This window comes from Lynx rufus, unplaced genomic scaffold (assembly GCF_022079265.1).
Source record: "Lynx rufus isolate CCGP_SWC_20201006 ecotype Redwood Valley unplaced genomic scaffold, mLynRuf1.p SCAF_15, whole genome shotgun sequence".
Lineage (NCBI taxonomy): Eukaryota > Metazoa > Chordata > Mammalia > Carnivora > Felidae > Lynx > Lynx rufus.
In genome coordinates, this window is record NW_025814829.1 from 52,446,925 (window position 1) to 52,572,500 (window position 125,576).

Below are 125,576 nucleotides of genomic sequence, written 5' to 3' on the forward strand. Positions count from 1 at the left end.
TTATCGTCATTATTATTACGTGTTCTGTGCTGGCCGCTATTTTAAGCTCTATGCATCTATTAACACATTCAATCATTATAGCAACGCAAGGAGGTAGGTAGTATTAGCATGCCCACTTTCCAGGTGAAGAAATTGAGGCACCAGGAGGTTCAGCAACTTACCCAGGTCACACAGTGAGTGGTGGATTCCTATCGACACATCAGAGCCTGTGCTCTTAACCTCTTTTTACTTCAGCCCAACTTCACGGTTGAGAAAACTGACCGCGTGAACCGATGTGCCCAAGAACACAGAGCAAGTAAAGGCAGCACCAAGGCCTATACCCAGGTCTGTCTGATTTTAAAAGCGGGCTTACTCCACCCAAACCGAAAGAGTGAATTTCCTGATGTTGGATGGAAGCTGAAATGAACCTATAGACAAACAAAACAAAACAAAACAGAAAAAAGAAAGAAAGAAAAGAAAAGAAAAGAAAACCTATAGCTTTCTCTGGACTACCCAATCAGATTTGCAGAGATGAGACAAAGTTCCTCACAGTTTGTACCTACAGGGAAAAAAAAAAGCTATAGAGAAAATATACAAAAGATACTTTGTAACTCCCTCGAGGTTTTCAGGTTCCACGTTTGGCTATGTGCTTTATTTATCAGGGCCCTTGTCCTGTTTCTTATCATTACCCTGCAATACCCAGAGGCCAGGAATATGCCCTGAAGGGCCTAACCTGGTTCCTTGTGCAGAATCAAGTCAAATAAATATTGTGGAATTGCAACCACCTGCCCGGTGCAGCATGGGAACGTCCTCAAACAGGACTCCAGCAGGGAAGCTGAGGGGGGCAGCCGTGGGCCGTGGTTTAGGAGGATCAAAGACGGGGAGGGATGTGGCTGCAAGTTACAGGGAAGAAAGAGCGGGGCAGCGGCCCCGAAAGAGAAACAGTTGCTGCTGATCAGTTACAGGGGCTTGCCGCCTTGCCTTCCCCCTTAGAAACCGCCGGAAGGCCTCTGACCTCTTCTCTCTTCGGTCTCCTGAGTTCCCTCCCATGCTGCACGCCCCCACCTACTGCCACAAGGCAGTTCTCCCCGCCATCCCCAGACCCACCCCCGGAGCGTCGCCAGATTTAGGGCTCTGCGCCCCAGCACCCTGGCTGCTCCGGGGCTCGCTCCTCCAGCCCCGCCGCGGGCTCCGCATTGCGGCGGTGCGGGCGCCGAACCTCCCAGCGCGCTTTCCCGGCTGGGATCTGCAGTGCGGTGCCCGCCCCGCCGCCTCCCTGCCCCCGCACGCCCCCTGGGGCCCTGCGCCCAGCTGCTGCCGGCGGGTTGCATAAGCCCCGCGCGCAGGGGCGCTGAATTCAGCTTCCCGGTCATCCAAACTCCTGGCCAGACGGTGAAAGGTCCTCCCCTCTGCAGCTGTCAAAAAGCCGCGCCCCGCCCGAGACAACAAATCCAGCCGCGGCAAATACCCTGTGACAGGTCAGAAAGGCGGCCTTGCCTCCTCGTGAGCAGGAGGCAAGTTCCTTCCTCAGGAAACGGGAACACTTGGGAAGGGGCCCCGCGCAAGCCTCCCCGCACCTGCAGGGCAGGTGACGGTCCCGCCCGCTCGCGTGGGCCAGGGAGAGCCAGCCAAGAGAAAGGAAGCACAGACTGGTTTATGCTGACTCTTGTCGATTACCCCATAGGCTAATTGACGTTGTAGGTAATTGCCCCCAGCCTGACTTTACCAGAATGTTCTACCCTGGGAACAAGAATTTTCCCCGGGCTCCTTGAGACAGGCCTAATTGCCTGCAGGCAAGTATGAGGCACCCAGCCCCTCCTCTCCCACGGCCGCAGCCACTCTGTTCCACCCCAAGGAGCCTCTCCGTTCACACTGGAAGACCAGGCTTCGAAAAAAACCTGCCCTCACCTTCATGAGGACGTTCCTTGCCCTGCAGAGCAAGAGGCTAGCAGCCCAGTTCACCAATCCTTCTGCCTTTGTTAGATGTAGGTAGCCACACCCACTGTCTTTATCTAGCAAGAACAAAGCATTTTGCAGGGTCCGCTTCGGTGCCCCCACCCCCACCCCAGGCAGCAAGAATGACCTAGAACCCCAGTTTGTCCTGGATTAAAGGGAGCACATGAGATTTTCAACTGTGAAAGTCCCGGGCAGACTGAGAAAAGTTGGTCCCCCGAGGCAGGGTAGAGGACAGCAACGCATTTTTTTTTTTCTCGGTGACTTGAACTCTGGACTAAAAGAATTTTTTTTTTCCTTCCCAAAGTAGATGAGAGAATATTTGCTCCTTGAGGAGAGGCGAGGAAGAGGGACATCTCTTCATGAACAGGTGAGAAATTTGATCAAACTTGACTGGGGATGTAAAGAGAAGTCTGGGGGGAGGTATCCGGAACCCTAATGGGCTTAATAATGTCCAGGGCATTTCATCTTCAGCCCTGCCTTGTTTATGCCAGCTGGAACCGGGTGAGCCATAAAAAAAAAGGCTTCCATATCCAGGATGGCAGCCCTCCCCTGGCTCTACCCACCATATACCCCAGCCACCCCCACTCAAACTTAGAATAGTCACAGCAGGCTTCTGCATGGCATTTTCTGGGCATCGAGTGTGGCTCTCTTGGAAGCAGGCGGCTGCAGCATAATGGAAAGGGCCCTGGCCTAGAAGTCGGGACACCGGGGTTGTATTTTCATCACAGCGCCCTCCCCTCCCCTCTCCCCTGCCCTGCACTGTATGACCTTGGGCAGGCACTCAACTGTAAAGAGGAAAAAACAGTCCCTGCCCCATGCTCCTCCTGTTGTTATGACTGAGCTTCTAATGATTCCAAAGACTTAGACCCTCACCAGCAATTCCCAGGCTGGCTTAAGTCCTGATGTCCCAGGCTAACCCACGTTTGCCCCCATGTCAAGACTCATCAGATCCACCCCACTGGATTTTTTTTTTTAATGTTTATTTATTTTTGAGACAATGCGAGAGACAGAACACAAGCTGGGGAGGGGCAGAGAGAGAGGGAGACACAGAATCCGAAGCAGGCTCCAGGCTCCAAGCTGTCAGCACAGAGCCCGACGCGGGGCTCAAACTCCCGAACCGTGAGATCATGACCTGAGCCGAAGTCGGATGCTTAACCGACTGAGCCACTCAGGCGCCCCTCCACTGGGTTTTTTTTGTGCATCCTCTTCTTGTACGTTTGCACACTCTTGAATAGAGCTCCTTGAACTCTGAGGTTTTCAGTTAAATGTCTTTCCAGATATGTTTTGACTGAATTCACACACCGTTCACAAGAATTCAGTCACATGGATAGACACCCAAAGCTAGGGGCGGCGTGGAAGCCAGCCTTAACCAGAGGCTAAAAGCCTATAGCAACAGCTCAGATTTGGGGGCACCTGAAGATCCGCCGACCTCGGAAGAATTTGGGGGGCTAGACTCCCTAAACGATGAGCGTTTGAACCTTGAGCAGGAAGTTTCCCACTCTCTGCCACTTACTATGTGAATACCCTCAACTTCAAGTTCATCATCACTGTATCAACTATACACACACTTCTTCATTTAGAAAGTATTTCTCGAGTAGAACACACTGCATGAATATGTGGTTCGGGAGAGGTTTGCGAAAACTGAACAGAAAGATGGGCAAGTGATCAGAGAACTCTGGCCCAACCAACTGGTCAGCAGAAAGGCTACTCGCCAAGTGGTTCGGATGATAAGCAGACTCAGGGCTCCCTGAGATCCGTTGCTCAAGCTAGTGCCTATTCTTGGCTTACGGTCTCCAATCCCCAAAATTTACATCACTGTCTTCACTTATTTGGCCAATAATTTATGAAATTGGATTATTGTAATTTCGGCCTGTTGTGTGCTTGATGAGATGCACAAGATGTGTACAGAAGCATGATGAGATCCTGCCCCTGTAAATTGCCAAGTCTCCTGATGTGTATCTTTCCATTAAACCTCCCTGGCCCATCCAAATTGGGTTTTTTAATTTGCATGACGGAGGCTATATTCATTGTAAGTTGAGATGCTCAACGCAGAGACCTGCTATCTCTCCTTCTTCTCTCTTAGTTTTTTTCTCTGCCTCCTGAGGTTTTCGAAAGCTTTCCTTGTTCTTTTGTCAAGGAAAGGACGGGAAGCAAACCTCACCTGCTACGTCTGAGTGTGTATTCTCAGACCAGTCGACGGCAAGACAGAGAGGCTGAACGAGGAAAGGGAGCAAAGCATGAGAAATTGCAGCCATGTGAATTCCAAAATGAATCTGAAATATCTCTGAAGCTATAATCTGTGTCAAAGCAGACTATAATTAAAAGAAAGGAAAACAATAGGCTCTTATCCACAGCTTTGTATTTTCTATGTAAAGGAGGAGCTCAGGCATTCCAGGAAATAAGTAAACTGTGCCATTTAAGGGAAAAAAACCCAACATATCTTGTACTTCTGTGCCTTTGGGACAGGGACCACTATTTGTTCCTTGGTATGTGTTCCCTGCTGAACTCATCTGATACTTGGACAGAGACTGTATTTCCCACCCTCCTTGAAGCTGAACTTGGCTGGCTGGCTACCTTCTGGGCAATGAGCTCTAAGAGGAAGGGGTATGTGCAGCTTCTGCAAAGTATCTTCTAGCAAGCAGAAGCGTGCCTTCCCCTTCTCCTTCCTGCTGGGTGGCTGCAAACTTGGGAAAGGAAGGTGGATGAACCTGGTTCAGTGGCTCTCATACCAGGGGAGAGCCACTAGGAGACCCGCTATGACAAAGAGAAAAAAAAAAATCTGGTTTAACCCACTGGTATTTGGGATTTTGGCCACCCACGGCTCAACCTACTCCTTAGTGATCTATGCCTTCAACTTGTGGAAGAACACCTTTTATTCAGTCCACAATTAAAATTGCCACAATTACCATTGACTGAGACAAATATGAGGAGGGTGTTACTTTCCTCACAGTTTTAGAAGGTGTTGGTTTTCGGAGCCTCAAGGATACATGTGAGAGAGAGGGTTGGGGCATGATTCGCTTTAATATGGTGAACAAAGCAGCCTGTGAGAAATAGATCTATGTTGTAAATGTTATACATTATGCATAGGATATGTATACTTTACATATCCCATATATATAATATGGGGAAATATCTACCTAGGTGATAAATAGATACAGATAAAATACCACTCAGCCAAAGGTGCAGTGAGCCAGGGTTCCAGGAGAGGCACTGTTAACTAGCTGGCGGATGTATAAATTGGTAAGAGGTTTTGGAATCAATTTGCCAGTATGTATCAAACCTTCATGTTTATTCTCTTGTATACAGTAATTCCGTTGTTTGGGAATCTATGGGAAGAACGTGGGCAAAGAGTGATGTCCAAAAGTTTCCTCGCAGCGCTGGGTGCTACAGGTTCAGACGATAAACCCACGTGCCAAGAAATGTCAGAGTTGGCAGTTAATGGTGTCCTTTTGCACAAACTGATTTTCTTTTATAAAATGTTTTAACGTTTGTTTATTATTGAGAGAGAGAGAGACAGAGCGTGAGCAGGGGAGGGGCACAGAGAGAGGGGCAGACACAGAATCGGAAGCCAGCTCCAGGCTCGGAGCCCCGCGCGGGGCTCGAACTCACAAACCGGGAGATCATGACCTGAGCCCAAGTCAGACGCCCAACCCGACTGAGCCACCCCGGGGCCCCACGTGAGCTGATTTTCACGGGGAAAGGAGCTTCCGGGAGGGAAGCCCGGCTGGAGGTAGGGGCCGATGGAGAGGGCCTCCATTCAGGCCCAGGGGTCAAGTCCACCCTCGGCGGTGGGGGCGGGGCGGGGGGGAATCCACACAGGCTGGAGATGCTTTGCCATAAAGGAGCCGGCGGCCTTGAAAACGCGGTGCGGTGCTCAGGAAAGAAGCGGCGGCCCTGGCGCGGAGCAGCCGTCCCTCCGGGGAGAAGCCCGCTGAGGGGGGGGACCAGAGCCGCGCCTTGGCAATGGAAGGGGCCGCAGCTGGGGGACCCAGCCCCGGAGCCGCTCCCGCTGCACGGGTGGCGGGCAGGTGCTGCCCTCCAGTGGCGGTGCGGCTGGAGGTACGGCCGGGCCGGGAGTGGACTCGGGGGTGGGGGGAGAACCGCGGGTGGGCTGTCCCGGGCCCCCAGGCGGAACCGACACGGGGCGCGTACTTAAGACGGATGCGGGTGGGGCCGCGAGCGCTGCGATCTGAGCTACCGCCGTCCCATTCGCAGCCACGGGTCGGAGCAATAACTGAAACGTACAATTAGGGAGAAAAATGAAGTGAAGTCGGATTTGTCGCATCACCTGTGGCCCTGCCATGAACCGACGCGCCGCATTATCTTCCCTGTCCGCCTAAGCTTTCCCGGACGTCACAGGTGCTGCCAGCCCGGATACTGTTATTTCTCAGCAGGTGTCTGGATCTGATCAGTGGGTGGCACTTTTCGTGGTTTGCAAGGCGGAAGGAAAGGAGAGGCCATTATTTCTGGCGGGAGTTCTAGGCACGAGTGGGGGGGCGGGGGGCGGGGGTGGGGGGCCAGCCTGTGGCAGGTGCTCAGCAGCAGTGGCAAATAATTGGGCTTCCAGACCTTGGGCTTTCCTGTTCTCTTCCAAGTGCTCTCCTCCAAGGCGACGCTGTATACAAGGTTATATAAGCCTCACATTTCCTGCATGAAACCCCTCCATGCTGAAGAATGTGGAGTGGCCTCTCTCAAAAGTAAATAAATGTTCGGGGCGCCTGGGTGGCGCAGTCGGTTAAGCGTCCGACTTCAGCCAGGTCACGATCTCGCGGTCCGTGAGTTCGAGCCCCGCGTCGGGCTCTGGGCTGATGGCTCAGAGCCTGGAGCCTGTTTCCGATTCTGTGTCTCCCTCTCTCTCTGCCCCTCCCCCGTTCATGCTCTGTCTCTCTCTGTCCCAAAAATAAATAAACGTTGAAAAAAAAAATTAAAAAAAAAAGTAAATAAATGTTTAAAAAAAGTTAAAAGAAGGAAAAGGTACATATATAGTATAATCTCAATTATCTGAAATACACAAATAGAAATATACTAATATGTTTTCTCTCTATGGGTTTATAGGTGATTTTGTTTTCTTCTGTATATCTGTCTTATTTTTTTTTAATTATCTACAATAAGTGTATATGTACTACTTTATAAAAGGAACTAATGTATGTTATTAAAATCGCCTAGGGGCGCCTGGGTGGCTCAGTCGGTTAAGCTTAGACTTCAGCTTAGGTCATGATCTCGCGGTCCGTGAGTTCAAGCCCCGCGTCGGGCTCTGTGCTGACAGCTCAGAGCCTGGAGCCTGTTTCAGATTCTGTGTCTCCCTCTCTCTCCGACCCTCCCCCACTCATGCTCTGTCTCTCTCTGTCTCAAAAATAAATAAACGCGAAAAAAAAATATAATCGCCTTCAGGGAAGTTACTTAAGTACATATTCAATACTCAGCATCCGTCACAAATTCAACGTCCCATGCAAACACACTGAAATAATACTGTCTTCTTGGCATCTAATATTCACCATTGTTTGGTTCTTTACCCACCAGCCCCAAAACAAGTAAACATTGTTACAATTTCAGATCTGAAAACAGGAAAGCCCCCGTGCAGGGACTTCACAAAAGGTAAGCTCTGGAGGTGGCAGAAATTTTGTGAAATTATTCTGGGGAAACTGTTTCCCTCTCACTGCAAAGGAGAGGAGAATCTACCTCTGAGTCAGCGAGGGTTTGATATTGAGAAGGGATTTTAAGGGTCTTCAAGTGTCTTTATGTTTGGGTTTGCCCTTAATTCTTTTCCTTCACTTCGACAGCATTGCGGGACGAGGATGGCCACAGCATTGCGGGACGAGGATGGCCGCACTCCAGCTTTCTGTCGGCTGTGGTCACAGGGTAATTGTTAAGAACAGTGCTCCCTTTGACTTCCAAAAGTGTCTCAGTTTACACAACAATGGGTATGTGTATTCTGTGCAACACCTATCCAAATAGCGGTGACTCGGGTTTTAATAAAGATCTGTATACAGCCATACGCATAGAATCGCTCCTTAGTTACCTACCAAGAATGGCATCTGTTTTGTTTTTGGTTTTTTTCTTTGTTTAAAAAGTTTGTTTTCTTTTCATTGAGGTATAATTGCCATGCAACACTGTATTATTATACCTGAAGCTAACACAACGTTGCATGTTTTTTAATGTTTTATTTATTTTTGAGAGAGAGACAGAGCATGAGCAGGGAAGGAGCAGAGAGAGGGGGAGACACAGAATCTGAAGCAGGCTCCAGGCTCCGAGCTGTCAGCACAGAGTCCGACGCGGGACTCGAACCCATGGGCCACAAGACCATGACCTGAGCCGAAGTCAGTCGCTTAACCAGCTGAGCCACCCAGGCACCCCTGCGTGTTTTGGTTTTTGAGGAACTTCCCACTTGAGAGGTTGTAGGTGACTTCTGGTCTACCTGACACCCCCTGTACCTTATATGTTTCCCTTCTCCAGGAGTTAGCTGGGCCCCTTGGGTTCCTCTTAAAAATAAATGTTTTATTTAAGAAAATACTAGTTTCTTGCATATCTGTGTTCCTATTTATGACTGCATAACACGCCTACCCGCTAGGAAATTCTAAGCAGTCATATCAAATGTAACCCTATAACCATGTCTTATTTTTCTCTCTATCACCAGAGCCTCGTCCAGCAGCACTTTGAAGAAATGAGACAACCCTGATTGAACGGAACTGAATTTGTTGTGTTACTAACAGAGCTGATAGAGTAGTCCATTATTAGGGTTTATCTATCTATCGTTTCTGTGTCTGCGGTTTTCCAGTCAACATCTTTAGAAGAAATATTGTTTTGGTGGGGATTTTTATTTGCTTTTTAATTTCCCTCTTATTTCTTCATCGTACTTAGGGTCAGCATAGAACAGATGCATCCATCATCTGAGTCACTGGGCTGGATGCTGGTAAAGATAAAAAAAAATCATTAACACAGAGACGCCGCCTTTGAGTGATAGTGTAGTACAGAAGATCAAACATATACACGGCACGTTTCTGGTTTGTCGGGCATAATCTTGGTAACCTACGTGCGTCTGCATTTTCTACTTGTTACCTGTGTCTCCTTTCTTTGCTTCTCTACGTGAGCTTGAGGGGTGTTTGGCGGCAGGATGGAGTGCTAATTTCATTGAGGAAGACGTATCAGTGAGGATCTGAGCCCATTCCTAGAAAGGCCTACAGACACTCGTGAAAAGGACTCTCGTCCCTCAGGACAAGACAATCCCTGCATGGCAAGTGCTAGGTGAACACCATGGAGTCTTAAAGGGAAAAGAGGTGAGATGGGCTCTGGAGGGACAAGGAGAGGTCTTTTGCAGGAAGTGAGGGTGAACCGGGTCTTGCGATGAGCAGGAGGATGGCTCTTCCAGAAAAGACCACGCTATACAGACAGAGCTTGGGCCTTGGAAGAAGTTCTGGGACCCCAGATGGGGCACAAAAGCAGCAGCGTGATTCCATTGCCGCGGATTAGAGGAGACAGTCACGTGGACACAACTGGGGGGATGTCCCAATGGTGGCCGCATGGAACAGCGGATGCCAGTGTGAACCGAGCACTGGATGGACCCTTGCTCCCATGCGATGGCTTTCCCATATCTCCTCAAGCCAGAATAAACCCTAGGATGATAATGGTGGTGGGGAGAGAAGACTCCAAGTTGGCTGAGAAGACACTGCCCCATCCTAGCAAAACAGGGCTTGAAATTAACATTGGAGAGAGATTTGGAAAGCAAATAAAACTAGGTTTCTCGTACACTTCTGTTTGTAGACTGAAATGTACACTTGCTATTTGTGTCTCTGTGATGATCTCAAAGATGACAAACTCACTAACTGCTCATGCCGCTGGCTTGGGAAGGGGGCAGGGGACACGCTTGTCTCCAGGGCCCATCATCAGTCCTGTGGTACATGTGACATAAGAGATTGACTTGCAAAGCGGGGGTTGCGCAACAGAACAACGTGGGTCTGGACGCTTTCCTACCATCAAACTTACCATTTGCCTCGGTTCCTCCTGAACCCGATGGACAGTTTTCCCCGCTGTGCTAAATTTGACATTTCCGTCCCCTCATAAGCGTAAAAGTGGAGGTGTCAGAGCAAACAAAAGATTTCTTTTCATGATGGAATTAAATGTGTATTACACCGGTCAGCATACATGTTGCTTTGTTTCACGGAGCCTGTGGGTATCGTGTATATAACTACACATTTCCAAAAATAAATACATATTATAAGAACAGTTTGCATCACTGTGTTCTTTAGTACCTCAGATTTACGAGCCTTTCTTGCCAAAATCAAGTCAGTTAGCTGATTTCCAACATGAAGTGGTCCTGCCTCGTGGAAGGCAAGGGCTCGTCAGGAGAACGAAACAGCAGCAGAACCAGCCTTACCCAAAAAACATATTGTGAACATCAGCCTGGAAAATAGGCAGACAGGGTGACCGTAAATCCCCTTTTCTCAATTCTCTTGAAATAGGAGTTGGCCGAGCCAGTTCAGATTACCCACGGGTCATTTTGCAGACATCTCTCAGGTGGGGACAAAAATCTCACCAAACTCAGAACCACTGAGTGGCGTTTACGATCTGTCCCCCTTCCCAACATCTTGAGGTCCTAGTGGCACCTACCAATCGTAGCAGCTGGCTACGCTCTCCCCGGAAGTGAAGGCAAAGGTCTTCTGTTACACTGAGGCGGGGCAGAAATGGAAAAGACGTCAGGTCGCATTTTTTTTTTTTTTTCGGCTTAATGTTTTCTTCTCCTCGTGGCTGAGACTGTAGAGTAAGTAGGAGCTCGGCTCCGAAAGAGGCTTCCAGAGTTGCCTCCAAGGAAAATCAGCAGTGGCGGATGCTTCGTATTAGCTGTACTAAAATCTCACTTTATTTCACCTGGTTTATTTCTTCAATCAAATCCATCAGGAATAAGATCCTAAAGGAACCTCTGCTTATGACATTTGCTATCTTTAGAGGCAGGCACAAAATTAAATATAATCCCCATTCAATTTTTATTTTTTTTAATTTTTTTTAACGTTCTATTCATTTTTGAGACAGAGAGAGACAGAGTATGAATGGGGGAGGGGCAGAGAGAGAGGGAGACACAGAATCGGAAGCAGGCTCCAGGCTCTGAGCCATCAGCCCAGAGCCCGACATGGGGCTCGAACTCACGGACCGCGAGATCGTGACCTGAGCCGAAGTCGGCCGCCCAACCGACTGAGCCACCCAGGCGCCCCCCCATTCAATTTTTAAAGAATCCTAGGGGCAGAGGGAAAGCAAAAGAGAATTAGTAACGACGCCGTGATATCTATGGATCCTAAGATTATAGCTGATTTTTGTTTTCTCCTTTTTACTTTTGTGAGTCCTCTAGATTTAGTATTATAACCACAAATTTTACTTTTATGGGTTTTTTTGGGGGGGGGAGGAATTTGTAAGAGCCCATGAGGAAAAAAATACTTTAAAGGCATATACTCTAATAACCGTGACATATTGAGGGATACACAGAACCGACGGCGAATATGGTGAGAGCTGACCCTGAAAAGACTCTGGGGTCTATATCAGAATGAATAAATTGGGTTTAGCCCGGTTGAGTCGATAGGGATGGAAAATGGTTCTACCCATTCTTTGCGGAAGTTCTTATGCCAATATAATAAATTTTTCTTCTCAGCTGCTGGGCGTGTGCTTAGGTCAAATTCTATCTGATCCAGCGGGACAGAGGCACAATGAGATGCATGGCAAGCGGGTCTCCTTTGTGGAGGGGACAGCACCCCACCCCCAAGCATCTACTTGCATCCAGCGATCGACAACAGGGTCAGTGAGCCTAGAAGAGGGCGAAAACCCGAGAGAAAGAAGGGAAAACATACAGCAAAACCATCCTTGGCTCTGGGATACATGCAGAAATCGCGGTTGGATCCCTTGGTCGTGGCGGTCACGGGGAGAAAGCTGTCACTGGGGTCGCGTTGCCGCGAGATTGCAGGAACATGGGACAGAGTCTGAAACGGACAAAGGACCTTTGCTGTGATGACCAGACTCTCTGAATGGGAGGGAGTCACCGAGCGTTTATGAGAATGGATGCTTTGAACTTGTGTGAACTCAGATACCTGGATGAATGGCGGGGGCGGGGGGGGGGGGTGCTGTGTGAACCCACTGCACAGCCACCCGCTTTAACGCCTCAGGGCTCAGTGGTCCTCTTATGGGACCCTCCCCTCCCCCACCTACACGTCCTTGGAACGCACGTTCTCACTCTTACAGCCAAAGAGCGTCCTGGAGGTAAGCCAGAGGCGACCAGGAGGCGACAGACCAGCTAGAGAGGCAGGACTCAGCTCAGCACACCTGTCAGGTGGCCGGACTAGCAGCTCTGCTGACCATGAGGGCTGCTGAGTTTGCACAGTCGCAGAAGCCACAGCGGCGAGGAGTAGGGCTATTATCATCATTTTAAGAGCCCTCTTAGGGATCCCCAGAAACGCTGGGAGGAATGTGGCTTCGTAAGGGGCCCGGGAGCTGCATCCACAGGCTCGAGTGTAGAGCCTGCATGCCTGTTCCCAGGACCCCGTTAGATCCAAAAAGCTGACGTTGCCTGGGTGCAAACGCAACAGCAGAAAAGGGCCCTCGCTCGTGGCTTCGTGTCCCTTAAACAGTTACGTAACTTCACGTAGAGAAAACGCAAGTTCACAGCCACAGGAAGAGAACTAAGTTTGACCCACCACCCCACCTTCAGGGTGCGTCACGCTGAGGGAAAATGACACGGCTGCTTTGAGGGCGTTCCGGAGGATCGCTGTGTGTGTGCGTGTGTGTGCGTGTGTGTGCGCGCGCGTCCCAAGAAATATTGCCGTCTGCTGAGAACACAACCAAGCATGGATGTGCCTTAAAAAGCAGACTTTAAGTAGCGCGAAGGCCATGCCGCCGCAGACTGGAAGCGAAGGCAAATGACAATTTGAAAAGCAAGACGTGCAGGTTTGGAAGCGCCTGCTGCCGACTCAGAAAAGGGAATGAATGTTCTCGGCGCACCTGCCCTGAACCAGGCACACGATGGCCGTTTTGTCTCCTGCCCGTCAAACGTGGCTCGTCTGGCGACAGATTAAGCAGCCTCCTTGCATTCATTGCTGCCTCCAAACTGCTGCTTCTCCCTCTCCCCTGCCTGCCCTGCAGAGGCCGGAGACGGGATCATGAGACAATACTACCAACCCCCCACTCTGGGTTGCAGGCTTCTTCAGAATCAAAGGATCCTGACCTTCATTGCTTGAAAATGCTCACGTCCGGTGCTGGACTCTGTCTCATTACACCTGCTGTGATTCTCCCTGGCGTCAATATCCACGTGGCCTGTGTTTTCAAATACTGGCCTGCTCTCCCCCTTCCCTACCCCTTGTTTTCCACTGTGCCTGAGATCCTCACTCCCGTGGTCATACTCTAAACACTGCCATCACCAGAGGATGACATCTCCTCTGTCATGTTGACTTCTTTTTTTTCTCCTTTCCTTTTTTTTTACTTTTATTTATTTTTGAGAGGCAGAGCACAAGTGGGGGAGGGGCAGAGAGAGAAGGAGACACAGAATCCCGAAGCGGGCTCCAGGCTCCCAGCTGTCAGCACGGAGCCCGACGCGGGCCCGAACTCGCAAACCGTGAGACCCTGACCTGAGCTGAGGTTGGACGCTCAACCGACCGGCCCACCCAGGCGCCCCTGATTTCTTGTTTTAATGTTTACTTTTTTTTGAGAGAGAGTGAGAGAATGAGTGGGGGAGGGGCAGAGAGAGAGGGAGGGAGAGAATCTCAAGCGGGCTCCTCACTGTCAGCGTGGAGCCCAACCCAGGGCTCCATCCCACGAACCGTGAGATCATGACTTGAGCTGAAACCAAGAGTCTGACACTTTACTGACCTAGCCACCCAGGCACCCCGTCATGTTGGTTTCTGACCCACATACCCTATCTTTGGATCTCATTCATTCTAGTATCCTGATTCCAACAACTCTTTGACCGCATTCCACTATGGCCCCAAATACATTGACCTTACCACCTTTCCACTGGCTGTCACCTAAGGTCCTCACTCACCTCCCCTCGATTCCAGGATTCATCATTACTATCTCTCCCTTACATCCATGCCCCCTTTTCCCTCCTTCAATCTCATCCACTAACTCCCACTCTCCTAGCCATCAACTTTCTGCTCTCTTCTCTCTCCCCAAACTAACAATTCCTTTCTCTCCTCCTTTCCCCTCTCAGCTGATAACCCTGAAACAATAATATCAAACAGAAGCAAGCTTCCCCGTACTCCCATCACCAAGTTCCACCATATACACCTCTCTTTATGAACAACCCGCTTTGTTTTTACAATGATCAACCATTCGTGCTCCTTTCTATAGGCACGTATTCACCAAGACTCAGCCATCACACCCTCGGGGATCTCACTTCTACAATTATCTCCCCTCTCTCCTGGCATCAGTTTCCCCCTGTCTGTTGTAGTATCACCCATATTTTTAAAAAGGAAGGGAGGGAGGGAGGGGAGCAGAAAGGAGGGAGAGAAGGAGGGCACGGAAGGAAAAGAAACCTCCCTCCACCCCACATTTCCGTCCAGCTACTATCCCATGTTTCCTCTCTTCACTGTGGCTCATCTCTTCGTTATGGCTAAAAGTCATCCCTAACAACACGCTGTACTCTCTCCTTCAATTCTCTCTTTCCCCCGTTCTAATCAGACTTTAGTCCTCATTATTCCACGAATACTGTGCTTGCCAAGAACACCAATGACCTTCATGTTGCCAAATCCAACAACAAATTCTCGGTCCTACGGCCCTCACGTATCTGTACCTTGAGCCAGTGTCTTTACTTGTCCCCCAGAACACCACTCTCGTGGTTCATTTGACATGCCTGACACCCTTCTCAATCTCCATTCTGATTTCTCTCCTTCTCCCTCACTTCTATTAATGTAAGTGCTCCAGGAGTCAGTGCTTTGAAATCTTTTCTTCTGTGCGCATTCATACCCTAAGGAATGACCTACAAGCTGTGGCTTTAAATACTCTCTTTCTGTGATGACTCTTGTATTTCTATCTCAAACAGCTGGACTCTAACCATCTAAATCTAACTGCCTGGTTCACACCCTCACTTTGACACCTAATGAGGATCTCAAATGTAACTTGGTTAAAACAACTTTGGGTTCCCACTGCCTAACTTTTTCCTTCCCAGTCTTTATTCACTTGATAAATGAAAATTCCTTTTTTTTCTGATTGCTCAGAACATAATCTTCAGTCATCTTTGACTCCTCTTTTCTTCCCGACCCAACATCAAACCCATCATCAAATTCCGTTAGATTTGCCTTTAAAATGAAAAAAATGTTCTTAGATATGTCACCAAAAGTAGATACGTTGGACCTTATCAAATTTTAAAAATTTTATGCTTTAGAATATATGTCAAGAAAATTAAAAGGCAAGCCACAGATTGGGAGAAAATATTTGTAAAGCATAAATATGACAAAGGGTCTTGTGTCCCAAATATAAGAAGCATTCTTGTAACTCAAAGGTAAAGGAACAAACAAGTCAATCAAAAAGTGACTCGAATATTTAAATACTTCATCAGAGAAGACGTACACACGGCCAATACATGTTCAACATCATTAGTGATGAGGGACACGCAAACTGAAATCACAAGATACCTACTAGAATGACTACAATTTAAAAAAGGTAATAACAAGCTCTGGTGAGTGAATGGAGAAACCTGAGTCCTCACACATTGTTGAGTGTTAATACATAATGATACAGTCACTTTGGAAAACAGTTTTTCACTTTCTTAACATAAGAAGTGCTTAATGCCAAATATAAGCTTACAGTAACATCCAGTAATTCTACTGCTAGGTATCTACCCAAGGGAAATGAAAACCTATGTCCACACAAAGACTTGTACATGAATATTCACAGAAGGATTAGTCATAGCAGTCATTAAGGAAGACCATCCAAATGACCATCAATTGGTGAACAGATAAACAAAATACGGTGTCTTCATGCAACGGAATACTATTTAGCAAAGAAAAAAGGAATAGACTACTGTTCTATGCCACAACCTAGATTTTCAAAAAGAAAATGCTAAGTAAAAGAACCAAGACTCAAAAGGTTACATGTTGTATGATTCCACTCATATGAAACGTCCAGGAAAGGCAAACCCACAGAGAGAGAAAGCATATTAGTGGTTGCCTGGGACCAGGCGTGAGAACAGGAGTGAAACGTGAACGGGAATTGGGGGATCTTTGGGGGCTGGTGGAAATGTTCTAAAACTGGGTTGGGGTGATGGTTGCATAAATCTAGAAATTTTCAAAAAATACTGATTGTACATTTAAAATGGATGAAGTGTATGGTATGTAAATTATGCCTCAACAGAGTTGTTTAAAAAATAGAAAACAATCTTCCAAATATGACCATTTTTTCACCACCTCTCCTACCCACCACCTCAGCCACTATCTCTTGTTTAGGTTAATTTACTAATCGAACTGAACTTTCTGCTTCCACCTTGACCCTCTAGAATCTATTTTTCATGCACCTGATGGATCCTTTCAAAATATAAAACAAATTGCATCATGACTCTGCCCAGAAATCTCTAATGACTCCTCATTCAGCTCGGAATAAAATCCGGAGTTCTGTGGCCAATAGGGGGCTCCTGCTCTGTTCTGTGAGCCCCCTGACTCCCCCTCCAGTATTCTCCTGTCACTCATCAGTCCTGGGCACACAGGTCTTCCCCTGCTCTTCAACACACCAATCCTGTTCCTGCCTCAGGGTCTTTGTTTTAACTCCTCCCCCTGCCTGGAATATTCTTCATTGAGATGTCTTCGTGGCCACTCTCATGTCATTCAGGTCTCCCCAATATTATCAAAGAAGACCTCCCTGACCATGCCCTCTTGAAAGAACACCACTCCTTGCCCCCCTGCCCCCCATCATCCCTATCCTTTTACAATGGTTTCATTTTCTTTACAGTACTCATCACTTCCCGACACATTTTGATTGGTGTGTGTGTGTGTGTGTGTGCGCGCGCGCGCGCGCAGTTTCCCCACCACCCTGCCTAGAAAGGCAGTTCCATGAGGACAGGGATCTTGTCTCTGGTCTGTTTTGTTCATCACTTTATTTCATTTGAGTCCCATAATTATCACGTGAGATAGGTCTTATTCACAGGGGGAGACACTGAAGGTCTGAGAGGTGTCGCAGTTGATTAAGTCACACAGCCAGTGATTATTCAAGCTGGAATTTGAGGCCAGGGCTGTCTGACTCCAATGCCATGGAGTCATCATCACTACGTCAAGACAGACTCCCAAGAAAAGCAGTTAAACCAGATCCCGCTGAGCAAAGTTTTGTTTCCTGCGTTCCTCGTAGATCAGAGTTAATGGTCTTAATGATTTTGAATTCTCTGAGTCCGTGTACCTCAGCCTGATCTATAAAAAATTAACAAATGTAGCCGTGCTTTCTTGGCTTTCTCACATTTGCTCCAGCCCATAAAGAAGTCAACCTTCTTGTCCTAAAAGTTGAAATAAACACACTTCAGAAAAATTAAAAATTCGAAGCGCTCACATAAATCCAATCTAACATCAAGATTAGAAGGGCAGGAATATGTAAGACGGATGACACCAATTCATCATAGTAACCTTCTTCCTCCAGAGTGTAATATATTACACATCTTCGTAGCAACCCGTGTGATTTATTAGTGTAATCAGAGGATAGCTCTCCCTTTTGAAATTGTTTTTCTGCTCAAGAGGTGTGCACACAAGATGTAATCCAGGAAAGAATAAAATATTTATGCCTAAGCTCATCTCAGTGTCAAAGAGACTCCGTTTTTGCAGTTTTCTTCCTTCTATCTCTTCCTTTATAGCTTCGACATATTCCAAATATACAGACGTACTTACGGACGCGGTGATGAAACCAGAATGCTCTGAGCATATTAGTTAGGGCCAGGGAGAAAAGAAAGAACAGAAAGGGAATACGGCACCTTGGGTAATGGCAGTAGGATCCACCTCTCCTCCAAAAACACAGGAAGCTATTACCAAGCCCCATGTCCGTCCCTTGGTAACGGACGTCCCTATGTTGTGAACATAGGGACGGAGCATGGTCCGTCCCTATGTTGTGAACAGAGGCGGTTCTGTATAGAAGATGGTGCTCCCTCCAAAGACCACACCCATTAGCCAGAAAGAAAGCCAATAATATCCTCCCTCGTCCTCTCCCTGGAGTTCCAGAAGGTGAGGTAGAGGACTCGGTCATGTAGCCGAGGCTGAGAGTCATCACCATGGTTACGACCGGAGGCAAAATAAGCTTCCTGCAGCCAACCAACCCCAATTCCAGTTTGGGGCTCAATACAACCTTAATATGATGCTTGGAGAAAAAAAAAATGCATCTTGACACCATCGTGGCCCAAGAGGAGAAAAAAAAAAAAAGCCGATTAGTATTCCAGGCTCGTATGCCAACACAGGATAGTAGCAAAACAGAAACAAGCTTTTCCATCCGAAATCCGCAGCCAGCTTTACGAAACAGTGTTTTAAGTTCCTTGCTGTAAATTCCTAGGCCGTCTATAAGGTTCCTCCCCCAAGATCTGTTGTGAAGCCTGTCGGCAAACCCTGAAATCACTCATGCATCCATTTTCAACACAGAATAATAAAATACTATATATTTGTGCATGAAGCGATACATCACGTTCATTCGGTAGGAGCTGGAGTTAGAAATCATCGTACCTTCACGCGATCCTTGCAGATTGCCCCTCCCTAGTCACAGGCCCTTGGTTTAGCTGTGCTAATTAAGGATGGCTTGGCTCCCATCGTTATTCTTGAACTTCCGTGCCACATTCAGGTCCTCAGAACTTCGAACACAGTCTGCCAGTGTCTTAAGAGAGAGCATTAATGCAAGAGTTACTGCAGTTTGCTCGTAATTTTTAAAACGCACCCCGCCCAACTTGAGAAAGCCAAGGACCTGGCTGGAGGAAGATACACACTTAATTAGAAAGGATTTGTGGATTCTCTCCACTGCCCAAGGCACCCGGCCCTCTGCTTTATACGAGATGGACACTCGATAAAGAGTTATGCGTGTCTGTTGCCGAACGATCCTTATTTACATCGATCCTAATTATTAAAATAGTAAATATTCAATGCAGAATACTTGAAGGACATAGAACACAGAACCCGACCAGAGTCAAAGCCATGGCTGAGTCCTTACCTTGGCTGGGCAGCCTCTTCGTCCTCATTTGTAAACATTACAATTCCCATCTTCCTCCCTGATCTCAGGGAAAATGTTCTCACAAAGGACACTTGCAAACAGAGGCATTTGGTGTTGTTTCTTACTTTCAAGGCATCAAGATAATACGCCAGGGGGATACATCAAGGGTGTCCTGGGATCTTTTTATTTGGACGCAGTTTTCCTCTGCTTGTTGATCTTGCTTCTGACCAGGTAAATGGAGAAACACTTCATTGGGCAGGGGGAGCAAGATTTCCACACTGGTGATTATGATTAATATTATATCAACTCCATGAAATTAATTGTTCAAGGTGAACGTAATGGGAAATAGCTGTCTTCTTCCACTTCTAGGGACCTTAAAACTTTCACCTTTAAGACAATCTGCTACTGGGGCACCCCTGGCTGGCTCAGTTGGAGGACTGAGTCGCACAACTCTTGACCTTTGTGTTGTGAGTTCAAGCCCCATGTTGTGTGTAGAGATCACTTAAAAATAAAGTCCTTAAGGGGCAGCCGGGTGGCTCAGTCAGTTAAGCATCTGCCTCTTGGTTTCAGCTCAAGTCACGATCTCACAATTCATGAGTCTGAGCCCCGCGTCGGGCTCTGCGCTGAGAGCACAGAGCCCGCTTGGGATTCTCTCCCTCCCTCACTGTCTGCCCCTCCCCTGTTTGCATGCACTCTCTCTCCCTCTTTCTCTCATAAATAAATAAACTTAAAAAAAAATAAAATCCTTAAATAAATACATAAATACAAAATTTTGTCAAATTTAACTCTTGTGGATTCTTAAAGAATTCCAGTATCAAATATGATGAGAACAGGTGAACTTCTTTCCATTTTACTTGAATGATAACACACATAGCGATAAATACACATAAGTTAACAACTAAGAGAATTTTCACGAACTGAACACCCCAGTACAATCACTAGGCAGATCAAGAAACAACCCCAACTACATTAAGCGACTCACTTTAGAATCTAGTGTTCAAAAAAAAAAAAAGGATCTAATGTCCATCCTCAAAGTATTCTTTACGAAATATCACAAGTCTATTACATGGGATATAAAATTTAGTATAGTCACATTCGCTCCACGTAAATGTGAGCATTAATCCAAACATAGGCCGAACGGTTTCTTGGACAAATGGGAAAGGACTGTTGGTAGCAATGAGTAGAACGACCTGTCATCTAATCTAACCATTAGATTCCCCTGCTGTTGTCGATCAAAACACTTAAGTAATTCTGATTCCTTGACACCCGAGACAACTTCTTCCAGACACGCCACAAAATGTCAACACTGTGATGAGGGAGTCAGTCCGAGAATTCCAGCCAAGGCAGAAAAATAATCACCGGAGTGATTAAAGCCGTCACGACACCACACTAATGACCCACTTGCCTTGTCTGTTTACCGTGAAAACGAAACACGAAGGCCTATATTTTGTCCAGGTGGAAAGTCCACGGCTTGGATGTGTAAATATTCACTGTTTCTCTCAACCCATTGTGATGGGATGTGCAGGGAGGCCTCACACACAGCTCTTTTCATGCAATTGTCCTGCGGAATGAGATGAATCTTCCTCCCAAACTGAGCTGCCCCTCGTGGAGCCATGAGGCCAGAGGAGAGGATTCAGGCTGCAGGTGTCTCCGTTCATGACTATGTCCCGGCCCTGAAGCCCACTCACAAACGGCCTGCGCTCCTGCGACAGGCGAGAGTGCTCTCTCCCTGGGAACCTGGGGAGCCTCTGTGCACAGCCCCAGAAACGTGTTCTGGGCACCCACGCTTTACTGAGACTTACATTTCCTACTGGCGTGGGTACAGGTGTGTAAGGCTGTGATGAGGTCCAATCATGGGAGACGGATCTAAATGCATCGCCTTAATTCAGCTGTGAGACAGAGTACTCAAATACCACCGACGTCTCAAGGGAACTCAGATTGTCCCCTAAATAATTTCACCTCCCCAGAGGGACTCAAATACACCACCGATGTCTCAGGGGAACTCAAGTTGTCCCCTAAATAATTTCACCTCTCCAGAGGGACTGCAAAATAAAGGTAATTCTTCAGTCTCAAGAAGCCTTCCTAAGCCACATTTGCATTTATCCTACTTGTCGGGTTAACTCTCCTGGCCATGCTCCTGGCTCATTCAGTGCATATTTGCTGAGTGTTTGTACTGTTCTGGGCACACTGCCGGCCATTGGTATACAGTCATGAGGAGAGCAAAAATGAGCTTTGACTTCACAGCACTGATAGTCTAAGAGAAGAGGCAAATTCATTAAATAATCCACAAAAATATCTTGGTCTTTTACCCCCACCATACCTTTTCTCTTACATCACTTCTCCCCGTTAGGTTTTTTTTTTTTTAATTTTTTTTTATGTTTATTTCTGAGACAGAGAGAGACAGAGCATTAGTGGGGGAGGGGCAGAGAGACAGAGGGAGACACAGAATCAGAAGCAGGTTCCAGGCTCTGAGCCGTCAGCACAGACCCCGACTCGGGGCTCAAACTCACAAACCATGAGATCATGACCCGAGCCGAAGTCAGTCGCTCCACCGACTGAGCCACCCAGGCGCCCCTCCCCATGAGTTTTTAATTCCTACTCCCTCTCCATGGTCCAGTTGCAATATCTTTATCCATGGCACAAGCTCTCTGTGACCAATCCCAATCGGCCCCTAATAACCTGCTTCTTCTCAGCCCCATGCATTGTTGACCATAAGCATCACCAAATAATCTAAATTCATGCCACCAATGAGCTCATATCACCAGGAAGACACCAATAACTGACCACGGCCCTCTTTCCACGGAGCCAAGAAGTACCCTCAAGATCTCACCAAATACAGAAGATTGCTACCAATCAACTGGAACTGATTCTTTGAAAGAAATATAAGGTCATCCTCAGTCCATCCCATTAACTAGCCAGTTACTACTCACCTCTACCTTCTGTTGTCTTTGTGCCCTCCTTTGTACCCTTTGGTACCTTTGTACCCTTTGTACCCTTTGGTACCTTTATACCCTTTGTGCGTACTGTCTCCACAACCGCAACATAAATGACTTCAGTGACAGGGACCACACCTTATGTTACTTTTAACAACTCTAACTCAGCAACTGTATGTTGAGCACGGACTCTGGGGATGCCCTGTTGTTGGCACTACAGGAAATACAGAGATGAATGGGACACAGTCCCTCCTGCCAACAACCCCCCGTCTTTTGGTGGGTTTTTTCTTGAGGGATAAAAATTCACAAATAGCTACAACTTGAGACAGAGTACAATGAATAGCCTAAGAAAAGGCTGGAAGTTGAGAGAAGCCACCGATGAAATCCAGCTGGAAGCACAGGGAACGTTTCTTAGAGGAGGTGGCATCTGAGATGGACACTGACGATTGGAGAAGGAGGAAAGAGGAAGCAGGGTGTCGCTCTCCGGGCATAAAGAAAGGCATACGCAAATCCAGAGGAAGAGGAAAGTTTAGGATCCTTCAAGTATTCTCCTTTGGCTCCAAAGTACTTGGCATGACATCTCATTCATAGTAGGTATCCAACAGGGGCTGGTAAGTAGACACTTTAGGCAGTACCTGGTCAATGACAACACAAAGGAACCAAAGGGTCCGGGAGCGCCTCACATGCACGCACACCCACACACACACCCCACGATAACAGACATTTTCTAAAGTGGGTCTCTAGGCTCCACCAGAGACAAGAAATGAGCAGACCTGGAGTAGATGCCTCGTTCTGGTTATGTTGGTGCCGTTACCGGATTGTAGCTCCGTTCTTGCAAGGTTATGGATCTGAGTAGATTTTCGGTCTCCAGTGTTTTGAAAAACGTAGGTGTTCCTCGGATGTTGGCAAATGATATAGGGAAAGGAGTTTTGTACTCAGGTTAACCTGAGGACGCAGTGAGATAAGTGAGCTTGAACACTGTCTTTTTCACAGTACTTCTCTGAGACTGGGAGAAGCTACGTCACCGTGATCCTCCAAGAGGAGGGGGGATAGTGTGATAATTTCCTAAATGCGTATGGCCATAGTAGCTTGTATTAAAAAAATGGCGACTCTCGTGGTACAAGTATTCCATAGAACACTCTAGGATTTGGTGGGTTAGATGCAATTAGAAAGAAAATGGAGGAAACTCAATCCAGTTTCGCCTAAATGATGGAGACCGAGGCCGCAGCCAGTAAGTGTCAGCTTCCAGGAAATCTGGTGGATGTGCCACGTATCTATTCCTTTTTCCACCCACCCTCCATTTTACCACATCCTTTCCCATCCTACCCACTTAGGGATAATAAAAGCTAACATTCGTTGAGCCTTCCCTTTGTGCGAGGCCTTTGTGTTTTAACTGCTTTAACCCTCACGATAATCTTCAGCACTATCATTATTCCAATTTCATAAATGAGGTGGCCAAAGGCACCGAGAAATTGAGGAATTTTCCCGTGGTCACCTGTATAGTAAGTGGTAAAGACAGTACAGGAGTCCAGGAGGAGCTAAGGCTCCTAAGGGCCACACTAGTATCTACCCCCAGGTGGTGAGAAAGGGGGAGGGAGATCGCACGAGGACCCCTGGCTTCTCTCTTTCCCCCACTGCTTATGTTGGGTTAGTCTGCCAGTGCTCCCCTCCCCCATCTACCCCTTTCCCCACCCCAGCCCCCATCCAGTCTTCAGAGAAACAGAATCCAATGGCCCCTCACACAGCATCTGCTGGTTCAGATTAAGACCATCTCAGTCTGGCCTCGCTCATCACCCCTGCTCATTCCTGTGCCCTCCCCCCATCCCCGAGCCTCCAAGCTCATCACCCCTGCTCATTCCTGTGCCCTCCCCCCCCTCAGCCGTCTGTCCCAATGTTTACTAGTTCCTCCCAAGGAAAGAAAAAAGACAAGTCCCTTTGGCCTCTGCCCCCCGCCCCCCTGTCCTCAAACACCGCCTCACAGTCACCCCCGATTCCCACTCCCAACCTTTTTTTGTATCTCTTTTCTCTCTTCTCTCATTACAGATTCATCTCTCCTCTCCTCTTTGCCTCCCACTGCCGAGTGACAAATCCCTCTTAAAATAACACTGTGACTCACCCAGCGGATACTGTATTCCATTTATGGGTACCTTTGTTTCCCCAAGGGGCACAGAGCATCTCACAGATACTCAGTCTTATTTTTACCTCGCCCTTGGCAAAAGAGGGTCTGTCAAAAGGGAATAAGAGTGTAGCTCGGGCTTTTGTCTGAAGGACAGGAGCGCTGGGGCCGATACAGTCTTTTTACACTCCCAGGCCTCCTCCTTCTCATCCCCTTCTCCTTGGTGCTGTTTGACTTCAGGCTCCATTAGTAACCTCACCAGAAATTCGACGAAAATCTTATTAATCACCTGTGCTCTTTCTTGACCAGCCACCCAAGCTGGAAGCCTCGGAACAGCCCCACTTCCTTCCTCCCACCGGTTCTGCCCGCACATCCGGTTGACAACCAAAGCCATGCCGGTCCCGCCTTGGGGCTCTGCTCCTATTCCCACCGCCGCCACCTCATTCGGGCCACCACCTCCTCCAGCCCGGCCTGATGCAGTGGTCACCTCGCTGTTCCCCCCCACCCCCAACCATTTTCTGCACACACACGCGCGCGCGCACACACACACACACACACGCTCCAAGGTAGTATTTCCAACCTCAATCCGATCACGCTGCCCCGCTGAGGGGTGCTCCGGTGAAACCCCTCCCCTTTTCCAGGGCATTCGGGGCTTCTCAGTCTAGCCTCAGCGACCTTGCCTTTATGACCCCCTGCGTCTTCACCCCAGCAGTCCCAGAAAGAAGCGGTGTCCCTTGACGTTCCTGGATTCTCCTGCCTCTGGGCTTTCATACCTGGGACCCCCGCCCTGGGGAAGGAGCACCAGCCTGTAGCATCTCTTCCCGGAAAGCTCCTTCTCGGGTGTAAAGGTGCAATTTTTACATCACCTCTTCTGCAGAGCTTTTCCTAGCCTCCCTGGGGCACTTTGAACTCTTCTCTCTTCTCCATGCCTATTGCTTTTTCCAATAACTGCTAGAGTAGAGATACGTATAATGTAGTCTATATTCCACCAATTGGAAGCCTGCGATGTCCCGGGCACTATGCCAGGCACTAGGAAACAGAGAGATCAAATTCACAGTCCCTATCCCCACGACGAAGATGGGAAATAAAGAAAAGTAATTGGTATTTCAGAGTGAGATGAGCCATAACAGAGCTAAACCCAGGGGCCGAGTGGGCACATGAGAGGCTGTCACCTAGGCTGGGGACATCACAAAGCTCTGAGAAGAGACCAGCCCTGAGCTGAGCTTCTGGGAATGTCCAAGTGGGAACGGCTTTGGGGACTGCACTTTCTCCCCCACGAGACCGCGGGCTCCAAAACAGCGGACCAGATCCTGTGCCCCCTGTACTTTGCAAGGGCTCAGCAAATTCGCAGGAAACCGAAAAATCAGAAAAGGTGAGGGCTGTGGATCTCTAAAACCCCCACCGATACCAGGTTTATGGCTTCTCAACCCAGCCTCCTCCTTCCTCTTGGTGGTTGACTCATCTTGGTCCCACAGATCCAATCTTAGCCGGTAAATAATGCAAATAATAAGGTGATTCCACAAATGCGGTTTTTCCGCATCCCGGCCCTGGCCGCCCGCAGCCCAGGAGTCGGGGACCCAACTGGCTGGCCTGAGGCATTTGGCGTGACAGCTGAGCCACCCGGTCAGAGTCAGGCAGTCACGCGTCCCTGACGGGCACCCGGGCTAAGCAGAAAAGGCCCGAGAGGAAAAGGGAAAATGTGTCACCCCAGGCCAGGCCAAGTTCAAAAGTCACCAGGTCCAGAACCACCTCCCAACTGGCTCCCCAGCCCCCCCCCCCCCCCCGCCTCATTCTCTGCCTTTCAATTTCTACTTCGAAACCAGGGTCATTTCCCACAGCCTTGCACGTGTGGGCATGCTCCTTGTTTTGGCTGACAAAGCCCCGGCGACATCTCTCTCTCTCTCCCTCACTTTTGCCCCCACCCAAGATTATTCTCTAACCTTCTCTTTGTCCCTCAGTCCTACGAAACCCTGTGCATTTCCTCAACCCATCTCTCTCGCCTGCAGGCAGCTTGACCGGCTGCTCGTTCTTTTTGCCTGGAACGCCTCTGGACAACTGGCTCAGCCTTCCGTCTCAGGTTAAAGGCTACTTTCCAGGGGAAGCCCGTCCTGTCCCCAGGCTGAAGCCAGGGCAGCTTTCCGCCTGCCAGTGACTGCCCCCACTCTCCGCTCTCCCTCTCGTCACCCCTGTGGCCCTCTGGTGAACTTGTCCCCTGAGCTGGGTAAGCTCCCCGCAGGGAAGGACTGTGTCTGGTTCCTCCCCAGACTGCGTGCATCAGGCACACGTAAGCGTCTGCCGGACGAGTGCGAGAAAGAACACGAACGAATTAATTAGTTGGTTCGATGAAGGTATTATGTAGGCCTGCTCGTCTCTTCGTGGGTTCTGTGTATGTGGTCTGGCCTTCAGGGGACTGGCCTCTGAGGAGAGGAAGGCAGCACGACCTAGCGGTCACGAGCTTGAACTCGGACCACACCTCCAGGGGCTCAGATCTGAGCTGTAGGCCTCACAATTTGCACACGTTCGTTGTTTTGTCTCCAGTCGAGGTCGGTTATGAGATTCACTGTCTTAACAGTTGCAAAGCAATCCACTAGCACTGGTGATGTAGTCACCCCTATTTAAGTCTTTGCTGTAGAAAACAGAACGGTACTAACACATGCAAAGTCAGGACATGCTGCCCGTAGGTGACAGGACAAGAAATAAATGATAGGTTTATGACTTAAAGCTATAAACAGAACGAACTGAAAATAGCCGCGTAATCATACAGAGACAATGGCAGAAACTTGGGGCTAAGTGAGCTAAGTTCTCGTGGTTCGTAGAGACAGTCACAGATAATGTCCAAATCGACAACCCGGAAGACAGTGGTGTGAAACTCTTGGTGATTTGAAGGTAACTATGGGAAGGACCCTCCGCCAAAAGAGTGAAAAGCAGTTGTTTGTAAGGAGGAAGATTAGAAAAGAGAACTCATAGGGCTGGGGACTGTGGGTTTCCTTGGCAGCCCTTTTGTGCTATTTAAATTTTGACCATATACATGGGGCGCCTGGGTGGCTCAGTCGGCTGAGCGTCCGGCCTCGGCTCGGGTCACGGTCTCACAGTCCATGAGTTCGAGCCCCGCGTCGGGCTCTGGGCTGACAGCTCAGAGCCTGGAGCCTGCTTCGGATTCTGTGTCTCCTTCTCTCTCTGCCCTTCCCCTACGTGTGCTCTGTCTCTCTGTCTCTCAAAAATAAATAAAAATGTAAAAAAAAAAATTAAATTTTGACTATATATATATATATATATAGAGAGAGAGAGAGAGAGAGAAGGAGGGAGGTGCTGTACAACGTTTGGCTGAAACCCCTCGGCATCACACAGCACCTCTTTAGATAATGTGATAAGTTAACAAGACGCACATACGTACATTCTTCCACATATCCCATGATCTCATGAAAACCTATAGCGTCTGGGAGACATCGGGGAAAGGCACATACGCAGCTCATTCAAGAATCCATGCCTTCCCCATCCGTGACTTTGCCGTGACTCACCCCTCACAAAGCGAGTATTTTATCCTTGGTGCTCGTTTCTTCAAGACCGGCTTTCCAACTTAGGGTGGGCAAATTGAAGCGGGAGGGATAGATGGGTCCACAGTGTCCTGGGAAGCAGCTTTCTGGTGGTTTCCGCTCTGGCTCGCTAGCTGAATGACTAGAAGTGAGCTGATTCCAACCAGCTGCCCTCGGTTACTCTCTGAAAGCATTTGATAGCGTGGAGTGCCCCCTGAGGACTAGAGAGTAGTAAGTCCTCTCTCTTCCCTTCAAACGATCAAGGCACAGTAAGTTCCTGCAGTTTAGAGTCAGACCTAGATGTCCGCATCACCAGCTACTGGGGTAGTATAGCCATAAACGTGAATCAAATCGGCAATTTAATGAAAACGTGAGAGAGCGTGAGTCTGGGATATTGAGCGCCTGGATGCGCGTTTCATTAAAACTTTACCGCAAGTTGTGATCACATTCAAGGAATGTTCCAGGTTGACAGTGTTTGAGGTGTTTAAAAGCTTACTGGCAGGCAAGCGTGCCTAGAACGCTCCCTGAAGTGGTGACAATTACAGATGTCACAGAAAGGCAGCATTGCCCAAAGAGCATTGACGGTCATTTGAATAAAGTATCTTCTCACCAAATGTCTGACCTTTGCTACCTTGACAAAGAACAGACACGTCCTGTGTCTGCGTTCTTTCGCGGGAGACCCAAAGAAACACAGAGGGATAAGAGAATTTGCTAGAGATCAAACATGACTGAAGCCACTTTTTGAGTAGGTGGACGCTCAGGATAGAAATGCAATGACAGTATTTTCTCCCTTATTCCACAAACAGAACTCTATTAGGAAAACAGGTTGAGGTAGATCTTAAATTGTTTCCATGGTCACCATTGTCACTTGTGACTCGTGTGTGGAGAACCACTGCAAGCTGGAACCTGAGAATGGTGAATACAGCTCTCGTCTCTGACAGACACTGGCCAAAATCGCTCCCGTCATGAGTACCGTCGAAGGGAGGTACGGTTAGGACGGAGCTAGAACTTACGTGATGTATTACGCTTTCCCAACACGCAATGCATAGGCTTTGAGACTCTTCTGAGTAATAAATATTTATTAATTAAAGCATCTACATGAATATGAGAGACACGAAAAATAAAAATACAAGAAAATAAGTGGACTCGTGCAGCACTTTTATAAAAAGTGAATACAATCTAATTAGTCCAGGAGTTTGTAAAGGGAAATGAGCTGGCGGGCTAGCGAGGGAACAAGGTGCCAGAAGGCCACTATGTGGTCAGGGTCACAGCTGAATTGGTGAAATGTTGGGCTCCTGTTGGCTGGGTCTGTTTCATGTTTCTTCTGGTGGACTTGTCCACGTTTTCTACTGCCTTTTTCACCCACTCGGCTTGTGGATCCGCGCAGACCTTGAGGCCACGTCTGGTAATGAATCTGCAAAGCAAGGCAAAGATAGAGTCAGTCACATCCGTCTTGTTTCGGGGACAAAGGTGATTTCCTTATTTAATTTCTTTGGGTAAAGTTGCACTTATGTGTTGGGGGAGCTGCTATTCTGAAAATGAGATCCTGGAAAGACAATGGTTCCCTGTAGGCTAGTTCGTCACACATTTCCTCAAGATACAGTAACTGCTAAAACATGGTGCCCGACTTTAGCACACCATAAGGAAAGGGAAGGGAGGTGAAGGGAAGGGAAGGGAGGGTGAGGGAAGGGGAGGGAAGGGAGGGGTGAGGGAAAGGAGGGGAAGGGAAGCATCTCACACCAGTGTGGCCCTATGGTCAGATCCTGACCCAAACCAGCCATCTCCCAACCTAGCCTTCAGAACAAAGCACAATATTCATCCGATTCCCAGTCAGACTCTTCTGCTAAGCTAAATCAGACAGAAGGATGATATTCTTTATCTGATTGCCAAATTGCTTTCAAAAATTGCCACTCGGTGCTCCATAAAGACGTGGCTAATACAGAAAAACAAAGGGGCTGTTGCTTCGCTTGAAGTCTTCCTCTGGGCCAACTTCCTGAGGAGGGCAGTATTTCTATACGCTGTGTCCCATCAAGCCCAGCTTTTGAGGAAACAAACTCACATCACTGCTTTCATGGAGCCCTCCTTGATGGTGTAGGTCTTGATGTTTTTAACTGGCAGTTTCTTGGTCGTCAGGCTCACGCAGATGCTCCTTTCTAGAACTTCACTCCCCACGCCTGGTGAAGAAAACCAAGCAAACAAAAATAAAATATCGTTTCAAATAGCATGAATGTTGCAATGCTACGAATAAACTGACAAAGGGTGATGTGATAAAGAGTAATTTGGGGAAGGCAACAGAAAATGTGGGGGAGCCACATGTATTATTTTAAATGTTAAAGTGTGAGATATATAAAGGATGTCGTTCATCAACTGTTCGTCCTCAGTGGAAACCCCCCCAAGGGGGATTACGCTTCAGCTTAGACAGCCATCTTACATTGAAGAAGGGGAAATAACTGGGGAGGGGTAATAATAATTAAGAGTTTGGTAGAATCTCTTTTTTTTTTTTAATGTTTATTTATTTTTGAGATAGGGAAAGAGGAAGGGCATGAGCAGAGAGAGAGCGGAAGGCACAGAATCCGAAACAGGTTCCAGGCTCTGAGCTGTCAGCACTGAGCCTGATGTGGGGCACTGCTTGGGAAACAGCATTTTTCTCTGAGAAGCACCTAACATGGATTCCCCAAGACTCCAAGAATCCTCTAGACTCTAAACCCCCACATCTTCTTATTCCAGCAGCGTCTGTGCGCGTGTGTTACGGCTGAAGGCATCGCCCTCGCTCATATTGCTGAGCTGAGTCAGAGCACAGATTGCTAGAGGCTAAACCCCAGTGGGACGCGTAGCGGTCGTTCAGGGAAGAAACTTGGGAAGGGACTCAGGGAGGAAACTTGGCTACAAATTAAGAGACTGAAAGGAGAGTTAGCTGAAACCTTAATTATACTCGAAGGATAGTCCCTCTTACTGCCAGAGCCATGAGAAGTAAACTCCAATCAACTGTGGGGGAAATGATCCTTTAAGAAATAAAGATGCGTAAGGGTGCATGGGTGGCTCAGTCGGTTAAGCGTCTGACTCTTGATTTTGGCTCAGGTCGTGATCTCAGGTTTGTAAGTTCGAGCCCCACGTCGGGTTCCACACTGATAGTGCGGAGCCTGCTCGGGATTCTCTCTCTTTCCCTCCCTCTCTGCCTCTCCCCTGCTCTCTCTCTCTCTCTCTCTCTCTTTCTCAAAAATAAATCAGTAAACTTAAAAAAAAGAAAGAAACACGTAGAACAGTCAGGTGAGGCTTAGTATAGCTACGTCTCATCTTGGTCTGTCTTACAGGATTCTCTGAATGGGTATAAGGCATTGATCTGTCAGCCCTTATCACATGGTCTCTTATAAACTAAAGAAGTTTATCATTAATGGGAACAACATTCATAGCAGTAATCATAGACTCTCCTTCCTACTTGAAGGTGATACTGATTTCCTGGGTATGAAGGCATGAGCTCCCATTCATTTTTTCAAACAGAAATTTATGATTTGCCTCAAGACATCCACCCTCCAATTCATCCTCACATTGTGGCGAAAATTTCCAGAATTCTGAGAATGGATCAAGGGAGCTATTAAATAGGCAAAAGCTACAAAGGTGTAGACAATCATCACCACCAGGCCACGGCTAACGTTAATCAAGAAATTATTACTCGTGAGGAAATCTGCTAAGTCGCCCTAATTTTTTTCGTTTACATGTTAAGCCCAGGTGAGAGTGTCTGTCATGATATTCAACTTACAAGTAAGTGTAGGTCCAGAGAGGCTACGAAACGTACCCTCAAGTCACCCAGTTACGAAAAGTTGGAGCCCAGACTCTAAGCGAGTTCTGTCTGTCTTCGGCATCCATCAAGTCCCCCGAAAGCAAAATTACCCTTCCCATTCTGCGCAGGGGAAGTCTGAGGCTGACCCCGGGGGAAGCAGTTTTCTCGAGTCAGAACCTGACTCAGACCCCAGACGTGTGCCCACCTGCCCGCATTATCTGTTGCCCGTCTCACGCAGAACCTATCGGCTTACCTTCCGCCATGAATTCGGTGAGAAAGCAGATGGCGAGCAGGGCCAGGACGAGAGGTCTCATGGCTGAGGTCCTTCTGAGCTGTGCAGGCAGAGTGAAGATGCGACTGCTCTCAAGAGCCTCTTTATTCCTCCAGTGGTGAGCGCACTTCCTGTGGTAAGAGGGGGCTTTCGGGGTGGGTGTGGAATCGTGGAAAGTCTTTGCAGTACAGATGCCTTTCTCTCCGAAGAAAAAGTTCCTTTGCCCCCCCCCCCGCCCCCCCACTCGCGCTAACCCCACACCTTGTGGCCTTGGCCCCTTGTGGTGAATGTGTCAGTGAAACCAAATGCAAGCAGACGAGGAACGTGGTTTTGTCTCATCTCCTGCCAGCGATCTGAGTTCAAATCTTCCGCTGCAGGCATGGCCCAAGGCCACATCGGTACCGTGGCCCAGTGTGGGGACAGTGTAAGGAAATGAGGTGCGGTGGTCACAGCGGTCCTGCTTCCCCACCTGTCTCATGTCACATCCGCTGTGACGTGAGGCTTCCCCCACCGTGGCCCCCCGGGTCCCTGATGCCATCCAGAGAAACCGCCTTGGGGGACAAAGGGCTGCTGCTGGGGCCCTGAGTTTCTCAACCCCTTTTTCTTCTCATTTCTCTCCCAGACCCTCATTCCAATGACTCCCATTTCTTTACACGCCCCCCCCACCCCCATACCCAAGAAGCAGTTAAATAAGAGTGTTTGGAGCATGTCTGCATGCACATGTTTGCTTTATTACAAATTAATATCTACCTTCTAAAAAGCTCTTGATAAGTAGTTGGCCTGACATGAACTTTCTTTTGAAAGAAAGAAAGAGACAATTGTCTCTGATCATGCCATCCTGCCAGCGTTCATCTTTAACATTTTTTCCAGTAAGTCTCTATGGGTAGACACATGTTTGCGCACTTGTGATCAAATACTATTTTAGCATCAGTGTAAAATATCCTCGCACGGTCCTTCACAGTCTTTGTGATACACACACACACACACACACACACACATTAAACCCCTCCCTTCTAACATTGTCACATAGATCCCGTCTATAAGGTAAGTTTTCATGAACAGATATGGAGTCACTTCCCCTTAGTAACCAGAAGTAGAATCACTCGGCAAAATCGTAAGACCATCTTCTAGTTCTTGCTACCTGTCGCCATGGAGTCTTCCCCAAATGTAGTGTCCACTCGCAGACCTCTAGCAGGACTCAAGTATATCCGTGGCACCTTCCTGGTACTCCACTCAAAATGCTTTTCCTCCTATTCCTCCCTGACCTGGAAAACGATGCTATTTTCCATCCATTATTGAAACACAGAACCTGGGGCCATCGTAGACTCATTGCTATCCATTCACATGTCGCCCTCAACCAAGGTGCACTAAGTATACCTTCTAGGTAGCTGTTCAGTACACCTGCTCCTCTTTCCACGTGGCTCTAGGCAAGCCCTCGTCAATCTTGGTAGGACCACTGCAGTAGACCAACTGGTTTCCCAGTGTCAGGTCTCTCCCGCTTTCCAATCTATTGTCGCAACACTGCCGGACTAATCATTCTAATATCTCAATCGTGTCATTTCCCTCCTGAGAAGCTCTTTGCCAATATCCATTGCCTACAGAATCTATTTCCGGTCTCTTCTTGTCATACACAAGGTCGTTCAAGATCAATAGAACGTTTCCCTTTCAGGTTCCCTTTCTGCCCCTCACGCACAGTTCCCGAACCTCCTAGTCTCAACAAATGTGTGTGTGCTCAACCAAATATACCATCCGCGCTTACACCCCCCCACATATCACTTCCCAATGCCCATCCCAGCTCCATACTTGGAAACTGCATGTTTTCCTGAATTCTCTAGATAAAATTGAGTTGCGCCATCGTCTGTGCTCCCTTGGAGCTTTGTCTCCACCACTGTTTTTATCGTTTATTGCCCTGCTCAATTATATTTCTGCGTCTCCCACTAGATGGCAGGCTCCTGCGCCTGTGATTTTCCTCTTAGGCTTTCAATCAAACAGACAATTTGACCCACGGCTGAATTTTTCTTTAGCATATTGAAACGAAATTGGTTAAACTCTCAGAGTGAATTATTCACTTCCAGTTTTTCAAAGCAGGACTGCGGTCTCCGGTGGGGAAGAATTAGGCGACAAGAAAATAGAAACCTGGGACAAAACAGGTTGATGTGCTAGCGTGCGAGTGCGCAGACGCTAATTGCCAACAACCTTCACATTACCGCTGGCCACCTGTACGTCTTTGGAAAAGCGTCTATTCAGCTTATTTTTAATTGGATAATTTCGTTTTTTGCTAATGAGTGAGTCGTAGGAGTTGCTGATATATTTTTGATAGTAGCCCCTTATCGGATAGATGGCTTGCAAATATTCTCTCCCACTCTGCCTTTTCATTTTGTTGATTGTTGTTGTTGTTGTTGTTGTTGTTGTTTTATATTGTGCGGAAGCTTTTGGGTTTGACAGAGTCCCACTTACGTATTTTTTACTTCGTTGCTTGTGCTGTTGGTGTCGTATCTGAAAAATCACTGCTAAGACCAATGTCAAGAAACTTTCCTCCTATGTTCTGTTCTAGGAGTTTTACGGTTCTAGGGACGACATTTAGATGTTTAATCCATTTGGAGTGAAATTTTGTGAGTGGTTTGGGATAGAGGTCCAATCTACGATTTTACGTGTGAATATCCAGTTTTCTCGGCACCATTGATTGAAGAGACAGTCCTTTCCCCACTGAGTAGTCTTGGCTCACTTGTCAAATATTAATTGATTATGTAAGTATGGGTGTGTTTCTGGGCTTTTGACCCTGATCCCTTGGACTGTATGTCTGCTTTTTTGCCAACACCATACTGTTTTGATTACAATAGAATTGGAATATAGTTTGAAATCAGGAAGTGTGATGCCTCCCATTTTCGTCTTCTTTCTCAGGGTTGCTCTGGCTATTAAGGATCTTTTCTGATCCCACATGAATTTTAGGACTGTTTTTCCTATTTCTGTGAAAAAAGCCATTGGAATTTTGATAGGGATTATATAAACTATCAATGGCTTTGGATACTCTGGACGTTTTAACAATAATAAATCTTCCAACCCATGAGCACAGGATTTCTTTATTTTTTTTTATTTAAATCCAAGTTAGTTAACATATAGTGTAATAATGGTTTCAGAGTAGAACTTAGTGAGTCATCACTTACAAATAACACCCAGTGCTCATCCCAACAAGTGCCCTCCTTCATGCCCCTCACCCATTTAGCCCATCCCACCTCCCACAACCTCTCCAGCAACTCTCAGTTTGTTCTACATATGTATGAGCCTCTTCTGTTTTGTCCCCCTCCCTGTTTCTATATTATTTTTGTTTCCCTTCCCTTATGTTCATCTGTTTTGTCTCTTAAAGTCCTCATATGAGTGAAGTCATATGATTTTTGTCTTTCTCTGACTGACTAAATTTCACTTAGCATAATACCCTCCAGTTCCATCCACATAGTTGCAAATGTAAAGATTTCTTTCTTTAAAATAATTTTTTAATAAAAATTTAAAAAACTACCTAGTAGTGCAATTGCTGGGCCATAGGGTAGTTCTATTTTTAATTTTTTGAGGAACCTCCATACTATTTTCCAGAGTGGCTACACCAGTTTGCATTCCCAACAGCAGTGCAAGTGTTCCCTTTTCTCTGCCTCCTCACCAATATCTGTTGTTTCCTGAGTTGTTCATTTTAGCCATTCTGAAATGTGTGAGGTGGTATCTCATTCTGTCTTCCTGATGATGAGTGATGTTGAGCATCTTTTCATGTGTATGTTAGCCATCTGGTTGTCTTCTTTGGAAAACTGTCTGTTCATGTCTTCTGCCCATTTCTTCACTGGGTTATTTGTTTTTTGGTTGTTGAGGTTGATAAGTTCTTTCTAGATTTTGGATACTAACCCTTTATCTGGTATGTCATTTGCAAAAATCTCCCATTCTGTCTGTTCCCTTTTAGTTTTGTTGATTGTTTCCTTCACTGTGCAGAAACTTTTTATCTTGATGAGGTCCCAATAGTTCATTTTTGCTTTTGTTTCCCTTGCCTCCAGTGATATGTTATAAGAAGTTGCTGTGGAGAACGGAGTCTCCGGACCCAAGTGCAGACGAGAGGCCCACGGAAGAGGGTAGGAAGGGCGGCGAGGCGGTGCGCGCTCCACGGACTGGCGGGAGGGAGCCGGGGCGGAGGGGCGGCTCGCCGGCCAAGCAGAGCCCCTGAGTCCGGCTGGCAAAAGCGGAGGGGCCTGACGGACTGTGTTCCGACAGCAAGCGCGACTTAGCGTCTGGGAGGTCATAAGTTAACAGCTCTGCTCGGAAAGCGGGAAGGCTGGAGGACAAAGGGAGGGAGAGCTGCGGAGCCCCCGGACGACAGAGCTCAGTTTGGCGGGGAACAAAGGCGCTCGCCAGCGCCATCTCCCCCGCCCATCCCCCAGCCAAAATCCCAAAGGGAACCGGTTCCGGCCAGGGAAATTGCTCGCTCCGCGCAAACACCCAACTCTGTGCTTCTGCGGAGCCAAACCTCTGGCAGCGGATCTGACTCCCTCCGGCTGCCACAGGGCCCCTCCTGAAGTGGATCACCTAAGGAGAAGCGAGCTAAGCCTGCCCCCCCTGCCGCCGTGCACCTTGCCTTCCCACCCCAGCTAATACGCCAGATCCCCAGCATCACAAGCCTGGCAGTGTGCAAGTAGCCCAGATGGGCCACACCACCCCACAGTGAATCCCGCCCCTAGGAGAGGGGAAGAGAAGGCACACACCAGTCTGACTGTGGCCCCAGCGGTGGGCTGGGGGCAGACATCAGGACTGACTGCGGCCCCGCCCACCAACTCCAGTTATACACCACAGCACAGGGGAAGTGCCCTGCAGGTCCTCACCACACCAGGGACTATCCAAAATGACCAAGCGGAAGAATTCCCCTCAGAAGAATCTCCAGGAAATAACAACAGCTAATGAGCTGATCAAAAAGGATTTAAATAATATAACAGAAAGTGAATTTAGAATAATAGTCATAAAATTAATCGCTGGGCTTGAAAACAGTATACAGGACAGCAGAGAATCTCTTGCTACAGAGATCAAGGGACTAAGGAACAGTCACGAGGAGCTGAAAAACGCTTTAAATGAAATGCAAAACAAAATGGAAACCACCACAGCTCGGATGGAAGAGGCAGAGGAGAGAATAGGTGAACTAGAAGATAAAGTTATGGAAAAAGAGGAAGCTGAGAAAAAGAGAGACAAAAAAATCCAGGAGTATGAGGGGAAAATTAGAGAACTAAGTGATACACTAAAAAGAAATAATATACGCATAATTGGTATCCCAGAGGAGGAAGAGAGAGGGAAAGGTGCTGAAGGGGTACTTGAAGAAATAATAGCTGAGAACTTCCCTGAACTGGGGAAGGAAAAAGGCATTGAAATCCAAGAGGCACAGAGAACTCCCTTCAGACGTAACTTGAATCGATCTTCTGCACGACATATCATAGTCAAACTGGCAAAATACAAGGATAAAGAGAAAATTCTGAAAGCAGCAAGGGGTAAACGTGCCCTCACATATAAAGGGAGACCTATAAGACTCGTGACTGATCTCTCTTTTGAAACTTGGCAGGCCAGAAAGAATTGGCACGAGATTTTCAGGGTGCTAGACAGCAAAAATATGCAGCCGAGAATCCTTTATCCAGCAAGTCTGTCATTTAGAATAGAAGGAGAGATAAAGGTCTTCCCAAACAAACAAAAACTGAAGGAATTCGTCACCACTAAACCAGCCCTACAAGAGATCCTAAGGGGGACCCTGTGAGACAAAGTACCAGAGACATCACTACAAGCATAAAACATACAGACATCACAATGACTCTAAACCCGTATCTTTCTATAATAACACTGAATGTAAATGGATTAAATGCGCCAACCAAAAGACATAGGGTATCAGAATGGATAAAAAAACAAGACCCATCTATTTGCTGTCTACAAGAGACTCATTTTAGACCTGAGGATACCTTTAGATTCAGAGTGAGGGGATGGAGAACTATTTATCATGCTACTGGAAGCCAAAAGAAAGCTGGAGTAGCCATACTTATATCAGACAAACTAGACTTTAAATTAAAGGCTGTAACAAGAGATGAAGAAGGACATTATATAATAGTTACAGGGTCTATCCATCAGGAAGAGCTAACAATTATAAATGTCTATGCGCCGAATACCGGAGCCCCCAAATATATAAAACAATTACTCATAAACATAAGCAACCTTATTGATAAGAATGTGGTAATTGCTGGGGACTTTAACACCCCACTTACAGAAATGGATAGATCATCTAGACACACGGTCAATAAAGAAACAAGGGCCCTGAATGAGACATTGGATCAGATGGACTTGACAGATATATTTAGAACTCTGCATCCCAAAGCAACAGAATATACTTTCTTCTCAAGTGCACATGGAACATTCTCCAAGATAGATCATATACTGGGTCACAAAACAGCCCTTCATAAGTTTACAAGAATTGAAATTATACCATGCATACTTTCAGACCACAATGCTATGAAGCTTGAAATCAACCACAGGAAAAAGTCTGGAAAACATCCAAAAGCATGGAGGTTAAAGAACACCCTACTAACGAATGAGTGGGTCAACCAGGCAATTAGAGAAGAAATTAAAAAATATATGGAAACAAATGAAAATGAAAATACAACAATCCAAACGCTTTGGGACACAGCGAAGGCAGTCCTGAGAGGAAAATACATTGCAATCCAGGCCTATCTCAAGAAACAAGAAAAATCCCAAATACAAAATCTAACAGCACACCTAAAGGAAATAGAAGCAGAACAGCAAAGGCAGCCTAAACCCAGCAGAAGAAGAGAAATAATAAATATCAGAGCAGAAATAAACAATATACAATCTAAAAAAACTGTAGAGCAGATCAACGAAACCAAGCGTTGGTTTTTTGAAAAAATAAACAAAATTGACAAACCGCTAGCCAGGCTTCTCAAAAAGAAAAGGGAGATGACCCAAATAGATAAAATCATGAATGAAAATGGAATTATTACAACCAATCCCTCAGAGATACAAACAATTATCAGGGAATACTATGAAAAATTATATGCCAACAAATTGGACAACCTGGAAGAAATGGACAAATTCCTGAACACCCACACTCTTCCAAAACTCAATCAGGAAGAAATAGAAAGCTTGAACAGACCCATAACCAGCGAAGAAATTGAATCGGTTATCAAAAATCTCCCAACAAATAAGAGTCCAGGACCAGATGGCTTCCCAGGGGAGTTCTACCAGACGTTTAAAGCAGACATAATACCTATCCTTCTCAAGCTATTCCAAGAAATAGAAAGGGAAGGAAAACTTCCAGACTCATTCTATGAAGCCAGTATTACTTTGATTCCTAAACCAGACAGAGACCCAGTAAAAAAAGAGAACTACAGGCCAATATCCCTGATGAATATGGATGCAAAAATTCTCAATAAGATACTAGCAAATCGAATTCAACAGCATATAAAAAGAATTATTCACCATGATCAAGTGGGATTCATTCCTGGGATGCAGGCCTGGTTCAACATTCGCAAATCAATCAACGTGATACATTACATTAACAAAAAAAAAAGAGAAGAACCATATGATCCTGTCAATCGATGCAGAAAAGGCCTTTGACAAAATCCAGCACCCTTTCTTAATAAAAACCCTTGAGAAAGTCGGGATAGAAGGAACATACTTAAAGATCATAAAAGCCATTTATGAAAAGCCCACAGCTAACATCATCCTCAACGGGGAAAAACTGAGAGCTTTTTCCCTGAGATCAGGAACACGACAGGGATGCCCACTCTCACCGCTGTTGTTTAACATAGTGCTGGAAGTTCTAGCATCAGCAATCAGACAACAAAAGGAAATCAAAGGCATCAAAATTGGCAAAGATGAAGTCAAGCTTTCGCTTTTTGCAGATGACATGATATTATACATGGAAAATCCGATAGACTCCACCAAAAGTCTGCTAGAACTGATACATGAATTCAGCAAAGTTGCAGGATACAAAATCAATGTATAGAAATCAGTTGCATTCTTATACACTAACAACGAAGCAACAGAAAGACAAATAAAGAAACTGATCCCATTCACAATTGCACCAAGAAGCATAAAATACCTAGGAATAAATCTAACCAAAGATGTAAAGGATCTGTATGCTGAAAACTATAGAAAGCTTATGAAGGTAATTGAAGAAGATTTAAAGAAATGGAAAGACATTCCCTGCTCATGGATTGGAAAAATAAATATTGTCAAAATGTCAATACTACCCAAAGCTATCTACACATTCAATGCAATCCCAATCAAAATTGCACCAGCATTCTTCTCGAAACTAGAACAAGCAATCCTAAAATTCATATGGAACCACAAAAGGCCCCGAATAGCCAAAGGAATTCTGAAGAAGAAGACCAAAGCAGGAGGCATCACAATCCCACACTTTAGCCTCTACTACAAAGCTGTCATCATCAAGACAGCATGGTATTGGCACAAAAACAGACACACAGACCAATGGAATAGAATAGAAACCCCAGAACTAGACCCACAAACGTATGGCCAACTCATCTTTGACAAAGCAGGAAAGAACATCCAATGGAAAAAAGACAGCCTCTTTAACAAATGGTGCTGGGAGAACTGGACAGCAACATGCAGAAGGTTGAAACTAGACCACTTTCTCACACCATTTACAAAAATAAACTCAAAATGGATAAAGGACCTAAATGTGAGACAGGAAACCATCAAAACCTTAGAGGAGAAAGCAGGAAAAGACCTCTCTGACCTCAGCCGTAGCAATCTCTTACTCGACACATCCCCAAAGGCAAGGGAATTAAAAGCAAAAGTGAATTACTGGGACCTTATGAAGATAAAAAGCTTCTGCACAGCAAAGGAAACAACCAACAAAACTAAAAGGCAACCAACGGAATGGGAAAAGATATTTGCAAATGACATATCGGACAAAGGGCTAGTATCTAAAATCTATAAAGAGCTCACCAAACTCCACACCCGAAAAACAAATAACCCAGTGAAGAAATGGGCAGAAAACATGAATAGACACTTCTCTAAAGAAGACATCCAGATGGCCAACAGGCACATGAAAAGATGTTCAGCGTCGCTCCTTATCAGGGAAATACAAATCAAAACCACACTCAGGTATCACCTCACGCCAGTCAGAGTGGCCAAAATGAACAAATCAGGAGACTATAGATGCTGGAGAGGATGTGGAGAAACGGGAACCCTCTTGCACTGTTGGTGGGAATGCAAATTGGTGCAGCCGCTCTGGAAAGCAGTGTGGAGGTTCCTCAGAAAATTAAAAATAGACCTACCCTATGACCCAGCAATAGCACTGCTAGGAATTTACCCAAGGGATACAGGAGTACTGATGCATAGGGGCACTTGTACCCCAATGTTCATAGCAGCACTCTCAACAATAGCCAAATTACGGAAAGGGCCTAAATGTCCATCAACTGATGAATGGATAAAGAAATTGTGGTTTATATACACAATGGAATACTACGTGGCAATGAGAAAAAATGAAATATGGCCTTTTGTAGCAACGTGGATGGAACTGGAGAGTGTGATGCTAAGTGAAATAAGCCATACAGAGAAAGACAGATACCATATGGTTTCACTCTTATGTGGATCCTGAGAAACTTAACAGGAACCCATGGGGGAGGGGAAGGAAAAAAAAAAAAAAAGAGGTTAGAGTGGGAGAGAGCCAAAGCATAAGAGACTGTTAAAAACTGAGAACAAACTGAGGGTTGATGGGGGGTGGGAGGGAGGGGAGGGTGGGTGATGGGTATTGAGGAGGGCACCTTTTGGGATGAGCACTGGGTGTTGTATGGAAACCAATTTGTCAATAAATTTCATATAAAAAAAAAAAAAGAAGTTGCTGTGGCCGAGGTCAAAGAGATTGTTGCCTGTTTTCTCCTCTAGGATTTTGATGGTTTCCTGTCTTACATTCAGGTCTTTCATCCATTTTGAGTTTATTTTTGTGTATGGTGTGATAAAATGGTCCAGGTTCATTCTTCTGTATGTCACGCTGTCCAGTATTCCTAAGACCATTTGCTGAAGAGACTGTCTTTTTTCCATTGGGGACTCTTTCCTGCTTTGTCGAAGATTAGTTGGCCATACGTTTGCGAATCCATTTCTGGGTTCTCTATTCTGTTCCATTGATCTGAGTGTCTGTTTCTGTGCCAGTACCATACTGTCTCGATGATTACAGCTTTGTTATACAGCTTAAAGTCCAGAATTGTGATGCCTCCAGCTTTGGTTTCCTTTTCAACATTATGGTTCCATTTTCTGGCTCCATACAAATTTTAGAACTGTTTGTTCTAACTCTGTGAAGAATTCTGTTATTCTGATAGAGATTGCATTGAATGTGTAGATTGTTCTGGATAGTATCAACATTTTAGCAATGTTTGTTCTTCTGATCCATGAGCATGAAATGTTTCTCCATTTCTTTGTGTCTTCTTCAATTTCTTTCATAAACTTTCTATAGTTTTCAGCATACAGATCTTTCACCTCTTTGGTTAGGTTTATCCCTAGGTATTTTATGGTTTTTGGTGCAACTGTAAATGGGATCAATTCCTTGATTTCTCTTTCTGCTGCTTCATTATTGGTATATAGAAGTGCAGCCAATTTCTGTACATTGATTTTATATCCTGTGATTTCACTGAATTCACATATCAGTTCTAGCAATTTTTTGGTGGAGTCTTTTGGGTTTTCCACATAGAGTATCATGTTGTCCGTGAAGAGTGAAAGTTTGACTGCTTCCTTGCCAATCTGTATGCCTTTTATTTCTTTGTCTTGTCTGATTGCTGAGGCTAGGACTTCCAACACTATGTTGAGCAACAGTGGTGAGAGTGGACATCCCTGTTGTGACCTTAGGGGGAAAGCTCTCAGGTTTTCCCCCATTGAAGATGATATTAGCTGTGGGTCTTTCCTATATGGCCTTTATGATCTTGAGGTATGTTCCTTCTATCCCTATTTTCTTCAGGGTTTTTATCAAGAAAGGATGCTGTGTTTTGTCAAATGCTCTTTCTGCATCTATCGAGAGGATCATGTGGTTCTTTTCCTTTCTTTTATTAATGTGATGTATCATGTTGATTGATTTGTGGATATGGAACCATCCCTGCATCCCAGGAATAAATCCTATGTGATTATGGCGAATAATCTTTTAATGTAGTGTTGGATTTGTGTGCTAGTATATTGTTGAGAATTTTTGCATCCATGTTCATCAGGAAAATTGGTCTGTAATTCTCCTTTTTAATGGGGTCTTTGTCTGGTTTTGGAATCAAGGTAATGCTGTCCTCATAGAATGAGTTTGGAAGTTTTCTTTCTATTTATATTTTTTGTAACAGCTTCAAAAGAATAGGAATTTACTCTTCTTTAAATGTTTGGTAGAATTCCCCTGGAAAGCCATCTGGCCCTGGACCCTTTTTGGGAGATTTTTGACGACTGATTCAATTTATTTACTCATTATGGGTCTGTTCAAATTTTCTATTGCTTCCTGTTTCAGTTTTGGTATTTATATGCTTCTAGGAATTTGTCCATTTTTTCCAAGTTGCCCAGTTTGTGACATATAAATGCTCATAATATTCTCTTATTGTTGCTTATATTTCTGTGGTGTTGGTTGCGATCTCTCCTCTTTCATTCATGATTTTATTCATTTGGGTCCTTTCCTTTTTACTTTTGATAAATCTTGCTTGGGGGTTATCAATTTTGTTAATTCTTTCAAAGACCAGCTCCTGGTTTCATTGATCTGTTCTGGTTTGTTTTTTGTTTTGTTTTTTTCTTTTTTGAAATCATTGATTTATACTCTAACCTCATCATTTCCCTTCTTCTGCTGGTTTTGGACTTTATTTGCTGTTCTTTTTCCAGACAAGGATTAGGCTGTGTATTTGAGACATTTCTTCCTTCTTTAGGAAGGCCTGGATTGCTATATACTTCCCTCTTATGACTGCCTTTACTGCATCTCAGAGATTTTGGACTGTCATGTTTTCATTTTCACTGACTCCATGTACTCTTTAATTTCCTCTTTGGTTTCTTGGTTAAGCGATCCATTCTTTAGTAGGATGTTCTTTAATCTACAAGTATTCATGGTCTTTCCAAATTTTTTCTTGTGGTTGATTTCAAGTTTCATAACATGTGGTCTGAAAGTATGCATGGTATGATATCGATCTTTTTATATTTGTTGAGGGCTGATTTGTGACCCAGTATGTGATCTATTCTGGAGAATGTTCCATGTACACTCAAGAAGAATGTGTCTTCTGCTGCTTTAGGATGAAATGTTCTGAATTTATCTGTTAAGTCCATCCAGTCCAGTGTGTCATTCAAAACCATTGTTTCCTTGTTGGTTTTCTGATTAGATGATCTATCCATTGTTGTAAGTGGGATAATAAAGTCCTCTACTTTGTGGTATTATTATCAATGAGTTTCTTTATGTTTGTGATTAATTGATTTATATATTTGGGTGTTCTAAGTTGGGGCATAAATATTTATAATTGTTAGATCTTCATGGTGGATAGATCCCTTAATTATAATATAATGCTCTTCTTCATCTCTTGTTACAGTCTTTGTTTAAAAATCTAGTTTGTCTGGGGGCGCCTGGGTGGCTCAGTCGGTTGAGTGTCCGACTTCAGCTGAGATCAAGATCTCGCGGTTTGTGAGTTCGAGCCCCATGTCGGGCTCTGTGCTGACAGCTCAGAGCCTGGAGCCTGCTTCAGATTCTTTCTGTCTGTCTGTCTCTCTCTCTCTCTGCCCCTCCCCCACTCACACCCTGTCTCTCTCTCGTTCAAAAATAAAATAAACATTAAAAATTTTTTTAAAAAATATCTAGTTTGTCTGATATGAGTATGGCTACTCTGGCTTTCTTTTTGATGTCCATTAGCATGATAGATGGTTCTCCTCCCCTTACTTTCAATCTTCAGGTGTCTTTAGGTCTAAAGTGAGTCCCTGTAGGCAGAATATAGGTCGGTCTTGTTTTTTATCCATTTTGATAGCCTATGTCTTTTGATTGAAAAATTTAGTAAATTTACATTTAAAGTGATTATTGAAAGAAAAGAGAAGGGAAAAAAGTTTTAAAAAATTTAAAACTGAAAAATATTAAATAATAAAATAGAATAAAAAAAACAAAAAAATAAAATCAAATTAAAAAAGAAAAAAGAATTTGCTCTTGTAACTTGGCCCTTATTATTTCTTTCATTATGCTAACTTTAAGCTTAGTTTGCTTTTCTTTTTCCAGTTTCCTGAAGTGTGTAAAATTAGGTTGTTTGAGATCTTTTGTTCTCCTGATGTAAGTGTTTATCACTATAAACTTCCCTCTTAGAACCACCTTTCCTGAATCTCTTAAGTTTTATGATTCCATTTTCAGTTGTTTCAAGATATTTTTTAGTTTGCCTTTTGATTTCTTCTTTGACCCATTGTTTGTTCAGAAGTTCGTTGTTTAATTTCCACATATTTGTAAATTTTCCAGTTTTCTTCCTGTTACTAAGTTCTAATTCATACTCTTCTGCTCAGAAGAGATACTTGGTATGATTTCAATCTTCCTAAATGTGCTAAGACTTGTTTTGTGACCTACAGTATAATCTATCCTGAAGAATGGTCTGTGTGTGCTTGAGAGGAATGTGTATTCTGCTGCCGTTGGATGGAATGATCTGTATATGTCTCTTAGGTCCATTTGGTCTAAATAGTAGTCCAAGTCCAATGTTTCCTTATTGATTTTCTGTTTCAATAATCTACCCATTGTTGAAAGTGGAGTATTGAAATCTCCTGCTATTCTTGTATTATTGGTTCTTTCTCCTGCAGATCTCTTACCATTATTTGATATATTTAGGTGCTCCAATGTGTGTTAGTCACTTAACTCTAGTGTAAATGTTAAAGAACAAAAGTATTAACAATAAATATAGCTACTATAATTTGCTAATGGATACACAATATAAAAAAGAGGCAAACTATAACATAAAAACATAAAATGTGGGGGGTTGGGTAATAAAAAGATAGAGTTTTAATATGCAATTGAAGTTAAGTTGTTATCAGCTTACAATAGACTGTTATATCTGTAATATGTTTTATGCAAGCCACATGGTAACCACAAAGCAGAAACCTATAGTAGACACACAAAAGATAAAGAGATAGGAATCAAAGAATGCCACTACTAAAAGTCTAACTCACAAATAAATACAGAGAGGAAGAAAGAAACAAGAGAACTGCAAAACAACCAGAAAAAAAAATACGGCATCAGTAAGTCCTTACCCATCAATAATTTCTTAAATATAAATGGGTTAAATTCTCCAATCAAAAGGCATAGAATGACGGGATTAAAAAAAATAACCAACTATGTGTTGCCTCACTTCAGCTTTAAGGACACATATCAGTTCAGAGTAAGGTGATGAAAGAAGATATTCCATGCAACTGGAAACCAAAAGAGGGCAGAGGTAACTATACTAAGACAAAACAGACTTTATATCAAAAATGTAAGAAGAGGCAAAGGACATCATATTATGACAAAGGGGTTAATTCATCAAGAAGATATAAAAATTATAAAATTACTATGTATATAATTATATGCACCCAAAATCCTCACAAGAATTTACAAATGCTTCCATGAACTATGCCTTCCTTTCTCACTCTCTAACATCATCTCCTGCCACTCTTTCTCCCTTATCCCTCCTCTGCAGTCACTATGACCTCTAAGCTGTTTCTCGGACATGCCAGCCATGCTTCTGCCTCTAAGTCCTTTCACTTGCTGTTTACTCTGCCTGATATTCTCGTCCCATAGACATAAGTATGTCTCACTCCCATTGCTTTCTCACTGTGGCTTTTTCTGACCACCCAATTGAAAACTGTACCCACACGCCAATTCTGGTATCTTTGCTCTCCCCTTGCCTCTCTACTTCCATTCATAGTACTCAGCACCATGTAATATAACAATAATTTACTTGCTGACTTTTAAAATTTTCCATCTCTTTCCAGAAATTGTTCATCTTTTTCATTCCTCAGAGTCTAGGACAATGCCTGACACAGAGAAGGTGCTGGATTATATATTTGTAATAAATGTAAATGTTTAAAGGTACATAAGCCGATGAGTGAGTAAGCATGCATAAGTACAAGCAAACATAAACATTTATACTCTGAAACATCAGTGCCATATGTGTGTGTGTGTGTGTGTGTGTGTGAACTCACAGTGGAATGGTAGATTCCATTTTTGAAGGAATCCATTCACTTTTGAGGGAAGAAGATACAAATTATGAAGGATATAAGTAAGGAAACACAATATATCTTCTCTTTCCTTTTTAGTTTTTGATCTGAATATTTTTATTCATCTGAAAAAAAATTAATTTGTATTTCCTCATACATAATAGATGATCTACATAAAAATGTCTTCTTCTGGGGGCGCCTGGGTGGCTCAGTCGGTTGGGTGTCCGACTCTGGCTCAGGTCATGATCTGATGGTCCGTGAGTTCGAGCCCTGCATTGGACTCTGTGCTGACAGCTCAGAGCCTGGAGCCTGCTTTGGATTCTGTGTCTCCCTCTCTCTCTCTCTCTGCCCCTCCCCCGCTCAAGCTCTGTCTCTGCCTCTCTCAAAAATAAATAAACATTGAAAAAAATTTTTAATGTCTTCTTCTGTAGAATGCATTCCATTTTTCTACTAGATAATTTGTTATTTTGTTAGCAATATGTGAAAATTATGTGTTCACCATACTAATTCTTTGTCTGCTACATCTGTTGCAAATATTTTGTCTCAGTTTGTAGCTTCTCTTTCCACTTTCTTTGCCATGTCTTCGATAAACAAAAAATACTAACTTTCATGTAACCAAATTTCTCCATGTTTTATTCTGTGGTTATTGTTTTTTTGTACCCTAATAAGTTTTTCCCTTCCCCAAAGCCAGAAAGACCAACCCCTGCTAACGGTTTTAACGTCTTGCATTGGACACTTAAATGGTTAACCTTTCTGGTGGTTACTTCTGTATGCGATGTGAGATAGACATCCAAATGCATTTCTTTTCTCTTTGGATAACTGAATTTTCTAGCTGTGGTTCTGGAGTAGCTTCTCCTTTTCCCACACTACTGTCATATATCAAAGGTCCACATCTATGTGCATCTGTTCTAAATTCTCTAGTCTGTTCCATTGGTAATTTGTCTATGCTTGGCTCACACTACTCTAGGTTATTTACTGTGGCCTTATAAGTTAACCTTAATTTCTAGCAAGGCAAGCCCTCTTTTCTTATCTTTTTCTTCAGAAGGATTGTGGCGTAAGCTCACTAGTGATCGTGAAAATGTAAATCAAGACCACAGCATGACCCCATCTTATTCCTACTCAAATGGCCAGAATTGAGAAGTCTAATAATACTTCTGTGATGGCAAAGATATGGAACAACGTGTATTACTTATGGCATTAGAAACTGGTACAACCTTTAGAAAAGCAGTTGGCATTATCATTTAAAGCTGAACATTTAAATACTGTGCAGCTCCAAAAACTCTACTCCTAGATCTATAGATAGATATAGATATAGATTAGATATAGATATAGATCAAAGGGAAGGAGCACATAGATGTAAGTTATTCGGAATGTTCTTCTCATTGGGGGTAGGTTTGTGGTGGTACATTATACGATGTAATGAATTGAATCCAAGAGGGTCATACACGGACCAAAGAGGATGATGTATAATGGTAGAACTCAGATAAGACCAAACGCTATAACAAATCAGCTCAAACTCTCAAGGGCATAACACTAATAAAAGCTTACTACTCACACAAAGATCAATGCAGAAGTTCCTGGTCAGCTGTCTCTCTTGGAGGCCTCCCTCCAGTAGGAGGTTTGCTAACTTTGGGCAAAACCAGCCCTCGGGGCTTGGGAGTCCTTTCTTCCTGCTGCCAGACAGGGAATAGAAGACCATGGAAAAGGCATGCCTATTCTTTACTAATTTGATCTGGAAGTGACATTTATTCTTTGGTCATGTTTCACCAGGAGGAACTAGGTATCTGGTCCCACCTAGAAACAAGGAGAGAGTGGGAGAAGGGGGTTGCATCTGGGAAATGTAATTGAGATCCGTGCCTGGAAAGAACAGTTAAGGCCTCGCATGCCTGGACGCAGCCAATCCGCTATGATTAATCCAGCCATGCACAAGGTTCCATTTTTTTTTTTTAAGATAAAAATAAAAGAAAGAGGGGCACCTGGGTGGCTCGGTTGATTGGGCGTCCGACTTCAGCTCAGGTCATGATCTTGCGGTTGGCGAGTTCAAGCCCCGCGTCAGGCTCTGTGCTGACAGCTCGGAGCCTGGAGCCTGCTTCGGATTCTGTGTCTCCCTCTCTCTCTGCCCCTCCTCTGCTCATGCTCTGTCCTCTCTGTCTCAAAAATAAATAAAAAAACATTAAAAAAATGTTTTAAATAAAAGAAAGATCACTGTGACTATTATTTTCTTTAAAATATGCTCCCAGTATAACATCTCTTAAATTGTACTTAGCTTCTTTCCCTAAATTCAAATCGTTTTGTTATATTTTTTCTGATTAAAAAAAAAACAGTATAATTGTTGTAAAAAAAAAATCAGACACTACAGAAAAGTAAAAAAAAAAAAAAAAAAAAAGAAAAGAAAAAGAAAGAAAGAAAAAAAAGAAAAATTCACCCAAATCCCACTGCCCAGAGATGGCAATTTAGCCACTATCCATGGACCTTCCTCCAGACAGCTCTCTAGGTAAATACCTGTGTATATTATATCCTTTCACTACCTTTCTACAGCATTCGATGGCTGGAGATTCATTGTACACTTGCAGTGCATAAGGCTCTGTGCTAAGCTCTTGAGGGCATTAGCCCATTTAATTCCTATCACAATATAATACATTGAGTAGAGTCATTATTTACATATTATAGATGAAAAATTAAGGCTAGGAGAGGTTAAGGAATTCACTCACAATTACAAAGCTGAGTGATAATAGAGTGAAGATTCGAACTCAGGCCTTCCAGATTCCAAAGCCAGCTCTTTTCTTTTGTAATATTTTTTAATGTTTATTTGTTTTTGAGAGCGAGAGACAGAGCATGAGCGGGGGAGGGGCAGAGAGAGAGGAAGACCCAGAATCCAAAGCTGGCTCCAGGCTCCAAGCTGTCAGCACAGAGCCCGATGCAGGGCTCGAACCCACAAAACCAATGCCCTGTTAGATGTCTTCTGATGCACTACGACTCCCCTGCTGCTAGCCCCTGGCTTCTTTCTTTCTTTTTTTTTTTTAACTCTAGACTACCCAGCAAGGAGAATATACATGTTTTTGAACTTTTCATACTTTTTCTGTGTATCTCTTCGTCGTAAGTTCCCCCCAGGAAATTTGCACAAGATGGTGTCTTACTTTCACACACACTGCTTTCTCAAGAAGATGTGCAAAAGTTGAATCGGTAAACATGAAGTTGGCTGGCAAATTAGTGCCACATAAGATAACTCTCAGTGGTCATTCCTTGTCCACTGGTCTACAAAGCCAAATTCATTACCTGGACAGCCAGTTCATGGGTATGGATGTATGATGTATGAAACTGCAGCTTAAAGTCAAAAATGGGATCTGACTTACACCCCCCACCAACAAGGCATGAAGGTACCTGTTGTCCCAGATCTACCAACGGTGGGTTTCGTCAATCACTTCAGCCATTGCAAATTTATAGGTGAAAGGTTGAAGATTCTATCTTATTTTTGTTCAGTCGCTTTGACTACTAGCGAGGTTGATAATCTTTTACGAGTTGCCTCTTCAAATGTTTGTCCATTTCCACGGGGATGTTTGTATCTTTCTTTTTCATTGGCGAAAGTGCTTTGCCATATTTATTACAACTATTTTTCTACTAAATCGCCTGACTGTTGCAATGCTAGTAACACACACAAAGTGAGGATCCGAGCTACGTACATATTTATGCCATTCTAATTTCCAACAGGAGCCACAGATACTCCCCGCAAACCTCAAGAATATGTTTTCTAACAGAAAAGCTCAGCTTAAAAATACAGATAAAACATTTTAGTTCTCTTATCTTGTCTAAGATCTAGACCAGGAGTTTCTATGATGGGAAAGTATCTTGTAGTTCTGATATTTCTCTGGGGACGCTCACCAAATCAATCATCTACACAACTCTACTTATCACTTCAGCTACACGTTTCTGACTTATTAAATAAGTGACATGTCACAAAGAAACACCACTGAAGAGGGAATAAAAGAAACCCTATGACATGAATATCAGGAAAGGTTCTACCACAAACTAGCTTTGAAGTATCAGCCAACCATTTGGGCCTTTCAGTGACTCAGTGCTCCGACATTTACATCCATCAACCTCACGGAAATACGGTGGAAACTGGTAATATTATGTCAACAAAATACTCAGATAACATACAAATGACAAGTCTACTTTGTAACCATGATCTTTCACTTTTGCCATGTAAATTAGACCACAGTCTATCAGACAAGAATGCGATTAGAAAAATGACATTAAGAAAGTTAGGTAGTTTGTGGATACATTTTTATCTTTAAGTTCAAGGTAATTAAAAAGAGAGAGAGAGAGAGAGAGAGAGAGAGAAGCATCTAATACGAATTGAGGAAGTAACCTATGTGCACTCCCAGGAGTTTCTAAGCAGTTTGACAGGTGCTGCCAGTGAGTAATATGAAAATAAGTCAATAATATACTCTGATTTTTGAGTTTCCACCAAAAGCTGACCTGACCCAAAGAAATTCTCCCATCGTTCTGGCATAATACCTAAAATCTCTCCATTAAAATCACTCACTCATAAAATTATTTATTGAAGACAGTTCTTACTACGTGTAAGATACTGTCTTAGAAACAGGAGAAAAGAAAAAAATAAGTCATGACTCATCTTCTGGTGGACGATCTACATCTGTATCTATCTATCTATCTATCTATCTATCTGTTTATCTATCTATCTATCATCTATCGATCATAATGCATTGCAACGTGACAAGTGCTATAGTAGCCTGATCAATTACTTGAAATGTAACATTGGATGTCCGGGAGCCTCAAATACTCCTGGGATGAATAAGGCATATAGCCCCACTCTCAGGTATTAACTTTGGACTATGGTTAATACATTACATGATAGACTATCACCCTTTGAAGCAGAGAAGGTCCCTAAGGGAGTACACAAAGAAGCTAAGTTCTGAAGAACAACAAGACAGGTAGATCCATAAGGATTTCTCAAAATAATTCATACCAAACACTAGTTTTGTAAATTATTCTGTGAAAAAAACAAGAAGGGAGTTCGTTTCTAATAACCTTGGGAAATTTTGTACATCATGAAATCACGTGCATATCACCATATTAAAAGCTCTGAGAAGTGCCGTGGTAAAACTTGGCTATCCCAGCATTTCCTAAACACTTTTAAGTTACAGAACCCTTTTTCACGGGAGCCTTAAACCTACTGCAGATGCATTTCAGGAACACCAATCTAGAGGTGCCTGGCTGGCTCAGTCAGTGGAGTGTGCAACTCTTGATCTGAGGGCCATGAGTTTGAGCCCCACATTGGGTGTAGAGATTACTTAAAAAAATAAAATCTTTAAAAAAAAAAAAAAGAAAGAAAGAAAGAAACCAATCTACAGCATGGATTCTGTCTAGGGAGGTATGGTGTAGGCATGGTGTAGGATGATAGGGGTAGGTGCTAACCATGGCAGGGTCCAAGCTAGAGCCTGTCCTAGAGCAAGAAGGGTTGGAGATAGTTTGTTGGTGAATTCAACACCGATGGAGACAGAGAAGCTGGTGCTGGGTAGAAATCCAGTTGGATGATACATTTTTCAGTTGAATTCTCCAACCTGTGGACAAATCTTGTGTCTGGTCATTTCCTCCCTGATTACTACTCTGCTTCTGCTTATTTACCAATAAAATTGTACATCTTTTTTTCACAGTTTAGAAAAAAAACATGTCTTATTCAGTAACCACTTAATACAATAACCGAGGCCAGGTAGTTCCAGAAATCCCTAATAAGGAATGGCTTAACTTTTCTTTGATAGGTTATTTTTTTTTTACATAAGATATTGTGTAAGGATAATTTTTTACCCTCCAAAATACAAGAATTACATGGAAAAAAATAGCTATTTCCTGCCATGGACTTTGAGTCATGATAGTCAAACCCATAAAATTATGGAGGATGGTCAAACCCCCATGCTGGGGGGTGTTTTCATTAGTGAATTCTAATGAACTATGCTAGACAGATATTATCTATAACTGATATATATTATTAATAATAAGTTTGTTTCAACAGCATACATCAGGGGTCAGCACAACACGCTTAGCTCATGTTTTGTAAATGAAGTTTTACTGGAACACATCGATGCCCATTTGCTTGTGTATCGTTGATGTCTGTTTGCACACTACAACAACAGAGTCGCTGAGTCACATGGTCTTCAAAGCCTAAGATATTTGCTGCCTGACTCTTTATAGAAAAAGCTTGAATCCCCGACTTGTATGCATTATTAGAGCCAATTATGTTCAATAGAATTCAACTACATAAAACATGCGGCAGGGGGGTGGGGGCAGTTGAGGCGTAAAGAAATACACCAAAACATTTATGAGAATTCCCCCAGGAAGTTACCGATCTCATGGTCAGGCTGACAGGGTAAGGAAGAAACCCAGTAAGACCTAGCTTCTGACATTTCAAGCTCCTGTGTCATTTATAGGTATTCTATTTATTCTTTGTTAGTGAAAGTATGTGCAATGGACAGGCAGGCATATTCTCATTCAGTGGGTTCATATTCACCCTTGTGTCTCGATAAAAGGGACACCAAAAATCTCAAAGAAATTTCTAAATGGCTTGTGGTTATCAACAGGTTAAAAACCATTGCTCTGCACTGCATAGGCAGGTATCACTTAGGGTCAGGAGTCCACAGGCTCAAGGTGACAGAGGAAATGTGGCACATTGACCACCACACAGAAGTTGCTGAAACACAGTCTCCATTACATTGTTCATTGTTCCCAGGTCAGTGGGGAATCTCACCAGAACACGCCATAGAGTCAAAATAACCAACCATCCAGGGAAGGTTAGGCTGGGAAGAAGAAAGGCGCCTAGTCTCTATGATGTCACGTTAGTCACTTTGCCAGGAAATTAAAATCCGTAAGCAAAGGTGTAGGGTTTTTTGGTTTGGGTTTATCAGAAGGCTGTCATTTTGGTCACGAAATCTGCCATCAACGTAAAATCCTCGGTGGTGCAGAATTGAAAGCATTTATGGATCTCCTCAATCGGATGTTAAGCAGACTCAGTTGGCCTGGAAAGAAACACGCACTGGCCAGGACCTGAGGCCCAACCTCCATGGCCAGCAGCCCTCAGAAGGAGCCTCTCCCTGAGAAACCACTGCCCTGGGAACCATGAGCTCTAAAACCAGGTCAGTGGGTCTTTTCCGTATCCCAGCTCAGCCACTACGAGGGGTTTCTCACAAGGGAGAATCAAAATTCTCCCCGCTTCACAGGCATCGGGATTAGAACCAGAACATGCAACATGTCTGGATCATAAAAGGGACTCCATAAATGGCAACGATTATGATCAAGAGGCAAACACTGAAATCATCACAAAGACTCTGAGACCGGAGCCAAGTCTTCCAGAGAAGCTGGTGACAAGGAAGAGACGTGTGGTTTTCATCAGAGGTTGTGACTTTATTTCGATGAATAATAATGACTGATTTTTTTGGCGTCTGCCAAACCTATGATTCTCTGCTGCCCTGTACCTGGTCTCCTCCCCGTATCTGACATATCAAAACGAAGATATGGGCATGCCACCAGATACCTTTGACCTCCAGCTGGAAGACATTTTCATCTGATCCCAAAGGATCAGTCACAAATGCAAGACCTCCTTATGGTGGAATAATGAGTGCCATGGATTCCCTAATTGTCTAACCAAAAGGATCTTTTCTTTTCATCTCTAGTGAAAATTTCTTCAATTCTGTTTTTGATAGGACAGAGTGAAAAAACAAAATTGACTCCCTGATGACAGAGGCTCAATCACTTTATAGAGTGTTAACGCCACGACCAGTAAACATCTGTCATGCAGAACCCAGGCGGATTCTGAGAGTTGCGTGTGTTACCTTAGGAGGTACAATACTCGATTGAATCTGAAGGGGTCCCCAGAGTTGGCTGGAGAATCAAATTGATCAAATACTGTCTCATCAGAGGCCTACCCTTGGGTGTCTCGGTCAGTTAAGCATCTGACTCTTGACCTCAGCTCAAGTCTTGATCTCAGGTTTGTGAGTTCAAGCCCTGCATTGGGCTCCACACTCGGTGTGAAGGCTACTTGAAAAATCATCATCATCATCATCATCATCATCATCATCTTGCTGGTCCACCATCTCTTTTACAAATGTGAAAACAAATTACAGTGATGAAACCAAGGCCTACTCTGTCACATCCTTAGCAGGGCTTAGTGGAAGTTAGAGCAAAGGTCTAAAACTACAATACAACGGGGGAAACCCACGTTGATTAGAGCACATCTACTCCTTGATGGACACTCTGTAAATGACATGACTTGAGTGGAGAGAGATCGAGTGCAAGCGGGGGAGGGACAGAGAGAGAGGGAGGGAGGCACAGAATCCCAAGCAGGCTCCAGGCTCTGAGCTGTCAGCACAGACCCCGACGAGGGGCTTGTACCCAAGAACTGTGAGATCATGACCTGAGCTGAAGTCAGATGTTTATCCTCCTGAGCCACCCAGGCGCCCCTGGGAGATTTTTTTAATGCTTATATTTTTATTTCCTGTTGGAATAGCCACGTTCATGAATTTCTGGGTTTACTGTCAAAGCCAAAGATGGAATCATTATCCCACTGATAGCATCAGTTGATAATCCTAACATTAAAAAAAAAAAAAAAACCTTTAGATGTTTTTCCAGCATCTGGAGTTTTCTCAGCCAAAACAAATTTGCTAGTGGTAATTACATTTGCATAACCAGCATGGAAGGCATTGCATAAATATGTAAACTTTGCTTATTTTGTGCTTAAAATGCTAGTGTGAGGAAATGCTAATCCTATTAATGAACAGTTCCTAGAAGTGAATGTATTGAGAGCAGTTTAAAAGTGACAGGTGTGGGGCGCCTGGGTGGCGCAGTCGGTTAAGCGTCCGACTTCAGCTCAGGTCACAATCTCGCGGTCCGGGAGTTCGAGCCCCGCGTCAGGCTCTGGGCTGATGGCTCAGAGCCTGGAGCCTGTTTCCGATTCTGTGTCTCCCTCTCTCTCTGCCCCTCCCCCATTCATGCTCTATCTCTCTCTGTCCCAAAAATAAATAAACGTTGAAAAAAAAAAACTAAAAATATTAAATAAATAAATAAAAATAAATAAATAAATAAATAAAAGTGACAGGTGTACTTTAGGCATTTCTGGCAGGAGCCTCCCCATCCCAAAAAGGGCACATACAGAAATTCAAGGAAGAAAATGTCAAAATGGAGAAAACACTTTTTTCCCTTTCAGTGGGGAGAAGAGAGTGCATTCGTTATTCAGCTGTTATGCCTATAATGGAGTTAGTTGTTAAAAATATTAAGGTGGATTTTCCCCCCCTTTGCACATTGGTGTCTGTCATGGGCATTTGTCGTAATAGTGGCAATATGGCTTCCTATGTCTATGGAAGTTCTCATATCTCAGTCCTGTTTCCTCAAGGGAGAACGCAGATTTCTACTTCTAACCCATCATTGGCATAAAGTGAACCAATCAACCTAGGTCTACGAGTTCAGATTTGGACGAGATCAGTAGGGAGGGAGGAGGCCCATCACTGTAAATTTGTTTTCCCATCTGTAAAAAGATGGTGGGTTGGCCAGATTATATTTTAAGGCCTATTCTAGTCCCCATATCCATCGGCGTTTTCCCCCTTATATTATTGGTCACACTGGGCCACTACCAGCGTCAAGTAGCTAGGTCTGAGTTAAACGGAACAGGGCTTCTGTTTCTAGTTCTGAGAGGAAAGAATCAAATTACAAGAGTGTTAGTTTCTATTTATGTATGCAGTTAATAAATATTTATTGAGGGGCTGGCGCTTCAACAGTGAAACAGAGCCTCAGCTCTTACCGGCATTAGATTCTAGCAGAGCGAGAAGAACAACACACAGAATGTGCAAAAATGTGTCAAGTGGTGATGATACAGAGCCATGAGTTAAAATAAAGCAGGTGGCAAGAGATTTTGGAAATAGGGTGGAGGTGCTGTTTTATATGGAGCAAGCGTTTCTAGAAATTCTACTTCTACAGCGAACCCATGTCTCACTAACGAGAACAGGTATAGAGACTTCTAACGATATTTTAGTGTAAACATGTAACTTCTATGGGTCCACCTTGGTTCGAAGACTCACTGATTCTTTCTTTTGTTTGGATGTCGTACTAACATTTATTCTTCTCAAATCATAGAGCTTCTACTACTAAAAAATAAAACTTGGCTTTCCGTCTACAGAGATCATTCTTTCCATGCGAGTTCTTCGTTGCAAACAACAGAACATGTTTTAGTCAGGAATAATTCCCAAATTACACTGTGGGACTGCCTACAGGTGGGTCCTCATGGCACTGGTCAGAGGCACGAGTTTGAATCTTGGATAATGCACGGGTCACACTCTCTAGGCCACCTGCTGTAGCAACTTCTGAAAAGTCAATGACTGCGCTAATCAAGACAATGTGGTATTAGTAAAAGAATAGATCATTATATCAGTGGGACGAACTAAAGTGCCCAGCAATAGATCCACACAAATAGAGCCAACTGATCTTTGACAAGGGAGCGTAAAATTCATCAGAGCAAGTATAACCTTTCCCATTAAGATGGGTCCATTGAAGTTACATTAGACCAGATATCGTTGGAAAAATTCTCTATATCTGTTCTAGTAGTTAGGGATGGCTGCATTGTGGAAACGGTATTTACAGAAACAAAGATGAAGTAATATGGACTATTTATTTCTGTTTTTTATGAGCCATTTGATGACTATTGACTCTAGAAAATTGTTTGGAAAACAGAAAAGAGAAGTTAAAATCATCTAAAATTCTACTATCCAGAGATAACCATTCCCAGTACTTCTGTGCCAGTCTTTCCAGAATAGTTGCTAGGCACATAGGTACAGATAGATGACAAAAATGAAAATATACTCTATATACGGGCCCTTAGGCTCTTTTTCTTTTCACCTAAAATACTCATGACATATTCCAAGTCCACAAATATAGAAGTCGTATCAATTTTAATGACCGTCGAGGATCTCTGATGCAGGTAACAAAACTCATTTCACTAATCTCATCGTGATGGGCATTCAGAACACTTGAATGGGAGAGGGCGACTTTTTTTAAAATTTTTTTTAATGTCTACTTATTTCTGAGACAGAGAGCCAGAGCGTGAGCGGGGGAGGGGCAGAGAGAGAGGGAGACACAGAATCCCAAGCAGGCTGCAGGCTCCGTGCTGTCAGCCCAGAGCCCGATTCGGGGCTCGAACTCACAAACCGTGAGATCATGACCTGAGCCACCCAGGCGCCCCGGGGAGAGGGCGATTTTTACCAAGACTGCAGGAAACATCTTTTCCCATAGATCCCGGTGCAGTTGTCCAATCATTTCTCGAGACAGAGTCCAAGAAGTGCAGCTCCTGGGTTAAATCAGTGATGCCCATGTGTTTCTTGTTTTCACCCACATCTGGGGAGGAGAACCATTATACCCCCCAGAATCCACCTCAACCGAAAAGGAGTGAAACAACATCTGGGATTGTTTTTTATAAAGTAGCACAAAAACCACAGGCGGAAAGGTCTACTGACAGCGAGAGGACCACTGCTGAAGCCTGCTTCCTCACCTAAGAGAGCAGCAGCGAGGAGGCAAATCACACCACAGCTATTACCAGTTTCCTCCCCCTCACTCCGCCCCCCCCCCCGCCCCCAGGCGCACACACGCATGCGTGCTGCCCCCAGTCTAATCCACAGCGGGTCTATGTGGTTTATTGAAAGTAACCAAAACTGCAGTGAAATTTCGTCACCAGCGGCGATGAATACTTTCAAAACCATTCCTCCCTAGACTCAGACCACCATGAGACATTCCCCAGAGGCTAAACTTAGTCACATGAAGCAAACTTTCTCCAGTCACTCTTTGCTGTCCCTAATGTCGGGTAACCCAGAACTGCTTTCCTTGGTTTATCGTCTCCCTCCACATTTCCATAAATGCTGATGTTAGACCACCCAGGCAGAAGTTAAAACAAGTTGGTTTGGTGAAATGTTTTGCTTTACACAAGGACAAAGGCCAGGGGTGGGGGTGGGGTGCCTGGGTGGCTCCGTCGATTAAGCATCCGACTTCCGCTCAGGTCATGATCCTGCAGTTCCTGAGTTCGAGCCCCACGTTGGGCTCCATGCTGACAACTCAGAGCCTGGAACCTGCTTTGGATTCTCTCTCTCTCTCTCTCTCTCTCCCTCCCTCCCTCAAAAATAAAAGAAACATTAGAAGGACAAAGGGTGAAAGAACAGGAAGATGCAATCTCATTTGCCTTTCACTATAAACACTTTCGCTCTTTACATTTAAATCCTCAGATGAAAGTAGCAGACTGAAAACAAAAGAAAATATTTCTGGGGCGCCTGGGTGGCTCAGTCGGTTAAGCGTCTGACTTCGGCTCGGGTCACGATCTCACTGTTCATGAGTTCGAGCCCCATGTCGGGCTCTGTGCTGATAGCTCGGAGTCTAGGCTTTGGCTTCTCTCTCTCTCTCTCTCTTTCTCTCTGTCACTCTCTCAGAAATAATAAATGAATAAACTTTATAAAAAAAAAAAGAAAGAAAGAAAATATTTCCCGGGGCCCCTCGGTGGCTCAGGCAGTTAAGCATCCGATTCCTGATTTCGGCTCAGGTTATAATCTCACCGTTGGTGAGTTCTAGCCCCCTGTGCTGGAAACACGGAGCTCTATGCTCACAGCACAGAGCCTGTTTGGGATTCTTTCTCTCTCTGTGTCCCTTCCCTGCTCATATGCATTCTCTCTAAATAAATAAATAAATAAATAAATAAATAAATAAATAATACTTCCCTAATTTTCACTCTTCAACGACAAAAATTGGTACAGCAAGGGCAGCGCACATAGAATGACGATGGAACGTTAAAGGACAGAATTTCCATTCCGAAGTTCCCTGAAAACTAAAACCAAAAATTTTCATTTGAACATATGCTAGAGTCTTGTGACAAGAAAATTTCTACACACAGGTTTATGCTCGAGAAGATATTTAGTGCTGTGATTGTACATGGTTACAGATGCACAATCACGGAGCTCGAGCGTGAACTTCAGCCAGTTGCTTAATGCACTTAACCTCTCGGTGCTTCCGTTTTTCTATATAGAAAAAAAAGAAGCGATAATACTAATTACCGTACGGACCTGATGCAAGAACTGAGTTAGCACGTGCCAACTATGTAGAACTGTTTCCAGCATGTATCAAGCACTCAACATACATTAGTGAGTGTTATTAATATAGTGTTAATATCATGCAAAATCTTATGTACTTGACAGTGAAAATTCCTAACAGAACATTTTAGAGTCAGGTTCTATGAAGATGGTTACCTATTTAATTCAGTAACAAGAGAAGAAAATATTTGCTTTTGCTTTTGCTGAACTAATACACGAATGGGATTTTTTCCTGATTTACCTGGATACTTAGCCTTCCTTCCCCTCCACCCCCCCCCCCAGATTTTTCATGTGAACGCGAAACGCTCACCAGGCACACTCTTCCTACATGACTTGTTGCTCTTTGAAGATGGGGAGTTGAGTGAATTGTGGGGCAGGCACCTGATCTGCTTCTCTGCAGAGCATGCTTCTGTATCAAGATTGGACCGAATTCTTCTGAAGTCTCCTGAAACCAGGGTGCCGCATAAAATTCAGGATTCCCAGTCACGTTTGAATTTTAAATAAACAACACATATTTTTAGTATAAGTATATACTAACTATTGCCTGGAACATACTTGTACTAAAAGTCATCTGTTGTTCATCTGAAATTCAAATTTAACTGGACCGTCCGTAATTTTATTTGCTTTGTCGGGCAGCCCTACATGCAACTCTGAGACCATGAGGCTTTTTTTTCTTTTCTTTTTAAAGGTGTCTTATTTATTTTTATTTATCTATCGATTCATTTATTTATTATTATTTTTATTTAAATCCAAGTTAGTTCACATATAGTGTAATAATGATTTCAGGAAGAGAATTTAGTGATTCATCACTTACATATAACACCCAGTGCTCATCCCAACAAGTGCCCTCCTTCATGCCCATCACCCAGTTAGCCCATCCCTCCATCCAACACCCTACCAGCAACCCTCAGTTTGTCCTCTGTATTTAAGAGTCTCTTATGGTTTGCCTCCCTCTCTGTTTTTATCTTATTTTTCCTTCCCTTCCCCTATGGCCATCTGTTGTGTTTCTCAAATTCCACATATGAGTAAAATCATATGATATCTGTCTTTCTCTGACTGACTTACTTTACTTAGCATAATACCCTCTAGCTCCATCCACATTGTTGCAAATGGCAACATTTCATTCTTTTTGATCGTCAATTCCATTGTGTATGTGTGTGTGTGTGTGTGTGTGTGTGTGTGTGTGTGTATATATATATATATATATACATACCACATCTTTTTTAAATTTTTTTTTTCAACGTTTATTTATTTTTGGGACAGAGAGAGACAGAGCATGAACGGGCGAGGGGCAGAGAGAGAGGGAGACACAGAATCGGAAACAGGCTCCAGGCTCTGAGCCATCAGCCCAGAGCCCGACGCGGGGCTCGAACTCCCGAACCGCGAGATCGTGACCTGGCTGAAGTCGGACGCTTAACCGACTGCGCCACCCAGGCGCCCCTACCACATCTTTTTTATACATTCATCAGTCAATGGACACTTGGGCTCTTTCCATACTTTGGCTATTGTTGATAGCACTGCTATAAACATTGGGGTGCATGTGCCCCTTCAAATCAACATTTTGGTATCCTTTGGATAAATACTTAGGAGTGCAATTGCTAGGTTGTAGGGTAGCTCTATTTTTAATTTTTCGAGGAACCTCCATACTGTTTTCCAAAGTGGCTTCACCAGTTTGCATTGCCACCAGCACTGCAAAAGCGTTCCCCTTTCTCCACATCCTCGCCAACATATGTTGTTTCCTGAGTTGTTCATTTTAGCCATTCTGACGGGTGTGACATGGTATCTCATTGTGGTTTTGATTTGTGTTTCCCTGATGATGAGTGATGTTAAGCATCTTTTCATGTGTCTGTTATCCATCTGGATGCTTTGGAAAAGTGTCTATTCATGTTTTTTGCCCATTTCTTTTTTTGGGTTTTGAATTTCATAAGTTCTTTATAGATTTTGGATTCTGACTCTTTATCCAATATGTCATTTGCAAAAATCTTCTCCCATTCCCTCGGTTGCCTTTTAGTTTTCTTGATTGTTTCCTTCATTAAGCAGAAGTTTTCTATCTCAAAGAGGTCCCAATCGTTCATTTTGGCTTTTATTTCCCTTGCCTCCAGAGACATGTCAAGTAAGAAGTTGCTGTGGCCGAGGTCAAAGAGGTTGCCGTTTTCTCCTGCAGGATTTTGATGGCTTCCTGTCTCACATTTAGGTCTTTCATTCATTTTGAATTTATTTTTGTGTGCTTATTATGCTGTAAGAAAGTGGTCCAGGTTCATCCTTCTGCATGTCACTGTCCAGTTTTCCCAGAACCATTTGCTGAAGCCTGGCTTCCATTTTCTGTTTGTAGTCCCATCCAGACTAAACCTGGAATCACTTACACCCAGTCCCAAGTTTCTGCCCAGAGTCTGAGTCAAATGCTCACTCCTGGATCAATCAGCCATTGCCAGGGGGATGAAGACTCTATTATAAGAACATGGTTTCTCTCACATATGGGATGGCGACGGGGGCAGTTTTCAGGACACGGGAAGGGAAACCAAGCAGACAGATGAATGGTGTCCAAAATAACTAGGGTATCAAAGACCAAATCAAAAGAAGTAATTATGTAATTAATTATTTTTTAATTATTTCTTTAATTTTAATTTTTTAAATTATTTTTTAATAAAAAAAAAATAGGAAGGCCAACAAGGAACATTCTGAAACTCAAACTGAAATACGGAGATTCAGTAACAGAGCCATAAAACAAACTCCTCCTTTCCTTCTCGCTCTACGACTGAGGCAACCTGAAGATTTGTTTATTCCAGGAAGAATCAAAGAATGCAATACCTTTTTGACATTTTATTTAAGGTAGGAGGAGGGAAAGGGTCCAGAGGCAGCTTCTAGGTAAGGGTGGCTTCAAAAGCTATATACTTAAACTCGAGCTCTGATTTTCAGGCACCTCTTCTTGAAAGTTGGTCCATGATTCCATAGTTGCTGGTTCATAAGAATAGAATTAATTATTACATTTCTCCTTTTGCTTAGAACTTCTAGGATCATTGTCTAAATCCTATTGATCCTTCCTCATTTATTAAGTTACTTGTTAGACATTGCTCTCTCATACCTCAGTGCCTTCTTGCACACTGTTCCCTCTGTGTGGAATACCACTTCCTTCAGTCAAATTGCGTTTAGGATGGTCTATTCCAACTATCTGTGCAGTTTCCCCACCCATGATAACAACTGAGGTCAATACCTAGACCCTGACCCTTAAAGAAGCTGCCCCCATCCCAATTAAGTCTTAATCACGACTTAAAATATCTCCTCTGTGTGGTGGGAAATGGTGTCTTCAAAGCAATTATGTGATTTCCATGGTGCAAACTCTCCATTGTTATTTAAGGGAAATAGCTGAGCCCTCCTGGGTGTTTCGGGTTTGTTGGTTTTTTGGGTTTTTGCTTTGGTCTTGGTTTAGTTTGGTTTTTTGACCCCTCCCCCCATAGAAAACAAGACAAAATTTGATTTCTACTCAGTTTCCCCCTACGTGGAAAGCACCCAGTTATCCTCTGGAGAATAATCCCGTCTTTCCTCTTTCCTTTATTCAATCGTTTATTGACTATTTTCGAGTCCCTACCAGGACTAGGTGTTACGCTGGTTCTAGGTCCAGAAAAAACTTCCCACACTCAGGGATCTCCCAAGCAGAGTCTCCAGATCACCAGTACCCCTTCCCCTGTGTACATTCAGACTTCAAGAGGTGATGTGTTTTTTTCCAAGAGCTTCCTGCCACCTCCGTTCCCTCTTTGTGTTGACCAGCCGAACATCAAAGGTGATTTATTTTCTTTGGTCTGGCCCGGGCTGAATCTTCCCCTGCTCGGTGTAGTGCCTGGCAGGAAGGTTGGCAGTTTCTCCACCGTCGGTATAGAATGTTTGTGGTAGACCACCTTGAAGCTGACGCTGGGGGCAGGTGGTAGAACAGAGAGGAAATGGCTTCTATTTCGAAAGCGTTGTGTAGAGGAGACATAAAGGCTGAGGGGGAAAACGCTGGCCTGCTCCTCACCACCAAGCTTCTCAGCCTCTGCTATTCACCCACCTGAAATCTTACTCATTAGACTTTCCAAATCCTAACCACTAGACCACCAGGGAATTGGTTCTCATTAGACTTTCCAGGGGAGAGAGACTCTAAGGTTCTCGGGCCCCTCTTTTCAGCTAGACATTTCCCCCGCCCCGGGTGCGGGACCACCCGTGCAGCCACCTAACCAGCAGGCTGGGAAAAGAGCCAACCGAGTCAGGTGGGCCGTTCTAGAAATGCGTGGCTCTGGGTGAGCCGTGGTATGCACGGAAAAGCTGATTTTTGTTCCATTCGCCACGACATACGTGTCCCACTGTGATTCTCTCTTCCTGATACTTCACCATGTGACTCTGGTTTACAGCATTCTAACGTGATGTGCTTTGTGTGTACTGTATTATGTGGGGTGCCTGTGGCAAAGGCACATTTCCTCTGATACCTTTATGGTCCTGTGGCTCTCCATGACCTTTACCTCGCACGTCTGGAGAAGCACTACCTTTACTTTATGAGGGGGGATCCTGAGCACCTTCTCGGTGTGAGTCTGACTAGGATGCTCCTTGAACCCCTGAAAGTAGTTTATCAAACTCCGTGGTGTTGAGGGGCATGGGACCAGAGGTATGGCAGTTGAGGTTATGCCTCCGGATATTCGCTGTATGTGAGCTCCAGGTTTCATGTCCTAGGCTACACACAACAATTAAAATTGGGGTTTTTTAAAAAACAAATGTTTATGGGGCGCCTGGGTGGCGCAGTCGGTTAAGCGTCCGACTTCAGCCAGGTCACGATCTCGCGGTCCGGGAGTTCGAGCCCCGCGTCGGGCTCTGGGCTGATGGCTCGGAGCCTGGAGCCTGTTTCCGATTCTGTGTCTCCCTCTCTCTCTGCCCCTCCCTGTTCATGCTCTGTCTCTCTCTGTCCCAAAAATAAATAAAAAGCGTTGAAAAAAAAATAAAAAAAAAAAACAAAAAACAAATGTTTATTTATTTTGAGAGAGAGAGAGAGAGTACAAGTAGGGGAGGGGCAGAGAGAGAGAGAGAGACAGAATGCCAAGCAGGGTCCATATCATCAGCTCAGAGCCTGACACAGGGTTCGATCTCACAAACCATGAGATCACAACCCGAGCCAAAATCAAAAGTCGGACACTTGACCAACAGAGCCACCCAAGCACCTCAACAAGTAAAACTGTTTTGCAATCATTACCTCATATTTGACAATTCACTCATATTTTACCCATTCATACAATGGACATTTTAGTAACCATCTAGCAGTTCCAAGCCCAGTGATAGTACTGGGGACAATGAGTGAATCAAGAAAAAAACTGTAACCCTGAGTAACTAAAAACAACAGGGGGCACAGAGAAGGGGCATCTCCCCGAGTGGGTAAAGGTGGGACATAAGGAAAGAAGACTGATCACTCAGGTAAGTCTCAAAGGATGAGTCGGGATTTCTAGTTAAAGAAGGAAGGAAGGGTGCTCCAGCTTTCTGGACAAAGGAAAAACCCAATGGTATGGAGAGGATGGAGAAAGCAAAGATGTGGATATTGATGGGACAAGCTGGTGTGGAGTGAGGTGCGAGAAGCAGAGGTGGGAAGAAGACAGATGGCAAAGGACTTCGCCTATTAAACCAACGCATGTGGATGTCAACCTTGGGGTGTTTGGGAGGAGCCCCTGGAGTCTTTACGCAGATTGGTAAATGGAATCAGATACAAGGTAAGAGAATCTTGATGAGGTTGTTGGCCAGCCAACCAAAATCAGTGATCCAGTCTCGCCTGTAATCCCCTCAGGGGCAGGAACATGATAGCCCCTTGAAGAAGGCTTGTTGGTTGGACCGCCATTTTCTATCTCACGGTTCATTCCTTGGCCGGGCACCCGTGAAGCCACAGGCATTTTTCATCCCGCTGAGTGCCTATGAGGTTGTGAAAAGGAGCTTAAAGACTCTTCCTCAGTGGTTTTCCACATCCCACTGCTGGCCTTGGAGTATCCGTATGAGATGATGGCTGCCAAATAGACTTGCTGTGGTGGTCATTTCACAGTACGTGTAAGTCAATCCATGATCTGTACACCCGAGACCCACACAGCACTGTATGCCAATTGTATCTCAATAAAACTGGGGGAGGGGGGGAATTCTATTCTTCTGGCCCCTGTCTTCCCTGACAAGTCCTACTTCCCGCTGAGGGGAAGGAATGGGCAGCCATATCTGTAATGCTTGCAAAAGCGCACATGGTAAAAACATTTTAATACCGGAGCAACGGTCTTTATTTACATAGTGGTTCTAATCTGTGATACCTATAATTATTTCCAGTGACAGTGTATTTCTTTGGTGGCGATATCAAGCGGTGTGCAATAATGCCTGTATTAGACTTTCACATACCCTTCAACAGCTCGCAGGAATGTGGCATACCACTGTCTCCACTCACGGGGAGGAAACTGAGCCCCAGCAAGACTTAGTGACTCTAAATCTACGCAGGGTCGCTCAGTGGGGAAACGATAAAGCTGAGGGCCTCCGGACGTCCCCTTTCTAGTGACAGTGCAACAGATGGCCAGTCCTAGGCACGAAATAGGTCCTCAATAAATGACCGATTGAGACACACATGCAGCGGCAATTAATGCTGTCGCTTCTCCGTATCTGAAAGTTCTGGTGGCTAAAGATTACAGCGGTTCTGTGGCCACCAACGGCCAGCATCATTCATCTCGAGAGGATGAAAGCATCCTTGGTAAATGTATGTTTGGAAAGAACAGCAGTAGAAGAGAGTTCTTAGGAAATGTTTACCTTTGCCCACAATTCATTTAGCTACATTCATCGGCGCAGCAAATACTTATTGAGGCTTGCAACATGTCAGTCTCTTTTTTTCCCTAGGAACTGGGGCCACAAGAGTAAACAAAACCAAATCCATGACTTCGAAGAGCAAACATTTTGGCCGGAAAGCAAGACAATAAAGAGAATTAAACAAGTAAAATATATTATATACCAGAAAGCGCTAAAGAGAAAAAACAAAACACGGAAGAGGAGAATGAAATATTGGGGAAGGGGTAACCGAGATTAGCTAGAGCGTCGCTAGAAAAAGCCCCACTGAGGAAACAAGTTTTGAACAAAAGAGCTGAAGGGAATGGGGGAGTCAAGCATGCAAAGGAGGGAAGAACATTCTAGGCAGGCAGAGGAGATAGAAAATATAGAGGCCCTGAGGCAGGGGTTTGCCTGGTCCAGTCAAGAAGTAGCCAACAGGTCCTGAGTAGCTGGTTTGAGAAATCAAAGGGGACAAGGTAGCCTATGAAGTCATAGAGGTGACAGGGTGCCAGACCATTCCAGGCCTTATAGTTTGTTGTTAAAGACTGACTTTGACTCTGAATTGGGGGTGGGGGTGAGGGGGAAGACACTGGATAAGAAGGTGAAAAGGTGTGATACCATCTGACCTAGGTCAACAGGTCAGTCTGGTGGCTGTGCTAACCATAGGTGGCAGGGGGATAGATACTGAGACACCACATGGAGGCTATTCCAAGTGGGAAATGAGGGAGGATTGGACCAGTGGTGGCGGGGGGTTGGTGAGGAAGGCTCAAACACTGATTCTATTTTGAAGGTAGGACTGATGCAATTTGCTGACAAACCGGGTGTAGAACGGTAGCGAATGAGTAAAGTTGAGGGTGACACCAAGTTTTCTGATATAAGCAGCTGAAAGAATGGTGTCTCCTCTTATTAACTGAGAGAAGGAAACAGAGGAGCTGCTGGCTTTAGGACGAATATGAAGAGGTTGGGACATGTTGAGTTTTAGACACTTAGGAAGCATCCAAATGGAAATGTCACATAGACAGGGAGCTAGGTCAGGAGTTCAGAGGAAATATTGGGCTGGAAGTAATCACTGAAAGTCATCAGCATATCTGTGGCATTTAAAGCCATGATAAGGGGTGAAAGCACAAACACAGTGAGAGCTAACAGAAACGGAGAAGAGGTCAAGGACTGAGCCTTGGGACACCCCGAAGTCTACAGGACTGGGAGACGAGGAGGAAACAGCAAAAGAAGTTGAGAAGTAGTCAGAAAGACAGAAGAAAGACCGGGGGCATGTGGTGCCCTGGAAACCAAGATAGGAGAGTATTTGTTGGAACGGCGTGAGCGATTTTGTCAAATGCTGGAGATCGGTCAGAAAATGAGGACTCAGAAGTGACAGCTGGGTTTAACACACGACAAGCACAGATGACCGGAAGGGAGAAGCTTCAGTGGGCCAGTGGGAGCGAAAACCTTACTGAGGAGAGTTCAAGAGAGCCTGGGAGAAGAACGGGAGGCAGCCGGGACGTATAATCCTTTAAGCAGAACAGCGCTGGGATACGGCTCCCTCCCAAATGTCACCATAGAGGCTTGGAAAGAAAAGGGACTGTAGCGGAAAGGAGGAAACTGGATCCAGGGAGGTTTTTGTTTATTTTGGTTGTTAGATGGGCGAAATGCTATCAAGTGTGGATGCTGATGGGAATGATCCAGGGGAAAGTTTGACAGTATTATGCCCAAGGTATCAACCAAATCTATTTACCCTTCTTCCAACAATGTATATATTTATAATTTGAATTTATACGTGTGTGCCCCCTGGAAAGTGGTTATGTGTTCCAGACTATGCTCTCAATCTCATTCCGTCTACCAAGAACTAATCATATTGGCCACTTGACCTATCATTAAACTGTTTCCTAGTATTTTCTAGGATCTATAGTAATGATGCTTTTTCAATAAAAATGCAATCTCACTAAACGAGCTTTATAAACAAACACTAAGCATAAATTACCTACCCTTATGTTTCCACAATAAGAAAAATCACTATTGAGACCAAAATTAAAAGGAAAGTCATGTCCAGAGAGAGCCTGAGTTCTCCCCTCAACCCACACCCACCACTGCCCTGCTTCAACTGCTACGGCTTAGCGTTTGATTTTTTTTTTAACGTTCATTTATTTATTTTGAGAGAAAAAGAGAGTGAAAGAGTATGTGAGAGTGGGGGAGGGGCAGAGAGAGAGAAAGAGAATCCCAAGCAGCCTCCAGCCGTCAGCACAGAGCCCACGGCGAGGCTCAAACTCACAAACCATGAGATCACGACCTGAGCTGAAGTCAAGAGTCAGATATTCAACCAACTGAGCCACCCAGGGGCCCCCGATCAGTATTGGATCTAACCCTGCGTATTTATTCAGAGTTCCAGTAGCAATAGAGGCGACTGCTCCTAAGAGTTGGACATCTGGGGGCCACGCTCTTCCCAGTGGGGCCTAAAGGGAGTGGGATGCTCACTTCGGAGATAATTCACCGGAAGAAGCCCCGTGCCCGGGCAACCACCTTCCCCAGTGTCAGCACCAACACCTACTTGTTCACGCGGTTGCCTTCACCAATTCCTTCAAGAAAATGTCATCTTCAGAGCTGTGGTTTCCTCCCCAACTACAGCTTAACTTTTTAATATAACACCCTTCACCCTTTGCTTCCTGTTGCTGCTGCCCTCGCCCCAGGCCCAGACTAGTGAAAACTCTTGCTAAGTACTAACCCTCAGTCTCTCTCGGCCTCTGGATCCCTAATGTCACTCCCAATATAATACCTACTAACGAAATGATTCCTAATTGTCACTGCAAACCCTTTATCTCCTTTCTGTTAAGTATGTCGTACTGTATCAGCTTCTTGTCGCCTCACCTTTACTCTTTTATGGCCTATTTCAGTTCTTTATTTACCGAGACTATTTACCCTCCCGCATTTGATATCCTTACACATTTTGTTACACGTTTTGTTATAACGAAACAAATGTATAGTTATACATTTTGAACAGAACAAAGAATAGCTTTAGACCGCAGCTGCCTTTGCGGGTACTCACATGCTACATTATGGTGACTGTAGCTTGAAATTGTTCGGCATAGTAGCTAACAAGTAAGCACTCACTCCAGATCTGGCACTCTGCTGACCATTTGGCATTCACTATCTTATTTGATTCTCCATTTTATTCCTGGGGGAAAAAAAAGAAAGAAACTAAAAATTGAAGGAGGTTGGTGCAAATGCCCCAGGTTCCACAATGAGTCATTGTGGTCAGGGATTTGAACACAAGTGATCTGCCTCCAGCACCCATCCACTTAGCCCCGCAGGCAGAAGAGAGCAGGGAAATGGGGAAAGGCAGTGCCCCTAAATCTTGTTCAACCAGGTCTTTATGCACAGAGGACAGAGACCCAGCGGTGAGAAAGTCTGGATAAGGAGACTTGCCATACATGGCAAGTGGGATATTTCCTTGAAGCCCTATGGCTTATCTTTAAAATTCATAACTTCGCATTCTGCTCCATAATATATCCATCCTGCTTTAATATAAAAAAATTTGACTTCATTAAAAGACACAGAAGACATATATAAGTATTTATGAAGTAGATGACAGACATTGTAAAGATGTCAGTTCCCCCCCACCCCCCATCACTCTAGTCTTCGGTGTAATTCCAATAGGAATTTCCAAATCATTTTGGGAAGAGATATTCTAACCTCATTCTTCAACTTGTATGATACAAAGATATTCACAGATAGCTGAAGCAAGTTGCAAAAGGAAAAACAGACAAGAAAAAATTGTCCTTAATATTAAGGCATAAGACAAAGCTGTGTGAATAAAATACACTTTAGTATTAACCTGAGGAAGAACAATCAGAACAATAAAAAGCTCAGAATTATGGTTATGAAATGCATTGTGTATATATCTATATCTATATATCTATATACCATTGTGTATATACATATATATATACCATGACCAAATATACCATGGTATGTATGTGTGTGTGTATATATATATATATATATATATATATATATGTGTGTGTGTGTGTGTATATACATATATATATACATACATATACATATATATGTGTATGTATGTGTATATATATATGTGTATATATATGTGTATATATATGTGTGTGTGTGTGTATGTATATATATATATATATACATATATATATATATATACCATGACCAAATGAGGATAAGATATATTATTTACTTGTGTTGTTGGAAACTTTTGCTTAGTTTACAGAGAAAAAATAAAATGTTTCCTATGTTACACCATGTACAAAAATAGATGCCTAATATATTAAATGCCTAGATTTAAAAAACAACTACAAAGCAAGCAAGCAAAAAAGGAAGAGGGAGGGGGAGGAAGTGAGGAAGGAAGGAAGGAAGGAAGGAAGGAAGGAAGGAAGGAAGGAGAAAATACAGAATATCTTTGTTACCTGTGGATAAGGAAAGAACACTATAACCATATCCCCAAAGAATAACTCATAAAGAAAAGTAAAATAACTCCTATTTTACTATTCCAAAGTCATAGATAAATTTAGAGTGAACGTATTGTTGCCCTATTCATTTCTTCACAGTGTTTATCGCTTTCTGAAATTGTCTTGCTCACTTACTTGATGGTTGGACTTACACCCGTTCAAATGTATGCTTCCTGAGGGCAGGCACTTTGTCAACTGTGTTTACGCTGTAGATACATCGCCAAAAAGTTGTCTAGCATAATAGCTGTGCAACAGATGGGTCCTTTGTACACTGTTTTAAGGGATTTTTTTTAATGTTCCTATATTTTTACAGAAATCTGTTGCATTTCTATACACCAATAATGAAGCAGCAGAAAGATAAAGAAAGAAAGAAATCCCATTTACAACTGCACCAAAAATAATAAAATACCTAGGATTAAACTTAACCAAGGAGGTGAAAGACCTATGCTCTGAAAACTATAAAACATTGGCAAAAGACACTAAAAATGACACAAACAAATGGAAAGACATTCCACGCTCATGGCTTAGAAGAAAAATGTTGATGTTGCCCAAAGCAATCTACACATGTAATGCAATTCCTATCAAAATACCGCCAGCATTCTTCACAGAACTAGAACAAACAATCCTAAAATTTGTGTGGATACAGAAAAGACCCCCAGTAGCCCAAGAAACCTTAAAAAAGAAAAGCAAAGCTGGCCGTATCACAATTCCAGTCTTCAAGTTACATTACAAAGCTGTAGTGATCGAAACGGTATGGTACTGGCACCAAAAGATAGACACATAGATCGATAGAATCGAATGGACAGCCCAGAAATAAACCCACAATGATACGGTCAATTAGTCTTCAACAAAGGAGGCAAGAATATGCACTGGGAAAAAAGTCTCTTCAACAAATGGAGTTGGGAAAACTGGACAGTAACATGCAAAAGAATGAAGGCAAGGGAAACAAAAGCAAAAACAAACAAGCAAACACACAAAACTATTGGGACTACATCAAAATAACACGCTTCTGCACAGCAAAAGAAACAACCAACAAAACTGAAAGATAACCTACCTAATGAAAGAACATATTTGCAAATGACACATCTGATAAATGACACATCCAAAATATATAAAGAACTTAAACAGCTCAACACCAAAAAAAAAAAAAAATCCAATTTTAAAATGGGCAGAAGATAGGAGCAGACGTTTCTCCAAAGACATCCAGATGGCCAACAGACACACGAAAAGATGCTCAACATCACTGAAGATCAGGGAAATACAAACAAAACCACAGTGAGATATCACCTCACAGCTGTCAGAATGGTTAAAATCAAAAACACAAGAAACAAGTGTTGTGGAGAAAAAGGAATCCTCACGTGATGTTGGTGGAAATCCAAACTGGTGCGGGAGAACAGTAGGGAGGTTCTGCAAAAAAATCAAAAAGAAGAACAGAGAGGGAGGCAAACCATAAGAGACTCTTAAATACAGAGAACAAACTGAGGGTTGCTGGAGAGGAGGTGGCGGGGGGGATGGGTCAAATGGGTGATGGGCATGAAGGAGGGCACTTGTTGGGATGAGCACTGGGTGTCATATGTAAGAGATGAATCACTGGGTTCTACTTCTGGAGCCAAAACTATACTGTATGTTAACTAACTTGAATTTAAATAACAAACTTTATGGTTTCTACCAATCCTGAAACTCTGATTTAATCCCTGGAGACAACATGGAACTGTTATGACATCATCTCTTGGCTGCATAATGTAGGGAAGGTCTGTTTAAGTGGAGAGATAATACAGGGTATTATCTAAGACCAAAGCATTGAAAATATAGGGAAGCAGATTTCGGCTTAACACTCCCCATTATTTTCTCCCAGTGGCAGTGGTCCAGAAATGGAATGTGCTGTCTTGAGATCCAGAAAATGATGCATCGCTGGATATATTGGGAAGAATCTGGAGGACCTCTTAAGAGAGGGAGAGAGAAAAGGTGAGAAGGAATGTTTTCCTTCCATCCCTGAGTTCTAAGATCTTCGATCTGCTCCTTCTTCCATCCACCTCTTCTTCACAGGACCTTTCTCCAACCAGGAACATCCATGGAGGCGCCACGATGTCAAGAGTAGAGATGAGCCCTGCGAGCTACCGTGATGCTCAACGTGTGAGGAATGACACCAAAAATTAAAGGAAGCCTGCACAGCAAAGCAAACATTCTGCCAAACATTCGTTTGGACTCTGGAGCACAAAAATACATTGCCAGAGAACCATACTCATTACGTGTCCTAGATGGTCAGGAGCTGCATTCCCACACTGAAGGCATCTAGAGCCCCATGGGAATCTGAGGACACACACCCTGTTCCTCCAGCTTGCAGGAGCGCCCTCCATTCCCCAGCCCCAGGGCTCACTGCCAGGAATCCCCAAGAGGGTCGCAGGACTCGTGCACAGACGATCCAAGCACGTTCACGTCCCTTACCTTGTTTGATCCTCCCACGAGCCTGGTAAGAGAAAACAGAGCAGGTATGATGATGTCCATCTCATTCGTGACAAGGCAGGTGCTCACGGGATAAAACGGCTTGCCTAAGGCACCGCTATGTGGCATAGCCCGAGGACTCGAGGCAGTCCATCAGAACCCCCATCTCATACAGTCCCCTCTGGAACCTCGATCCTGTCCGGATGCCCCAGCTGAGGTCCTGTCGAGGTCAGACAGAGGAACTCCGAGAGAGATGGTTACTTGTGCCCCACTTGCGGTGGGAAGAAAGGCGGCACCCCCCCCCCCCCCGGTTCTCTGACATTCTAAGGAAATGACAATACCAAGGCCAGACCTAATTCCCTCCAGAACAGCTCTCCCCAGAGCTGTGCCCTCATCCCAGGGGAGCACCGCCTGTGGCAGGAAAATAACACCTGACAGACGCAGAGCGAGACCAAGATGTTCAGCTTTTCCCCTCCCCTTGCCCTAGATCAAGGAGAAGAGATCACATCACAAGAGAAAGTGATTTTTCTCACTATCTGCTGTTAGATTACACGCGAAAGTGCCATCACGCCAACCACAGTTCCCGTGCCGGACTCAGAAGTGGGACAGGATACGGGGAGATCTGAGAGAAGAATGACTGCCTGGACAGAGCTTCAGAGGCGAGGCGCACAGCCTGAAATGTGGCCAGACTGTCCACGGCCGTCCCGCGGAGAAGGCAGGACTAGACATCGGGTGTTGGTGGCAGAGCCCGGGTCTCCTGCATTGAATTAGAAAATTCTGATGCCACATGACTTGTGTCTGTGACTCACTCGGCCACTAACCAGCTTCGTAGCAGTGGATATCCAGCTTTCCATTAAATTCTAAACAGTCAGAGTCATTTTCTACAGGTAGAAAAGTACGGTTGACAATTGAGCTTGGCCAAAAGGCCGAGAAACGATGAAAATCATGGTTTAAACCTCATGTTTTCTAAAATCCTTTCGGGTCCTAACATTTTGATGTCTCATCAATATGTCTTCCGAGTCATTTCTTCCTTGAGATAAACACACAGTCCCTCGCATTTCAAGCGGTACCTCTGCAGTGAACATATTTAAGTTCTGTGGGTGGTACTCAACTGCGGCCAGACTACCTGTGAGCCTGTATGCCTCCCTCGTGCAAATTATAAAAAGGCATCCCCTCTGGACGAACTAGGAAAGCAGCCGCACAGATACAGGGCTGAAGGAAGAGTGTTTAGGGGAGTTGCAGCTTCCTCCCGCCTTCTTAACTGGACACTCTTGTACAGTGTACAAACTGCTCAACTGAACACAGCAACCCTGATGACCTCACAGCTCCCGAGTTTGAGCCCCGCATTGGGCTCTCTTCTGTCAAGCGTGGAGCCCACTTCGGTTCCTGTCTCCCTCTCTCTCTGCCCCTCCCCAGTTCGTGCTTTCTCACCATCTCAAAAATAAATAAAAACATCAAAACAAACAAACAAAAACAATTACTGATTGAACCTACTCTCTGAAGTTGACCAGAGTCAAGACGGGATATTATGGACATCAATGAACTGTAATGGAATCAAAGTAATTGAGAAATTCAGCCGGAAGCTCTCAACCCACAGGTGCATTTTTTTAAGCGCCTGGTGGTTCTGACACCTCTCTCCCCCACTCTGTCCCTGCTCAACCTTGAGAACCCCTGAAGGATTGAGATTTCCTGGGACACCGATTCAGAAGGTCTCCCTGCAGCTTACACAAACCTCATCAGAGTGCAGAGGCATCACGCTCAACCTTGAGGGGCAACAAGGGTGTTTATCAGAATCCGCCCCCACCCCTCCAGCTATGGACCTTAGGGACAATTTGCATGGGAATGAGGCAGGGGTGGGGGGAGGTGGGGGGGGTGGCGATTTGAACTGTAGCTAATGCCGATGGCTAATTCCATTTATGGGGTCGTGCCTTCAGTTAAGAAAAGTAAATTTCATAAGCATGTCTTTCTTTACATATCTTTTTTTAGGTAAAAAAGAGTTTCCATTTAAAGAAAGTACAGAGAATGAAATAACAATTATCAGCGTCCTGGCTACTCAGAATTAACAGTAACATAGTGCCTCATTTCCTCCAGATATGCTTAAAAAATAATACAGTGAAGTCTTTTTAGTAAGCCCCACCCCCGTGTTATTACCCTTCCCCCCCCCCCCAGCAGAGGCAAGCACTACCGTGTAACTTTTTTTTTTTTTTTTACTGTCTATATTTTACGATTTGCTCCCAAGAGCAGGGTATGGGAATTCTTATTTCCCCTATTCCCCCAAAACTTGGTATGGTCGGTCTGTATTTTTGCCAATCTGATGGCTATGAAATAGCATCTCATTGTTCTAACTTAAATTTCTCTGATTAGTAAAAAGTCTGGGCGTTTTCGTGTATTTGTTAGCCTTCCAAACTCCCTTTTCTGTGAATGGTCTCTTAGTCTGTTTTGCCCATTTTTCTATTAGCTTGTTAGATTTTTCTTACTGGTCTTTAAAAATTCCTTTAATATTCTGGGTACCAATCTTGCAAATTATTTCCCCAGCCATGTAGAAGTAATTGGGAAGTTTGAAATTGAAGTTGTCAAACTAATCAATGTTTCCCTTTGTTATTTTCCCTTTCCCTTAAGAGTATTTCCATCAAAATATGCCATCAAAATATTAAATCATATGACATCTGAAAGGTTCTTCACATTTGGTCATTTAATCTGTTTGGAATTTGGTGTTGAGTATAATGTGAGGTCAGTATGTAGTTTTATATTTTTCACCAAAAGCGAGTTTTCTCCATACACTTATTACCTATACTATTATAGTATATATTTATATACTAGTATATAATAGTATATATCCTTTATTAATATATAATAGTGTAATATTTTTCAGACTCTAGATCTGCAATCTGTTAACGAGACATGAAAACAATTTAGTGGGTCTTAGCCACCATTTCTCAGAAAGTTAAATAATATGGAAAACATCAGACTACATTGCATGTGACAAGAGTAAATGGTGTTTCAGAAAACACATAGGCATGCATATATACTGGGTTGTTACTAGGTTATAAATAAACTACGCTTTTTCTGTGGATTACAGCCAGAAACTATACGAAATAGGTTTAAAAATGTCCATCCTACCTGCCAGTGATTTTTAGCACTATCTCTATGGTCTTATGTGATTTAGTTTCTTTCTGGGCTGTGTGCTCTGTTTTTGTGGATTCTTTGATTAATCTCATGCTTATATCCTTTTTTACTTGTGTGCTCTATTAAGTCTCTTCTCCGTGTTCATCTTATAATGGTCCTGCTAATTCTTGACCATCTATTATTATATATGGATTTTAGACTCTGCTTGACAAAAGAAAATGAACAAAACTCTTATGGTATTTTTTTTATTAGGACTACTTTGAATGCATTCATTAGTTTGGGGAGATTTGGCATATTTAAATGTTGAATCTTGGTCTGTGCTCCTTGATTTAGGTTTGCTTTTATGTTTTACAAATGTCTGCTACAGGTTTTGCTCATGTTTAGGTTTTCATTTAACAGACATGTATACGTACCACACCACTATTTTAATTCATTTATAAATTAGTCACTCATTTTCATAACACCCTTATGACATAGAACCATTGTTTCCCCCATTCTTTGTTATGTTACGAATGAGATGTCAAGGGACTCACCTTATCAAGTCACTGTAGGTTCACAACCATGAGAGTTCCCTGGGTGAAATTCAAAACCGGTTCCCATACATGGAGAGCAGGGGAGACCAAAGAATAAGGCAGATCGTTCCAGATTAGTAAGTGGGAGTTTCCATAATCAAGGGAGCTTACATACAAGGCTGCCTTGGATGGCCAAAAGACAAGTCCACACCACTCACCAAAATCTTAAAAGTTAACACAGAGGTCTTAACTGGGTCCAGTCCCATATTCAGTATATGGTCTCAACAGTATGCTATTCTCTCAAGGGTCTGACCTTGAGACAGCTTCTACTATGAGAACTGTAGGTTGAACATACATCCCAAGGTCAGGGGGAGGGGGTGAGGAGTCTACCACTGCCCAAGCCTACCTCACTATTGGGTCAACCAATAGTCGCATCCTCTCAATGACTTCCTCTAACAGCCACACATATAGAAAATCCAGCAGCCAGGATCTGAGTGCAGATACGCTGGCCCCAGAGTCCTTGTGTTTATCCACTATGCCATTCTGTCTCTCCAAACATTTTGTCGGATTTGTTTCTCAGTACCTCACTGGGTTTTTTGGCCAACTTCATTAGAATATCATCATCACCATCACCACCATCATCTTCATATTTCTTCCTATTCTTGCAGGCATATAGGAATATTAGTAATGGTCATTATTTTATGTTTATCTTGCACTGTGGCCAATTTTCAGAAATATTCTATAGATACTTAAAAGGGATACGCATTTCTTATATGCTGGGTGCAAAATGAGATACATAAAATCAAAGCCATTATCTGTATCGATGCCTTCACATGTATTTCCTCTCGTGCTTCCTCTGCATGACCTGGAAGAGAAGTCTTGAAATTTCTTACCAAGATTCTGGATTTGTCGACTGCTCCCCGTTATGTTCTCCCTGTGTCTGTCTGTGTGCGGGTGTATCTATTTGTGTGTATTTGTGCTGACGTCGTTGGATGTATATAGGTTCGCAGTTGTTACTTCTTAGGTGTTTTTCTCTCCTTTTATTAAGTAAAATCACTTTGTACATTCAAATTCAATTTTGTCTGGCAGTCAAAATGTGGTGGCGTTTAGGAATGTGGGCTTTGAAGACACCCAGCTTGGGTTGGATTCCAGCTCCGTATTTCCTGACCGGACAACCACTGGACACTTAAAATAGTATCTGGATCCGTAAATGGTGGTTTGGCTAGATTTGCTATTATCTTCTTGACTTTTATTTATTATGTTAGTGGCACATTGCTGCCATGACTTCTTTCAACCTGTCTTTATCATGTTCCAAGTGGGTTTGTAAATGACGTGGGGCTGAATATTACAGTCTACTTTTTCAATGAGACAAGTTTACTTCCTTTACATTGTAATTATATTTGAATTTATGTATACAAGGGGTTGGCAAGATACGGCCCTTGGGATAAATCTAACCAAGCACCTGCTTTGGATATGAAGTGGGATTGGAACTCTGCTTTGTATGCATTATTACCATGGCTTCTGTGCTTCGGTAGCAAAGTTGAGGAACCGCATCAGAGGCCGTGTGGCCTGAGAAGTAAAAAAATTTTACTATTTAGACTTACGCACACAAAAAAGTTTGCTATCCCCGTCTTACGTTTCTTTTCTTCTAGCCAGACTTTTGTCTGCTTTTTTTTTTTCCTTATCCAATAGAATCAATTCCTTTCCCTCCACTAATTTGAAAGTTATATATTCTATTCCTTTTCTTTTAGTGGTCACTCTTAAATTCTGAAATGCACGTGTCTGTTTCAAAAATAATGTGATGTATTAATTGGGGTATAGTTAACGCACAATAAACTGCCCACGTTCAAAGCGTCCAACTTCGTAAGTTCTGACATATGTATGTAGCCATGAAGTGACAATCAAGAAAATGGACATACCCATCACTCACAAAAGCTGTTTCATGGGGCGCCTGGGTGGCGCAGTCGGTTAAGCGTCCGACTTCAGCCAGGTCACGACCTCGCGGTCCGTGAGTTCGAGCCCCGCATCGGGCTCTGGGCTGATGGCTCAGAGCCTGGAGCCTGCGTCCGATTCTGTGTCTCCCTCTCTCTCTGCCCCTCCCCCGTTCATGCTCTGTCTCTCTCTGTCCCAAAAATAAATAAACGTTGAAAAAAAAATTTTTTTTAAAAAAAGCTGTTTCACATACTGCTTCTCCCTCTTCCCTTCCCGCCTCTACATCCCCAACACTGCTTTGGGATTCATCCATGTTCTAGCGCACCTCAATAACTCCTTCCTCTTCGTTGCTAAATAGTATTCCACCGTGTGAATATACCACAGTTCGTTTACCCACTCCTCTGCTGATGCACATTTGAGTTGGTTTTCATTATAAATAAAGCATCTGGAGGCTACCGGAAGATGGCGGCGTAGGAGGACGCTGGGCTCACCGCGCGTCCTGCTGATCACTTAGATTCCACCTACACCTGCCTAAATAACCCAGAAAACCGCCAGAGGATTAGCAGAACAGAGTCACCGGACCCAAGTGCAGACGAGAGGCCCACGGAAGAGGGTAGGAAGGGCGGCGAGGCGGTGCGCGCTCCACGGACTGGCGGGAGGGAGCCGGGGCGGAGGGGCGGCTCGCCGGCCAAGCAGAGCCCCCGAGTCCGGCTTGCAAAAGCGGAGGGGCCTGACGGACTGTGTTCCGACAGCAAGCGCGACTTAGCGTCTGGGAGGTCATAAGTTAACAGCTCTGCTCGGAAAGCGGGAAGGCTGGAGGACAAAGGGAGGGTGAGCTGCGGAGCCCCCGGACGACAGAGCTCAGTTTGGCGGGGAACAAAGGCGCTCGCCAGCGCCATCTCCCCCGCCCATCCCCCAGCCAAAATCCCAAAGGGAACCGGCTCCGGCCAGGGAAATTGCTCGCTCCGCGCGAACACCCAACTCTGTGCTTCTGCGGAGCCAAACCTCCGGCAGCGATCTGACTCCCTCCGGCTGCACAGGGCCCCTCCTGAAGTGGATCACCTAAGGAGAAGCGAGCTAAGCCTGCCCCCCCTGCCGCCGTGCACCTTGCCTTCCCACCCCAGCTAATACGCCAGATCCCCAGCATCACAAGCCTGGCAGTGTGCAAGTAGCCCAGACGGGCCACGCCACCCCACAGTGAATCCCGCCCCTAGGAGAGGGGAAGAGAAGGCACACACCAGTCTGACTGTGGCCCCAGCGGTGGGCTGGGGGCAGACATCAGGTCGGACTGCGGCCCCGCCCACCAACTCCAGTTATACACCACAGCACAGGGGAAGTGCCCTGCAGGCCCTCACCACACCAGGGACTATCCAAAATGACCAAGCGGAAGAATTCCCCCCAGAAGAATCTCCAGGAAATAACAACAGCTAATGAACTGATCAAAAAGGATTTAAATAATATAACAGAAAGTGAATTTAGAATAATAGTCATAAAATTAATCGCTGGGCTGGAAAACAGCATACAGGACAGCAGAGAATCTCTTGCTACAGACATCAGGGGACTAATGAACAGGCACGAGGAGCTGAAAAACGCTTTAAAGGAAATGGAAAACAAAATGCAAACCGCCACAGCTCGGATGGAAGAGGCAGAGGAGAGAATAGGTGAACTAGAAGATAAAGTTATGGAAAAAGAGGAAGCTGAGAAAAAGAGAGATAAAAAAATCCAGGAGTATGAGGGGAAAATTAGAGAACTAAGTGATACACTAAAAAGAAATAATTTACGCATAATTGGTATCCCAGAGGAGGAAGAGAGAGGGAAAGGTGCTGAAGGGGTACTTGAAGAAATCATAGCTGAGAACTTCCCTGAACTGGGGAAGGAAAAAGGCATTGAAATCCAAGAGGCACAGAGAACTCCCTTCAGACGTAACTTGAATCGATCTTCTGCACGACATATCATAGTGAAACTGGCAAAATACAAGGATAAAGAGAAAATTCTGAAAGCAGCAAGGGGTAAACGTGCCCTCACATATAAAGGGAGACCTATAAGACTCGTGACTGATCTCTCTTTTGAAACTTGGCAGGCCAGAAAGAATTGGCACGAGATTTTCAGGGTGCTAGACAGCAAAAATATGCAGCCAAGAATCCTTTATCCAGCAAGTCTGTCATTTAGAATAGAAGGAGAGATAAAGGTCTTCCCAAACAAACAAAAACTGAAGGAATTTGTCACCACTAAACCAGCCCTACAAGAGATCCTAAGGGGGACCCTGTGAGACAAAGTACCAGAGACATCACTACAAGCATAAAACATACAGACATCACAATGACTCTAAACCCGTATCTTTCTATAATAACACTGAATGTAAATGGATTAAATGCGCCAACCAAAAGACATAGGGTATCAGAATGGATAAAAAAACAAGACCCATCTATTTGCTGTCTACAAGAGACTCATTTTAGACCTGAGGACACCTTTAGACTGAGAGTGAGGGGATGGAGAACTATTTATCATGCTACTGGAAGCCAGAAGAAAGCTGGAGTAGCCATACTTATATCAGACAAACTAGACTTTAAATTAAAGGCTGTAACAAGAGATGAAGAAGGACATTATATAATAGATACAGGGTCTATCCATCAGGAAGAGCTAACAATTATAAATGTCTATGCGCCGAATACCGGAGCCCCCAAATATATAAAACAATTACTCATAAACAGAAGCAACCTTATTGATAAGAATGTGGTAATTGCTGGGGACTTTAACACCCCACTTACAGAAATGGATAGATCATCTAGACACACGGTCAATAAAGAAACAAGGGCCCTGAATGAGACACTGGATCAGATGGACTTGACAGATATATTTAGAACTCTGCATCCCAAAGCAACAGAATATACTTTCTTCTCGAGTGCACATGGAACATTCTCCAAGATAGATCATATACTGGGTCACAAATCAGCCCTTCATAAGTTTACAAGAATTGAAATTATACCATGCATACTTTCAGACCACAATGCTATGAAGCTTGAAGTCAACCACAGGAAAAAGTCTGGAAAACCTCCAAAAGCATGGAGGTTAAAGAACACCCTACTCACGAATGAGTGGGTCAACCAGGCAATTAGAGAAGAAATCAAAAAATATATGGAAACAAACGAAAATGAAAATACAACAATCCAAACGCTTTGGGACGCAGCGAAGGCAGTCCTGAGAGGAAAATACATCGCAATCCAGGCCTATCTCAAGAAACAAGAAAAATCCCAAATACAAAATCTAACAGCACACCTAAAGGAACTAGAAGCAGAACAGCAAAGGCAGCCTAAACCCAGCAGAAGAAGAGAAATAATAAAGATCAGAGCAGAAATAAACAATATAGAATCTAAAAAAACTGTAGAGCAGATCAACGAAACCAAGAGTTGGTTTTTTGAAAAAATAAACAAAATTGACAAACCTCTAGCCAGGCTTCTCAAAAAGAAAAGGGAGATGACCCAAATAGATAAAATCATGAATGAAAATGGAATTATTACAACCAATCCCTCAGAGATACAAACAATTATCAGGGAATACTATGAAAAATTATATGCCAACAAATTGGACAACCTGGAAGAAATGGACAAATTCCTGAACACCCACACTCTTCCAAAACTCAATCAGGAGGAAATAGAAAGCTTGAACAGACCCATAACCAGCGAAGAAATTGAATCGGTTATCAAAAATCTCCCAACAAATAAGAGTCCAGGACCAGATGGCTTCCCAGGGGAGTTCTACCAGACGTTTAAAGCAGAGATAATACCTATCCTTCTCAAGCTATTCCAAGAAATAGAAAGGGAAGGAAAACTTCCAGACTCATTCTATGAAGCCAGTATTACTTTGATTCCTAAACCAGACAGAGACCCAGTAAAAAAAGAGAACTACAGGCCAATATCCCTGATGAATATGGATGCAAAAATTCTCAATAAGATACTAGCAAATCGAATTCAACAGCAAATAAAAAGAATTATTCACCATGATCAAGTGGGATTCATTCCTGGGATGCAGGGCTGGTTCAACATTCGCAAATCAATCAACGTGATACATCACATTAACAAAAAAAAAGAGAAGAACCATATGATCCTGTCAATCGATGCAGAAAAGGCCTTTGATAAAATCCAGCACCCTTTCTTAATAAAAACCCTTGAGAAAGTCGGGATAGAAGGAACATACTTAAAGATCATAAAAGCCATTTATGAAAAGCCCACAGCTAACATCATCCTCAACGGGGAAAAACTGAGAGCTTTTTCCCTGAGATCAGGAACACGACAGGGATGCCCACTCTCACCGTTGTTATTTAACATAGTGCTGGAAGTTCTAGCATCAGCAATCAGACAACAAAAGGAAATCAAAGGCATCAAAATTGGCAAAGATGAAGTCAAGCTTTCGCTTTTTGCAGATGACATGATATTATACATGGAAAATCCGATAGACTCCACCAAAAGTCTGCTAGAACTGATACATGAATTCAGCAAAGTTGCAGGATACAAAATCAATGTACAGAAATCAGTTGCATTCTTATACACTAACAATGAAGCAACAGAAAGACAAATAAAGAAACTGATCCCATTCACAATTGCACCAAAAAGCATAAAATACCTAGGAATAAATCTAACCAAAGATGTAAAGGATCTGTATGCTGAAAATTATAGAAAGCTTATGAAGGTAATTGAAGAAGATTTAAAGAAATGGAAAGACATTCCCTGCTCATGGATTGGAAAAATAAATATTGTCAAAATGTCAATACTACCCAAAGCTATCTACACATTCAATGCAATCCCAATCAAAATTGCACCAGCATTCTTCTCGAAACTAGAACAAGCAATCCTAAAATTCATATGGAACCACAAAAGGCCCCGAATAGCCAAAGGAATTTTGAAGAAGAAGACCAAAGCAGGAGGCATCACAATCCCAGACTTCAGCCTCTACTACAAAGCTGTCATCATCAAGACAGCATGGTATTGGCACAAAAACAGACACACAGACCAATGGAATAGAATAGAAACCCCAGAACTAGACCCACAAACATATGGCCAACTCATCTTTGACAAAGCAGGAAAGAACATCCAATGGAAAAAAGACAGCCTCTTTAACAAATGGTGCTGGGAGATCTGGACAGCAACATGCAGAAGGTTGAAACTAGACCACTTTCTCACACCATTTACAAAAATAAACTCAAAATGGATAAAGGACCTAAATGTGAGACAGGAAACCATCAGAACCTTAGAGGAGAAAGCAGGAAAAGACCTCTCTGACCTCAGCCGTAGCAATCTCTTACTCGACACATCCCCAAAGGCAAGGGAATTAAAAGCAAAAGTGAATTACTGGGACCTTATGAAGATAAAAAGCTTCTGCACAGCAAAGGAAACAACCAACAAAACTAAAAGACAACCAACGGAATGGGAAAAGATATTTGCAAATGACATATCGGACAAAGGGCTAGTATCTAAAATCTATAAAGAGCTCACCAAACTCCACACCCGAAAAACAAATAACCCAGTGAAGAAATGGGCAGAAAACATGAATAGACACTTCTCTAAAGAAGACATCCAGATGGCCAACAGGCACATGAAAAGATGTTCAGCGTCGCTCCTTATCAGGGAAATACAAATCAAAACCACACTCAGGTATCACCTCACGCCAGTCAGAGTGGCCAAAATGAACAAATCAGGAGACTATAGATGCTGGAGAGGATGTGGAGAAACGGGAACCCTCTTGCACTGTTGGTGGGAATGCAAATTGGTGCAGCCGCTCTGGAAAACAGTGTGGAGGTTCCTCAGAAAATTAAAAATAGACCTACCCTATGACCCAGCAATAGCACTGCTAGGAATCTACCCAAGGGATACAGGAGTACTGATGCATAGGGGCACTTGTACCCCAATGTTCATAGCAGCACTCTCAACAATAGCCAAATTATGGAAAGAGCCTAAATGTCCATCAACTGATGAATGGATAAAGAAATTGTGGTTTATATACACAATGGAATACTACGTGGCAATGAGAAAAAATGAAATATGGCCTTTTGTAGCAACGTGGATGGAACTGGAGAGTGTGATGCTAAGTGAAATAAGCCATACAGAGAAAGACAGATACCATATGGTTTCACTCTTATGTGGATCCTGAGAAACTCAACAGGAACCCATGGGGGAGGGGAAGGGAGAAAAAAAAAAAAAGACGTTAGAGTGGGAGAGAGCCAAAGCATAAGAGACTGTTAAAAACTGAGAACAAACTGAGGGTTGATGGGGGGTGGGAGGGAGGGGCGGGTGGGTGATGGGTATTGAGGAGGGCACCTTTTGGGATGAGCACTGGGTGTTGTATGGAAACCAATTTGTCAATAAACTTCATAAAAAAAAAAAAAAAAAAAAAAAAATAAATAAATAAATAAAGCATCTATGAACGTTCCTGTATAATTATTTATAGAAACATATATTTATTTTTCTCTTGGGTAAATATCTAGAGGTGGAATGACTGGGTGGGATTATCTTGTCGGTGTATTCTTAACTTTTGAGAAATCGCTAAACTACCATTATACATTCCCACCATCGGTGTATGAGAGTTTGGGGTTGTTCACATCCTTGCCAATACGCGGCGTGGTGAGTCTTTGAGTCTTTTTCATCTTAGCCACTCTAATAGGTAGGTAGTAATATTCCATCGTGGTGCTGATTTGCATTTCCTTAGCAGCTAATGGGCAAACTTCTTTTAATGTGCCTACTTGTCATCGTTACATCTTATGTTGTGACGTGTCTTCTTTTGTGACACGTCTTTTTACCAGTGGCAGGGGGAAAGCTTGTTTGTTTGGAGTTTGTTTATTTAACGTGCATATTTTCCTCAAGAAAATCTAAATTAGCAATTTCTTTATTGTCTGCCCTCCTCACACAAACATTTCAGAACTCTTGAATTCAAATCGTAAAACCCCTGTCTCCTACGCTACCATTGTGTAGCATTTTAACTACACCTAGTTTTTAACCCTTCTTCTCCCAAATAATCCTCTTTTACATCTATACGTACTTTAGGATCACCAGCGTATCATCAATTTCTTTTTTTTTTTTAATGTTTATTTATTTATTTTGAGAGAGAGAGAGAGTGCGAGCAGGAGAGGGCAGCGAGAGAGGGAGAGAGAATCCTAAACAGGCTCCTTGCTGTCAGCTCAGGGCCTGACGTGGGGCTCGATTTCACAAACCAGGAGATCATGAGCTGAGCCGAGATCAAGAGACAGATGCTCATCTGACTGAGCCACCCAGGCATCCCTATCAATTTCTCTATTCTCAGTTGATTTTTACATTCCAGTCCTTCCCTCTGGTTTAATCTTCTTCCTCCAGAAGTATATACTTATTAATTCTTTCACTAAGAATTAGCAGGAAATTGGGTCCTCGTATGTCAGAAAATGTCGTTATTTTGTCTCCTATTCGTATGTAATTGACTGTGGAATTTCAGGCTGACATACACTTTTTCTTAACGCTTTGAAGACATCATTCCATAATATCCTCTGGTGTTTACTGTTGTTATTTTAAGTCTGTTGTCTGTAAGGTTTTTTTTGGTTACTTTCTAAGTAATTGGCCTTTCTCTCTGGTAGCTTCAAAGAATTGTTGGTCTTTGATGTTTTTCAGTTCCACTACAATGTGTCTGGGTATATAATTTTTTTTATTTATTTATTCTGCTTGAAACCATACGTTCCTTCAATCTGAAAACGCATCTCTCTCATCAGTTGTGTTAAATTCTCAGACATCGTCACTTTGGGTTTTTCTTCTCCTGCAATAGCTCTGGTTCCCCTGTTGAAACTTCGGTGAGACGTATACAGGACCCTTTCACCCCCACTCTGTGTCTCCTATAACCTCTCTACTGTATTTCCGACATTTGTTCTCTCCGGTGCTGCATACAAATTAATATCTTTAAACCTAAATTCCTATTTGCTAATTTTCTTCTCAGGTGTGTCTGATCTAATGCCTATTGAGAGGCTGTAATTATTATTAGCCTCAATTGTTTATTGGCATCATTGAAAAATATATCCCTCCCTTCCTTCCTTATGATTTCCAACCTTTATTTCTTTTACTATATTAACCGTTGTTGTTTTAAAAACAACTCCTTCTGAGATGTCTCTTTTTTCTGTGCTTCTTTGAGTTTTGGGTCTCTCATCCACTGTGTTTGTTGTCTCTCTTTCTCCCTCTCCCTCCTGCTTGCTCTCTGTCTCATGGCCATGGGATTCCTTCTATATTTTGAGATTTATGTGTGGAAGTGAAGCTTGTAGCAGAAGTTTTCTTCTGAAGGAGCATCTTCTCACGCTCCCCATGGTGGGGAGGTCCTCACGGAGCAGTGTTGTATTGGCCTTTGCTGGGCTCTCACTGGCTTCGCTGTTTTGGGATCGGTGGGGGATTGTTGGCTTCCTTGCTCAAAGCTTCAACACTGTGCAGGTGCTGTACATCTGGGTTGTAGACCCTCTCTCAGCTTCGGTGTGAGATCCTCCTTTCTCTGAGTTTACTCTCTCTCAACCCATAGCCCAGAATATGTGACCTCCTCGCATGCTTGTCTCCAGACTCTCAGACAGATTTTCTCATCTATCTCATGGATGGCACATTTGTGACACCTGGCTTTGCACAGGGAGGTCAGGTTCAACTCTTCACCTCATAGGAGTCTGAGACATCATCTCGTCTTTGAAGTTCCAACCTCCCCCCCCACCTAAGGTTTATATCCTGCTTCTGTGGGCACCGTGCACAGACTTCCTTGCCATGTTTTTTAATTCAGAAATTAATTTCTTTCATGCCATGTTATATTTATTATATATTATATTATATTATATTATATTATATTATATTATACTCAGTATTTCTATGTGCTCGGAGTGGAGGGTATCTGTACATGTTAGTTCCCTCTGCCATACTGATTGGAAGTAATCTACACGTTGGTTCTTACACGTAATGGATATATGAATCTCTAATTACACAATATTCAAAATGAAATTCGCACAGAAATTTCTCTCACAACTTCAGCATACCTTGCTTTGTTGAAGGCCACGGTGGCGCTGGTGTTCAGACATAACGCATTGTCTTGTGTATAGATCCACCACTACAAAAACATTTATTGGGTTATTCTGAGATCAAGGGAGTCCCTGAACCTTGAGTTCTGGACGCCCTTAAACATCCAACGTTCCTATAGCTCACATAATCACAGACGGCGCCAATCATCAAAAGTTGGAACAGTCGGCGAGCCAACGATGCAGCACAGAAGGGACACGGGTTTCATCTGGCTGCCGTGAAGAGGCCAGCTTGGATTCTGCCTTGACATTGAGGTCAAGGTTGAAGACTCAAATTCCACAGCTCAAAACTCTCTCCTTCCGTCTCATTCCTGGCGATGTAGGCTTTGTCATGGTACCTTCTGCCTCCCGCATCTGCTGACACACACTTCCGTATCAGCTCCCCGTCAGTGAGGACAAGAAACTGACGAGGAACCCAGCTCCTTGGAGTCCAGCATTCTGCTCGCGCGAGCAAGCGAGAAATCAGCAAGTTCACGGATTTTGCAGCGGGGAGGCGGGGGGGTCAGGGATGGAGACGGTCCTGCATCACACATCACAGTCTCTCATCCAGTCACTCTTGCCCCCCCCTTCCTCTCTCCCTCCACCCCTTCCTGTCAAGAACAGAATACTTGGCTTTATCTCCTGTCTCGCCGCTAGCGAGCAAGCTCTAGGGGTTGAGAGCACGCCCCGAAGTCTCACACTTCAACCCAACCAATTGAGCTAAGTATTTCTTCCAAACAAACAGTGCTTTCCCTAAAAGAAAACGCGGTGAATGAAATAGTTGTCTTCACCTCACTGCACCCATAGTTGGGACTGGCACGTGAAAATAGTCTACCGTACCCGGGAAGGACTCTCAGTGGAGGGTGACAAACTCAACCCAAGACGTCCAGCTCGCCACAGATGTGACTTCATTTCCATCTGCCTCCCCTTTTCAGCTGTTACTATGAAGGAAAGAACAGAAAGAGAAAGAAAGAGAGAGAGAGACTTCCATATCATTTTATGTGGGAAATCAAGAAGTCAGATCATTAGTAATAATAATTAAATAATAATTAAATTAAGAAGTGTTTCTTTTAGGCAAAATATGCCAGACCCCAGCAACGTGGTTTTCAGTCCCTCTGACAGCGGAAGGGGGAGGCATCCTGCACCATTCATCCAACCCCCATAAGTGGAGGCCTGCCACCGGATGTCCTAAAAAGGTCACCGAAGAGAAGGAAGGGGAGGCAGGGGAGAACGTAGTGACATTTGCAAGGGACGCAAGGGCTGGGGCAATATAGATTAAAATAGAAGAGGTTGGGTGGAGTGAGAGGGACACCCACCACAATGAGCACGGAGAATTATTGTTCTTTTCCCACCACAATGACATATGCTCACACATACGAGTACCCATTCACTTGGTCACACCTACAGGGGCCACTAGGGAAAGCCACAGGGTTTCTCGTTGCTGCACTACTCCCCTGCCTACTGGAGGGCGGATCTCAGCAACGAGGAAAGGGTAGGAGGAGCTGTCACCGGGCCCCTGCTCCCCTGCAAGTTTGTGAAACATGTGGTGGGGAGTGGCTGTGCAGGAAGAAAGGGTCGAGGAGAGCAGAGCAGGGCGTTTGCAAGGTGTCACAAAGTGACATTGATTTCTGTCTCCAGTGGCCCATCCTGTCCCTTTCCCTAGCATTAGTATTTCTCCCATCCCTCCAGGCCTCACATGCGATCACCAAGGCTGCTTTGTCCAAGAAGCAGAAAATGAAACTGAGCGGCCACAGGAAGTCACACATTTAAGGTGTGCTCCCGTGCTGACACTTTCAGCCTGAGGGTTCTGAGAGCCCATTTTACAAATCAGCTCCATGCTACATGCCCTGAGATCATGAACAGTCGAGTAACAGAGAGCCCAAAGAGTAAGCAGAACGATCAAAAAGAGAGGGGGAGAAAAATCCCTAAATGTAGAAATTACCAAAGGCCGTTCTATTTTCTCTAGTACTATTTCTAATCATTGTGTGATTTTCAAAACTCTAAAGCCAAAGAGCAATTGGAAAGGGGAGAGAAGTGACACCTCACTGTGGCCCTGGCTGGCTACAGGCACTGCAACACCTTTCTAATTAGAAACAAAGTGTCAAGGACAGACAAGACTACTGCAGGAGGCGGAGAAAGGTAAGGAGTGGGGGGACAGAGACATACTCTAGAAGATGGAGAGTAACCTTTGGTTTGAAGGTAGGCAATGAAGACAATGGGCTGCTGGGGAAGGGATAGACAAAGTGACCCACCAAGCAGAATAAAAAGCCTACAAATGGGCTCACTTGATCTGTGACTGACAGGGCACGGCATATCGGAGAAAGAACGGGCAATTTAATAAATGATTCTGGAACCACTGCTTAGCCAGGTAGTGGGAAATGAAATAAAATCCTTATTTCACAACAACAAAAAAATCCAGGTGCATTAAAAACTTACATGTGAGAACAGTGTAAAGCTTTTGGAATACAGTAGAGATCTTTATGACTAAAACAAAACACAAAAGCTGAAATCTTAATTTAATTACATTGAGATTAACAACTTTTGTTCATGTAAAGACCTATAAAGAAGACAAAAATGCAAACCATCATTTGGGAGAAATATTTGCTATACATATAATGAGCAAAGATTATTATCCAGAAAAATATATCTCCTACAGGAGAAAGTCACTCCCTACCAGTCAAAAACAAACAAAAAAACCCTAGAAAAATGGGCAAAACCTATGAACAGGTATTTGGTAGAAGAGGAAATGCAAAGAATCCGTAAATTAAATGAAAACGTGTTTAACCTTAACCTCATTAGTAAATAAGATAAAGCAGATTTGAACTCAGTGATACAGAGTCTCTCCTTTCAGATTGGTTAAAAAATAAAAGTTGCACAATACCAAGTGTTGGTAACTATAAAAAGGAAAGGAGAACTCTCATTCATGGCTCCTAGTTGTATAAATTTACACACGTACTTTGGAAAGTAGTTTGACAGAACGAATTAGGTTAAACATGCACGTGTCCAATGACTCAGAATTTTACTCCCAAGTTTATACCGAGAGAAACTCTTGGACACGTGTTCTAGGAGTTATACTCAAGAATATCCAAAGCAACCTTGTTTGTCACAGCAAACACTGGAAATAACACAAATGTCCATAAACCATAGGATGGATGAATCGATAACAGTCACCCATGCAATGGAATGTTATACAGCAGTGAAAAATGACAAACTCCAGCTCTAGAGATCAACATAAAATATTTCGATTCAAACTGTGAGAAGGAAGTGCATCAGAGAAGTACTTCCAGTATGGTTCTATTTACGTAAACCATCCAGTAGAGTCCCTTTATATATATGAACCATATATTGGGCACATGTGTTAAGTGCTAACACTATAAATAAAAGCAAAGGAGTGATTTACACAATTTCAAAGAGTAGTTATCTCAGGACTAGGGAGTCAGACTGGGGGAAAGTTCAGGAAAGCTTCTAATTCACTGTAACCTTCTATTCATCAACCTACACGTGTACAGTTTGCAGTTTAATGATGGTAACAATGAAGCCTCACAAAGTAAGATTAATAATAGTTAAATGCACAGCCTGCATTACCCAGAGGTCTACTATATTAAATATTATTGTGTGAATGGCCCCCTGCTCATTATATAAAGGCAACCCAGGTGCTAACCAATGAGAATGAGCAAAGAGGATATTGTTACCAAGAACTCCGAAAATGTGTTTTCTCAGGCTATGGATTACCGAGCTCACACAGCTGACTTTCAAATGCACACTTTGAGGGGCGCCTGGGTGGCTCAGTCGGTTAAGCGTCCGACTTCGGCTCAGGTCACGATCTCGCGATCCGTGAGTTCGAGCCCCGCGTCGGGCTCTGGGCTGATGGCTCAGAGCCTGGAGCCTGCTTCCGATTCTGTGTCTCCCTCTTTCTCTGCCCCTCCCTCGTTCATGCTCTGTCTCTCTCTGTCTCAAAAATAAAATAAAAAACATTAAAAAAAAATTAAAAAAAAAACAAATGCACACTTTGAGCTTACTAAGGTTGGAGAGAATGCATGGGCATGGCAAAATCAATCCTTTATCATACTCACCAAGACTCAAGGGAGTATCTTACTTCAATCGGCCTGGAATGCTATCACTTTAGAAGTATATAAGAAGTTCTTTTTAGTGATGGTAAAATAAGAAATATTCATGATTAATATTTTTAAAAAGGCATGAAATATAAAGATAATTTAAATTGCCCATAATTCTACCACCTAGAAATCATCACTAACCATGTTTGGAGGGATTTTCTTTTAGTATTTTTCTTCCCAAGGACATACACTTGTGTTGACATGTTTAAGACCCTCCAGTTGGTTAGCTTTTTTCTTTTTCTGTTGGTACTATATTGTCAGCATCTTCCCAGGCCATTAAATATCCCTTGAAAATCATTTCTATAGTTATATAATATTCCCCATGTGAGTGTGATACAGTTTTTTAAAATTTTCTGTTGGAGGACATTTTCGTGGTGGTATCATCTTTTTATATCACGAAGAGTATTTATACTCCTTTCCTTTTCTCTTTTTCAGTATCTTTTGCTTATCTGTCATGATTGCCAATGGATACCAACTCTTGGACATCAGCACATTTTTGGGAAACGAGACTTCAATCTCATCACGTAAGGCTAGAAATCAACGTAAGCATTCTTTCATTCAACGAATAGGTATCATGTGCCTTTCACATGCTGTGACTATTCCCGGTGCTGGGCATAAAGCCTAGAACAAAAGGAGATAAAGTCCATGTCTTCATGAGCTGATCTTCTAGCAGGAGAAACAGAAAACAATCAGGTAGTGTCACGTGGTCTTCAGTATCCCAGAGAAAAATAAAGCAGGATGAGGCAGAACAGAGAGTACTTGCAGAGAGTGATAGGTTATGGTACAGAGTGAGAACTGTCAGGAAAGGTGACAAGGGGACACTTGACCAGAGACACGAGGAAGTGAGACCATGGGGGAAACCCAAGAGAAGAGAATTCTGACCGCAGGGAACAGCAAGTGCAAAGGCAGTGGAATGGGCACGTGCTCGGTGTGCTAGAAACACAAGAAGGCCAACGTGGCTGCAGTTGGAGTGCGAGGCTATGAGGTCAGAGAGGTACCAGGCCAGATCAGGGAGATCGCAGGCCATTGCAGGAATCACCCAAGCTGTGTCTGTGTGGCCTCTAGCCTCTGAGTGAGGTGAGGGGCAAGGTAGAGGCAGGGCGAGCAGTTAGCAGGTGACCAAAATAAAGAAGGTAAAATACAATGGTGGCCTAGACTACAGAAAAAGTTGGAAAGATGGAGAAAAACAACTCCGTTTTGCACACATTTTGAATTTAAGGTTGAGAGAGTTGCTGATGGATCAGATGGAGTTATGAGAGAGAGAGAGAGAGAGAGAGAGAGAGAGGAGGCAAGGATAGTGCAGGATATGGGCCCAAGGAAGGGGAAGTAGGCTGTCATTTGCTGAGATGGAGGGACTGGGGGGAAAACCAGAAGATGGTGTTTGATGTGGTGTTTGATGTGCCTGTGGGAATTCCAAATGGAGACTGAGTTGGAGTTCAGAGGATGGGCCAGGGCACAAAATAAAATTCTGGTCTTCATCACCATCAAAATGTAAAGCCATGAAATTGGATGAGGTTGTCCAAAGCCTGAAAATGGAGAGAACAGAGGATCAAGGACCCTGAAGAGACTGAAAAACAGCCTCCAGCGAGTTGCGAGAAGAATATGCCCTGGGGCGAGGGAAGGCAGTATTTCCAGAATAAGGGTACAATAAGCTGATCAGGGGAGTCAAAACGGGAATTGAACATTGCATTGGGACGTGAAGGCTATTGGTAGGTAAAACGACCACATGACCTTTGCCCAAATCACAACATTTCTGAGTGAAGGAAGAAGCTCTTAATAATTAAAATATGTCAAGACCACAGGCACAAACCAGGACTGAAGTGAACAAAATAAGATAAACCATCATCCCCGTTATTGCTGACCTTGACACAAGCAGGCTTTAGTTTAGTTTTTTGAATGGCAAAGGAAAAAGAAACTTCACTGTGATGTGTTCAAGAGAAGAAGCGAGAAAAGGAAGCAGAGGTAATTAGTAGAAATAGCTCTTTTGAGGAGTTTAGCCACAAGGGGTGCAGGGAAATGAGCCAGTATTCAAGGGACATGTACGTTCAAGAGAAATTTGTTTGCGGGTAGGAGACAGCACAGCATGTTTGTGGGTTGGTTGGAAAGTCCAGAAGGGAAGGCAAGAGAGACTAGAAACAAAGCTGGAGCAACATCCTTGATTGGACAGAAGGGGGTGGGGTCCAGGGCCCTGGCGGGAGGCATGGCATGGGTAGGAATAGAGATGTTTCATCCAAAGGAGGAAAAGAAGATTGGGAGAAGAGACCATGGAAGCAGGTCGAAGGTCTCATCTGGTTGTAATCTCTTGGTGGCTATCGGAAACCAAGTCAGAAACCCGACTACATAGAGAGCAGACTCCTTTATTACAGACTGAGGAGTAGACAAACTAAGTCACCATTTCCACTCTGGCTTCTTTGACTACCTTGGGGTTAGTGTTCCTGTCACCACATAACACCAACAGAATAATTGCCAATGAGTTTGCTCTGCCCATCACGCCAGGGAAGACTCCCTGCCTCTAATCGGGGAAGTAGAAGACTTTGGGGTAGAATGTGGACAAGAACAAGCTTTGGAGGAATGAGTCATGTATATGATGCAAGAAAAAGGATCAGTAACAGAGTGATTTCCTGATCAGGCGAGAAGACGCAGTGGTCTAGAAGATGACTTCTTCTATTTTTAAGTTTGTATTTTGATAGAGTGATTCAGCACTTCCATACGTCACCCAGCGCTCATCACAAGTGCACTCCTTAGTCCCTACTTCACCAAGCCCCCCACCCACCTCCCCTCTGTAAGGATCAGTTGCTTCCCCACAGTTAAGAGTCTGTTTCTTGGTTTTCCCCTCTCTCTTTTTAACTTTGCTTGTTTGTTTTGTTACTTAAATTGCCCGTATGAGTGAAATCATATGGGATTTGTCTTTCTCTGTCTGACTTATTTCACTTAGTATTAAATTCCCTAGCTCCATCTATGTTGTTACAAATAGCAAGATTTCATTCTTTTCTATAGCTGAATAATTCTCCGTTGTGTATCTATACCACTTCTTTATCCTTCATCGATTATCTTTATCATTCATCAATGGATGGGCTGTTTCCATAATTTGGCTATTGTAGATCATGATTCTATAAACATCAAGGTGCATATACCCATTTGGATCAGTATTTTTGTGTCCTTCCCGGTAAACACATAGGAGTGCAACTGCTGAATTGAAGAGTAGTTCTACGTTTAACTTTTGGAGGAAACTCTGTACTGTTTTCCAGAGTGGCTGCCCCAGTTTGCATCCCCACCGACAGTGCAAAAAGGTTCCTTTTTCTCCACATCCTCACCGACACCTGTTGTTTCTTGTGTTATTGATTTCAGCCACTCTGACAGGTGTCAGGTGATGGCCCATTGTGGTTTTGGTTTGTGTTGCCCTCATGATAAGTGATGTCGAGCATATTTTCACATATATATTGGCCATCTGTATGTCTTCTTTGGAGAAATGTCTGTTCGTGTCTTTTGCCCATTTTAAAATTGGATTATTTGAGGGTTTTTTGGTGTTGAGTTGTATAAGTTCTTTATATATTTTGGACACTAAACGTTTATCATATGTGTCATTTGCAAATCTCTTCTCCCATTCTGTGGCTTGCCTTTTAGTTGTGTTGATTGTTTCCTTCCCTGTGCGGAAGCTTTTTATGTTGATGTAGTCCCAATAGTTTATTTTTGCTTTTGATTCCCTGACCTCAAGGGACCTATCTAGAAAAAAAAAAGTTGCTATGACTGATAGAGAAATTACTGCCTGCGCTCTTTTCTAAAATTTTTATGGTTTCAGGTCTCACATTTAGGTCTTTGTTCCGCTTTGAGTTTACTTCTGTCTATGATGTAAGAAAGCGGTCTGGTTTCATTCTTATGCATGTTGCTCTCTATGTTCCCAGCACCATTTGTTGAAGACACTGTCTTTTTCACATTGGATAGTCTCCCCTGCTTTGTTGAAGATTAGCTGACCATATAATTGTGGGTTTATTTCTAAGTTTTCTATTCTGTTCTATTGATCCATGTTTCTATTTTTGTGCTGGTACCATACTGGTTTGATGACTACAGCTTTGTAATATAGCTTGAAGTCCGGAATCCTGATGCCTCAAGATTTGCTTTCCTTTTTGAGGAAAGGAAATTGCTTTGGCTATGTGAGGTCTTCATGGTTGCGTACAAATCTTTGGATTGTTTGTTCTAGTTCTGTGAAAAATACTGGTGGTATTTTGATTGGGATTGCATTAAATGTGTAGATGGCTTTGAGTAGTATCGACGTCTTACCGATATTTATTCTTCCAATCCACGAGCCTGGGATGTCTTCCCATTTCTTCGTGGCTTCTTCAATTTCTTTCATCAGTGTTTTATAGTTTTCAGAGTACTGGTCTTTCACCTCTTCAGTTAGGTTTATTCCCAGGTATCGTATGGATTTTGGTGCAATTGCAAATGAGACAGATTCCTTGATTTCTCTTTCTGCTGCTTCGTTATTGGCGTATAGAAATGCAACAGATCTTTGAAGATTGATTTTGTATCCTGTGACTTTCCTGAATTTGTGTATCAGTTCCAGTAATATTTTGGTGGAATCTTTCAGGTTTTCTGTATAGAGTGTCATGTCATCCGCAAATTGAAAGTTTGACTTCTTCCTTACTGGTTTGGATGCCTTTTCTTTCTTTTTGTTGTCTGATTGCTGTGGCTAGGACTTCCAATACTACGGTTGAAGAAAAGTGGTGAAAGTGGTCTTGTTCCTGACCATAGAGGAAAAGGTGTCAGTGTTTCCCCATTTAGGATGATGTTGGCTGTGGGGTTTTCATATATGGCCATTATGTTGATGTGTGTTCCCTCTAAACCTGCTCTGTTGAGGGTTTTTATCATGAATGGATTTTGTACTTTGTCAAATGTTTTTTCTGCATCTATTAAAATGATCATTTGGGAGGGGGGAGAGGCGCCTGGGTGGCTCAGTCGGTTAAGCATCCAACTTCAGCTCAGGTCACGATCTCCGGTTCATGAGTCTGAGCCCCGCGTCGGGCTCTGTGCTGACAGCTCGGAGCCCGGAGCCCGCTTCGGATTCTGTGTCTCCCTCTCTCTCTGCCCCTCCCCTGCTCATGTTCTGCCTCTCAAAAATAAATACACATTAAAAAGATTTTTTTTTAATGAGCCTATGGTTCTTACCCTTTGTCTTGTTAATGTGATATATCACACTGCCTTGCAAATAGCAAACCACCCTTGCACTAAAGGAAGACTTCTTTATTCAAGACAATTCTTGAGTGTGCCATGCTAGTGAGGCCCTAGAAACCCAGTAAGAGTCACAGCCCCTGCCTCTAGGAGGCCACGGTCTGATGATAACAAGGGAGGAAGAAAGTAAGCAGCAAAGTGCTAGGTTTTTGCTTGTTTTATTTTGTTTGGGGCAAATGCATAGGATCTTGTTACGTGATGTATTGAGAGAAGAACTTTACAAGCAAAGGTCAGGGTGGGAAGCAAGTCTTCGCCCACAGTGTTCTTTTGCCTCAAGCATCAACCTCTACAAGGCCTCTCCTCTCCGTGTGCGTGACAGACATCAAATCAGCCTCCGTGCCGTGCACCTTGTGCTCAGTTCCTTTTTGAGCTCTCCAGTGCTTGACAGAAAATGGCCCTTCGCTCCAAGTGCACTCTATTCTTGGGGGACTTGGAAGTCCCTCAGTATTGACTAGTACTTTATTTTTAACCCTAAGCACCAAGCCATCGGATGGCTATCACAAACTCTGGTAGCTCTCACAGCTATCACAAAACCCATCTGGTTCTTGTCTGAGGCCAGACCCACCTCAGCAATCTGCCCCGTCGAAGGCAGCATACCCCTTGGGTTAAGTGGACATTGTTGACCTCCAACGGCCATGGACTCTATATGGTGCCACAGAGCCCCAAGCAACAAGGGAAATTTTGACAATGCCGAAGGCCCTTCTCCATGTGCTTTAACCTGAGGTCAGCGACTTCCTTTAGTCTCAACCTCAACATTTAAGCTTCCAAGAGAATTTGCCTCCCTCCCTCCCTTTCTTCCAGGTAATCAAACCCTCACGACCTTTTGGACATAGGACGTGGCTGCTAAGTGACACATTGTGTCCGCTTTAGCGGAGCCCCAGTCCATCGTCACATCGGCCACTTGCAAACCATCAGAGAGAGCACTGGAAATGGAATCCCAGAAATCACGGCTGCCATCGGAGAATCTCCCGTCCGAAACTGGGAGCGAGGACTGGGAGAAAAGTTGAAACGTGAGGGTGAGTAGTGTGACGTTTTGTGCGTGTTTGAGATCAAGTCGCAGGATTTCCCACACTTTTCTAAACTTCACAAACTAAACCAGAAAAGCACCCTGAAAATAAACAATGCCACAGTTGCCCACGTCTGTTAAAAAAGAGTAATATCAAGAACTTACTGACCTAATGGGCTGTTTCCACTTCTTAGTAATGTCTCTCATTATCAAACATATTAAAACTTTCCACGGCCCGTCCTGAGCTCTGGTCCCACAGAGTGGTTAACAGCACGGACAACCCACCTAAGTTCACACCTTAGATCGACCATTTACTGGCTTTGTAACCCTAGTCTAATGTCTTTAGTTCTTTATACATCCATTTCCTCACCTTTAAAATAGGAGGAAAACCAGACAGTACTCCATAAAGCATGTAAAAGATCACACACAGCGTACGTATGCCCTGGGCCTGGGCCCGGCCCTAAGGCAGCACAGAATACACACTCGCTAACTTTGTTATTTCTCGCATGTCCCGAAGGTCATTCAACATCTCTTCTTCAAATTCAACATGCTCAAAACTCAAGTTACAATTCGTGCGGATAAATGACGCGCTGGGAGTGGCCTCCCTTGTTCGGAAGGAGGTCGAAAGCATTCTCTTGTGAAATAAGAAAACCTTTATTCAAGTTAATAGAATTCCTGATATGAGCTGAAAGGTGTGATGGGTCCTTGTGAGGAAGGACAGCCTTCTCCAAGGCCTTGAAATTAGACTAACTGTGATGTAAGAGAAAGGAACCGCCCCACCTTTCAGCCCCGTCCCAAGATGTAGATGCCAGCTTCCGCTCTGCCATTGGCTTCTGTACTATGATGCTTTCCCTATGAAACAGCTCCCAAACTATTTTGGAAGATCTGGAAGACCATAACTAAGCAGTTAAGAGCACAGACCTTGGGGGCGCCTGGGTGGCTCAGTCGGTTCAGCCTCCGACTTTGGCTCAGGTCATGATCTCGTGGTTTACGGGTTCGAGCCCCGCGTCGGGCTCTGTGCTGACGCCTCGGAGCCTGGAGCCTGCTTCGGATTCTGTGTCTCCCTCTCTCTCTGCCCCTCCCCCCTCACGCTCTGTCTCTCTCTCCTTCAAAAATAAATAAACATCAAAAAAATTAAAAAAAAAAAAAAAGAGCACAGACCCTGGATCATCCGAGACCCAGATTAAGTCCCAGCTTCCTCCATCAGTAGCAATGTGAATTTCGATAAGTTGTTCACCCTCCCAAGGCCAATTTCCCTAACTGAAGATAATGGTAGAACCCACTTCAAAGGATTCACCTTGTGAGGGCAGATGTGATGTTCCAAGCAGCCAAAAGCCTGGTTCTAGCTAGCCCCTCTCACATAAGCAGCTCTGCCCCTGTGGACTGGGCAACTTCCTCTCTCTGGGTCTCACTTTCTTTTATATATGTATATATATTTTTTGAGATATATTCTTTGAAAGAGAGCATGGGTGAGCAGCGGAGAGAGGCAAAGAGAGAGAGAAAGAAAATATTAAGCAAGTTCCATGCTCAGCAGGGAGCCTGACGTGGGGCTCGAAACCACGACCCTGGGAACATGACCTGAGTGGAAACCAAGAATCAGACACTTAACAGACTGAGCCACTCAGGGGCTCCCTCACTTTCTTTATCTATAAAATAAAGGACCTGGGCTAGATGATCTACATTTCCTTCTAGAATGTTCCCTGATATTCTTGGTGCTGTGGCTCCCACATGGAACGTTCAACAGCCATGATGTTACTAACGTTCCAGCCCCCTTGGATGTCTCTTTCCATTCTTTCCACCAATTTCTAAATGTCAATTTTCTCTCATGCCTCGAGATCTGTCTCAAAAGGAATGAGAACTCAGTGCCCTTGGGGAAAACCTGACACCAGTATCTTGTGCAAATCTCAGGCCATCTCTGATTATTGGTTTCCCATTCTGTAAAAAGGAAATTATAAAGCTCCTCCTGCACCCCCTCACAGCCTGGTTGTAAAGATTGATGAATTGGTGTATTCAGTCTTCATAACTGCCCATTGTAAATAAGAGTTACTAATTGCCATCCTCTCCTGAGACCTCTTCATTCCTGTCCTGGGGCTCATTCCCATGGTGCTTGGGTTGTTCCTGGCATCACTCCACCACCAGCCTGTGAGCCACGGGCAAAGTGGGCCAGAGCAGTTACCTCGGCCCCGACACACCATTGATGCTTGGGGAGTATTTATTTAACGTATTCATTTGCTCAGCAAATAATTATGGGGCCACGCCAGGCTTTGCGATACAGGGCTGAACGGGATAGAGATGTTCATAGAACGTCACCTCGCAGATGGGTGATAGATAATAAACAGGTGGATGTAGAATTGATTGATTGCAGCCATAAGGGAAATTACAGCTGTTGATACTTTTCAGGACACTTAATTTACTGTGAGGGGTCAGGCGAGGCTCCCTGAAGAAGTGACAGCGAAGGCGAGGTCATCATCGCAGCTAAAATCTAAAATCAAGTCTTTTGCGTCGCCCCCTGCAGGCCGCCCTGGGCCAAGTAAGTGTAGGCAATGTGTCACCCAAGCCCGTGGCCCCAGGCAGATTCCACGTGCGGGGTCCAGCGATGATGCCCCTGCTCCTCTGTGACCCTGACGTGCGGCGGAGCCCTTCGACAAGGGCCAGGTCACGACTCCCTCCTCGCAACCTCACACTAAGCATAGAGCCCGGTTTCCTCCTCCTCCCCCGCCCCCCCCCCCGCCCCCAGCAGCCCCCTGCAAAGTGGAGGAAAAGCCACCTTCCCTTCCAGAAAAACATCTCAAACCACCAGACTACACTCCTCATTCTACTCGCCAGCCCGTATTTCCTTTCTTCCTCAGCCCCTAGCCCCAACGCTCACCCAGCAGGCCCCCTGGCAGTGAGTTTGGACACACACACACACACACACGCCTCTGGCCCAGCTCTCCACACCGTGCAGATACCCCGGCAAGAGAAGGGAACTTTTGTTCTGCGGCAGTGGTTTCTCTGGGCCGTTTGAGGTGATGGGTATTTCCCGCAGTGCTATCCCCCTGCCCCAGTGCTATTTCACCACAGATGTTGGCAATTCATGTCTCTCCCCATCTGCAGAGTGGAACGCAGGCCTGGGAACGCGGGCAGCAGGCCGCATGGGGTCACCCACAGGCCCTGCGGTCAACTCCGGTCCTGTCGCAAGCTCTGTTGGCAGAGACCTCTGAAGTTCAAGAGCTACTTTGACGTGATGAAGCGGTGGGACTTACCTCTTCTCTGACTCTAGTTAGCACTCGAGATGTGGACTTTCCCCTGCGGTGGCTCAGCTCCTATCTACACTGCTTGGGGGGAGGACGTTCGGCTATTTTAAGTGCTCACATTAACCCATTCGCTGGTCTCTGAGCAATGTAAAAACCAGTAAGAGTGGCCTGCGGGGCTAAAATCAGAGCTGGTAGCTACATTTCTAGAAATGGACCTTCTAGACCCAGGAAAATGACAGTTGGCTGGCCTGAGAGGCCTCGGACCTCCGTCCATTCACCTGAGATCGCGGACACGCACTACCTGAGTCCAATGCCTCTGCGGGTGTAGAATCCAGAAGAGGGAAGATGATGAAGGAAGGGGTCGGTGCGGGCTTCCCCTAACTGAAGGCCGGGAAGAGCAAGAAGGGGAAGTGAGTGCTGAGCTCCACCCTCAGGAATAAAAGCAGACAGATGGCAAAATCCAGAAGGGCTAGCAGTTAGCCCATCAGAGAAGGCTAATCAGACACCAGCTGAGAACGAGTGAGGTCCCAGGGGTAACCCACTCTGGCCATGAAGATACATGGACTGGACAAGGTAATCAGCTCCTTGAAAGGCTATCACGTAATGGCTGCAGATGAAATAGAAGCGCGTATGACCCTACTGACCTCGGTTTCACTGTCCAGATCAGAAAGCACAGATCTGAAACCAGCTCTGGTTGTATATGTAGCGCGGGTCGGAACGTGTGGTGATGATCTGAACATCTGACAGCAGAATCCCCGCAGAAATGGAACCATCTTAAATAAAAACTAACAAAAGAGAGAGAGAGAGAGAAGAAAAAAAAAGAAAGAAATGGAACCATCTTTGGGGAATCACCAGTAGAAAAGACGAAACCCTGAGTACAGGAGGAGCTAGAGAAAACAAACCAAATAAACAGGAAGCAAGGGCAGAGAGAGGCTGGCCAACTAAGAGGGCAGACTGTCCATGGGGTGCCTGGGTAGCTCGGTCACTTGAGGGTCCGACTTCGGCTCAGGTCACGATCTTACAGTTCGTGAGTTCATGCCCTGCGTTGGGCTTTCTGCTGTCAGCGTGGAACCCACTTCATATCCTCTGTCTCCCTTGCTCTCTGACCTTCATGCAGGCAGGCATGTACAACCACTTTTTTTTTTAATTTTTTTTTTAACGTTTATTTTTGAGACAGAGAGAGAGCATGAACAGGGGAGGGGCAGAGAGAGAGAGGGAGACACAGAATCTGAAACAGGCTCCAGGCTCTGAGCTGTCAGCACAGAGCCCGACGCGGGGCTCGAACTCACGGACCGTGAGATCATGACCTGAGCCAAAGTCGGACGCCCAACCGACCGAGCCACCCAGGCGCCCCCAACCACTTATTTTTTTAAGTTTATTTCTTTCTTTTGAGGGCGAGAGAGAGAGAAGCAAGCAGGGAAGGGGGAGCGAGAGACAGAGACAGAGAATCCCAAGCAGACCCTGCGCTGTCAGCACAGAGCCCGATGTGGGGCTCGAATTCACAAACTGTGAGCTCGTGACCAGCTGAAACCAAGAGTCAGTAGCTCCACCAGCTGAGCCGCCCAAGCGCCCCACAACCATTTAATTCAATAATCACCTATTAGAGAAGTTGGTAAATACCAAGCAAGGATCTAGGCACTCAACAAGGAAAGACACAGGGCAATGACCCTGCTGTTAATCTCAAAGACAGTTAAGCGAAACACTGAAGATCAAGTAGAACAAAGAGAGTTCATCAAAAGGCATTTCATAATGAATTTGAAGTTGCCACATTGCTCAAAATAAATGTCACACTTTTTTGCCTTTTCTCCCGGCCTGCAATCCTTCAGTGACGTCTGCTAGATCCACAAAGACTCTGTGTTGTGTGTGTGTGTGTGTGTGTGTGTGTGTGTGTGTGTGTATGCACACACGGGTATGGTCATAGAAGACAGCCGAGCTCCCTTAGCCACACCGACCACTGTGGAACAGCCAGTGCAGATAAAGCATGATCTAGAAACTAAACTCATTCGCTGGCAGCAGAAGCTCAGAGCCAGAACTAATGACAAAACATAAGCCTTTCGTGCAATTGCAGAAGCCTCTGGAAAGGCATTGGAGGTCCACACAAAGGGTTGCAGGTAAGTCATATCTGAAACCCGAGCTAACACCTGGATTATATACAGATGATGACTGCACTGAGAAGCCTTGTATCCATGGGTTCTGGGAACAGCCCAGAACTTTTTATTCTTTAGATGAGCCACCTGAAGCTTCCTTTCTACCTTCCTTTCTACCAGACGAGAATCATGATGTCATCCTGGGGAGTGTTTTCTCAATCAGGCAAACAAGAAAACTGCACCTGCTTAGGTGCACCTGCTTAGGTGCAAGAAAACTGCACTATGACCCCCAAAGCCAACACGCACAGCACTGCCTGACCCCTCTAGGGGTGACCGTAAGACCCCCTGAAAAGTCTCATGGTACGGAACCTATGACAATGGTCCCCACTATCCCTCACAGTTCACTCTTCCATTTGGGGGCCACCCGGCTGGGACAGCACCGGGGCCCAATTGCCACCATTGCTTCTTGGAGGAAACTGAAATGAGACGTCCCGGGATTGTCCTGGGGAGGGTGACACAAGTTGGTGCCACATGCACAGCCTTCCTCCCCAGCAAGCTCCTCCGTGCCCTAAAAGAAGGACAAAAAAACCACCACTCCTCTGCCATGTGTCAAAGTGCGGCTCTGACGTCTTTGGGAGCCTTTTGACTGGCTACAGGACAATAAACGTGTCATGTCTTTATTCATGATTTGCTCGGTCCACTGGGGCACTCAACATGTAAAATGCCAGCACCTTCTCTGTGTCAGGCTCCCTGTTAAGGAAGCTTGCCATCTCGTCCTCCATGAGCAATCCCCTCGCGTCTCCAGCCGAAGATTCAGGTGACGTTTGGGAGATTCCAGTGTCCTGGAACCTCTGTCACAGGGCGCTTCCGTGCGGCTCCTGTCTGGGATTCAGGGCACATCCGGGAGCCAGGAAGAAACTGGAAGCTGCTCTCCTCCACTCTCTCTACTTGGTCTGAAAACAAGAGCTTCGGGGACAAAGACGCGAGCAATCCTGACTGTTCTGTAGAGCTAAGCGGGAGAGATCAGAGAAAAGGAGAGGAAAAACACGAAGAGGCCTGGGTGAGGCTGGCGGTGGGGTGGGGTCAGAGACACGGAGGGAATGTTGGGGTGCACCTCACTCAGTTTAAAGCTCACTGGCTTCTTTTGGGGTCCGGCCAAGATGTGATTATGAAAATGCGGCGCATCCACAAGGGAACCAGGAGAACGTGTTTCAGCCAGCAAGATACTGGGCCGGCTAGGGTCCATTTTCAGATCTGCCTTATGCCTCAGAAGAAGCAAGTACGTTGTGATCCAGGAATGGGTCCACGTTTCCCAAATAGCTACCACATATGTTCCTGAACTCCAGAAGTACACAATTAGAAAGAAGAAAAAGGCTCAAAGGCTCCAACTCCTGCGATCGACTTCTTTCCAGAAACAATTCCTCTGAGGGAGAGTGAAGAGGAAGAGGAGAACGAATGCCGGCAGGGCTCCTGAGGTGGGGCGGGGGGGCACAACACCCACAGAGGAGACACGGGCCTCCAGTGACAAATTACGGCCGATCTGTCGGGTGTTGTCCAGGGTTTTCCCGCGGTATGGGACAAATAGAGGGCTTGGGGGTGGTGGGACTGGAGGTGCTCAAAGGAAACAGCACGGGGTTACTTGCACTCTGCTCACCAGAAGCAAAGCAATTTCACTCCTTGCTTTCTGCACACTCTTTACTCCCACGATCTCATTTAGCCTTCACGCCAACCCTGTGAGGGAGGTCCCTTAAAAGCTGCCTTGAGGGGCACCTGTCAGTAGAGCATATGACTCTTGATCTCAGGGTCATGATTTTGAACCCCATATTGGGAGTAGATATTACTCCCTTTAAAAATTTTTAAATAAAATACTTTTTTAAAAAGCCGCCTTGAATGGTTTGCAGCCAAGGGAGCGGGGCCAATAGGCCACAGAGGACTCCCTTCTCTAATCCACACGCCTGTTAGATGGGCTCTCTGGCTGCCATCACCCCCTTTGGCAGCTGTGAAATGAGGCTCAGAAATGGTGAAGCACGTGCCCAGGGTCAGGGCGGTGGTAAGTGGCAGAATCACAACCAAAAGCAGGTCTGTCTGTTACCAACCTCACTGCTGTTCCACTCTGCTGGACTGCATCAGCATTTGGAGAGAAAAATTAAAAACAGATCAAGGAAACCCCTTAGGACCGACGGCCTGAAGGCCTTCAATGACTTCCTAGGCCGTAGAAAGTCCTGGAACAACACTAATCTACGCAAAGTCACAAAAGCAGGCGGGCACGTACAACCACTTATGTTTTTAAGTTGATTTCTCTATTTGGAGAGCGAGAGAGCAAGAGCGAGCAGGGGAGGGGGAGCGAGAGACGGAGACAGAGAATCCCAAGCAGACCCCGCGCCGTCAGCACAGAGCCCGGTGTGGGGCTCGAATTCACAAACTGTGAGCTCGTGACCTGAGCCGAAACCAAGAGTCGGTCGCTCCACCAGCCGAGTCGCCCAAGTGCCCCACAACTATTTAATTCAACAATCACCCATGAGAGAAGTTGGTAAATACCAAGCAAGGATCTAGGCACTCAACAAAGCGAGAAATAGGGCAATGACCCTGCTGTTGCTAAGCTGTACAGTTGAGGCCAGGGGGGAAAAATGTCAGCGGCCCACTTTGGTCTCTACCGAGCTTCCCAGATGAGAAAGCCCATGTCACAGGTTCTTGGCCACAATCTGTCTGCGGCAGAGACTATAAGCAGCATAGACAGACAGAAAGAAAAATAGCCCCGGGGAGAGCAAAATAGATTTCTGTACTGTGACTTGACATATCTGGGCTTTCCAGGCACTGCAGCTCACTTTCTGGAAAATCGTAGTTAAAAAAAAAAAAAGCCATTTCCTCCTCTGCAGTGACTTGGGCACAGCTGTGGGGATGTGATAAGGAGCCAGAGGCAGCTCCTTGCTGGGTGCAGCTTCAGAAGGCTGTTTTGGTGGGAGCTGCTTGCCTGGAAGATGGTAACCTGACTGCGTGTCCAGGGCTGAGCACAGGTCTCAATAGGGGATGAGCGATCCCTTCTAGAGGTCCTTCTACCCCTCCACGCGAGGGAGAAGGAGAAATGGACGTGAGTGTGCTAGGACCCACGCACAGGGCGCTGCTGCTCATTCTGTCCTGGTGGCTCCAAATCAAGGAACGGTTGGTTTACTCTGCCTATAATCTGAGGCCCTGGCAGTTTACCCAACTTGACCGAGGTCCCACAAGCCTTAAGGAGGAAAGACAGCAATGTAACTGAAATTCACATGACTTGCGAAAGTAAAGTTCTTTTCGTTTAATCAAGGCAGTTTAGTGGGATGGCTGAGAGCACAGACTTGGGCATCTGTGACGCCAGCAGGTGGGTCTGGGGACCCAGAGGTCGTCCCGCAGGACCAGTGGAGGGGGTCCCAGCTGTGGGAGGGGAAATCGGGGTTCACTGAAGATCAAGAGAGAGTGCGGGTATGGACACTATCTAGGAGACTCAGAAAGGAAAGGAGAGGGAGTCCTGTGTTTGTCCAGGGGCTGGAGTTTTTATCGAGGACTGTGGGCTGGGGTACGCGTCCTCTCAGGCATCCAGGAACCAGTTAGAACTAAGACAAGGGCCCGGTTGTTCTTCCTTCGAGCCAGGGGGGGTCTCAGAACCTTTCTTCGAGCCAGGGGGGGGTCTCAGAACCTGGATGTCCAGCGCTGGTGGCCTGGAATGCGCACACGATGGCTTCATCCACTCGTTCTCACCTGGTGCTTCCTTAGATGTTACCTATTCTAGAGAAATCATGAACTCCTTGTCCCTGACGAGGAAGACATACACTATTTGCATTACAAGGCGTGTGTAAAGAGGCAGGTCCTAGCAAGAACAGAAGCAGGAAAAAAAAGCAAAGAGCAGATTTTTATGGAGTCCTTCAATTTCCCCGTCTCATATGGATGCCAAAGTTTGAAACCCAGATTGACCACTAACCAGCTGAGAGGCCCTGGAAAGTTCACTAAACATCTCTTTGCCTCAGTTTCTTCACAGGTAAACTGGGATTATGATAGTGAAGATCACGGTGTTAATAGATACAACACATATAGAATTGCGCCTGACGCACAGGAAGGGTCATATATTGAGGGTGACGCCTCCGTGTAGGAAAAGAAGTAACAAAGGCAAATTCTGAAAACTGCTGAGTGAAACTCTGAGAAAGGGGACTAGGAGGCACCGGGCGGGGGATAAGGAAGGTGGCGAAGACACTTAATATTGAATATTTACGACTCCTTTGCTCCATTGCTCCCCACGGCTCAACAAAGCGGGTAGCTCGGGCTTATGTCTCACCTTCCAAGTCTGCAAAACTGTGTGTACCTGTCACACAAGGAGCCTCCCGGTGATCGGGCCGCCAACTTCACATTCTCTGCATTCGTGAGCCCCAGACCGAAGGAGGAGCAGCTCTTGATAAACACTGGGAACAGTGATCATGGTTCCCAAGAGGACACTGAGGTCAAACCTGCTACTCCAAGAGTCTGGAGGATGAAATGACAATGCCAATGCGAATTTACCCTTCCCGTAGGGAAGCCATCACGCTGCGGTGAAAAGACACTCGAAGTCAGAGGTTCGGGGCTGGAGCTCTGGCTCCCTTACTACGCAGCCTTGTGACACTGAACAAGTCACTTCTTCCCCCAGTGCCACCTATAAAATGAGGATAACACTCTATTTCCCACTGTTATATAATAAAGAACTTCTCTGTCTTTGTCCCAGGTTGCCGGGACCGGGTGTTCTAAGCCCTTGGAAGTTCCCGATTGGTAGGAATATCTGTTACCCATGGCCCCCCGCAAACCGTCTCTGAGTTTCTGCTAAGGAGATGACTCAGGCTGGGGGCTGATCATGCCAGCAAGACCAACCATGTGATTAGAGGGTCAGGGCTTTGAGCTGTGTGTTATCAGCCCAGCCTCCTGGACACTGGAGAGCGAAGGGAACTGGTCACTGAGTCTAAACGTGCACCCTATGATTAATTGGTCATGTCTACCTAATGCAGCCTCAATAAAAATTCTGAACTCAGAAGAGTCTCCTGGGGGTTGACACATATCAGTGTGCTGAGGGGAAAATGCCCTCACTCCATGGGGAGAGGACAATGGGAGCTCTGCACTGGGAAACACCAGGCCTGGGTCTTTATTTAGCTGGTCCTGATGTGTATCCTTTATAATGAAACCGTCATCATAATTACGGCACTTTCCTGAATTCTGTGAGTCATTTTAGTTGAACGTCAAACGTGAGGGGGTCATAGGAACCCCAAGCTGTAGCCAGTTGGTCATAAGTGCAGGGCCCCCAAACTTTCAGCTAGCATCTAAAGTGAAGGCAGTCTTGTTGGAATCTGTGATCTTAACTCCCGAAGTCTGAGCTAACTCCAGGTGATTAATACCAGAATTATAGGTACCCACAAATGCTGCATTAGGAACAAAATATAACCATATATGAAAAAAAGAACTTAAGAATCTTGGAGGGTTGAGTAAATTTCACTTACGGAGTTTTTCTAAAGGCTATAGTATTAATGAAAGATCAACAGGGCAATTTCTAGAAGTGATTTTTCCAGCAATTCAGATGGATCATCATTGTTCCAACACTCTCTTGCTTAACCCATTTAAGGCTAAATTTGCTTGTTTATTAATTCAACGAAACTTAATGGAAATACAATTACGCGCAAGATTCCGTGCTAGATGTGGAACCCGTGGGAAAATATTGAAATGGGAAAGAAGCCAGGCGTATCCCCGAGAAAAACACAAATTAGCAGAGGCGGTAAGGTGGTGAACGCAAAAACCAAGTAGAGAGTTGTGCCACAAGAAAGGCAAGGTTAAGCTACAGAGAAGGGATTCTTCCGGAGGGAATGAAAGAAAATTTGCGGAGGAAATGGCATTGGAGCCAGGCTTTAAGAGATGCATTGCATGAAGACGTGTAGGGAAAAGAACAGGAACCTTCCATGCTGGGGGGGACAATGAAGCAAAGGCACAAAGACAGGAAACGATGGGCGTAATGTCACAGCAGCGTGGAGGGATCAATCAGAACCAGGTTATAATGGCAAGGGGAAGAGTTCGTAATATCCTGTAGGCAAAGGAGAACTCGTGAACAATTTGGTGCCATCAGATATGTCAATTTTATCCAGATGTTTTTCCTCTTTTTCTGTGAAAGGAAATTTGGTTGAAAACGCTAAGAAGCACCAACCAGCCTCCTCCTCACTTTAGAGATGAGCCAACAAGGGTGCAGAGGTTCTGTGATGTGTCCGTGTTCACACAAACACATACCTACGGCCAAGTCAGAGGGCGGGCGGGATCACAAACTTCTAGCCCTTGTGCTCTTCTCCCAAATACATTCCCTCTTGCTTAAAGCGACACTTGCATATTCAGATCATCAATAATTTATTGGCGGTAACTCTACTGCCTTTTCTCTTACAGTTTTTCAGTCTTTATGACACTGGAAAAATTCATCACTCCTACAGCATGGGAAAATGTCTGCGAAGGACATTCAGAGAGTCCCAAGATCGTAGCTCCTGCTTTGTCAACATAACACGCCCTGGACAAAAACCACTGAAGCCATCCTGCTCCAGTTTCAATGCACGGATGTCAGGGTTTCTGGGTTCTATTAACTCTCAAAATTACATCATTTTTTAAGTTCCAGGAATAAAAGTAAACTTAGGGTTATCCGCAACTGCAGGAAAATAAAGGGAAGGATCCAGTCCTACAACCCACGTTGAAGTCCGGTGACGTGGCCCCAAAATACAGTCACCAAGTTGCCTGCCTTGTTCTGGGAAGAATGGGGTGCTGGCTCATGTGGTACGTCTTGTACCCCAGAGGGGCTGGGGAATCTTCTGGTGAAGGTGTGGGTCCCACTTTTCCCCACCTTTCCCTCCAAACCACTACCTGTTTGGTAGGTTTCCTCCTTAGATGCCCCCCTAAACCTGTATGGACAAACCAAGAGTGCATATTGCTAGGGTCATAGCGGGGTTGGGTTGGCCAACCATGCATTTTTGTTGCCCCCTCTCAAGCTCTCGTTAAGTGTCCTAGAGATCAAATTAAGAATTTTCTCTCATCCCTGCTTGGCCCCTACCTAGAACTTCTCACCCACCCTTAAGAGGTGGGCAAGTGTCCATAACAATTTCTCTTCTTGGGGTTGTTGGTCAGAATTGTCTACATTTTTATCTCAGCTAATAAAAAGTTTATTTTCCCTGGACACGTACCACACCACGGGGAAGCCGACTCTGAGGCAACCAGTGGATGTGAGGAGGAAAGGGACCACATCGGGAGTCTATTCACCCCAGCAGAACTGATCCTACATTAATTAGATGAGCACATGGGCAGGTGCACAGATAAGAAGCCTCTTGCTCACGGGTGCGTGGCCAGTTGGTGAATGAACAGAACGGTAGCCAGGGGTCTAACCCACAGCTCAGCGAAGTGCTCCTGCTCTAGCAAAGACCAGCTTTTCTGGAAAAACTGCTGCCTGAACCAAGAAATGACTGATCTGGGGCTCTCCAGATTTAGTTATGCTGGCACTCCAAGGTCACGGGAACTGGCCGTAAACTCTTATGGTTGTCGGCGATACTGCCTTTCCAGGACAGCCTTTCTTTCCAGAAGGAATGCTGTGCTCGGTGTCCCTGATAGATGGCCTTGCTGCCTCTGCCTGCTGTCCAGTCATGAAGGCACTCACTTTTCCCAGAGGACCAGTCTAATTGTTCTGTTGGACAGCTCTACCCATTAGACAGTTGAGACAGTTGGGCCCCCGGATGGCTCAGTTGGAAGAGCATGCAACTCTTCATTTCAGGGTCAAGGGTTCGAGCCCTATGCTGGGTACAGAGATCGCTTAAATAACTAAAAAACTTTAAAAAAAGAAAAAGTCGAAAAAACTAAGCTAAACAATTTTCTTCATTGTCTACGAAGGCATACACCACGGTGAAACTTTATAATAGATATTTTAATAGAAAGAATATTTATATTCAATACCTGGCCAGTAAATTATTATCTACTACAAACGTTAAATGAATGGTCTATGCGGATTTGTTACTTCCCTGATGCCTCTGAAACTACCCTTCTCAGAAACATAAAGATCTAAAAGTTTGGATTTAAACACCTTTGCCATCGTCAAGACGCTAAATATGGGCTCTGTGGTGTCTTGGTTTTTTTTTAATACAAGATATGCCATAAAGAATGGGAATAAATATCGGCTCTCCAAGGCAAATTTGGTGTTATTTTTCATCCTTTTCAAGCAAATCATTAAAAGGTAGAAATCTGGAGCTAAAAGACACAAGGAGTGAAGACAATTGTCACCAAATATACGGTATTAGATGTAAAATCAAGCAGAAGCCAGAGAGAAGATAAATTCTATTTCCCTTCCCCAAGCCAACAGAAATACTACAAGTACATTGACGCCATCAAGGATGTTGACTTTTTCTGCAAAATGTTTAATTTTTCCTGAAAACCATAGAAACCGAACTGATCGCCCAGTGTTCCTTCATGAACAGCATATCCATTCTGGTCTAATCTCCAAAATGCACAAAACCAGAAGACCCACCTCGTTAGCGAGAAGTCTGAATGACAAAATACTTTTTTAAAGAAATACAGTTTCATTATTTTTACATAAGTAGAAAAAGGATACGTGAGGTTGGTAAAGTATAATCTACCAATAGTCCTTAGAGAAATCGCTTTAAGGAATAAAGATGATTTGCAACTAGCAAATCATTATTAGCACACAAGGACCTTGAGAATATATTTTCCTCTTAAAATCACCATTTTCCCCCATCTTTTTTTCTAATTTATTTAAATTATTAATAAGCAAACAAAAAATAATTCTTGTTCCAAAGACCTCAAATTTTTTTACCACTACCTTTTTTTTAAGTTTATTTTTGACAGAGATAGAGTACAAGCATGAGCTGGGAAGGGGCAGAGAGAGAGGGAGACACTGAATTCAAAGCGGCTCCAAGCTGTCAGCACAGAGCCTGACGCGGGGCTCTAACTCGAGAACCATGAGACCATGACCTGGGCTGAAGTTGGACGCTTAACTGACTGAGCCACCCAGGTGCCCCCATCACTACCTTTTTAATTCTTGTTTTCCTGATCTTCACCAATAGATTATCTTCACCAATTATCTTCACCAAAATAATAAAACACAGGAAGATCCAACTTGGTTGACTTCATTCCATCAAGACAGGTGGTCAAATGCAGAACTTTCAAACCCATTAAATTAGGTCAGGGGGAGAAATTAGCATATAAATACTGGCAATCACCTTCCCCCAAGCCCTAAAACTTTTAGAACAACCTGAACCTTTTTTGGATAACTTCATAATTTTCAGAACATTCTTGACCTCATCTGAATAACTAAAATTTCAATATTTATAGCCCAGACCTCAATTTTCCACAATCATTGGCAATGGATTTCTGTAACTTTTCAACACTAAACACAGAAATGAAATTTCTGTTACCACATGGCTTATTTTTTCAATTTGCCATTGGCACTAAACTTTAAAACCACTCTAAATTCCTCTGAATTTTTTATGAGTAGCATTTAGTGCCTGAGTATTGTTTTAGATATGTATACAGCGGACCTGACCTATATTTTAGAACTAATCTAGAACTTACCAAGAGTATTCTTCCAAAGAGCCATCTTGAGTGTTTAGGATTTCCTACTCCCCTTGGTATCATAAAGATAGTTAAGTTTCAGGATAATTTTGTTATCAAAGAAATGGAGGAATATTGGAGAGAATAAAACTTCATGTCTAAAAGTCCCTTTGTCCTTCAGTTTCAAAAGAAAAAATGTATTGGAGGAGTGCCTGGGTGGCTCAGCCGGTTAAGCGTCCGACTTCGGCTCAGGTCATGATCTCGCGGTTCAGGGGTTCGAGCCCCGCGTCGGGCTCTGTGCTGACAGCTCAGAGCCTGGAGCCTGCTTGGGATTCTGTGTCTCCCCCTCTCTCTGCCCCTCCCCTGCTTGCTCTCTGTCTCTCTCTCACTCAAAAATAAACATGAAGAAAAATTTAGAAAGAAAGAAAGAAAGAAAGAAAGAAAGAAAGAAAGAAAGAAAGAAAGAAAGAAAGAAAGAAAGAAATGTATTGGAAAACACATAGTAGAGATCATCGGGAGTTTGAAAGATGAATTAGGATAATGAAAGTTGTGTCTGGAAGGTGAACCTAGGAGTTACACCCTCAAAGCCAGTGGTGGCCCCAGAAAAGCTGAGTCCCCTGACATTCCTGCCCCGGTGGTCTCTCCAAGGAAGATGAGCTCAGTGACGTTGCCCCAGAAAACTTCCAGGCCTACTGGAGGGGGCTGGGATTGAGACACACAGACCAGGTAAGACAAGTCTGCACGGGACGCATGGCGGCACATTGGTGTAGGTAGCACAGAAGTTCTGAAAGGTCAAGAAAAGGGACAAGTTTTAATGAGGTGTCAGAGGTGAATGCTACGGGATCGTTCCAATAATGAAAGCCCTGAACTGCCGTCCTTGCAAATGGCCCCTGTGACTGAGAACTAAATGCCAGCTGAGGTGTCTTCCCCACCGAAGGACTCTGCAGAGGACATGGAAACTCAGGGCCTGTGTGTCACTCTTCCATACCCACCAGCTGGGGGGGGGGGGGGAAGGGAGGGAATGGAAGGACAGCTTTACTGCACCTAGGCTTACTTAAATGCAAGCAGTTGACGAGAGTCAAGACCCATGGATTCAAATCTCACTTTCGCCTCCTAACTCACTCTGGCACGTCGTCTGGTCCTCTGTCTAAAACAGCCTCCCTTAAAACCATAGAAGACTCTTAAATACAGAGAACAAACTGAGGGTGGATGGGTCGGGGTGGGGGGCGCAGGGGACGGGGGAAAAGGATGATGGGCCTTGAGGAGGGCACTTGCTGGGATGAGCACTGGGTGTTGCGTATAAGCGATGCGTCGCGGGAATCTACCCCCCAAAACTAAGAGCACACTGTATATGCTGTACGTGAACCACCTTGACAATAACTGATGTTACAAAAATAAATAAGTAATAGAATCAAATAGACTGAAGTAGCCTTCCTTGCCCCTCCCCCCCATCTCACCTTCACCCTAATCCCTACCCTATTACCCGACCACCTTTCCTCTTAGCCCTGGTCACTGCCTACTGTTGCTTGCCCACTTGCGCGCGCGCGCGCGCGTGTGTGTGTGTGTGTGTGTGTGTGTGTCTTTCTTTCCTAATTTCTGTCACCACCTCTAACACGTACGCTCCGTGAGGGTAAGACTTCTCTCCTCCACATGGAATCCTGGTAGTTAGAACAGTCATGTAGAGGCAATGCAGATCCTAACAGGAGAGAGTCTCTGGGAAAGTGGGAAGGAAAGAAACCCACATTAAGTGAGCACCCCCGCCCTGTGCTCAGCATCAGAAACCCTCTGGCCCTCTACAGGCACTGTCCCTCCATCTTAACAGCATAATGGGCCCATGGGGTGGCCTCGCCACCCTTGCAGAGGTGAAGGAGAGTAGGTTCAGAGAGGAGAAGTAAGGTGCTCAGAGTTTCAAAGCCTGTAAATATCGAAGGTGAGTTTCTTTTTTTTTTTTTTTAATTTTTTTTTCAACGTTTTTTATTTATTTTTGGGACAGAGAGAGACAGAGCATGAACAGGGGAGGGGCAGAGAGAGAGGGAGACACAGAATCGGAAACAGGCTTCAGGCTCCGAGCCCTCAGCCCAGAGCCTGACGCGGGGCTCGAACTCACGGACCGCGAGATCGTGACCTGGCTGAAGTCGGACGCTTAACCGACTGCGCCACCCAGGCGCCCCTCGAAGGTGAGTTTCAAACTTGTATCCAAACCCCTGACCTTCCATCAAGCATCATAGATTGTAAAATGCTGTCCAAGTGGATGAATTATCCATCATTATTATTTCATGCCTAAATTGCACTGGAGCCACTTGAAAAAATAAATAGTCATATAAGAATAAAGTAGAGCCTAGAGAACCACTTGATCTAGACGCACAGACTTTCAAAACTGTACTTCAAACAATATTTTTAATGCATTGCCACAGGCTAGGAGGCCGTGTGTAAGGAACTAGCTTACAACTGCAAAGCAAATAATAAGGACACACAACTATTTCTGTGGATGCAGACCTGCAAAATGCTACCTTTGGGGGATCACGGTCAGGGGAAGCACTCGTTTGCATTTTTATAAATGCAATAGAAGAGGGAGCGTGCATTGAAATCCCCCAATTGCCAACTAAGTATTTCTCACAATTAAATGCCAAATCAGTGGAGAGAAACTGCAGAATATTCTTTTCTGGCTGTGTGAAGCAGAAAAGCAGCTGACAGAAACATACATTGAACTATGTTCACTTACGGGTTAATGGTCCAGCCATCAGTTACAACCGAGAAAGGCATCTAGGACCTGAGCAAACGGATCCTGGACACCATAACCCCATGCAGTTGAGGCCAGTTTCACCAGAGTCTTGGGCATTGTTGGAGACATTCATCTCTGCACCAGAATAATCATGAGCTTTATAAAAATGACCAGGCAGCCACATCTGGGACCTTCACCCCCACGGAAGACAAGTGAAGTCCTGAAAATTGTAATCTAAATGACAATAGGTAGAGACTTGAAATCCAAGGAAGGCTTGACAAGACAATGACTTTTCAGACCAGAAAATGGAAAACTGAAGAAAAAGAAACCTTTTTAAAAAAATTTGTTTTTTTATTAACGAAGACAGCACGACCCTGAGGTCTGAGAAAACATTATTACCTGGACTGCCCTGAATCCCGTTTTGCAAATCCCACTGGACTGATGTGTAAAAATCCAGCAGCCGTCACTTCATTCATTCAAGAGCCGTTAATTGAGCACATCCGGTGAGCAGGACACTGTTCCTGGGGTGCCAGGGATATATTAGCACACAAAGACACAAAACCCCTGCCTTCCCAGAGCCTACACTCCAGGGAGGAGACAGATAACAAGAAAGAAACATGATGTGTAAGAATATTGCGCAGCAAGTGTAAGTTGATAAAGATACGGAGGGAAATGGAGCTGAGTAAGAGAGTTGGAAATTGAGCAGAGTTGCAATTTTAAATACAGTGGATACTGAGAAGGGGATACTTGAGGAAAAACTTGAAGAAGATGAGAGTATAGCCATGGAGCTATCTGGAGAGAAACTTCTAGAAGAGCAAAGAGTCAGTGCACAACCATGGAGGCAGGTGCATCCCCGTGCTTGAAAAGCCTGCACGGGGCTGAGAAGGGGAGTGGAGAGAAGGCACGTGGGGAAGGGCAGACATCGGAGAAGGGAGGTATGGGTGGATTATGAACAGCCTCACAGCGCTATTGTAAGGACTTGGGATTTTATTCATAAAGAGGTTTTGGGAGCAGAGGAGCAATATATTCTAGCACATAATTTTTGTTAACATTTATTCATTTTTGAGAGACAGAGAGAGACAGAGCATGAGCTGGGAAGGGGCAGAGAGAGGGAGGCACAGAATCTGAAGCAGGCTCCAGGCTCTGAGCTGTCAGCACAGAGCCCGACGCGGGGCTCGAACTCACGAACTGTGAGATCCTGACCTGAGCCGGAGTCGGACGCTCAACCGACTGAGCCACCCAGGCGCCCCTCTGGGACATGATTTTAAAGATCACTTCTAAGTTTACAATAGGCTGAGTGGGACAAGTGAGGAAGCCAAGAGGCTATTTCAGTAATCCAAGTTAACGGTGATGGTGGCTAGACCAGTCAGGCAGCAGGTGCAAATGATGAGAAGTGGTCAGATTCTAGACATATTCTGAAAATGGAACCAACGGGATTTCCTTTAAAAAAAAAAGCAGGCTCCACACGCAGGGGCTTGAACTCACTACCGTGATATCAAGACCTGAGCTGAGATCAAGAGCCAGATGCTTGGCCGACTGAGCTACCCAGGGCCCCCAACCCAACAGGATTTCTTAATGGATCAAAGGTAGGATGTGAGAGAAAGACGTGACCCTAAAGTTTCTGGGTCTACCGCTGGAAAGACAGCTGCCATTAACAGAGAGGATACCTCGATGAGCCTGTGGTAGGAACAGGGATAATAATGGAAACTGAAAGTCTCAGGGTCACTGCAGGTCACTTAGTGCTGCACAGAAAGTGACTAATAACCCTTTGGAGGTTTGGCCTCAGGTGGGCCAAGATGGGGAAGCCAAGAAAACTCTCCCTGTGGTTGGTTCCATGAGGTTTCCAGAACCAGCCTCTGCTGAGGCAAAGTGGTTCAAAGGATTAACTACAATGTCAGACATATCTGAATAGGAATCCGGGGACTGCCACTCACCAATCTGCAACCTTATGCAAGTTATCTAGCCTCCGTGAATTTTTGTTTCCTTGCCTGTGATATGGAGAGACAACTGAGCTGACGGTGCCTCATGAAGATTACGTGAGATAATGCGTGCAAAGTGCTCCGCACAGTACTTGGCACAAAAGAATACTTAATAAATATTTTAGTTGTTAATAGCTGCAATGGCAGTAACATTTACAGTATTATAATTATTATGGCTCTTGACCCAAGGAGGATTAAGGGCCAGATCACAAACTAAGAATACAGGAAATCACTGCCGTTAATCAATTCCTGGCACGATACTCTTAGCATTTCCAAGCTGAGACATAAAGCAACGACCTAAAACCCCCAAAGAGGTTAAGATACTTCCTCAGACTCACAATATACTTTATAATAAGAACAGGACGGCAGCCAGAATAGTCTAGAGCACAGACATTGTCCCTGAAGCACGAAAAGGGGTAAATTGAGGACAGATCACAATGGGGTAAATTGAGGACAGATCACAATGTATGAAAACTTATCAACTCCAAAAGATGGAAGGGTGTTGGATACAAGATAAAAATATACAAATATTAAGAAGGATTAAGGTGGACTCATCACTGAGAGATACGTAAGGAGAAGATCAAGGAAAGTGAAGGGTTGCTAGACCTACAGCCACCCATTCATTCTGGGTTCACAGTCAGGGAAGACCCAATAGCTAGTTTGCTATTATTCGTCAAGAATAACCTGGGTTCAGAATAGTTAGCAGCAGTCAGGCACACAACTGTGCCTGTTTCCTGGGGACCTTAGTCCCTGAGCGGGGAGAAGGTACAGCCACAGGGACGAGGTTCACTTGGGCCATTCCAAGAAAGGGATCCTGCAGGAGTGGAGCTGGCCTGGATTTGGAAGTTCATGCACAAGCCTTAGTGGAGAGAGGAAGAGGACTCCAGGCCATCTGTCTTTGGAAGAGATTTGGGCTCTGTGGGGACGGACAGGACAGCGGTCTAAATCCAGAAACACCATCTGAGGTCACAATGGGCAAGTTGCTTACCGGACGTGACATTCGATAGACGGGCAAGGCAACACCAGCCCAGCAAGGTCCGTGAGGTGGTACAACAGGTTTTGAGCTGAGCAGGGGTCAGTCCAACTCAATCACATTTCATACGTGTATTGACTGTCTGCTCTGCTAGCTGCCAGGAACTCCACAATGAGCCAGACAGACATGGCTCCTGCCCTCACCTAACTTGTACCCAGTCTAGAGAAGGCTATAGGCCAATAGGCGACTTCAATATGATAAGGGAAATACTGCCACAAAGAGCAAAACTCAGGTCCAGTACAAGTTATATGGAAACTTCCTACTGAAGGGACGAGACAGAGATGGGCTGCGATAAACAAACGGATCCGGAGACCCCAGGGGTGGGGGAAGAGAGCCACAGAGGAAGGGCAATGTGGAGCCTTTGAGAAGGGCCAACAGCCCAGTCGTATAATCTTCCTGGAGGAAGGGACAGCGGAGCTGAGATCTGAACAAACACTAGAGTCTGTTGCCAGAGCACTTTGTTGGCCCATCCATTGTTGGCTATTAGGTCTGTATTGGCTACCAACAATTGTTGATAGAGATTAGAAAAGAGATTAGAAAAGAAAATGCGGTGGGGTGAGGGAACGTAAGAACACAAAATCCGGCCGGTTTTATTTCTATCTTCCCAGAGAGACTGACTTGACAAATAACATGGAAATAGATCACTCGGCCCGCTCCCCCAAAACCACTCCCGGATGATATTTCCCTCACTGCCACAATGCAGAATTTTAAGCCGCGTTGGAACAACAACAAAGAGCCAGAAGTGTAAATGCAATGCAAGATGTTATGCATATCATATATGCCATATATATCAAATGTACAAAGCAACTTACAGGCAATACAGATAATAAACTCAGTAAAAGAGCGTGCAAAGATGTGGAGTCATTCTAAACTAAATGAGATCTCAGGCAAGAAAGACAGATCTGTAATCTGACTGCCCCAGGGAAGGACTCGTGATGTTGATATCGATAAAATTCTCAAGAAAGAAGCGATGCAACATTCTCTGTTACTCTCATTTCCATCAAAATGGGCTATTTCTATATTCAGAGGTTCCGCCGGCATGCGTTGGCAACTGGGAGCATTTCCTCAAATATGCATTTGCTCTGAAATTGTATACCCTCTGGATTACTTCTCATGCTAGGCATATTAGATCAATGGGCACAAAACAGGAAGCAATCGTTTGGTATATCATATCTCCAAATGACTTCATTTCTGGTTAATAATCAAAGTCCCCCCCAAATGATATCAATTATTGCTTCAACAATCTACGTATGCGATGAGGAAAAGCTGTTGATCTATTACTGTTAATTACTGTTATTACTGTTTGTTATTGTTAATTACTATTTATTCCAACCGTGATTTGGAACTACGGTAAAATGCCCATTAGCGGAGTCTTCTGAGAATACGGTCGCTTAGCTAAATGGAGCTTTCTGGTTAACTGAGAAATGGCTAAAACACTTGCAGAGCTTCCTAAACAGCGTCCTATAGAACTTGAGAATTCTGCGAGATGTAGAAACTGTTCTGCCAGAAAAAAAACAGGAAGGAGGAAGAAGAAAAGGAGGGGAAGGAGGGAAAAGAAGATAGAGAAGGAGAAAAAAGGGGGAGGCAGAGGAGTTAAAGAAAGACGGGAAGAGGGTTGGGTCGATGGACAAAGTCCACGCTCCCATAAACGTGAGAAGCATTTTTTTAACTGCAGAACTCCTGTGCACCGTGAATCTCCAAGAAAAAAATTACACCTCATCTCTTAACCTTGCATTACCAAAATTTTTTCCCCGAGACCCTTAATATTATAGATCAGAATATTTTATTAGTTTAAGAAGTGCCGTTCTAGGCTATTTCTTATGTGAGGAATACCAAGTTGCTCTGTTTTCCATAGCTCTTTGAACATGCTTACTGCACTTTAATTGTTTGTATGTAATCTGTCCTATTCATCACTGTTCTGTTTGGGAACTATTATCCATCTCCCAGAGTACCTGGCAGAAAGGAGGTAATCAATAAATGTTTCCTTGAAACATAATAGGTATGTAATAAATATTTAGGTTGAACTAGCGAATAAATACTTTGCATAGCACGTTGCATATATTTTCATGAGGGTCTTTGTGACCCTCTGTAAAGGAGAGAGATTTGTCCAGTAATCTGTAGGGGTCTCTACAGCCCTGATCTCCTTGATTCTGTGACTTCTCAGCTCAGGACCATCAGGCTGAATGCCATCACTCTACAGAATTACAAGGAGACTTCTAAAGAGGTTGATAATTAGGATTCATCATCCACAGTTGAAGAATTTGCCCCTGTTGGGATGAGCACTGGGTGTTGTATGGAAACCAGTTTGACAATAAATTTCAGACTTAAAAAAAAAAAAGAGTTTGCCCCAAAAACGTCTCCTCAAAATAATTGTCTGATATCAGTTTCGTCTTCTGCCTCCTAGACGTATACCGGGTTGCCGAGGGTTACGGTTTGTTTCATGTTAGGACATCAGTTTTGGTAACATTTGGTAATCAGATTTGATTTGGTAATCAAAGTCTGGAGGCTTTCCTGGAATGATTTCATGTGTCCACCCTAACAAGTGGACTGTGGAACTCGTTGAGGAGGGTGCTTGATGCTTAGTTACTCACAGGGATTTTCTGCTAGGAATGATCAACTGAATAGCCTTTCCGATTTTTTTTCTAATAAAATTTTTCTCTCCAACCCTCTTAATTACTTCATATGTTTTGTCAATCTTATTTATCATTATTATATCACTGATTGAGGATTTATGCTTTTATTCTCCAAACAAAACAGCAGCAGGGCTTCTGAGAAGGAACAAAGTTCCCATCCAATTGAATCCCGGTTGTGCTAGAGAGATCTAATTTGCAAAATATGAAACAACAATAGGAATATTTTGTATGCAGACAACATATCACCCAGAGGTCTCCTGATTTATAAGATTTTCTATTATTGCCTTGAATAGAACATCTTCTCTAAAGCAACCCAAGTACCCTGTAAGCATCCTTCCCATTAATCATATCCCCCGAGGAAAGAAATGGGTTGAACACACCATTGCTCTAATTTCACAAAGGTAGAGAGAGAAGCCGCAGAAGCAAAATGATTTTTCAAGGTTAGCCACAATCCCGGCGTGCCAGTGGTTGGGAAAGAAAGAGAGGTCTGGCTTCTAGCCAGCCTAGAGAGTTTGCTCTCTCCAAGTCAGAGTTTCATTCAAAGTACAAGAGAGCAAGCAATTTAGTATCTGATGTCATCGATACATCATCCACGTGAGGGATAGTATAGCAGCATCAGTATGCAAATAGCTAAATCTAAAGTGCCTTTTCTTACCAAGTACAGTGCTCCCAACTCCTCAGAAGAATTTATGTCTATACGAGGAGAGAATGAAATTGCAAAGGATGGCCTGTAGCTCGTTAATTTCTTTTCGTTAAAATCGAAGGGGGGAATGTAGGTGTATTCCACTCCTAGGATTAACCCTTCGAGTTGGGGGGAACAGGAGGAGAATCAATGTCCCTACAGGCATATCGTACCAATGCGCTTGCCCCAAATGCTCTCTTTCCAAAGGATTTAAAGTTCTGAGGAAAACGAGATAACCGGCTGAAAGGTAATCCCACAAAACCTCAGTAATTAACCCTGCATAATTCTCTTCTCTCTCTTAGCTTAAATGCATTAATTATTAGAATCAAGCATGGAGGTCTTCCCAGAAGCTGGTGGGTAGAAATGGATGCTATGATATGTTGTAATTAGCTGGCCATCTAAGAGACCACTCCCCACATCTAGAGAGGAGTGGAATCCAGACCCTTCTTTGCCCCCGGTGGTCTTTGTGGACCTCATTGCCTCCATTCTGCACAATGAGAGAAAATATCATCAGAAAACATTCCCTTGAGCCTCTGGACTAGGTGAGGACAGAAGGAAAAGAGAGAGACAAAGCACACTTGTCGAGAAAAGGGCAGAGCTGGAAAAGCTGTTTATCATTCCCGAGGAAAAGAACTACAACCCACACCCGCTTAGTGCTCCTCCCTTTATAAAACATTTCCCACCCATTTTCTCATTTGATCCTCATAGCACTCCTGTGAGACAAGCAAGATGGATATTTTTTTCTAACTTTTAGTTGTGGAAAATCTTAAACAGAGACAAGTAGTGTTAATAATCTGAATATCCATCTCCTGGATGTCACAATATGGGCATCTTGCTATATATGCACAGCCTTTTTTTACTAAAGTATTTTAGTAAATTACAAGCACCGTGGCATTTCTCCTTAACACGCCGAACAAAATGAATAATAATTCCCCAATGCCATCCCATATCCAGTTCATAATCAAATAGCCCCAGATCAATCAAATGAGTACCATTTCCTTATTTTACAGATGCCATTTTTTTTGGCATAACAAAGTGAGCCAACAGACTTGAGAACAGATAATAAAAAAATGAATCTAGGAACTCAAGTTTAAAAATTCTGATTTCTTAGTCCCAATTCTTCTCATTTTAAAGCAAAGTTCCATAGTAATGCTCTCCATTGGAAGACGGGGCACCTGAGTGGCTCAGTCAGTGGAGCATCCAACTTTAATTTCAGCTCAGGTTGTGATCCCAGGGTCGTGGGATCAAGCCCCGCATCAGACTCCGTGCTGAGCGTAGAGCCTGCTTAAGACTCTCTCTCTCTCTCTCTCTCTCTCTCTCTCTCTCTCTCTCTCTCTCTCTGCCCCTCACCCTGTTTGCACACTCTCTCTGTATATAAGTATAAATTAAATCAATAAAATTACATTTAAAAAAAAAAAGAAATGCTCTCAACTGGAAGAAGACAGAAAAGCCCCACTGACGTCTGTGTAATATTTGACCAGGAGTGATCTTAGTAGGATGTAAAATTAATACATGAAATTGATCTCCAGCAAGCTCTTATATTATTTTTAGGGCCCTTCTCACTCGCTGTAGTCCTGTGCTATGTCTCCCCTCAACCCACTCTCCATTGTTCCTAACCCAGACCCCGGTCAATACCCCTCTCTGATATGCTGGCCACCCAAGTGGCTCATCCATAGCTCCCTGGCCCCACCCACAAAGCCAATGCCATCTTAAGGAGGCCTAATGGACTCATCTCCCTGAACTGAGTTGTTACTCACTGTTATTGGTATCATGAACCCTTCTGGCTATTCCCAGAGTAATAAAGAGATAGTAGAATTTGCCTCATGGAATCTTAAGAAATTACACGGATGTCATGATTCTTCCAGTATAATGAGCATTGGCAATTTATTCCTCCATCACCCAAAGGCGTGCGTTCCGCTTACACAATATCCCGTCTCTCCCACACAAGAGTTCCTCTCCCGTTTAAATCTTTTACTACCTTCTCGCCATTTCAGCCCTCTCCCCTTATAATAACGATCATACACGTCAGCAAGGCTGGATTCAGCGTGCCACCCAAACTTCACCTCTAGTCCAGAAGTGCTTGTGCTCCCTTCTCTTGGGTTCTTGGTGTCTTTTGATAACACCTGCCAATGAAAATTTTCCAGATGGACGTCGATATGTTCCAAATCCGAGCATCAAGGCATCTCTTAGGTCTACTCGCTTCTAAAACCTAAAGGCCTCAGACAAAGACAGAAATTGTATACCTTGGAGGTCACCCAGGAGAAAAAGTGCAAAATGTTCTAAGACAAAAGGAAGTTCTGATCATTATCAGGCAACTCTGAAAATGTGAGAGGACAAGGCCGTGTCACATGGCCCAGTCCTGGAGAACTAGGAAGGAACAAAATTGAGCAGAATGGATCTGTAAAATAGGGAAGGCTGTCCTTTTTGCACGTTAGTATCCCCCAAAATTTGCTCTCGTGGTCACCACTAGAAGCCCATGAACGTGGGCATGTGTCTATGTGTATGTACTGATTTGACACCCTGTGATAAGCTCGAAAGACAGGCGCCATGGCTGTCCCCACCCCCATGCATGGACGGAGGTAGAACACGCTCCCAAACCCCTTGAATCTTGACCTTATGATCCTCACTGACCAGGGGAATGTAGCAGAGTGAAAATATACCCAGCCCTTAAGAGGCTGGCAGCGTCTGCTTTTGCTCTGGGGGAAACCAGTTGCCACGTAAAAAGCCCAAACCACCTTCAACCCACCCTGCAGTGAGGAGGCTCAGGCTAGCGACGTGGAAAGGCCGCAATGGGGAACTAAGGGGCCCAGTCAAGAGAATTAAGACCCTGGACGTTGTTACCCACAAAACCATCCCAGACAGCCCCCAGTCGTTCAAACAATTCCCCAATCTCAAACAAGCTCCGGACATCCTTTCTCTGACCGGTCCAAATTCGTGACCCACAGAATCACGAGCAGATAAAACGGTTACGGTCTTC

General features: G+C 44.4%; 1 protein-coding gene and 1 long non-coding RNA gene across 7 annotated transcripts; both read right to left on the minus strand.

The window, feature by feature from the left end:
- Window positions 1-10,200: 10,200 nt before the first annotated feature.
- Window positions 10,201-18,611, minus strand: LOC124509942 (uncharacterized). The gene is made up of 4 exons (XR_006961545.1): window positions 18,585-18,611; window positions 11,766-11,894; window positions 10,540-10,597; window positions 10,201-10,332 (listed from the first exon to the last, which is right to left on the minus strand). It is a non-coding gene; the product is annotated as an uncharacterized LOC124509942 (long non-coding RNA).
- A 10,097-nt stretch (window positions 18,612-28,708) lies between these two features.
- On the minus strand, window positions 28,709-116,854 carry XCL2 (X-C motif chemokine ligand 2). Of its 6 annotated transcripts, XM_047077050.1 has the most exons (6): window positions 116,672-116,718; window positions 73,722-73,743; window positions 69,848-69,976; window positions 31,676-31,824; window positions 29,704-29,818; window positions 28,709-29,058 (listed from the first exon to the last, which is right to left on the minus strand). In XM_047077050.1, coding segments are annotated over exons 3-6 (429 nt in total). In that variant the 5' UTR covers window positions 69,850-69,976; window positions 73,722-73,743; window positions 116,672-116,718; the 3' UTR covers window positions 28,709-28,895. The 6 variants fall into 6 exon arrangements, with proteins under 6 accessions (XP_046933006.1, XP_046933004.1, XP_046933005.1 ...); XM_047077048.1 differs by lacking the exons at window positions 69,848-69,976; window positions 73,722-73,743 and adding an exon at window positions 116,273-116,407 and having other exon boundaries at window positions 116,672-116,759; XM_047077049.1 differs by lacking the exon at window positions 73,722-73,743 and having other exon boundaries at window positions 116,672-116,751.
- Window positions 116,855-125,576: the final 8,722 nt, after the last annotated feature.

Bases quoted from the DNA above. Each gene is read 5' to 3' on its own strand.
- XCL2 (XM_047077047.1), bottom strand. From the start codon at position 116,748: ATGAATGAAGTGACGGCTGCTGGATTTTTACACATCAGTCCAGTGGGA. The intron at 29,819-31,675 runs GTAAGCCGATAG...TTTCTTCACCAG, and splicing joins CACCGAATTCATGGCGGAAG to GCGTGGGGAGTGAAGTTCTA. The intron at 29,059-29,703 runs GTGAGTTTGTTT...CTTGCTTTGCAG, and splicing joins GGCTCCATGAAAGCAGTGAT to ATTCATTACCAGACGTGGCC.